Here is a 144,179-nt window from a genome sequence, read left to right as displayed (position 1 = left end):
AGGTAGTGTTAAAAGTGGGTATGCAAAGGAGCGGGCTAGAAGGATGCAGATGTGCATGCGCCAAGGTAATCCCCACTCACAGTAAGTCTGTGGTATTGCTTCTCTGTAGGCTTAGAAAGGGAAATGCCATCCATGCTTGTGTACTGGCAGAAAACAATGGAATATGATGTGATATTTTGTAGTGAACCGATATACATTTTATGTTACATCTGCTCAAGTATTTGGACTAACATGAACACTTTATCAGAAATTATTAAGTTATTGATTCTAGATACAGTTCTTTAATATCTGCAGAGAAAAGAAGAATTGAGTGCATCATTTCTTTCCAATTGGCTAATAGAGACATTAAAAAAATACCAGTGTGTTTGAAAAAAGTCTTCATGGGCATCTTAGGTACTTAGACCTATAGCAAAAATCTTTGACAGAAATAGGCAGTATAAGTGTGTGTGTGTTTGTGTATATGTGTGTGTGTGTGTGTGTGTGTATGTGTATATATATATATATATATATATATATATATATATGTGTGTGTGTGTGTCTGTGCATCTGTGGGCACATGTGAGTCTGAAACTTTAGATCTAATGTTATCATTTTTATTTATTCCTAAAATGGTGGATTTCAGGTCTGACTCTGCAGCTTCTTCTAGATCCAACTCTTGAGCTCCTCCCTTTACCCATAATGCTGTGCCAGCTTAAAATACCTTGGATCTCATTTGCCTCAATATTCTTCAGATGCAGATCCACTGTCTCTCAAGCTATCATGTGTTTTTTTTTTCACAAAGTAGTGAGTTTTCTTCTTTTAAATTTCAGTTATGACTATCCCTTCAGCTTCTTCACCTGTCCTCCCTTACTTTTGTAGTTCTTAGTTTCTAATCATCAGGTCTTTATCTTTTCTCTTCTACTGAACCAAGTACGATTGTTGGTACCTCTGCCTTTCCTTCCCTTCCTCTTTCCTTCTTACCTGTTACATGGTACTTCGTTATATCATTGTTGGTAATCTGCTGTTTAAAAAAAAATATACTAAACATCCCTTCAATTATTTTTCATTGGCTTAAGACCTTTGTCTTCACTCATAATGGCGGACAAGCCAACTGGAATAAAAAAAAAATGCATTTCCTGTATACACAAGATTCCCAATTCAGATGCCCATAGGGAATGTGTCTATTGCCTGTGGGCTACTCACTTGGATTCTGACTGTTCCATTTGTGCTGGCTTCAATGCCAGAGCACTGACAGAAGGAATACATTAGTTCTGAAGGGTCTGCTTCCTTCTTCCTCCTGTTCTTCTATTTCAACTGGGGCTTAAACCCCCTCCAAGAGGTCAGACAAAGGAAAATCTGAGTCAACTTCTGAAGACAAGTATACCAGGAAAAGATCTCTGAATCCATTTCCAACTTCAGCTCCATCATTAGAGCCACCATCCAAAATTTTAAAGAAGCTGGATCTGACTCCTATAAATCCTACTACCTCAAAAGAAAAATCTCCTTGGATCCAGTCACCCCAATACTCCCTGGGTCCAATACCTTCTTGACTACCTTCTCCCTTTCTACAGGAGTCTCCATGTAAGCACTCCAGGCTGCCATCTACTAACTCTTCTCTTAGATCCTCCAGGAGCTTGTCCGAGGCCAAAGTTGATAGGATGATGAGGAAATTCCTCAGAGCTTGAGGATCATTCTGGCTGCATCTCCCATTGGATCCATGAGCCTGCCTTTCACTGATCCTCACTTAATTTCTCCTTCTGCAATCTGTCCCATGGTTTCAGATCCCTGAGATCTGAGATCCTTGGGGTGTGTCTTTGTTGGATCTGAAGACAGGTTGCTCTTCAACTCCAACCACTTCCTTGAGCCATCTGGCTACAAATCTTTTGGACTAGGTGGACTCTTGGAGCCGAAGTGTCAGCACTGGATCAGGAGGTCTGGGATCAACTCTGAAATTAACAGATCCATCCTTGCCCTCAGTGCTTCGGCTATGGACAGCTCATGTCTGACTTCATCCTCTGGTGGAGGGTATGGAGAGATTCAGGGGTCATTAGCACAGGGGACTTCAGCTCTGGGGCTGCCAGCTTTGGTATCTCCTAGGAGGCACTCTGCCTTTGAGATTGTGGAGATGGCCTTCTGTTTATCTAGAGCAAGGACATCCTTGCCACCCCCCCCCACATCATATATCTGTACCACCTTTGGATCTTAGTTCTTAGCCTTGTTCTTCTCTCCCACTGGGACAGCCAACCAGCTGAAGTCTCTAGTCTGTCCTTCAGTCTCCCCTGTCACTTCTGCTACCTCACCAGACCACCCCACTGATGAGGTCTCTTGGATGAGAACATGTAAAAGAAGACACATAGAGTCTCCTCAGGAATCTGTCACTGAGGACACCGACTTCCATGAAGGGGAATTTCCCCCAGATCTCCACCTGAGGACATCTCCTTTGGAGGCATACTTGAATTCTTAAAGCAAAAAGGTCTTTGGTCATCTGACACCCCTTCCCAAGAGAAATTGGTGTTCCTGGAAGCTTTCAGGTCTGACCAGCCACATCTTGGGTGAGACCACGGCTGATGAGCTTATAGATTTTGTCTCAAGACAGGCTTGGAAGGAACTGGAAACTGTGGACCCCATCACCAAGCACCCAGATAAAATTTTAGCCCTGCCAAAGGACAGAACACACTGGACTAAGGGGGTCCCTGTAGATGCCATGATTGTGGCAATAGCCACTAAGAAACAGCTTGCAGAGCAGAGCTCATCTGTTCATCCCCCTAATAGGGAGTGTAGGGCCTTGGACAGATTTGGTAAGCATGTTTATGCTTCAACAACCTTTACTGTATGGTCATTGAATTACCTGGCACACTTCACAAGATTGCAAAGATATTTGACTAAGGAGCTTTCCAACTCTCTTTCTGGGTCCATGCTGTAGAGGACCAAAATGGAATTACTTCACAACTGGCTGCTCTTCAGTCCATATCTAATGCATCCATGAGGTTAATATTCCACATTGCAGAGGGTATCTCACTGGTGGTCGGTGGAGGCATAGCCACTAAGAGTCATGCCTGGATGCATGTCTCCAATTATGCGATTTTGTATAGCCCTTCAAGTCGTCATTCATCAGTGCTTTATTTGATGGATCTTCCTTATTTGGCCCAAAGGTGAAAGAAATGCTTCCCAGAAGTGAGCAAGGTGGAAAGACCTTGTCTGTCACAGGGATACATTTTTCTACTCCTCTGAGACCCTTTTCCCGGAATCAATGTGGAGTTAGAAAGATGTAGTTCTACAAGTCCCAAGATCCTTTACAAGGCTGACGAGGAGATAGCTCACATGGAGGCAGAAGGGGAACTCTAATGGAAGATGCTGCTCCCATGACAGAGGTGGCCCGCATAACCAGGCTTTCTGGCAGTCTTTCTCAGACATACCCTCTCAATGCTCCTGAAAGGTTGCCTGACTGTTGCTCTCTGGAGGCAGTCAAGGGGTGTTTGTCTCTGCACCTGGAAGCCTGGGCATCCATCACAAAAGATTTCTGGGTGCAGAAAATTATATCCAGGAGTTATATAATGCCGTTTTCCCAAATTCTCACTTCAGAAATGAAAAGAATCCCTGATATTCCACCCAGTCAGAGGGAGGCAGCAGCATTAGAAGTATAAAAGCTGCTAAAAAAAAAGAGTCATCCGGAAGGTCCTCCCAGACCATATGGGATCCAGAACCTACTCAAGATTCTTCTTAGTGCCAAAGAAGACAGGGGACTTGAGATCCATCTTAGATCTCAGCAAACTAAATTAATATGTGAAATATTTAAGGTTCCGGATGGTCAGAGTTCAGTCTATTTTGGCCCTGCTGTGAAAGGACAATTAGATGTGCTCAATAGATCTTCAGGATGCATACTATCACATCAAAATGATTAGTTGCTCCAGAAGATATCTGCACTTCTGGCTGGATGACAATCATTACCAGTTCAGAGCACTGCCCTTTGGCCTCACCACAGCCCCCAGGGTGTTTACCAAATGGATGGCAGTGGTAGCATCTCACCTGAGATTCAGAGTGTTTCCATATCTAAATGACTGTCTCCTAACTGTCAAAACCAGGCATCTACTTCTACAAACAAGGGACTATTTGCTATAGTTGTGTTTTTACCTAGGCATCACAGTCAGCTGCAGCAAATCACAACTCACACTTACTCAAAGTCTGGTGTTCATAGATGCTCATATAGACATGGTCAATCAGATAGCTTCTCTTCCTTCAACAAGAATTCAATCACTCGGATCCAGAGGTCAAGAAAGTGATCTCACATACTTCTCTTCCAGCTTGACTAATCTTGCAAGCCTTAGGATCCATGGCAACAGTTATCACCCTGGTTCTTTTAGCCAGGTTTCAAATGCAAATTCTGCAATGGACTCTATCAGTGCAGTGGTCTGTTCTTCAGCAGCCTTTATTTTCCCCAGTCAAAATCACTCAATCTTGCAAAAAATATCTTCTTTGGTGGCTTTACTTGGATGAAGTTTCTCAAGGCCACCCATTTGTTCTCCCCCTGCCCACAGCCACAGTGACCACAGATACCTACAAAGTGGGGTAGGGTGCACCACTTGGGAAGGACAGTCTAAGGTATGTGGTCCCCAGAAGAAGTCAAGGCACATGTTAACTCATTGCAGCCTAGTGTGCCTCTAGGCATTTCTGCATTTACCTCCTACTGCACCTGTAAGTATCAAATATTGCTTGTTCATATTTGCGTGAATAATTCCAAAACCATGCTACATACAAGGTATTAAAATATTTTATCTTGAAGCATACATGATGGCAAACAAAATTATATTGATATCTGACCTCCAATGAGTATTTGTTAGAATTGTAAAGTGAAAATTTCCTTTTTAAGTCAATTCTGGGTTGGACATGGTATGTCAGGCACAGATCACCTCTAAGTAGGTGGTATGCAACTGAGTACAGCTGGAGTTTCTTCAGTCGAGCTGCATAGGGCATCTGTTTAAGGCCAGTGATCCTCTTGGTGAGGTACTTCTGTGGTCTTTCCAGCTGTTGCAGGTGTCTTGTAAGGTACATCCCAAATGGGGCGTTGTAGTCTATGATGGGTCTGATGAGTGATGAGCAGAGGGGCTCAATGACCTCTTTTGATCTGGATGTGAACCCTTTTGTAATTAGGTGGGCCACGTAGAAGGATTTTCTAACCACTTTTGCAATGTGATTATCAAAGGTGAGATTACCATCTACTTGGGTCCCCAGATCCCTTATTACATCTTCCTTATTTAGGGGACTACCACCTATGTGGTAGTTTGTGGGTACTTTGTTTTTTCCAAAGGGGATGACTATGCACTTTTTGGCATTTAACTTGGGGCCATGATTTTGACACCAGGTATCCATCTCAGTGAGACCATTTTGTAGGATGTCTGTGTCAGCCGGAGAGTCAATTATAGCCCCTAGTTTGCAGTCATCTGCGAACTTGATCAGCCATAGTCCTCCTGTGCTTGCCTGTACCTCTGAGAAGTATATGCCGAACAGGAGGTGTCCTGGAACTGAGCCCTGGGGAACACCACTTGAAACCAGTTTAGAGTCAGACCTAGCTCCCGCAACTCTCACCACGTGAGTTCTGTCCATGAGCCAGTTGGCAGCCCATCTTGTGACGTAGGGGTTTATGTTCAGGCTGGTGAGCTTATCTATAATATCAGAATGGGGAATGATGTCGAAGGCCTTTGCGAGGTCTAGGTAGGCTGTGTGTACCACCTTTCCCTCTTCTATAGCCTTGGTAACTGTCTCAAAGAAGTCCACCAGGTTTAGAAGGCATGATCTGCCCTTAACAAAGCCAAACTGGGTAGGGTCCAGTGTTTGGAGATTCCCAATGTCTCTGTTAATGAGTTCCATGATGATGCGCTCCATAGCCTTGCAGACCAAGCTAGTCAGGTTTATAGGGTCTGTTGTGGCTCCATCTTTGTGGAGCGGAATAACCATTGCTGTCCTATGATCCCAGAAATCCCCCCAAAATTATCTCCCTTAATGTTGCAGTCAATTAATACTACTGAAAAATGTTTACCAGAACTGTACTTTTTTTGCTGAAAAGTAACTTCCTCATGTTTGCCTTGTAAATGACCTTTCTGCTGTATAGCATGCTCTGTTGCTCTTAAATGCTCCAGGTTAATTAAAAGTATCAGTACTCATGTGAAAGTTCTGCAGATTCTTTCCACTCAGGGCCTGTGATGCTGTATAAACATTAGTTTGGTTTCCCCCCTTAGGCAATTTCTACGGAAAAAGCTGGGTCTCCCAAGGGAATAAGACAGTTCTTGTGGATTCCTGTGAAGTGAGAATTTGGATGTTTGTCAACAGGATAGCCAGTCAATACTAATGTTTTAAATGAGGCATTCTGTGATTATATAGAATGTTTCTCTGTTAACCACTAATATGCATTTTGGTAGAACTCAGTATCAAAACACAAGAAGAGTAGAAGTTTCCTAAGGGGGCAACCAAACTAATGTTTATACAGCATCACAGGCCCTGAGTGGAAAGAATCTGCAGAACTTTCACATGAGTACTGATACTTTTAATTACCCTGGAGGTAAGCGTGTGAATTTTTAAACAAGCAAAAGCATTTAAGAGCAACAGAGCATGCTGTACAGCAGAAAGGGCATTTTCAAGGCAAACATGAGGAAGTTACTTTTCACAAAAAAAAGTACAGTTCTGGTAAACATTTTTCAGTAGTATTGATTGAGTGCAACAGTAAGGGAGATAATTTTGGGGGGATTTCAGGGATCATAGCAGAAACATGGGTCTGAGTAACTACACATGCAGAGATTAAACATGACTGGTAATTACAGTATAGACGAGATCCTGTTTTCCACATTTCTGATAGTTTCCAAATGATTATCTTGTAATTCAATGTTAAATAAACAAAATGATTGCATCTCAAATGCCAATATTCTATATTCTTAGATTTTAATAAAAGTTAGGCAAAGTTTTCGGGGTACTTCCCTTTCTCAATGCATAATAAAAAAACTCATATCTAATTCATGGTCTTATATATAGCACATCACTCTAAACACCAATCAAAATCATTTCCTAATAGTATTTGAGTTCGTTCTCTGTTAAATTTAAAGCAGCAGCATAATTATAGTATCAGTCAATGTGCACATACAGTATGATGTAATTGTAAAATGGGTATAGCAATTATTATAACACAATAAAAAAGCAAAACAGCTAAATATATTAAGACATACACACGTCCATCTTACTTAAAGTCTCATTTGCCTACTTTTTAATAATGGTTTCAAGGTGACGGATGCATTCGATCCTGGTTCTTTTTCAGCCTGTAGTCTTAAAATCCACTTATACTTTACAACCTCAGTCTCATTCAAAATATCACCACCTCTTATTTTAGTTTTTTTTTTGTATAACTCTAAACTTAAAAGTATCTATTACACCATTTTCTTTAACATGTTTAGCGAGGGTATTAATCATAATCCCTCAACTTATTTCTGACAAATGTTCTGAAATTCTTTCCTTTAACTTCCTATTACATTTCCCTACATCAAAACTTTTACAGGCACTACAAATAGCTTGATAAATTATATTCTCAGTGTTGCATGTAGCACAACAAGTAAATTCATAAATTCTTTTATATGGGATGTACAAAAATGGTATCAAATGGTAATGTTTACAAATATAAAAATTGTAGCATGGGAAGGTTCCTTTTTTTAATATCCACACCTCCAGATTTCCTCATACTCATTTTCCTTATGGCATATTCTTTGTTTAAGGCTTTGATGTTTTTTATAGGCATACTGTGGAGTCTTGCCTATAAATTTAGTCAGCTCTGGCAAAGCAGTCAGTATGCTTCAATTGTTGCTTATTAAACCAGTAATCCCATTTGCATTAGTACTATGGGGTGTAATATACCTGGAATTAATCTTTTGTTTCTTATTCAATAAGGGTCTTGTCTGATGGCAGTGAGCAAAATATGGTTAAGCTTACCCATTCCTCTCTTTATTGACATACTCTGACATCTCATTTAAAAGAGCTTCATCATATTTTCTAGCTTGATAATTTTGTCTCATTCTAGTTATCTGCTGATAACATAATTAGTGAGTCTGCTGTTAGTCTACTGAATCTGAGATCTTTTGACAATACCTTTGAACACGTTTAGAGTCCATGCTACGCCTATGAGGGAACCTATTCACTTGTATGTCTTTTCTAAAAATACTAGTCGATATTTAATCATCTTGTCTTCTTACCTTTATGTCTAAGAAATTTAGTTCCACTCTAGAGTATTTCAATTTAAACTTTAAAAAATCAATTGTGTTATCTAAGAAATGAACATATTCTGTCTCATCCCCTTTCCAAATGAAGGAATAAATCATTGAAAAAACATTTATAGAACAAAAGATTCTTAGTGTATTTTTCAGAGGGGTTAAATACATACATGTTTTCCCATTGACTTGAGTGCTATATTGGCATATGTGTTTACCACTGAAGTTCCCATTGCTACAACCAATACCTGATGGTACAACTGTTGTTCAAACAAGAAAACATTGCTAGTTAATACTGTTTCTAATAAAAAAAAAAACAGTTTCAATTTTCTTTCCTGTAAAAGTAGTATTCGTACATAAATGCTCTCTAACTGCCTGAATACCGTAATAGTTAGGGATTACCATAAACAAAGTATTAACATTCAAAGTTACAAAAATATATTACTTTCATTATTATTCTCATAGCATTGGTATAACATTACCAAGTAATCTTTCATATCACATTTGTAGCTTTGGACATTCCTTAACAAAGGTTTCAATATTTCTTCTAAATATAATGAGATAGGCTCTGTAACCCATCCTTTACCTGAGAGTATATGTCTCATAAGGGGGTGAAATCTGTCCTTATGGATCTTTGGCAGTCCGTATAACATAGGTATGGCAGGATGTGCAATTTATAAAAAAAATATATAATTCATGTGAAATTTCATTTTTAAGCTGCAGATCATAAATCAAACTAGTAACTTTATAGACAACATAATTCATCTTAATTTTACTAATAACTTTAAAAACATTTATATCATTTAAAAACTCAAACATAGATGTCTTATAATCTTTCACATTCATGATGACAATAGCGCCCCTTTTGTCAACTTGTTTAATTAGTTTATAACGAAAAATAAACTTGTAAAACAAAACAGGTAGCAGCAAAGCCAACGCTCACCAATAAACAGAACGAAAATTTAATAAAATAAAGCGCTTTTCGTTTGCTACTATTAGCAAACTTCTTCAGACAATGTTACCATGTTGCATTCAGGTTATATATACCTCCCCCTATTAATTAAGTAATTAGTTAATCAAATTAAATTAACTTCAAAAAGAAATTAACTTCAAAAAGAAATACTTCTCTACATTACTTGATATGTACTAAATACATCCACTTACTTGAATACAATGATATTATTACAAAATACTTTAATAAAAACTTGTAAAGTTGAAAAACGAAAAAGTAGTATTTATAATTAGTATTTTTTAAAAACTTTAAAACCATTTTATGTTAGTTTAAATTACCATGTGGGTCCTTAAAATTCTTATGGACACTTTAGAACATATTAATGTGAATTTTAAAACGTAAAAATAATGTAAACCACCAATAATTACAAATTCATAACAAATATAACTATTCATTTTCCTATATTATTGAATTTTCTAAAATCATCTCTTCAAGCTTTTAAGCTTTGACACACTACTCAAACTACAATTCATTTATGCCTGGTAAATTGTATGCGTTGAGCTTGATCTGCCAAAATAACTCAAGTTCCTCTAATTTCAATGGCATAGGGCCACCTCTTACATCTGGATTTGGTTGGCCAATCACTAAGAATTTAAAGCTATGCCCAGGGTAACATGCTATATGCTTTGCCAGGGCATTATCTTGTTTATTCTTACTAATGGCATAAGAATGCTCATATATACGATCCCAGAGTCTTCTCTCCGTCTTACCCACATAAAATGCTTGGCATCCCTGACATTGGGCCAAGTACACCACCATTCTAGTATTACAATTAGCCCTACACTTCAACTTATACTGAACATTATGTACAGAAAATCTATTAGATTCCATTACTAGTTTACAAAAATTACAATTTTGGCATTTATACATTCCAGTAATTTTTGGCTGTTTTTTCTTTTGTTGTTCATATAGTGCCTTCAAATTCATCCCTTTCCTGAAAGTAGTCCCAGGATATTCTCCCATTTTGGTTAATATATTAGGGTTACTTGCAAAAATAAACCAATTTTTTCGTAATATGCCTATACAATGGTAACTAAATATGTTATAAGTTGTAATAAACTTTGTTTCAAGTACTTCAGGTGTAGCAGGGGTTCTCAAGTTTGTTACAGAGGGGTTCCCAGTGTTATTTAATATAACTTCTTGTATGGTGACACTTCTATCTATAGACAAAATAGGCTTGTACGTTCCCTTTGTGCGTTTGTCACTTACTTCCGAAATCAATCCTAAGATTAATTCCGAAGGGTAACCTCTCTGTGTAAACATCCTCTCCAAGAGTTGACATTCCTCTTGGAAATCTTGCGCTGTGGAAGTTATACGAGCTGCCCGCACTAGTTGACCTTTAACAACAGAGCGTTTTTGATAAAATGGGTGGCAGCTAGTAAAATGTAAAATGTATTCGAATATGTTTCCTTCCTATATATTTTAGCCTCATAACATTCCTGATTTACATTTTTTGTTAAATAGATATCTAAGTAGGCTATCCTGTGAGTGTCAAAAGTGGATGTAAACCGAAAAAAATCAGTTGAGTTGTTAAAAATGTTTAATATTGCTTCACCCACTTTTTTGTCACCATCAAACAGGATAAAGATGTCATCCAAAAACCGTGTATAAAAAACTAATTTCGTTTTAATATTTTCATTTTTAAACACGTACTCAGACTCCCAGTGGGCCATCACTAAATTCACTATACTAGCTCCACATGGAGAGCCTATAGCCACACCTGTTTTCTGAAGAAAAAAGTTATCACCAAACATAAAAAAATTGTTATATAAAACCATTCCCAACAATTCTTTCACAAGTGAGATTTCCTCTATTGTAGCCGTATTCTTAACCATAACTCGGGTTACCCATTCTATTCCAGTGTCTTGTGGTATACTGGTATAGAGATCCTTAACGTCCACAGTAAGGAAGTTGTGGTTAGGATTAAATTCCAACTCATTCAACTTCTCTAAAAATGACCAGGAATCTTTACAGATTTGTGCCTCTAATTTTACAAATTTTTGTAAAATAGAATCTATCACCTTTGCACAGGGGTAAGTAGGAGACCCACGTCCATCTACAAGAGGTCTCATGGGTGGATTTCTCAAATCTTTATGTATTTTTGGAATTCCAAATAAGTATGGGTATCTTGGAAACTGCGTCGACATGTAATTGAATATGTTTTGTTCGATTCGCCCCTCTATAAACATATCTAATAAGCTGTTCTTTATTCCCAAATATGCTTGATTTATCTCAGAACGGGAACTAATTTCATAAACGGGGTCATCTAACAATTTTACCATTCGATTAAAGTAGTCTATGTTATCGAAAATTACCAGACCCCCTCCCTTATCAGGTTTACAGACTCTTATGTCATGTAATTTAATGAAATCCAAAAATCCTTTCTCCTTCTGAAAAATAGGGTATTTAATGTAGACTTTGCCTCTGTGTTTCATATTAAAACGAATATCTAGTTCGGACATTTGTTCAAACACTTGAATAAGTGGATGTAGAGGTGGATTAAATGTACTAGAAATTCTAAACTGGTCATTTTGAACTGTGTTTGGATTTGCACCCATCATCAGGTTAAAATTCAATTTCCTCGTGAATGTTTTAAGGTCTACAATTGTTCTAACTAAATCACAGTTTTGTCTAGGAACATATGTATTTCCTTTAGAAAGGAAATCTACCATATCACAACCTATAGTTGTGGAAGAAAAATTGTACACTTTAAAGTCATTTGATCTGTTAGTGATTATTATAGGTTCCCTTCCCATAAGTACTGATTGAGCTACACATGTATAATGGTTAATAAACACAGTCTCAGAATCTTCGGAGGGTAGGGATTCACAAAAGTCTTTATCAATCCGGTTCCTATGTTGCACTGAATTAACATGCTGTTCTTTTAAACCATGTGATGAAAAAGACACAACAAACAAGTCTTGTTTATCTCCTAGTTCTATTTCTTTTTCTTTTGATTTCTGTTGGACCATTGCTTTGGTCTTGTTCCTGTTTGGTTCCCCTCTCGAAAATTCTGTTTTTTTGTGTTACGTTGATTGTTTGTGTTAGCCAGTCTTTCACTTCTCCTAATTTCTGTTTCACTTTGCTCATCAGTTTGGTTAAAATCTTCATTTTCTTGTGCCATAGTATTAGGCAAACGATTTGTATGTTGTAAAGTAGAACGCTGATTAGTGTAACCCATAATGGAACTGTTGTCAGGGGCAGTTTTCCATACTTGGGCTGTAGAAGGAAGTAGATAAGCTTTCCCTTCCTTATATGCTGCAATATCTCGATCTAACTTTTTGGTTTTGTTATTTTTAAGTTTCACCAGGTACTGGTCTATACTTGAAAAAATACGACTGTATTCATATTTGTACCTGGAGAAATCACTGTCAAGTTTTATTTTAGCATCTAATTCAGCCACTTGCTTATTCAATTCCTCAACCCAAATAGTGTAATGCTTAACTAAAGTTTTTAAAAAATACTAATTATAAATACTACTTTTTCGTTTTTCAACTTTACAAGTTTTTATTAAAGTATTTTGTAATAATATCATTGTATTCAAGTAAGTGGATGTATTTAGTACATATCAAGTAATGTAGAGAAGTATTTCTTTTTGAAGTTAATTTCTTTTTGAAGTTAATTTAATTTGATTAACTAATTACTTAATTAATAGGGGGAGGTATATATAACCTGAATGTAACATGATAACATTGTCTGAAGAAGTTTGCTAATAGTAGCAAACGAAAAGCGCTTTATTTTATTAAATTTTCGTTCTGTTTATTGGTGAGCGTTGGCTTTGCTGCTACCTGTTTTGTTTTACTTGTTTAATTAGTTTGTCAGAGTTCCCTTGCAAAGCAGAGACTTAAACTTATCATTTGATAAATTAGACTTTTTAACACTATCAGATTGATCAAATAAATCACTTATCTGTTGCTCACGTATATTGTGAAATGCTGTTGCAACAGGAGCATTTTCGGCAACAAAAGTTCTCAATCACTTGTATCTCTGAATTTCAGCATTGGCATCCTGAAATAACATTTTCAAATTCAGAGTTCTAGTGAACAGTTTCAGGTCTGTTAAGGCATCAACAACTGAATTATTGGTGGACAGTATAAACTGCAGGCCCTTTTTCAACAATGAGATATCTGCTTCACTCAAGTTCATACTAGACAAATTAACAATTTCAGAAACATAATTCACCTCTACACTACAGAACAGTTGTATCTTGTAATTCAGCCATCTATTTTCCAATAACCTCCTTTCTCTATTTCAGGGATACTGAAGCCTATCTCCACAGACAGTGGACACAAGGCTATGAAATTCATTCCAGAGCGTGCCAGCCTATCACAGAATGCACACTATCAATCACTAGCACACTTCATGAACACCTATGGGCAGTTTTGACAATGCATGTCACCTACTGCATGTCTTTGGGAAATGGGAAGATACTGGGGCACCCAGAGAAACCCCACATGGAGGGCTTGCAGACTGGGTAAAAACTAAGTATAAATTAGTCATGTCAACGGATACCTATGATTTTGGGTATTGTGATTGTGGCTAGGCTACTAATGGTCCTCAATCTATAGTATAGCATTGACCTATGAATCTGTGAACCTATGACTCTGTGCAGAAAGCACCTCCGATAAGAATTGAACCAGAGAACCTCTTGCTGTGAGGCAACCACTTTTCTCACTGCATCACTGCTGCATCTTGTAAAATAGGAAGTTAAATATCAGCAATGATTGTTATTTAATACAACTGATCTGTAGTTCTGATGATAAGCACAGCAGTTATGTAAAACATTTAAAAAATAAACTACACTTTTTTTTAGATTGACACACAGGATATCATCAACTAAAAAGTCTATAACCATTTAAGTCTTCCCAGAGATTCACACATAAACCGTGAAATGATGTATCCCATTAAATGTAGATGATGGCTAGACTATGTACATACACTTCACTATCATAATAAAATAATACAGCATAAGTTTTGTTACATCCAGTGTATTCATATAATTGGAGATACAATGGTACAGGGATATATGCATATGTATGCATGCTTCTGTATTTACAGCAGAAAGCAATTATACCATTTCACAATTACTACCATTTTCCACTACTAGTGTAGTTTTTTGGAAATAAATAACCACAAAGTCAGCAAACCCAAACTTTTATTATTTAGTTATTTGGAAATGCCTCCAGCAGCTCAATTAACCCACTACTACAGACTTATGAACAGCTGCTTCATGGTCTAGAAGAGCAAACAAGACTTGCAACAGACTGTACACATGGGCCTGTGGGTTAGAAAGAAAATAACTACATTGTGTATTATGCACTGCAAAACTGCAAACAGCATTGTGCAATAACCAGGCTGCTGTATCATGCACATATGACAGAATCTGCAGTCTGCTGATAAAAGCAATACAAACCATGAAGAGGAAGCAACAACCTTGACTGGAACTTGACCCCATATGACTGCCTTACTATTCTGGTTGCAGTGTTATCAGTGTTAGCAAGGCAGCAAGAAAGCCATACTCCCCTACAAGTTTTAATTTTCATCCAGTTCACAGCCATATGTTGCACAAATTATTTAATTCACAGTTACAAGACTAAGATATATATTTCACAGAGTACAAGCAAGCAGAAACAGGAAAAAAAGTCCATTCAGTCCCTGAACAGACACGTGTAAACACACAGTGAAAACATAACAAATTCTGACAGGTAGAAAGCTACAACAGGAAGTAACTGGCAACAAAATGAGGGACCAAATTTGTCAGATTTATTTGAACACTTGAATTATACGTTTGAGATGCCACATCCTTTGCAAGTGTTGTACATCGAAAATACAATACAAAAAAAGAAGCATTCATTTATTGATTTATTTGTTGATAACCTTGAAATGGATTAAGCAGGTATTGTGGGGAGCTGAAGCCACTTTAACAACATAAGACAGGGAAAATCATGGTGGAGATGAGATAGAAAAAGTAAAGTAGGCATGAAACCAAGCAAGACATGGGAAGTAAATATAGAGTAGGAGTGATTAGGCAGGCTGGAGAATGAAAATTGGTACTAATAAAGCAGGGCCAATTTGAAAGACATTTGTGAAGATGTTAACAAGCAACCTGTTAAGGGAAACTGGGTTTCTATGTGCTCATACATGCTGTGTCAAATTAAACTGCACTAAAATCATGGTGGCAAGGTGATACATCAGGGCAGATGCAACCTGTTAATGCAATGATTTATTTATACTTTATTGACCAGATTAATTCTACTAGACCAATGGCCTGTTTTCAGGGGAGACGCGAGCTGGTATTCATACGGAGTGGAGGAAATTTGGCCAAGGCATTAGGAACTTCCCATAGCACTTATCAAAAAGAGTAGGGGATCTTTTACATCCACCTGAGATATCACTAGCTCAGGCAGATTGAGGCCTTTGTATCCAAAGGATGGGATGTGGAAGGGGGACAAATGGAAAGGGCAACAGAAGAAAATGACTCCAGAAAACAGGATTTTTTTTTTCTTGTCATAATTGTGCAACTTCAGAGTTTGCTGTAGTAAGAACATTTGAGGAAGGCAGATCACCTCATTATAATAATCTAGGTTTTGTCTCATATTCAGATTTGGAATTTTTAGTTGCTCTTTCATAGGTGTGTGTATATATATATATATATATATATATATATACTAGGCTACCACTACCTGGGCCTTTATAAGCTTAGCCATGTAATCCAACCCATTTGTGTCCCTGTGCATCATGGGCATTTATTAGGAGGGGTATGTTAATTAGGAAGTATCTAGAAGGTTAGGTGTTGGGGGGTTAGTTTGGGCATTACTGTCTGCCTCTGTCTGTCAAAGACATTGGGCCAGAACCAGTGTGAATTTCCAATTTCCTATCCATTGGCCAGGGTTATGTTTAAATAGGGTTAGGAATGGACTCTGCTTCACATGGATGGAAAGCTTGTTCAAGAACATGGGGATTCTCTGAGACAAATATTTGTCTCAGCAACATGTCTCATTTATGTCTCAAGCAAAGCTTAACTCCTTGAATCTGGTGGTTCTTATGCTTTTCATTTTGCAGATGTGCAAAAGTTAAAGCAAAACTGGATCCAAGGATGCTTTGTATACCAGGCATAGATCACCTCTCTGTAACCTGTAGGAGACATAGTGTAGAGATAAGGCTTTAAGAGAAACAGTATATAATAATGTGTTTATACCCAGGATTCTCCTGGTAAGGAACCATTGTGGGCATTCCAACTGTAGCATCTGTATGGTCAGGTATGTGCCAAAGGGGGCAAAGATGGGTCTGATAAGTGCTGAGTAAAGTGGCACTCTGACTTCCTTGGATTTGGATGCCATGCCTTTTCTTATACGCTGGGTAACATAGAATGATTTTCTTATTACCTTGGCCACATGTTGGTCAAAGGCTAGATTACTGTCTACATATGTTCCCAGTTTCCTGATTACTGGGTCAACTCTTAGGGGTGTCTTATCAACAGAGTAATTAGCCTGAGTGGCAGTTTTCCAGAAAAAGCACTATATTGCATTTCTTGGCATTGAGTTTTAGTCTGTGACTTTGACACTGGTCATTTGTCTGTTTTGAACCATCTTGTAAGATGTTTTTGTCATGGGGGGGAGCTTAAAAATTTGCAGTCATCTGCGCACTTGGTCAGCCAAAGGCCCTTGATGTTAGTGCTTACCTCTGAGAAGTAGATGCCAAATTGGAACAGTCCCACCATGCAGCCCTGAGTTACCCTGCTGGTGAACAGTCTGTTAGTGGAGGTGGTATCACCAATCCTGACTTTCTGGGTCCTGTCTGTGAGCTAGCTAGCAGTCTAGGAGGTGATTTAGGGTTTAATGCCCAGCCCGGTGAGTTTATCAAATATACCCATGTGTAGTATTGTATAGAACGCAGTAGCCACGTCCAGATATGTGGTATGTACCATTTTCCATTCACCCATTGCCTAGGTGACCTACTAAAAGAAGTCCACCAGGTTTAGTAGGCATGACCTTCCTTTGAAAAAGCTAAAGTGGGTTGGGTCCAGTATCTGAGAGTTGCCTACAGATCTTTGTTGATTATTTTCATGATAATTTGTTCATATTGGACTAGCCAGACTAATAGGCCTGCAGTTTCCAGGGTTGGTTGATGGTCTGCCCTTGTGAAGTGGGATAACCATTGCAGTCATTCATTCTCATGGTACAAAGCCTCTTTTGAGGCTATAGTCAAAAAGTTACTTAAGTGGTCCTGATAGGTCATGTTTCAAGCTATTTAGGAGGTGTCCTGGGATGTTGTCAGGGCCTATTGAGACTGTAGTTTTGGCTTTTGTGAGCACTGCCAGGACCTGCTCCCTGTTAATAGCCTATAGTTTATTAGGGCATACTTGCCTGCATCAGTCTTTCTGTAGTTACATCACTACATGTCTGCATGATGTAGGAGCTCAAAAAGACTATGTTCGACAATTTTCTTCAAATTGTTAAAATTCTTGAAATTTCTAAAAATTTTGAAATGCTTGTCAACTATGCTTTGGCAAATAAATCCTCAGCTTTGGCTATCTATTAGCCATTTCATCATGAGACTTCAAGTAACTCCCATTGGTTGACTCTGGCAAGTTTTCCTACAGAGCTATCTTGCCATATTCTGACCTCACCTTGAGGGACTCAGAATGTTAAGTATGGCTGGGGAATCAAACGTCAGAGATATGCACAGCACTGATATAGCTTTCATCAGTGCAAAACAGGTCAAAAAAGAGGGGCCATTGGATTGGATCAGTGAAGCTGAAGTCTACACTTTTAGGGGTAGTGAAAGAATGACATGCAGAAGACTCATTCTATATATTGTCAGAGTTATTATGTGGTAAGTAGTGACCTAATTAAATAATAGTGAGCCGAGGTAGTGACTGGCATAATTCTGCTCTCTTTTCCATAGCCAGCAATCAACTAAAATGGAAATAATGACCATCCATGCTTTATCATGCATATACCCACTCATTCCATGTAAACTGACAACAGATAATGGAGGAGAGTGGAAGACTGTACTTGTTAGCAGCCGTTCATGATGTCATGCAAGTAACTGACTTCTAGGCATGGTTGCAAGTGTGGGATAGATGTGCTGTGAAGGAGAATGATCACATGGAATCGGGTACTGTGCGAGACCGGTACATAGAGGCTGCTGGATACAGTCAGTGTGAGGATGATTCATACTGTACAGAAGAAACAGCAGAAGTTGTAAAGGTGTCTTTACAGTCTGTGTATAATCAAGGCTGTTATAGTTAATGAGAGAGGAATTGCGGGGAATGATAATTGTGTGTTTTCTTTTATTTCTTAGCTGTGGAAGTCATTGTTACAGCCTGCAGTCTTAGACATACTTGCCTTTCAGGCTTTAATTCATTTACTAGTGTTCTTTTTAGTCCATGGTCACAAGATTTTTTGTAATACTTGAAAAATCAAAACATTCTGAAGTGATATGCAGTGGAGTCTAATTGTAGTAGAAATACATATGTCTTGTTAATAATGTTTGCCTGCAAAGACTTAAATGCTAGTGGTAGCCTTGTGAGGAATGTGATCCTAGACCTCTGTGATCAGTGTCCAGGTAAAGAAATCCATCAGGTAGCCTGCTTAGCTTAAGGCATAGCAATAGGTTATTCTTTAACTACAGTCATTATTTCTTTTCTTGGCAGATAACTGCAATCTTTAGACAGTTTTGTTTGCTGGAGTAAATGTGAAATGAGCACATGATCTTAGCTGGCTGAGTCCCTTCTATACGTGTGAAGTTTAGATACAAAAAATGCATTAACTTATCTGCCTGGATTCATTCATTGTACCAGAGTGAACACCATGTTCTTTCTGTCTCTCTCGCTCTATCTCTTTTTCTGTTTGTCTGTTGTTTATAGTCCTAGGTCTTTCGTAGCAAAACTTTTTAAAATTGTTTTATTTGCTCTTCATTGAACAGCTGAGTGGACTGGTCTGAGGACCCATTTTAGTCATGATCTAGGTGCCAAGGCACAAATTAAAGATATAAAACAGATATGGTATACATCACAATTAACAGAAATGGAATTTCCACTTAGTTATACAAAAGTCAAATAACTTGAATATCACTGAGAGCATTTTTACAAAACTCAAATGTTCTTCAAAACTATAACAAGTTAAACACATTCATTAAACATAGGAAGAAACAGCTAGTTTATCACCTACGAAGAGACATAATTTCTCTTTTCTTTGACTTGCAGTAAGATATACCTTTATTATACTTTATGTTGTATTTATCCTTGCTCTTATGACCCTGGTTGTGGCTGAAAAGGGTCTATGGATCAGCCCACCTACCTGATTAATAAATGTTAAAATAAATATCCTAGACATGAAGTGCCTATGATTTATACTTTTATTGGTCATTTATAGTGGGGTTGGAAGATTTCTGCTGAAACCCTTAAAAGAAATGTTTCAGGAAGCTGCGACTCTCTTTGGAATATTTTTTAGGTACTAATTATCCCTTCCCTGCCATCCCCACCATAAGCATATTTACTTGATGGTATCAGATATGATATTGTTTTTCACATACTATAAAATAATGCAAGATAAATGAAAAAGAGTTTCCAGGTTACTTTATTGAAGAAAAAAAACAAGATCGAATAAGTGTAAAAAAGCAATAAATTTTAACAAGGTCTTTATTTCTTTGTAGCAGAAATATGTCTAAAATTAAAAAAGGAGCAGTTTTTGCCATCTCCTGTTTCTACAGGAGCCCTTACCACTTAATATTTTTTTATTAGGAGTTATTCAGAATAAACAGGTATTGATGGTTTGCCATGTATCTTTGTTTGTTTGTTATGAGTTAAATTTATTTCACTCCACACTCAGATGCCAGCTGGCCTGGACAGATGTTATTGCGCTCTTATTGATACTTGACTGGAGGTTTGTAATTATTTAGGTGTTTCAATTGACAATATAGTAAAATGTACACCAAGATATATTTTTTGCAGTACCCTCTTTAAATTTCCATGTCATGGGAAAATATTTCTTTGTTGATCTGACTGTAAAAAATATTTCCTGGATTACCATGTGTAATGAAAGGACGAGATTCAGAAAGTTTTGTTTCTACCATGCAGTGCTAGTGCACTGAAAATGCTAATAAAAGGCATATGTAAAATTCAGAGAATTGTATATTAGTGCATCCAGTAGCCACATGTTACTGTACACCAAGATGGCAGCTGTTGTGCAGCATATATGCAAATGAGCAATTCAGTATTTATTCATAGATTCACAGATTGTTACTAGGCTAACAACTCAGGGGGCCTATCTAAGCCTGGCCAAGTTTTCCTGAAAGAATAATGATGTCCTGTATCCAACTAGGACATTGAGGGCCAAGCACTTATAAGCAACCTCTGTTCTTAAGGGATATGGGTACCAGGCCCAGTCGGTCTAGGTTGTGCTTAAACTGGGTAATAGACAAACAGTTTCACATGGATGGAAAGCCTGTTCCATAGGAGGGGCAGTCTCTGGAACACATATCTGTTGCTTGAGCATTCGGTTTAGGTCACAGACAAAATTCAGGTCCTTAAACCCTGCATTTCTGATACTGTTTAACTTACAAATATGTAGGAGACTCATAAGTGTGGGGTTTGTGGATGCCTTGTAAGCTGGGTATAAATCACTCCTCAGCAATCTATAGGAGACTGAGTGGAGGAAAAGGACTTTAAGACATGTGCATAAGGCAGATTTGTTACTTCTTGTATTCTTTTTGTAAGGAACCTCTGAGGTCTTCCCTAGTTGCATATGCCTGGTCAGGTACATACCAATAGGAGCATTGTACTCAATGATTGATCTAATAAGGGCAGAGTAGAGTGGGATTAGATGTCATGCCCTTACTTATAAGTTGTGCAACATAAAAGGATTTCCTCACCACTGTGGCCATGTGGTGGTCGAAGGTAAGGCTACTGTCGACATGCATACCCAGATTCCTGACCACTGGGTCGACTCTTAGAGCTGTATTATCAACTGAATAATTAGCCAGTATGGTTGATTTCCCACAGGGTACAGTTATGCATTTCTTAGTGTAGAGTTTAAGACCATGGCTTTGGCAACATTTATTAGTCAGAGATAGGCCTTCTTGAAGAATGCTAGTGTCTGCAGGGGAGTCTATGGTAACCCCCAATATGCCATCATCTGCAAACATAGTATTTACTTAGTATAAACTTGGCATTTGCTTCCATTTGAAAAAAATGGATGCCAAAAGGAGCGGGCCCAGTACAGATCCCTGTGGGACTCTGCTAGTGACTGGTCTTTGATGGAGGTGGCCTCACCTATTTTAACCTCCTGGTCCTATCAGTGAACCATTTGGCTATCCAGCAGGTGATAAAATGGTTTATATCTAAAATTTTTGAGCTTGTCTATAATGCCTGAGTGGGGTATTGTATCAAAAGCCTTGGCCAGGTCAAGGTAAGCTGTGTGCACAGTGTTGCCTCCATACAATGCTTTGGTGGCCCACTCAAAAAAGTCCACCAGATTTAATAGGCATGACCTTCCTTTAACAAAACCATACTGTGATGGGTCCAGCGTTTGCAGGTTACCTATGTCCTCATTTATCATGTCCATGAGGATTCTTTTCATATGATTTTACATATGCGTCTGGTCAGACTTATGGACCTTTAGTTACTTGGATCAGTGGTTGAACCTCCTTTGTGTAAGGGGAATGGCTGTAGCCATCTTCTATTCCTTTGGCACAAAACCTGACTGCAGGCTCCAGCTGAAACGTGATTCAAGTGGACCAGAGAGGTCATGTTTCATAATATTTATTAAGCATCCTGGGATATCTGGGCATATTAATGCAGTGTTTTTGGACTTAGAAAGTGTATTGATGACCTGTTCAGTAGTAATGGTTGGAGGGATTGTGGTATGTGGTATTTCCTTTGGACTATCGGGGGGGTGGGGGGAGCGGAGGGAGAAATTTGAGCTGAAACTGCTAGCCAAAAAGTTGACAATGGCCATCAGTTCAGTGTGGGTGATGCCATTTACAATAAGTTATGTGCATTGTTGTGCATTTCCCCTGTGGGAAATGTGTGTATTTTGTGGGCAGCACAGTAGCACAGCAGATAGTATTGTTGCCTCACAGCAAGAGGTTTCCCCAGTTCAATTCTTGGATGAGGTGCCTTTTGTGCAGAGTCTGTATGTCCTCTCTGTGTTCATGTGAGTTTCCTCTGTGTGCTCTCATTCCCTCCCACATTCCAAAGACTGCAGTAAGTGGATTGGACACTCTAAATTGGCCATAGGTGTGAGTGTGCATGCAAGTGCGTGTGGTGTGGAAGAACTACCATTGCAGGGCTTGCCACCCAGTGGTGAAAATCTTGGCTCTAGATAATTGTCACTGTTGAAGTGAGACCCTGACCCCTTGTGCAAAAATGGGAAAAGGGGGTTGTGGCTAGATGGAGGGATGGATGGATTGTTGCATATTTCCCCTGAGGTTATGGATATTGCTGTAGAAAGCTTTGTGGTTGTCCTTTGTCTGAGAAGGTATTTTTTTCTTCAAATTTAACCTTTGAATTATTAATTAACCCTCTTAGCTGGTTGTATTAGACTGGTCGGGGACTTTCAGTTTGTATGGCTTTGTTCCTCCTATGCTTGGCTCAAGATTTTTGTTGTATAACTGATTGATATTGTGATTCCACCAGGGTGGCTTGTCTTTTGAGTTTGTCTTATTCTTAATACAAGTGGGCATGGCTTGCGCTATACAGCTATCAACATGGCTGTACAGAGATTTTGTAAATAGCTCAGCATATGCTATGGTATTTACTGGGTTTGAGGGTGCTTGGAGTTTAGCCAAGGTGTCGCTTAGTGCACACAGGTTAGCCATGGAATAGTTCCTAAAGGTTTTTGGTTTCACTGGATCCCCAAATTTTTATTTTCATTTCTAGCAATACTGCCTTATGGTCAGATCTGATGAGCGAAAACATTATATTGAGTGGGGAACATTGCCCCCCCCCCCCATGTTCATGAGTGCAAGGTCAAGAATGTTTGTACCTCTGGTGGGAGAATGGACCAGCTGTTCCAGGATGTTGGCATGGACAAAGTTTAGAAATCTCTAGGCTTGTGCATTAGAAGAGGTGTAAGATTCCCAATCTATAGATGGGTGGTTGAGATCACTAATATTGTATTGGGTTGCATGGTAAGTGAATGTAGTACATTGAGATAGGTAGTATGGGTTTTCTGGGCATGAAGGGGGATCTGTGAAAATGCTGCAATAATTTATGCACAGATATACATAATACTAAGGGCTGTCTGCTGAAACTGTAGCACAACAAAGTTAGAAAGGCCTGTAGGAAGAGGGAGTCAACTGTATCAAAATGTAAGCAAATGTAATGAATCTGCAAGTGGTACAGTATAGCGCTGTTAACATAAGCCCATTCCTTACACACTTACTGATATATACATATATATATATATATATATATATATATATATGTGTGTGTGTGTGTATATATATATATATATATATATATATATATATATATATACCACACAAAGTAAATGAAAGCTGCAGTCATCTGTAAAGAAATGGCACTCTATTTGCAGCAATGTAGCTAAATAACTCTATCAATATACATACGTGTACTGTACTGAAATAACTATGGCTAATTTCCTGCTCTTAACTTGCCAAAACTCCATAATTTGTTATTGTAAACATGAAGTATGAAGCTCAAGTAAGAAGCAAATTAACAGGTAGGATGTAATAATAGCCAATGAATGCAATGTAATTTCATATGTTCCTGAATTGTGCTACACGTTTCTGCATAGCAGATTAGCCTAGAAGTCTGCACTGTGTCTGTCCCCTCCTTTCTCACAGTTCTTTGAGGCATCCATATATCCGGTTCTGTTGGCATAAACTATATTTTCAAAACAAAACACTCACAGATCTGTTTTACTTAACTCCTTCTTTAAAGAATAGAGAATGGAAGTGATACATTTATGGAAGAATAATTCTGTTTTACAACTGAGAATATTATATTCACAAAGGAATGTTTGCCACTGCCATTAGTAAATATCAGCTTTAGGTTACATATACAAGCAAATATGAACTGACTACTGGGAAGTGAAACCAAACTCAACAGCCAGTATTGAGATATATTAAAAAGTAATATGATGGGAGGTCTAAATTGGGGAGGGGGTGATTTCAGCTATGTTTTTGGATAAGTCATATACAGGTACATAAAACCCAGAATCTAAGTTTTGGCAAAAGCTTTAAAGAGTTGGGCAAGTATATTGCTTATTGAAATTGAGATATTACATGAGTTTAAAGGTCATATTCTCTGTGGTTCATTCATTCTTCATGATTTTAGGACTCAAACTTATGTTCATAGATTTTATGTTTTGAATGATTTATGCTCTATAACTCATTTTTGTAAAATAATATCTTGTCCAGTGTCAGACTGTTAATGTCCTTATTTTTAATTCCAGAGTATATCATAGGCACATGGAAGGAATGCTTCAAAAAGATTCTGAATGGAGAAAACACCATAAAAGCTGTAATCCTGCAGGAGTAACCTACAACGAAAGGCAAAAATTAACCCATCCTAGAAGAGATTAAAGAGGATGAAGTTAGGGAAAATATCAGGTTGAAATAAAGTCACAGCAGATATGATCAAGGTGATCATTGTGAGAGAAATTGCTCCTCAAGACACCTATCATGGTATGGCGAGAGAGGAGTATCTCAAATGACTGGAGAATAAGTATTCTAATGCCAGTAGTTAAGAATGAAGAAGGTATTCGCAAATGCAGGCGGTACAGAGGTATCAGACTCATGCCACAGTGTATGAAAGTGCTGGAAAGGGTGACTGATAAATGACTATGTGTAAGAGTAGAAAGTAAGATGGGAGTTGGGAAGTTCAGATTCAGATCAGGATACAGTTCAAATGATCAAATATTTGCAGTAAGAAGAAGCTAGAGATGAGAAAAAGAGTCCAACTGAGCATTGCTAGACATAGAGGAAGCATATAACTATGCCTCTAGAAAGTTATTTTGGGCAGTCCTGACCTGCTTCAAATTCCCATCAACATTAGTAAAATTGTAAGCTATATACAAGGACCAAATGATATAAATATGATCAGTGTTTGGACTCAGAGGGATTCCAAGTGGGAGTGAGTGTACATCAGATTTAAATTCTGAACCCACTGTTATTCATATAGACTGTATAAGCGAATAGGTCCCAGGGGACAGATCAACAAAACTGCTATGTGGCTTTACAATTAGAGTCTGAAATAGAACCTCAGCAAGTGATAAGGGACCGGAATTCACAACTGAAGTCACATGAGATGAGACTGGCTACAAACAAGACAGCAGTCATGGAAGGAAACGGAGAAAAACAGATGAACCTGAAATATGAGACAACAGGAAAAATAGTAGAACAGAGTAACAGCTTCACTTATCTGGGGGTTTTGTTAAGGAGGAAGGAAATCTGAATGAGCAGGCTAAAGCTGAAATCAGAGGTGATGCAGCTAATTTGCACAAAATGTCAGGGGTAATGTGTGACAAAGGAATGCCAAAAGAGGTTGAAAAGTAAATTGTTCAAAACAGCAGTGCAACTGGCACTGCCGGGTGGCACATACATCAGGAAGGTGAAGGCAGAGAAGTCGAGGAAGCTTGAGATGATGGAGATTAAGTGACTGACATGAGTTGTATGATGCACACTGTGAGAGAGATGAAGAAATGAGGGAATCACTGCTGAAGCTAAGTAGCCCCCAGTTGCAGAGGAGGTCAAAGAAAGCATATTATGGTGGTTTGGCCCCATATATAGCAAGTAGAGTATGACTTGGTAAAACAGATTTTTGAGAGATAGGAAGAAGGCAAGAGGAGATGAGGATGCCAAACCATGAGATGAATGGATTGCATGAGAAAAGATCCCTGTCTCTCAGGAATGACCAGTGAAGAAGGTTTGAAAATGTCACTGAATCAAGAGTAGCTGAAGCAGTTGACATAATTCCCTAACCCTATGTAAACAATGGGGAAAAGATGGATAATGAGGACGAGCATGAGTTTAATTATATTGTACATAGAATTCTTGCATATCTGATCAAACCAAATAATTTTAAAGACTGGCTGAGTACAAAAGCATGTCTTTTAAAGACATTGGTGATGTCAGTATTAATATAGTATAGGACTCACTAAAATCTTATCTTTATGGTATAGCATTATCTTGGTGTAGCAATAAATTAAAAGAATGTGATAGAGAACTGAATAAAATATATATAAAAAACATTGACTGTTATAAATTAGAAGCTCAAGAAAGGAATGTGCATTTATATATGTATTCAAAGCATAAAATAAAGATTAACAGATGTTTAACCATAAAGTATCTGTTGCTTTAGAAAAAAAAGTAAAATTATATTTATATTCTATTACGTCAAAAAGTTTACTTAGATTAGCATCAAGGTCTAAATTGGTAAAACAAATAATCAGTTTACCTGCATTCAGAAACCAGGAAATAATAAGTTGGCTACAAATGATTAAAAAATATATATCAACAGGTTTTAGGGGGTGTTACAGAACAGTGAATAATGAAAACACACAGAAATTATATTATTAAAGGGGGTGCTGCACTCCTGATCCTTCACATGAGAACTTAAAGCAAGGTCCTGTCTGCATGGGTTGGAAATAGCTCCAGTGGATGAAAAAATCAAAAAGAACATCAAAAAGCCTAGGGGAATTTCCCCAGTGTATGCTTACCACCTCAGGTGTCCCCCTGAAAGGAGGCAGCTGGTCTAGTGGGACTAACCTGTCAACAGCATGCAAATAAAAAGAAGAGAACAATACAAGACCGATATTAAGGTAAGAAAAGATAATAGTGAGTTGCTGACAAAAAACTTGTATCCACTATTGAAATAATTGGATAAAAAAGAAAAGAAACTAAAGCTCAAGGATCTGAGTTTCATTCCAGAGTATCAGAATCATTTCTACAACATATTATTCATATTTCAAGGAGAATGCAATGTTTTTATATCATTTAATTGTATTTTAACTTTCCCATACTAAAATAAAGATCCCAGATTATGTTCCCCACATAGACCAAGATATTTTTTAAATGTCGATTATTAAATATTTATGTCCATGTGATTTAACAAGTTAAAATTAATTTTGTCTTCCTTGATCAACAAGGATAAAGCTGGTTTTATAATTAGCAGACAAACACAGATAAGAACTGAAATGACTTGGTAGTTGAGGTTAGATATTGATAAGGCTTTCATCTACTTGAAATGCAAGTACGTATTTAAAATAGTAGAAGGTTTTGGTTTTACAGAAATTGATAAACATTCTTTATAGTAATTCACAAGCATATTAACTTAAGAGTCTATTTATCACAAGCAATAATGAAGAAAAAGTGCAAGCAACAGATACAGATCAGTAGGTTGAAAAGGGAAACCAGAAAGGGATGTCTTCTATCTTTTCTTCTTTTTGCCAATGCAATGGAACATTTAGCAAACTCAATAAGACTAAATACTAATAGGTAAGAATTTAAAATAAATGATACATTTATATTGATTATGTAACATTTGAAAAATAATGTAATGCATTATTTGTACTTTACATACTACTGACAGTAGTAATATTCCCTAGGATTCAAAAAGATCCTCCCCACTTGCATAGATTATCTATTGCAAGTAGGCCAATTTATGAGACATTAAGAAAAATGTGATTCAGAGACAGATATGACTGCAGTAAGAAAGGCCTCATTACTGGCTCATTATCATAACTCTTAATCTCACCTTTCTGACGATAGTTCTGAAAGATGTGTTTAAGATAGTGTTTTTCCTGGTGACCCATGCATTGTATTGATAAAGGCAGCCCCCTACACACACACACACACACACACACACACACACACACACACACACACACACACACACACACACACACACACACACACACACACAGACTCTTGATTCCCTATGTAACCTCACCCTTAGTGTGGCCACCCAGGGCAGACACACACACACACACACACACACACACACACACACACACACACACACACACACACACACACACACACACACACATTCATCCAGCTTCAATCATGTCTTTACAGACACACAGACACAATGTCTGCACACATACAGACTAACACCTCCCATCCCCATGTCTTCACTGAATTTACTGGTCTGATAGAAGTGATTGGGTGACCCCTGTCTTTTGACAGTGTTCACTTTTTCCTGCAGCAGTGAAAGTCCATGCAGCTAAATGATTCTCTGAATCATTCAGCAGCACAAATCAGGATTAGCTGGCACTTTTGGAGAAGAGCAGATAACTAATTAACATTAGCTGCTCCCCCAGATTCCCTCATAGCATGCAACTCTGCCAGTGGGACTACCCTCCATGTTGAGGCTCCCACTAACAATAAACTACAGCACTAGGGAGGTCTGAGAATCAATAAGACTTAGCAATCAATGAGAAAACAAATGTGTTAAGGCTTTCTGCTTGTGGTAAGCCTTTCTGAATCCCTGGTATTAATTCTATTATGCCTTATTAAAAATATTGAGATAATTTCTAATCTTAAAAAAAATAATGAAAGCAAAACACATACAGTTCTTATAAATCAGAATTTAGACCCTTTCTCAGAGATGCTTTATTATAGCAATAGCCCATGCCTTGGTGTGGGTAATGCTGGATTTACCCACGGTTGGTGTGGTTTGGTCACGAGGGCGAAGCCCGAGTGGCCAAACAAAGACAACCGTGGGTAAATCCAGCATTACCCACACCTAGAAGTGGGTTATTGCTATTATACAATGACATTATTTAAGAAAAAATATATATTTTTCTTAAATAATGGCATTGTATAATGCCTCCTTGCTGCCCTTCCACAGCTGTCTGGTATTCTGCGGCGGTTCTGATGTACTGTGCATGCGCGCAGTACATCAGAGCTGTGGGCAAAAGCAATGGAGAAAGCAAGATCTCCGTTGCTTTTTACAAACTGTCTCGCTATGTTAAAGGAGTTTAATGTAGCGAGACAGCTTTAAAAAAGCAATGGAGAATCTCCGTTGCTTTTTTAAAGCTGTCTCACTATGTTAAACCCATTTAACATAGCGAGACAGTTTTGAAAAAAGCAACGGAGAAAGCAAGATCTCCATTGCTTTTTACAAAGTGTCTCGCTATGTTAAAGGAGTTTAACATAGCGGGACAGCTTTAAAAAGCAACGGAGAATCTCCGTTGCTTTTTTTAAAGCTGTCTTGCTATGTTAAACCCATTTAACATAGCGAGACACCTTTAAAAAAAAGCAACGGAGATAGGAATATCTCTGTTACTTTTTGTAAAGCTGTCTCACTATGTTAAACTCCTTTAACATAGCGAGACAGTGTCTAAACAGCAACGGAGATCTTGTGTTCTCTGTTGCTGTAAAAAAAAAAAAAGAGTTATACTATTGGAAAAAATTCTGGGTGACCGGACCTTTTTCCATTACTATAACTCTGATTTACAACGTGCACGCTGACCAATCAGCGTGCACGTTTTGGAATATTAATGCGGGGGGGGGGTCGTTGTATAAAATTATGTCTGTAATAGCAAGAATTTTAAATATGTAGGAATTTCATTATCTAATAACTTGGAAACTATAAGGAGATTTAATTATGATCATATTATCAAATACTGATGAAATAATTGCAATGTGAAAGATTATATTTTACATTTGAAGACAGTTTATTCTGAATAAAATGATTTTGCTGGAAAAATTCTATATAATTCCACTTACTTCTTTATTAACAAATAAAAATTCCTTAAAATACTAAAGAAACTTTTTAAACAAATTTCTGTGGTATTCAAATAGATCAAAATAGCATTAAAATTGCATGAAAGCATAAAACATGGAGGATTAGAATTACCACATATAGAAGTTTACACCTTGGCTTCCATTTTCAAGTGATAGTCCAGTGAAGTGTATACACATATGGGAACACATAACTTAATTTAAAATTGCAAACTATCAGCAGAATAACTGATAATAAATTATTGTTAAAATGCTTGACATAAGTAAGTAATATTATTTTTATTCCTATAAATTCTAGTTATTAAACTTAAGTTTAAAGGTTTTAAAAATGTATTTACAAACATCCAGCACCAGTTTTTCTTTATTGCTATATTGTCTTATATTACATTCTATCAAAGACTATAGCGGTGAGAAAATGATAGAATGGAAATGAAATAATTTTCTTTTTGGTTTAACTGAGAATAAAATATTATAATCAGCTGACTGTATAGTAATTATGTTTAAATTAGATTTTGGGGATGATGATGTTGATACTCTACAAAAGGGCCTTATAGAAACAGATGCTTGGTGCCAGAGCCATGGGCTCAAGCTCAATGCCAAGAAATGTATAGTTATCCCCTTTGGGAAAAACCATGTACCCATGAATTACCACATAGGTGGCAGTACACTAAACACTGAAAGTGTGATAAGGGACACAGGTGGACAGTGGTCTTACCTTCGATAACCACATCGCCACAACAGTCAGGAAATCCTTCTATGTGGCACACCTCATCACTAAGGGCTTTTCATCCAGAAAAAAGGAGATCATTGTCCCACTGTACTCATCCCTCATTAGACCCATTATAGAGTACAATGTGCAATTTGGTATGTACCTCACAAAGCATCTGCAACAACTGGAAAGGCCACAGAAATACCTCACCAAAAGAATCACAGGCCTAAAGCAGATGCCCTATGCTGACCGTCTAAAAAAACTCCAGCTATACTCTGTCGCATATCGCCTACTCAGAGGCAATCTCTGCTTAATATACAAGGCCATGTCAAACCCAGTGCTGTTGGACATGCTACACTTAAAGAAATCCCAATCCCTCAGAGCCACACACTCCAAGGGATCTAAACCTGGTCATCACAATGAACATAACATGCTGGAGGGGTAGGTTCCTGACCCAGATACTCCCCATACTCTGGAATAGACTGCCCATACATGTCAAGCTGAGCCCCTCTTTGGCCCTCTTCAAAAGGAACCTTGATGATTGGATGGGTGATAGGAAATTCAACCTGGGGATCACGTCAGTCACCCTGCTTTTAATAGGGGACCAGGGAAGTAAATATTCTGTGAAGAAATAGCCAGGAAATTGTTATGGCTAGGCTTGTATAGGCCCTAGGGCCGATAGCCTAGTACCAAACTATGAACCTATGAACCTATGAACTAGGTCAAGGGTCTGCAACCTGAGGCTCTGAAGCTGCATGTGGCTCTTCCACCCTACTGCAGTGGCCCCCTGTAGCTTTGAAAAATAATGGCCACTCTACCGCACAAAACACACACACACACACACACACACACACACACACACACACACGCACACACACACGCACACACACACACACACACACACACACACACACACACACACACACACACACACACACACACACACACAGTGATCGAGTGACGGACTTTAAATATTGCTCTTAAAAACTTGCTAGAATAACACAATTTCTGTTGCCATGCATTCCACACATAGTGAGAATAATCGAGTAATCCCCTGGTAGCAGCAGCATCTCCTGAAAGGTTTCCATACCTCTCAAAGTCCTACCACAAGAAATCTGGAAAGAACCATAAATAAAGGGGAACAAAGGAACAAAAATAGGGATGGACGTTAAATATTGCTCTTATAAACTTATAAACTTGCTAGAATAACATGGTTTCTGTTAACATACATTTTCCACACACAGAATGCCCTAACTTTTGCCTTATATGTTTGGTCTGTTTCTCATAAAATCATGGTTTTCTGGCAAATCATTGAGGGCTGAAGCCAGAAAAATTGGAAAACATTTGAGTTTCAGACTTCATACCTTTCAGAAAATTAATGCTAATGTAAAATCTGTTATTCTATCAACTTTCTAAGTTTGTAAGAGCAATATTTAAAAAGTGTTCCTATTTTTGGGCCATTGTGCCCCATTATTTATGGCTTTGTCCAGATTTCTTGTTCTAAGAGGTTGAGAGATATGACACACACAAACTGTCTCTCACACACACACACACACACACACACACACACACACACACACACACACACACACACACACACACACGCACATTGAGAGCAATTGAGCAATCTCAACAAAGGAACAAAAATAGGGATGGATTTTAAATATTGCTCTTATAAACTTAGTTCTTTTATATTTAGTGTAATAACTATATATAAAACTTCATATGCTGTGTTATCTTCATTTTAGGGGTCAGATAGGTTTTGTGGCTCCCAACGAATTTTATTTGGTGGGAGATGGGCCTAAATGGCTCTTTAGATAGTGAAGGTTGCAGACCCCTGAACTAGGTGTTGATCAGATTGTCAGGTAGTTTATATTCCCTAAAACACAGAGTATGATTATTAATGAATTATTGCATTGCTTAGACTTATTATATATACTGAATCTTATCTAGCAAGTAAACTTCCAAATCAGTATTACTGAGCTTTAAACATTTGTTTTGAATATACAAGGTATTAATTTATGAGCCATACTGGAATTATTTAAAGTTGACAAATGATTTAGCTGTATCTGATATCGAGAAAGATCTAATGATAAAATACATGACCAAAACAACTGCATCTCAGTTTTGGAAAATATTTACATTGAAATTTTCACATCTTGACTTTTATATCCCCACACAGGATTGGCAAGATAACAAACAGAAATAATATTTTTTTGTTGGAAATACAACAAAATTATTAAAACTGATTGGGAGCACTTTTTATGACTGAAATGTTACCTGAATTTTGAATTAATTTTCAGCCATTCACTCAATCTTTATGGACAGATATGTTTCAAGTATCTAAATATATGATGCTATTTAATTCTCCAGATCCCATAAGTATGTTAAAAGTGACCAAATTTTCTTCTTTGGTATTTATCAGCAGTTCCTAGCAAGACAATACCAGAAATTGAAAATGTCTAATTAATTTTCGGAATATTTTAAAGTAATCACGATGGTTCATGATAAATGAACAATATCTGTATGAAAGCAATTGTCATTGCCTTTGGAAAATGTAATAATGATCCTCTTTGATCTATGCTGCTTGTATAGACCAGAACACTGCAAGATAAACATGAAACCTTCCTATGCTGAAGCACCCCAAATCATTTCCAAAACCACAAGACCCCCCTGAGCATGGCACTGTAGATGCATACACTGCAGCCAAACTTCAGCAACATAATCACACACATACCTTATCACATATAGTTTCTTCCACCACTACCAACACAATCACAGAGTCATCAGAGTAGTTTGCTGTGCTGTTTAATCTGTGGCCCATTAACCATGCCTGCCAAAGTGTTGTGGGCATTATACATTTACACCTGTAGGCCTGCATTTCTGCTCTTCAGTGTAACTGAACAGCTTGTACTCTGTTTACTTGTAAGGTGTACATGTTGACTTCCTGCATGCAGTACTTATAATGCTCAACTCCCTGAGCACTCTGTGCACTGTTATACTATAAGGTTCCACTACTGTGCTTCTGTGCAACCTAACTGTAATTTTAATCCCCAATGCACCATATGCACCATTGCACTGTAGATTCCACAATGATGCCTCGCTGTGAACCAGATCTGTATTGTTAATCCCCCCATGTGTTGTGTGCACTGCTATGTTGTAGCAATGTTTCCATGTTCTGTACCCTGCCTGTAATGTTAACACTCCATGAGCTTTGTGCATTGTTGTGTCATAGCAGTGCAGACCTGCTGTGTACCATACATCTAATGTAACTGTCCCTCCCTTGTTCACTGGTGTGCTGTCATCATGTCCGCCTAACTTGTAATGTTAACCCCCAATGTGCTTTGTGTAGTGGTGTATGTTGCAACATTACTACCGTATTGTACACCCCACTTCTATTATTAACCGTCTGTGTGCTTTCTGCATTATTGTTGTAAAAGTGCTCCTTTGGTGCGCATCTTACCTGCAATGTTATCTCATGTGCTTTGTGCAATGTTGTGCTGTAGCAGTGTTGTTTTTCTGTAAACCATAACTATAATGTTAACCCACATTTGTCATGTGTACTGTTTACTGTTATGTTATAACAGCCTTAACCTTTTGTACACCACACCTGCAATGTTAACTTTCCATGTGTTTTGTGTACTTTTGTGTTGTAAGAGTGCTGCCCTACTAGGCACCTTACCTGGAATGTTAATCCACTATGTGCTTTGTGCAATGTTGTGTTGTAGTAGTAGTAGTGTCTTGTTGTATAGCCTTCTTGTAATGTTAATCTCCATGTGTCTTGTGTGTTTTTATGTTGTAAGAGTCTTGACCTGCTGTACACCATACACATAATGTTAACCTCCATGTGTCTTCTGCACTGTTGTGTTGTAGCAGTGCTGTTCTGTACTCCATACATTGTGCTTAGCATGTACCATGCATTGCTGCAGTGCTGAGTGCACTGTTGTAATAAACTGTACACAGTATAGCTCTGATGTGTGCCATTCATTCTTTTTCCTGGAGCATACTGGGCTCTGAGATGACATATGTGCAGTTCAGACTCAGATACCCACTTTTGAATCTCTTGTTTATCAGCTAATGGTGCAAGTCACCATATACACTACACCTCATAAATAATTGTGACAAGATTCTGAATCCAGTCTGGCTAACAAAAGCTCAACTCCTCTGATTGTCCTCTTACTGTTCCAATGCATTATAGTCACTCTTGCAATGTCATTTCTCAAGATGTCTTTTTTTCAGGTTTGAGCCTTCATAATTACCTCAGGCTGACTTCCATGTCCAACTGGCACTTTCCCCTTCTCCTACCTACTCTCCACACACACTTTTAGGTTGTGCTTGTCTGAGCATTAGCCTTTGCTGTACCATATTTATTTGCATCTGGTTCCTTCTGTCTTGTGGGCTTCTGTCCTTATTTAGGAAGTAATCTTTTAAAGCACTGGGACACCATTTACTTTATTTCACTATCCCTGTTCTTAACAGTTTCATAGTTTTGTGTCTGTATGTCATTAATTTAATCATTGCTTCATTTGCAGACAATATATTATCTACAAGCACACAAACCATCATTTTCTTCTTCTTCTCTTTCAGACTCATGCATTTTAGCAGCTGCTGTACTGTCACAATATTGTTACCCTTCCCGATTAACTTTTATTTTATTAGGTTAGACATTTGGGTAAACAGCCTTTTTTTCAGACTTGCAGGCTAACTGTTTTTATTGTGTAACCTGTCATTACATTTTTTTCAGTGCTGAGAAGGTATATACATTTTCTACAGTGGGGTTGGGGAGCAGTTGGAGAGGGTGTTGGCGTCAGCTACGTTCTGGAAACTGGGATACAATTCCTGATCCTGGCCATGGCTTTGAGTAACAGATGCATATTTGTACCTGTTTGAAAAGTGCAGTTATAGAGTTATATTGAACAAAAAAGCATACATTTCTGTATTTACATTTGTTTAATGTAATAATCTGTCTGAGCTGAGTCCTATTTTCCGTGGAGGGCTGGGGAGAACATTTCCACTTGTTAAATGCTTATACAGCTGAAGAATTTACATGCATTACCAATATAAATACAACATTTATATGCAATTTATGTAATACATAGATAAGAAATTAAATATGGTAGTATATGGACCTTTTACAAAGTTACTATTAGAAGACATCAGAAAAATGTTACTGTATAGGATATATGATAACATGGATCATTTTAATTGGAGAGAGAGAAAGAGTTTCTATGAGTGGTAGCTATCATATTATTGACACAGAGAGGAAAGAGTAAGATGGTGAGGCAAAATGGGATGCAAAGGAAGAGCTAGGGGTATTAAGGATAATAACAGAGAAAGTTGTGAAATTATAAAGTAGGATGTCTTATTTGTTGGAGGTGAGGGGAGAGAGGATGATTTGTGACATTATATAGTTAATATGGAAAGGTTTCATGAGCATGTACAGATCTACTTAGCTAAAATGTAGGTTTATAGTTTAAGAAATGTTTTGTGGATAGGTTCTCCTGACTGGTCAGGTGTTATAGATTTCCATAGTTTTGCAACATATACTGAGTATAGATTCACTATAGTAATTATTTGATTACTTTGCCTCTATGGGTATAGATTGAGAGCTTACATCTCTGGGTGGGGAGTATTTTTGATGAGAGTGGTAACTGTAGAACATCTGCTGGTCTTATAAATAATATTGTGAATTGTATTTAGTTGATTAAAAGTTAAGGCTGTGTTTTAATTCCAGCCATTTGATGTTTGGAAAACCATGCAGTGATATTTATTGGAGATGTCGACAACATATTTAGCAAATGTTTTATAAGTTTGTATAAGCTCACAGAGATGTGTTTTGGGAATGTTTGTTAAGATCAGAGAGGAGTATAGAAGTCTAGGCAATAGAATGGAATGGACATCATTTATCTGTTTCAGCTAGCTAGGGTTTGGATTTGTGCAACATATCCAGCTTTTTTATTCATGGTTGTCAAGGTCTAGTTTATTTATTTATGTATGCACATATTTATGTATTTAATTTGTTTATTAATTTCCTTAACACAGTAAATGAACTGGTCCTAAACACAGGACAATTTTTTATTCATGACCTGGGCCAATTGAGAGCAACAAACATATAGCTGTATACACGCAATCAAGAACAAATGATAGAAATACATAATAGTCAACTAGATACATACTTAGTTATTACTATAGCATTTCATTTGTCCTAAACAAGTATAAGTTGACTGAAAAATAAAAATATTCAGTGAGAAATAGAGCAAAAAGAAAGTAATAATTTATGTATTTACTGTTTGACAACTGGATGAATGACCTGATCAGTTGACTCTATTCTGTCACAACCTGGACTCATAAGAGCATAGACAATAGAAGACAGTTAAACATAATATATCATTTAGTATACAGTATTTATTTCATAAGTTGGTTATACATATAATACAACACTTTAAGATGAATGCCATGGATTTACAATGAATGTAGAACATTATTTAGAAATAATTGTATGATATAAGTTTACATAACTATTTACATCAGTACATAGAAGAATTGCAATTTCAGCAGTACACTGGTGTTATATATCCACCTGAAATGAAATCTGTCAATATTTACAGTAATCTATTAGCTTAATTTCTATAGTTCATAAACTATAATATGTTATGTTTGAGGTAATTTTTCATTAGCCTTTGTCCCAAAGCATCTGCAAACAGATTCATGTATTAGATACCCTTTCACAAAAATTAAATCTTGAACAATGCTGTAACAAAGTAACTAAACTTGCAGTACATACCCCTTTCAGAACCCACCACTGTATACCACTGAAAAACTTAAATTGGTTAGAGCTGCCACATCAACTAATATATACACAACTTGCCATCTATAAAATTATCCAGCATCCATCTGCCTATCTAGAACTTAAAAACATTCCACACAAATATGTTCCCAGTTGGTCATTGCGATCCACTGACCAAAAACTCATGTCTGTCTACAAACCTAGCAAATCTGGTGGGTATTGTTTATAGTTGTACAAAGTTGGTACAGTCTGAAACTCTTTACCTGTATCCATCAGGTCTATACTGTCCCTCCCATCTTTCAAATCCATTCTGAAATACTTCTTAGCTAAAATCTGGCTCTGTTCTTGCTCAAAACCAAGATAAACTATATCCCTAAATGTGAACAAGTACCTTTTCATTCCTTATACCTCCTTACTCATCCTTCATCACTTCCTTTCTTACTGCTATCTAATTCTCTTCCCTGACTTTCTCTCTAAATATACCATAAGCCTATTTTTCCCTCACTTCATATTGCAATTCCTATTTGTGTTAGACTAACTTATCTTTAATTTTTCTACATAAGTGTCTAAAATTTCTTTACATCTTAAACAATTGTTATATATCTTGTATCGATTCTTAACCAATGTTTTTTGCATCATGTCAAATTTGTTATAATTATTTAAACTACAGATGTTTTGTTTTATTTTTGAAGATTGTAAAATTATTATTCTTAAAATGTTTTGTAATAATTTGGAACTTTTCTCTGTGGGCCTCCGATGAAAATGGACTTCTACCCAGTGGGGCTTCCCCAGTAATCAAATGTCAATACATAACTATCATATAATTCTTGAAGTCTATGATGGATTTCTGTTTTTTTTTTTTTTTTTTTCTTCACTGGGTGAGTAGTTCCAGGCAGCTGGCTGTAACTAGGAGAAAGCATTTTCCCCTAATGCAGTTGGGAATATTGGTCTTTTAAGAGTGAGAGAGTTATCCTGGGAGCTTCTTAACTCATATATGGTAGCTAATATAGGCAGTTTCCTTTTTTAGTGGTGGTCAGTAGCCTTATTTCAGGATTTTGAAGTGTAGTATACTTAAGAGAAAGATGGCCCTGTCTAGTATTGAGAACAAATTAGTATTCTTAAGAACAGAATGATGGTGGAATAGTGGGTCTGCTAGGAGAATACATTTACAGATTTTGTTTTCAGCTGGTTGTATTTTGTTTGTGTTGTGAAGTGAGTGAAAGACTAGGAATGGGAGTCCATATTTCATTTGCAGTATTAGTACATTTTTGGCAATAACTAATCTGGCCTTTTGGAAGAGAAAATGTGTGACTTTATAATATAGATTAAGTTTGGTTAGTACTTTGTTATGTCAGTGTGCAGCATGAACGTGAGAGCTATGTCAAGCATAAGTCCTAGGTATTTTTTTTCAGACACATTGGGAATAGTATTACCACTTATGTCAGTAATGTGCATAGGAGGAAAAGTGGATAATTTCTTTGAGGTTGAGAATAATATGAGATTGGTTTTCTTGTGGTTTATTAGCAGTCTATTGGAATATTACCAATTACACGGCTTAGTGAAATCTTGTCTGAGACTGTTATGGAATTCAGTTTGGTTATTATTAGATTGCAGAAGTAGTATATCATCTACAGACATGACAAGTTTAAGATTAGGGAATTATGTAGGGAGGTCATTGATAAAACTGAGAACAGTAAAGGTTCTAGAACAAAGCCTTGTGGAACACTACTGTTTAGGAGGCCAACTGGAAAGATAGTAAAATGTGTTATTGCAGCAAACCTGGAATGATCTTTTTTGTATATAGCTCTGTAACCAGCTAATAGTTTTCTTATACTGAAATTAAGTTTGGGTAGGTTACTAAGATGGATTTTGTGATTCACAGTTTGAATGGATTTGATCGTATCTATGAATAAACCTGCTGAGATTTTTGCCTTCATTCATGTTACCGTAAATGGAATCTGTGGCCATTGTGAGGGCAGTGAAGGTGATAAATGAGTTACAGAAACCATATTGTGCATCACAAAGTAGTCCATGGCTGTTTGTGTGCTTTTATATTTGGTTACATAAAAGTGGTTCAGATATTTTTGTAGCAGGGCACAGACTAGAGATGTTTCTGCAGTCAGGCAAAGGAATGATGAAAGAGTGTTTTGAGGTCATTTGGGCGGAATGCATTAGTTAAGGAAAGGCTGACAATATGGGTAAATGGATTAGCTATGCGTTCTGTGGCTAATCTAAGGAAATTTGGGTGGAGTTTGGAGAAGTTGGCACCTGAATTAAGTTTTAGTAGAAGGGATTTGTTTTGTTTTGTTATAATTTGAAAGAAGTCGAAAGTTGCAGGGTAGGTGCCCAGAGGGTATAATGTGTTTGCTAGCATAGCCTTATGTTGTCCTGATGGATGATCAAGAAAAAGAAAGGCATTTGTAATGTCTGATATGGAATTGTGTAAATTGTGTGTGTGACGTTTATCAAAGACAAGGTCTTTGCTAGTAACAGGGTTACATTTGGTTTGTTGGTAGTTACATAAGTTTCACATTAATTGTTTTATTTCCTTCCAAAATCTTTTTGTTATGGGCACATTTTGCTCTTGTTTCTGTCTCAGGTAAGTGGCTTTTGCTGTATTGGTGGCTGTTCTTGCTTTTCTTTAAGGTTTGAAAGATTTGATGGAGTTGTGTGTTTAAAGGGTCATGATTCAAATTTTCTAAGCAGTACCCCAGCTCTCATGTTATTCTTGATCTCATCTGTTAATTAAGGGCAGGCCTGTGTTCTAAGTCTTCTTTTAATCATGGGGTTTAGTAAGTCTTGTATTGGTGTAAATGTGATTAAAGATAGGTCTAGAACATAAAATTAAAAAAAATGATAATGGGTGGAAAGCAGTTGAAGGATCAGTCAAGTTTTACAGTGGGGTCCAGTCCACACAGCTAAGTAGTATCTTGAGTTGAGGGAGTTTAGTGCCTGGGAAAGAATGACCTGTAATTATATGAGGTGGCTTCCTAATGGTTTAGAAAGACCAATAGGATTTTACTGGGGAGTGATCTCTTAGGGTGATAGATGTCTTCATGCTGAAATACACCCTTTGTTGTATATTAGTTATTATACAATGACTGGCCATTAACATTCAGAAATGAGCATGCTGATTAGTCAGCTCAACCAGCATGCCCATTGTAAACCGAGCATATGCCAATAGAAAAAATTCCGGTCACCCAGACTTTCTTCTTTTAATATATGCTATAACTTTTGTAGTTTTCTTAATCATAAAAAAATAATAATAAAATTTGAAGTCCAGACAGTCAGGAGGTACAAGAAAGACAGGATGGAGAAAATTCTAGGAAAATCAGGAATGCTGTTCAAAACTAAATAAATGTACCTTATTTTCCTTGTATTTTCCCCATCCTGTCTCTCTCATACCTCTAAACTGTCCCAATTTCAACCATTATTTAAAAAAACAAACAAAAAAAAAAGGAGCAACAGAGATCTTCCTTTCTCCATTGCTTCCTTTCCAAAGTACAGATGTACTGTGTAAGAGTGGGAACAAAAGTTCCATACACATGTGCAGCACATCAAGAAAGCCCTCAGATACATAAAGCAGAAGAATACCATCACACAAGGACATTATTTAACAAAAGGTATTTATTTATTTTTTCTTAAGTAATGTCATTGTATAATAACAATAACCCAAGGCTGTGTGTGGGCAATACTGATTTACCCATGGTTGGCTTTGTTTGGTTACTCAGGCTTTGCCCTCGTGACCAAACCACACCAACTGTGGGTAAATCCATCTTCATTATCCACACCCAGCCGTGGGTTATTGCTATAGTATTAAATCAAGAGTTAAGCTGTTGCCTGTATTTGTGTTTATTCTGGTCGCTGAATGTATTGACTGGGTAAGGTTAAGCTGTTGTCACATTATGTGAGGAGTGTTGATTCTTCCCCTGTGGCATTGATATTGAAATCTCTCAATATGATGGTATTTTTATTTGTACCCTTTGATAACATGTTTTGCAAGGTAGTCTGGACCAGAGATACTGAAGCTGGGGAGGAGTGAGGAGGTGTAAACAGAACCTGTGGTGGGGTGAGTATGCCCTCCTAAAGTGCTCTATAACAGAATCTAGTCTGAGTATATATCATCATTAGTTAAGGATTTAGTTACATTAGTTATGTTTATGGAAGTATTTCCTTTGATTAGAAGGAAAGTTCAACACCTGTTCTCGGTCCATGTCTTTTATCATTGTACGTATAATAGTTATCTTGTATAAAAGTTGATGGACAGGTATCATCTTTAAGCCAGGTTTCTGATATAGCAGAATACTTGGGTTATCAGTTATTAGCCAGGCTTCTAAGATAGTCCATTTGTTATTTAGACTTGTGCATTTAGTGTTGCATTTCTAAGGTCTTTGTTTCTTAGTAGGTTAGCTGTTATACTGTGGGTATGAGAGTATTGTTGGGATAGACCTGAGTTAGTTTGTATGTCACCTGAGTGCCTTAGTTTTAGTAGGAGGTAATATAGTTTATAAAGAATACAAGTCCAATTTGTAGAGTATTTGCAGATTTTTATAAAAGGTAGGTTTGTATAAGGAAATGTTTGCAGTAAATATATGTTAATTTGGCAATGTATTTTAGTGATAGAAATCGCATACCTATTTAGGTGAAGTCAGTGGTAGTAGTGAGACATTCTTTTGGGTTAGAATAGTGAAGAGGGATGATATTTGTAGTAAATATATAGCCAGTTAGGAGAATTGTAGTAGCAAGTGCTGTAATCACTATTCTTATATGTGGATGAGATATTGGGAGTATAGTGGTAGGGGTGATTGATAATGAATGTGTGTGAGTTTGTCAGGACTGATGAGTTTAACTGAAAACTAAAATAGGTGTTACTGGGATATAAAAGGAATAGAGTGGAGAAGGTAGTTTTAGTCTGGTATGTTCTGCATTTAATAATAGAGTTAAAAGAGTGGCCTTAGCTTGCACATTGCATCAGTTTAGCTAGTGTGGGAACCATTTGTAGTAGTAGAGAAATTGGGGCTGATTGTTGTTAAAAGACTAAGGAGATCGAGGTAGTTTATATTTGCTAATTTGGTTACGGAAATAAAATAGAGTAAGGCACAGCAGTTACTCAATCTGGTACCGGTATTTAGTTGAGATGTAGGAGACGTTAGAGTTCAGTCTGTCTGCCACCTAGACTTGTTAAGATGAATTAAAGAAGAGGAGGAGTTTGGTCAGTCTGTCTGCCATATAGACTGTTTAGTTAAGATGTAGTTTATGTAGACTATTAAGGTGGACTAATTTAGAACAGCTAAGTCAGTCTAGATGTCACTTAGACTGTTATGTTGGAATTCAGGAGTAGAGTTTAGTCAGTCTGTCTGCCACCTACTCTACTTGGTCTATCAGCCGTTTAGACTGTCTAGAAAAGAAAAAGAAATCAGTGGAACTGAGGTACACCATGTTAGGAGGAATGCTGTTTTTGAATGAAATATTGTAAGAACTTGGATAACTCCAATAAAGTTCTGCTTATGCTGGTAAAATTTTGATGGTAAGAATATAGTTCATTTGCCAGAGGTCTAGAAGGTGGTTATTGCCTTGTCTTGTAGCACTGGTGTCAGTCTGTACTGGGTGAGTATTCAAATGGAAAATGTATAGTGTTGCTAGAGAGATAGTGATTTGTTTGAGGCTTATTGGTTGTGATGTGATGTGGTCATCTGTAGGTGTGGTTAGAAAGGTATTCAATTGATGATACAGGGTTAAGTGAGGACAGAAGTGAAACTGTGTAGCAAGGCTTAGTAGAGCAGGGCTCCCCCAAGCAACCAGGAAGATTACCAAAAACAATATTCTAAACTGTGATGCAGCTTATGATAAATACATTCTAATCTATGAGAATATAATTTATTTGTTACTGCTGAAATAAGCAGATAAACTTTGTAGTTTTACAATTCACAGAAACAGAATTTATACAAAGGAGCTCAGTCATTGAGTTAGACTAAGAAGCAACGCAGTCTGTTTTGCCTCGAGGTCCCTACAAGGAGTAAGATGCTTACATGGGTTAAAGGTGTGTGCTGCCTCCAGTTCCTACCTTTAATATTTAGAGAACGTCTCCCAAGTAGCAGCACTGTTTGTCTCGAAGCTTTACTGTAGGTGATGAAATCAAAGTTACTGCCCATTTCCTAGCCTTGGTATGGGCTATGCAGGATGTATGGTAATTATGCGATCCTAGGGAAATGCCGAGGACTAGGGGAAGAGCCTATTGTAATAAAACCTGAATTCATTACATATCAATAAATCATGCGGCCTTCAATATAGATTGCCCAAAGTAATAGTCATTTAGTGACGGTGAGTGAGGAATCATACAAACGGATTACATGTCACCACAGTCAAAGTCATTATATTCTGTGCTACGGTAACTTTGATTTAGGAAAATGTATAGCAGAAATACCAAGAGTAAAAGGAAAATTAAATAAATTAATAATTTACTCAAATTGATTGCTGTGCATTAGTTTAGTTTGCTGTCCTGGCATATAACACATTTTAAGTTCATTATTGTACTAAGTACATTCTCACACATTACTTTGAGGTCTTATTGCATAGCAGTTAACTTTTAGAGAATAATCCAAAAGGATATTTACCCTGTGGAATTGCTGTGGTGTTCAGAAGGTTAAAAATGGTGCCAAACTTTAAGCATTGTGTGCTTAAAGTGGCATGCTGGGGATAAGTTTGAAGGGATTACCTCTTAAGATCTGCAGTAGTTACTCCACAGAGACAACAATTAATCAAGTTTTATAATAAATGAACTTCATACAGTTAATCTGAGCCTTATTTAATAGTTAATATACACAGAATTAATTTCATCATCAAGTTATCAAAATGTCTAAGAAAAGAGTAATGTATAGCAGTCTCATGTTGGAAATTGTTACAAGCTTAAGACCAAAGGGATGTTACCCCATGGAATATTAGCTGCATGCAGGAGATTAAAAAAAACATAAAGATTACAAGTGGCACCAAACTTCCGGTATCTTGAATTTACAGTGGAGTGCTGGTTTTACTCTGTGTGTGTGTGTGTGTGTGTGTGTGTGTGTGTGTGTGTGTGTGTGTGTGTGTGTGTGTGTCTTTCGGCTTTTCCCGGTTAGGTGTCGTCACAGCGGAACTCTGGTCCGCTAATGATTGGCAGTAGATTTTTACGTACTGGCTTGCCGGGCCTAACACACAACCTTCAATGAAGGAAAGCCCATTCACGCATGTTGCTGCACAGAAGATGCTCTAACTAAGAATCGAACGAGCAACGTCTAACTATGAGGCGACAACGCTACTGCAGCACCACCACCGCAGCAACATTTGTAAATCTGCTATCACTTTGTGCAGATCAGACTTCAGTAACTAAATCCATACAATCACAGACAGTTACACAAAGTAACACTATCCAGCAGGTGACAGCTAAAGCAAGCATAATCTATTAGAATGGAGTGGTAACATTCCTTCAAAGAAATATGCTAAGCAAATATCACAGAGCTCCACTTCATTTGCATATAAAGATGTCAGGTTATATCTTTGCATCAGCTCTGACTCTTCTCTAATGTCTTAACTCTAACGGTTTGCATCATACTTGGAAGCAGCCATATATATTAGCAGTTACAAACATGAAAATGAAAATGATAATGATTACAATTATCCTCCAATATATGCCCCAATAAAACAATGACTTCTTCAGGGCAGCTACAATATATGCCTCAATAAAACAATGACTTCTACAGGGCAGCTACAATATATGCCCCAATAAAACAATGACTTCTACAGGGCAGCTACAATATATGCCCCAATAAAACAATGACTTCTACAGGGCAGCTACAATATATGCCCCAAAAAACAATGACTTCTACAGGGCAGCTACAATATATGCCCCAATAAAACAATGACTTCTACAGGGCAGCTACAATATATGCCCCAATAAAACAATGACTTCTACATGGCAGCTACAATATATGCCCCAATAAAACAATGAATTCTACAGGGCAGCTACAATATATGCCCCAATAAAACAATGACTTCTACAGGGCAGCTACAATATATGCCCCAATAAAACAATGACTTCTACAGGGCAGCTACAATATATGCCCCAATAAATCAATGACTTCTACAGGGCAGCTAAAGCCAGTGGGTGGATTTTTATTTAACGTGATTATGAATTCTTGCTTATTGAAATCTTCAGATCAAAAAAAATATTTTTCTTTGACTGAGAAGGAGATGAGATTTCATTAGCCATTGTTTTAGGCTATGAAAGGTTTGCTGAGTAGTTTGTTGCTGTTGGTTGCGGGAGTTAGCCAAGCAAATGAAAATGAAGGAAAATGGAGTCACCTGCATATTGAATCAATTTGGCATTATCTACTGATCTGTCTTTATGATTGATAAAGATGTTAAAAAGTTTGTCTCAGAACAGATCCCAGTGGTTCACCTATGGTGATGGGTTTGAAGGAAGAATATTTACGTTCCCATTGCACCAATTGTGTCCCATACATCCAAGTTGTAAAGACAGTTTGGATTTACTAATAGTGTAAGGGGAATCACAGGTGAAGTTCCCACCCAACAAATCCACAAAATGCTATGCACAGAGTAGGGCTCAGATAACTAGTCTGTGAAGAATTAGGCTTCAGAAAAAAAAAAAAAAAGAGTACAAACCTAAAGAACAATATGTATTTTGGTAGGAAGATTTCCTAAGGTTGTACAAGTTAAATCATATGTTAAAACCTTAGTGATTAAACTATTGTGAAAAGAAATGTATTACAATAAATTGTAGCTAGATGTGACTGTACTTTAATTCAAGTACCTCTGGGAAAGCACTAATGAAAAACAAAAAGAACAATAACAGAAGAAAGCAGTTTAAAGTTAAAATATTCTTGGAACATGTTAGTTGCACTTACAGCATTCTCATGAATCTCATATTTATAAGCTCTTGTGACCATGCAAGTGTGATCCAAGTTTTTAAGCAGAGAACATCTGCAGTGGATCCTTTCTACTCAGTATTCATATGCACGCCATTCAGCAGTGTCTCGGGGTGCCCAATTCTGCTGGATGAAAGTCCCCGTGCATATATTATTAAAAATAAATAAATGCTAACTAAACACACATGCATGCTTACACACTAAGAATGAGATAAAATGCTAACCTGCCTTGGAATACTATATTCACTGCCACTTGTCTGTGATATTTGCAACTGTAGTATGACACGTATTATTACTGACCCATAATGACAGTTTTCCCCAGTTATATTATGCAACAGTTAGTTCTCATTACAGTGTCTGTACGCAGGTACATCTGAAAATTTTCCAGTTTAAAAGCTGCTTGCTGTATGCTGTGTTTAATCATAATTATAACATATGTATATCTACATGTCTAACACTCAAGCACAATTTGATAACTAATATCTGACATTGTATGAATCAGTACTCCAGCCATTTCACAGGTTTTATAAAATAGAATCGTACATATATGAAAAGGTTTGTGAAAGTACATCTGCATCATGTGTTTTGATCCACTGTGACAGACAAACTTACAGTTTACTACACAATGCTTATGCTCCTCCCTCAAGATCAATATGTAAATATTTGTAGACTTACGACAGTACATAATTGCATGACATTTTTGTTTTTGACAGTACTTCAGACATAGGCAACAATTACTGATCTATTCATTTTTATTTGGATTTGCATGTATTTAGATTTTGCAAATCTTTTTATGAAAAAATGTGAACTATACCAGTATTTCACACACTTGCCAAGCAAATGACCTACATATAAAATAGTAATCAAACTGTAACTGTAATTTATTAAAAAAAAAAAGAAAAAAATTGTTAATCACGTAACCCACTGGACATACTATCCCTTTTCATGGGTGACTCAGGAGCCATATTGAATTAAATGCAGGCTGTGGGATCAAACCTAGGACAGCTGTAGCAAGTAGTTCTACCAACACACAGTTATATCTGTGTCACAGGTACCCAGTTAAACTTTGTTGCATATAACTGACAAAAATCATCAAAAGATTATTCTCTGATGTCAAACTTTGCTGTTTAACAGCAGCACCACATTGCAACAGTTAACAACTATTACTAATTACCACATACAGTGCAATGTGACTCAAGTCAACATATATATTAGTTCCAGTTTCAACAATAATGACCTGAGAACACTTTTGTCTGTCAGTCACTAGGCCATTTAAGTAATGGGAGATTCCTCAAGACTCAGTCTTTAAGGGAAAAGGGAATAGGACAAACCCAGAGTCATACAAGACAATACGTTTACTTTCTTGTTGTATAAAATAACGGAGAAGGTTATTTTGGATAAATTATTGTTAGAAATGGAAAGTTTGGGACTTGAAACCATATATCAGCATGCATATGTTGAAAACAGATGTATGACTACCTGTAAGATGATGTTATATAATAATATAATAGTTATAAATGAAAGAGTATGTTCTAATATAATTTATATAGTTTATAATATAGACAGAGTAGCTTATGCATGAAATAGTCCACCAAATTATATTAAAGCAAACATTAGTTTAGATATTTTTAAGAACAACTTGGACACATTATGGGAATGATTGTTATGGTATATTGGCAGGTTAGAAGAACATTATTACCTGTGTCTGAAATGTATGTATATATGTATGTATGCATAAAAGCTTCATCAGGTGTTGTGACTTTATTATAATTCTTTGTAGTGCATAGAACTTTATCTGCTCCATGTACTACTAGTTACAGAAAAAAATAAGCACTAAGTGTTTTGCCATCTTTCAAAGCCATAAAGCACTTACCAGGCATTATCAGAAAGACAATATAACACATTGTCTTATCTTACAGAAAGTCAGGAACAGATAATTTGCATAGGCAGCAGGTAAAAAGAAATTTGTTTTTAATGTTGCCGCTGTTGTTTGTTGGCCAGTACTAGCAAGTTTAATTGCCTAGCGTTATACCTGATCTTAATAGCTGAAGCAAGGATGATTAATAGTTGTTCAAATCTGGTCTCACCGTATAGAAGTGCTTAACTGTTTTTTTTTTTTTTTGTGATATCAGAATGTAATCACAACTCTTCCTGCACTACGTTGATATAATAAATACAGATACACTTTACATTTTGTTACCACTACAGTATAAAAATATGCCCCACAGCAAGTACTGTAATATGCATGTATATGTGATTCACACTTACTAAATCTTCACAGTAGACCCTCTAACACCTGCACACTTCACCACAACAAGATGTTGGGTCACTCCACTGTAAGTCATTGTAATGATGAAGAACTGAAATCCAGTGTGGTAGATCCATGTCCACTATTAGTGGTCACTTACCAGGGTCATCCACAGAACAATATAGCAAGGCTGAAAGAGATGGCGAAGCTCATAGCTTCTCATGTGGAGTGACATCAAAGGTAGCTTTTCTTTACTCCACATGGTGCAAGAATGCACCTCAGGTACATGCCATGAAACATCAGACACCATTGTTGATATATCTCAGTGTACAGTGATGTCACTATGAGTCCCATATACTGATGTACTGCCTAGCATGAGGCATGCTGTCTGTACAGTGCTGCATTACTATGACACAGATATAAGTCATGTGCTACTTTCTGCTAATTATTGGTATCTGTTTATGGACTTTGGTGTTCATCACCTGATAACACTCAGCTTCACTTGCCTAAATGTTACAACTGTGACAAAGACGTTTACGTGGATCTAGAATATTCAGTGTAAACAGTGTTCATGAATAATGCAAGGCAAACTGCTACAGGTATATATACAATGAACCAATGATAGGTAAATGCATCAACACAAATGGAGAAGTCATAATAATTATAGGATTACAGAGAGTGTTTTATACTGTTATTTAAGACATTCTTTTGTTTTCTACTGTGCTGTAATGCTGCATACAGCCACAAAGTGCTCACATTTGCATAAAAATGTATTTTTTAAAAGAAAATGTAGATGCTTTAATACATTACTCTGAGAAAGTGGATTGTTTACCTTTAGTATGTTATATATGTAGAATGAGTATTCAGTTATGTGTCTGCTAGTATAATGGATATTAGAGATTCAGCCAAGTGGTTACTTTCCAGAGAGAAAATACAATGTTTTGTGAGTTCATAGTTGTAAATGTTCAACAATGTGGTCTCACTGTTATGAAAGCTGACATTATGAAGTATATATATATATATATATATATTTATAAATCTATATCTATATATATATATATATATATATATATATATAGACACACACACACACACACACACACACACACACACACACACACACACACACACACACATATCTGTCTCTCCTTAGTATGTTAGTCTAGCAGAGTCTCTGCCAGGACAGATTTCCCCTGTGGAGAATGAAATCTTCCTGGAGGCACTCAGATAGCATGGTTTGCTTTTCTGGAAGAATGGTGACACCAAGACAGCCTAAAGGCGAACATAGTTTGTGTATGTGTGTTGGGGGGGTGGAATTCACTAGGGCAGCATTCCCCAACCACTGGGCCGCAGACCAGTACCAGGCCGTGGAGCACTTGAAACCGGGCTGTCGGGTAAGGTAAGCGAATGCCTGTATGAGTGTGTATGTGTCTGTCTGTGTGTGGGAGTGAATGCATGCATGAAAGCAAAAGAGTCTGTGTGTGTGTGTGAGAGATTGGGAGAGTGAGAGCGATGTGTGAATGAATGCAGGAATGAAGAGAGAAGTGGCCATGTGTGTGTGTGTGTGTGTGTGTGTGTGTGTGTGTGTGTGTGTGTGTGTGTGTGTGAGAGATCGGAAGAGTGAAAGCGATATGTGTGTGTGTGTGTGTGTGTGTGTGTGTGTGTGTGTGTGTGTGTGTGTGTGTGAGATCGGAACAGTGAGAGCGATGTGTAAATGAATGTAGGTATGAATGAGGAAGTGACTATGTGTCTGTGTGAATGAATACAGGTATGAATGAGGAAGTGGCTGAGTGTGTGTATGTGTGAGATCGGGAGAGTGAGAGTGATGTGTGAATGAATGTGTGAATGAATGCAGGTATGATTGAAGAAGTGACTGTGTGTGCGTATGTTTGAGAGCGGAAGAGTGAGAGTGATGTGTGAATGAATATGTGAACGAATGAAGAAGTGGCTGTGTGAGTGTGTGTGTGTGTGTGTGTGTGTGTGTGTGTGTGTGTGTGTGTGTGTGTGTGTGATCAGAAAAATGAGAGCGATGTGTGAATGAATGCAGGTATGATTGAATACCAGAAGTGGGTGACCCCATAAATAATCGTGGGAGGCCTGGAGCCCCATTGAACAATAATGAAGGTACAGGGGGGGTCCGTAGGACTGAAAGATTACAGAATGCTTCTCGAGGACAGAATAATGTTACACACCCTAACCAAGACAACCAACATTTTCGGTTGGGCAACAATACAGGAGCCAAACCGAAACAGAGGAACCCATATCAAAATATGAACAAGAACAACCACAAATTCAACAGGTGGAAGAGATATGGAGGATGTTCTCTATGAGCAAAGACGATCCAGTGATAACAACCAACAAAGCAGGAGACTTTAAAGTGTTTAATTATTCCTCTGTACGGATTCATCCGGACATTGTTGAACTGCTTGCAAAAGGACATACTTTTGTTCCCTCCTAACATTTAGACTTGGTAAAAACTATCCTGGATGTTAAAACCTTCACCAGGAAATTGAATTTTAATCTGATGATGGGTGATGTAATGAATGCTCCTGTCTTTGCCAACTTCCATATTCCTAGTACATTTAACCCACCTTTACACCCGATTCTCCAAGTGTTTGAACACACATGTGAACTAGATATTAGACACAATACTAAAAATAAATGTAAGGGTGGTTATGTACATAACATCAGTAAACAGGAACGTGAATATTTGGAATTCATTAAATCACAGGACATATGAGTGTGTAAACCTGACAAGGGTGGGGGCTTGGTAGTCCTTGATAATTGGGACTACACGTCTAGGATGAAGTTATTATTAGATACACCTGCCTATGAAGTAAGCTCACGTTCAGAAGTGAATAGAGCTTATCAACAAATTAAAAACTGTATTAATGACTTATTTGTAGAACGCAGGATAGAACAGAAAATATATAATTACATGTTGTTACTGTACCCTAGGATCCCCTATTTTTTCGGGATACCTAAAGTTAATAAAAACTTGACAGACCCACCAATGAGACCTCTAGTGGACAGAAATAGTTCACCTATTTATCCATGTGCAAAATTTGTTGATTGTTTACTTAAGAAATATTTAACAGCTGAAAACCAAGTGTGTAAAGACTCTTGGTCTTTTCTGAGTAAAATCGACAGTTTGCAATTCGATGAGGACTGTAATTTCCTTACAGTTGATGTAAAAGATCTGTACACTTGCATTCCACACCTATCAGGATTGGAGTGGGTAGGGTTTATGTTGAGGAAAAATGGTGCATCAGAAGTAGTAATATCCTTAGTCATGGAACTACTTGATATCATCCTGTCTAATAATTTCTTCCTATTTTACAACGTGTACTATTTGCAAAAAGTAGGAGTAGCCATGGGCTCCCCATGTGGAGCCATCATAGCAAACTTACTCATGGCATACTGGGAGAGAGAATTCGTGTTTAAGTTAGAAAACATAAAAAATTCCATTGTTTACTATACACATTATTTGGATGACATCTTTATTCTATTTAAAGGTGACATGGTTGCTAGTAATAAACTACTGGACTATTTTAATAAGTCCACTCAGTTTTTAAAATTCACAGCAACTTTTGACACTGAAGAAATAGCATACCTGGATATATGGCTCAAAGAACAGAGTACAAAAATGGTTTGAGGCTAAGATTCACAGGAAGAGTACGTACTCTAATGCATGCCTGAATTTCTCTAGTTGTCATCCCCATCACCAGAAGTGGTCGGTGGTCAAAGGCCAATTGGTAACAGCCGCACAAATAGTGAGCAAAGAGAATGATTTTCTAGAAGAATGCTATTTTTTGAAAAGTATGTTTCTGGGGCGTAAGTACCCTGAAACGTTATCAAATTCACTAATAGAAGAAGTAAAAATCAAGAGATCTAATAAGATTTACAACCCTATACTCAGTGTCAAACAGTTAGTCAACACTCAAATGCAAAGTGACAATGTGAGTAATTTATCAGTTATGGATAGTATCAACAGTGAGGCGTCAAAAAATAAACCAGACTTCCATCTAAGCTTTACCACTATGTTTACGGTGAACAGCCAAGTTGTTTTGGGGATTATACAGAAAAACTGGGAACTATTTAGAATGAATCCAGTACTATTTAGAAAGTTGGGTGACAGTCCTAAAGTGGTGTTTAGAAGGGGGAAAAATTTAAAGAACTTGCTAGAACAACAACATAGAACCATTCCCAAAATAACAGGGATGGGCAAATGTGAAGCTTGTAACTTTTGTAAACACATTGAAGTCACCAATAATTTCTGTATAAATGGTGTACAATTTAAATTAAAACAGAGGTTCAACTGTAATTCTAGGTACGTGGTGTATTTAGCTAGATGCCAATGCTGTACTGCATTCTATATTGGAAAAATGGAATGGAGACTCCGTGATAGGGTCTACAAACATCAGTACGCAATATCTAAAGGCAAAACTGACAATGCACTAGCTAAACACATGCAGTTGCACAAAGACCACAAATTTAAATTCATGGCTATAGACCAGGTAGCTATAGACATTAGGGGTGGTCCTGTACCCTTACGTTAGAAGAATTAGAATTGCTGTGGCAAATTAGATTGAACGCTTATAATTACCCTGGTATAAATGAAGCTTTTTCTATCAGCTGTATTTTGAAATTGAAAAACTTGCAAAGATGAAAATGTTTTATAGTTCTTTAGGTGTGTCATTCATAAGAATGATACTTTTTAAGTATTGAGCAATTTTAAATATAACTGTAGAATGTATTTTTTATTCTAATTTGAAAATGATAAGAATTTTTAGATAGGTTTAGGGTTTATGTAAGTTTATACTGTTTGATGTGCACTGCTTCACATATTGTAACTTTATAGTAGTGAGTAGCAGTTTTAATGTGTGAGTGTTTCTTTAAAAGTTTCTAAGGTGAGGAAGTTCGTTGGGATAGGTAAAAAGTATCACCTGTTGGTATTTAAATGCATTTTGTTGTATGGTGCATTTGTAATCTGAAGAAGTTTGCTTTGGAAACAAACGAAAAGCGCTTCATTCTTTTGTATTAAAACAGAACTCAGACTTTTTTCTGCTTGCCTTTCTTGTGTTTGTATGATTGAAGAAGTGACTGTGTGTGTGTATGTTTGAGATCAGAAGAGTGAGAGCGATGTGTGAATGAATATGTGAATGAATGAAGACGTGGCTGTGTGCGTGTGTGTGAGATCGGAAGAGTGAGAGCGATGTGTGAATGAATGAAGTGTGTGTGTGTGTGTGTGTGTGTGTGTGTGTGCGTGTGTGTGTGTGTGTGTGTGTGTCTGTGTGTGTGTGAGATCGGAATAGTGAGAGTGATGTGTGAATGAATGTGTGAATGAATGCAGGTATGAATGAGGAAGTGACTGTGCGTGTGTGTGTATGAGTGAGATCAGAAGAGTGAGAGGGATATATGAATGAATGTGTAAGTGGGTGTGTGGCATGTGGGTGTGAGACCAGGAGAGTGAGAGCGATGTATGAATGAATGCGTAAGTGGGTGTGTGAATAAATGTGTGAATGAATGCAGGTATGAATGAGGAAGTGGCTGTTTGTGCATGTGTGAGATCGGAAGAGTGAGAGCGATGTATGAATGAATGAAAGCAGATGTTCTTCGTGTTTCACTGTTGCAGTCCGCACACTTGGGTTATTCTGCCAGGGATAGCCCTCAGTTGGCCAGAATACCAGAGGCTTAGTATTTCTGCATCAGATGCTGTCGCTCCAGGACTGACGTCAGGTCGTCAGTGGTATAAAATCAGGCAGCCAAAGCCATTACATCAGTCTTTCTTACCAAGGAGCCTTAAGCAGAAGCAATTTGCAGGAGTGCTGGTCGGCTGCTACCTGAGTTTCATTTCAGAAATGAAGTTGAAGCCTTCTAAAGCTAAGTACCCCACTGCGGATCCTTTTTCCTTGCTCTAACCGATGTCAGAAAAAGTTAACAACTGTCTCGCCTGTAGAAAGCAAATGCCACACCAAGACTTCCATTCTTACTGCGTCACCTGTTTAGGCTCAGACCACGATGTACCTCACTGTCGCTTTTATGCTTTGTTCAACACCAGAACTATACGTCATCGGGCCCTTATTGTAGCTAAACATTTTCGCTCTCGGTCACCGTATTCCAATATGGCTTCAGTAAGCCATCCAACTATCAATCTGAAAAAATGTAAGGATAAAGACAGAGACAGTCCGCACATGTCCAAAACTGCAGACAACACTTCTGTTAAGCTAGTCGTCAGTTTGCTGGTCCTCAGTGAGGCACTTTCACAGCCCCTGATGCTCGCTTCTTTTGATTTGCAGGCTGCTACCAAGACCCGTTCAGAGTCCGGTATGCCGCGAGACTCTTCTTTGACTAAGGATCCTGCGGATGTCTCTACCTTGGATGGGTCCGGAGCCACTGAGCAGGTACCGGCTTCTGAGGAAGCTCTTCCAACTACCAATACTCGACACAAGCCAACGACTTCTTTCGCATCGTCAGTTCTTAATAAAACTACCAAGTTTCTAAGGCCCAGGGTACGAACTATGGCTAAAAAAACAATGACCGAAGCTCAGGCATCTGCTTCCATGCCTCATTCTCAAATGCTTAAAATGGCAGAAGACCTTATCATGCTTATTAGGGGAAGCCAGCCTACCCCTTCCAAAAGAAAAAGAGACTTGTCCCCAGCAGTTTTATCTGACCAGGAGTCCGATGACTTTGAGGTTTATGAATATGAAGACATGCAACCCCTATCTGCTTATGAGGATTCAGATGCAGAGGAATCCATTCCTTCTGCCTCTCCTCCAGAGGATTTTTCATTTAGTGAAACCCTACATACTTTAAGGGAGCATTTCCAATGGGAATGGCACGACTATCCTCAGTCCAAAAAGAGACTCAGGGAATTCTTAGATTTACCACAGCACAGAACTTTAGCCATTCCTCCTGTCTTGGATATTGTGGATGATGTCTTTATGGAATCCAGTTTGACTCCTGGCACCCTTCCTCCTGCTCCCAGGAAACCTGACAGGTATTACAAGAGTCCCTGACTCTCACAAATTTCTATTCAAAAATCATATTGCTGACCCAGAGGTCATCTCCCAAGGACCTAAAGGAATAAAATCAACAGCAGCTAAGAATCCCACCCCCATGGACAGGGATTCCCGAGCTTTAGACAGATGGGATAAAAAAGTATACACCTCTGCAACTCTTGCCATTAGAGCACTAAATTGTCAGTTCCACATACTGAAATACCAGCAACATACCATGGAACTTCTCAAACAAAAAATATCTACCTTTCCTGCTTGTGCAGAAAATAAAGAATTACAGGAGCTTATACATTCTGCAAGCCAGGTTACTAAACACACCTTGCAATGTAGCTTTGACACCCTAGAAGCATCTTGCAGGGCAGCAGTCACTGGTTCTGTACTTAGAAGGCATGTTTGGCTTAAGGAACAGACCTTGCCGGACCATGTCAAATCAAAACTATAGGACGCACAACTGAACAAAGACAATTTGTTTGGCACCAAGGCAGAAGAGGTCTTAAAAAATATGGAAGAAAAAGCTAAATCTATGCAGACAGTTAAGGACTTCTTACAGGTCCAGCCTCCAAGGTTCAGTAGGCATTGCCCCTACAAGCACTGGTCATTTCTGGCCCCCTCCAGGCCAGCTCAGACAAGACTTAGGGGAAGCAGACCCCCCCAGACAACAGTCCCAGGGAATGCAGAGATCTAAGCAATGGAGTTCCTCCACTTCAAAAACAGGGAGTGCTAAGCCACCCCCTTATGGAAAGAACGCACAATGACTTTACACCTCCACTTCTTACCTCTGCCCACCTGCTTGTGCCCCTAGGAGGAGAACTCGCCTCCCATGCAAAAAACTGGGCCACTATTACCAACAACCAATGGGTCCTCAACATAGTGTCCCAGGGATACAAATTTTATTTCCACAATCTGCCAACCCCAAAAGGGTTCCCGGATCTTCCTCCAAACCAGTGGGAAGAGGCCAAAAAACAAGTCCATTCCCTGCTCTCCATGAGAGCAATACAGCTTGTTCCTACAGACCAGATAGGCCAAGGTTTCTATTCCTGGCTTTTCCTGGTACCCAGAAAAGAGGGCACCTGGCACCCAATCCTCGATCTATCTATTCTAAACACCTTCCTGGTGATACCAAAATTCAAAATGCTCACCCTCCTCACTTCTTCCTGTGCTTTCCAAGAATGCTTGGTTAGCCACCCTAGACCTAAAAGAGGCCTATCTACACATCCCAATCAGGGAATCTATGTTTCAGGACAGGATCTATGCACTTTCAGTTCTCTGCGCTTCCCTTTGGCATATCCACTGCTCCCAGAATTTTAACAAAATGCCTCCTTCCAGCCATTGCTTTTTGCAGACTAAGAAATATTCAAATTTACCCCTACTTAGACGACTGCCTGATTCAGGCAGACAGTCAGGAAAAGCTGTTACACTTGATCTTTGTAAAGGACCTACTGACCTCCCTGGGTTATACTATAAACAAAAAGAAATCCAAACTAGTCCCCACTCAAAAAATTGTATTCCTGGGAGCAACCCTGGACACAGCATCCCAGATGGCATTCCTTGCTCCAGAAAAACAAGCCTACCTGACAGGCTACTTCTCGCAACTAGCCACCAGAACCCATTTATCCGCAAGGAAAATCCTGCAAGCTCTAGGGTTCATGGCCTCCTGCATTCTACTCATTCCATATGCCAAACTGCATATGAGGAAACTACAATGGTACCTAAAAAGCCTTTGGTGTCAACACTCTCAGGACCTGGAAATTATCATACCTATGATACCCTGTGTAAGGAAAGATTTTCTTTGGTGGGCAGCAGCATGCAACCACAACAAGGGTCTTCCCTTCTCACAACCCCACGCTGCCCAGACCCTCACCACAGATGCATCAGATTATGCCTGGGATGCACACCTGGATGGCAGGTGCATTCAGGGCCATTGGAGCCCAAATCAAATACATCTGCACATCAACCAAAAAGAGATGCTAGCTGTTCAGCATGCTGTGGACAGCTTTCAGACCCCTACTCTCACCGGGGCCTCTAGTGATCAAAACAGACAACACCACAGTGATGTGGTATATCAACAAGCAGGGAGGAACTCACTCTTATCCTCTTTGCAGGCTCGCCATAATCCTTTGGCACACGGCTTCAGCCTTGTAAATACACCTGCTAGCACAATTCCTGCCAGGCTCCCAAAACTTTCTGGCAGACAACTTAAGCAGAAACCTGCTAGACCCACATGAATGGCAGCTAGACCACAGAACCTTCAAACCTGTAACCCAGAAATGGGGCACTCCGAAGGTGGACTTTTATGCCTCCCACAGCAATCACCAGCTCAGCAAATTCTGCACCAGGGAACCTCACAGCAAGTCCTGGAAAGTTGATGCTCTATCCTTCCAATTGGTAAACCTCTCAATCTATCCATTTCCCCCTCTGCCACTAATTTCAAGGGCACTGCTCAAAATAAGGGAGGAAAGACGAAAGGCAATCTTGATTGCCCCAGACTCACCATGCCAGTACTGGTACCCACTGCTGCTCAGCCTGTCACCCCTGCCACCATGGCACCTACATCAGATCTAACGCACCTGACCCAGAAGAATGGAGAATTCATGCATCCACAATTGCAGACCCTGAACCTGGCAGCCTGACTTATTCCCTAACCTCCTAACCAACTGCCAGCCTAAGCAAACACGTCCTGGATGTTATTCGTGAAGTCAGATGGCCCAGCACTAGAAAATCCTATGCTGACAAGTGGAAAAGCTACTGCACCTGGATCCAGGCTAAAGGAGCTGAAACAGCACAGCCCTCTCTACCTCTCATCCTGGATTACCTAGCAGACCTACTACACAGGGGCCTATCCTTCTCTTCTATTAAAATTCATGCCTCTGCCATTTTTGCTCATTACAGCACAGAGCCACGTCTCTTCTCTCACCCTCTCATCAAACAGTTCCTAAGAGGGGCTAACAGTTTAAGGCCACCCAGAAGAGCTCCTACCCCAGCTTGGGACCTTAACTTTGTGTTGGAAAAGCTCACACTACCCCCTTTGAGCCTGCAGCTTCAGCAGAGTTAAAATTCCTCTCTTGGAAAACAGCCTTGCTTCTGGCCATCACTTCAGCTAGAAGAGTTTCAGAGCTACAAGCACTCATGGCTGTAGAGCCCTTCATCATTTTCCATGCTGACAGGGTCTCCCTCAGGACTAACCCAACTTTTATGCCTAAAGTGGTGTCCAGTGTGGCTCTCAACCAATCAATTCATTTGCCCACCTTTTTTCCCTAACCCACAAAGCAAGGGGAAAAGAATTCTGCATTCTCTAAATGTGCACAGACAGCTCAGATTCTACCTGGATAGGAGTAAATCTTTTAGGAACACTGACCAATTGCTAGTCAGCTTTGCAGCAGGGGCAGAGGGCAAGACCATATCCAAAAAAACAATCTCCAAATGGATAGCACACTGCATCCATTTCTGATACAAACACCACAGGAAACCACCCCATAAGGGGGTCAGGATGCATTCTACCAGGGCAACCTCCACCTCTGCAGCTTTTCCCAGAGGGATCCCTACCAGGGACATCCTGGAGGCTGCAACATGAACTTCTGTTCATACCTTCGCCAAATATTACCACCTGCCTATCTTCTCCAAATCCAGGAGAGGCTTCACAACCACAGTCTTGCAGGGCATCCTAACCAGGACCAGTCTTCTTGACTGCCTCCACCCTTTTCTTCAGCTTTGGGAATCAACCCAAGTGTGATGACTGCGACAGTGAAACATGAAGAACATAATACAGTTGTATACACTTACCATAAATGTAGATGTTCGAGTGTATTCACTATTGCAGTCCTGGTTTCCCACCCTCCATCCCCCTTGTCTCTCTCTCTCTCTTCCTCACTCCTTACAGGGCATTTTTGGTATTTACTTTCTACTGGTGGTGTTCTTCCACCATAACCTAGCTCCCTATTTTGGGGCTCCAGACAGTTGGGGCAAGAAAAACTGATGTAATGGCATTGGCTGCCTGATTTTATACCACTGACGACCTGACGTCAGTCCTGGAGTGACAGCATCTGACGCAGAAATACTAAGCCTCTGGTATTCGGACGAATTGAGGGCTACTCCTGGCAGGATACTCAAATGTGATGACTGCAGCAGTGAATACACTTGAACATCTACATTTATGGTAAGTGTACACAACTGTACTGTATGAATGAGGATGTGACTGAGTGTTTGTTTGACTGAGAGAGAGTAACAGTGATGTGAGTAAATGCAGGTATGAATGAGGGAGTGACTGTGTGTGACAGATTGGAAAAGAGTGAGAGCGATGTGTGTGAGTGAATGCATGCATGAATGCAAAAGAGACTGTGTGTGTGTGTGTGTGTTTGTGTGTGTGTGTGTGTGTGTGTGTGTGTGTGTGTGTGTGTGTGTGTGTGTGTGTGTGTGTGTGTGTGTGGTATGGACGAAAGGTACACAAACCTCATTGCTGCTGCTACAGCGATCACTCTTCACTCCCCCCCCCCCCTGTCACTCTCACACACACACGCACACACACACACCTCTCAACCTCTTACTTAGGTCAAGAAATTTGGACAAAACCAAAAATAATGAGGGGACAAAGGCCCACAATAGGGACCCTTTTAAGTGCTGCTTTTACAAACTTTGAAAGTTGATAGAAATACAGGTTTTGCATTAGCATGAATTTTCTGAAGGGTATGAAGTATGAACTCAACTGTCTGTCATTATTTTCTGACTTCAGCCTCAATTATCTGCCAGTGATTTGCCAGAAAACGACAATTTTATGAGAAAAAGACCAAAAATATGAGGCAAAAATCTGGACATTCTGTGAAAATCTGTACAGTTGAGAGGTATGCTGGACAGGGCCAAATAATAGGGACAGATGTTAAATATTGCTCTTATAAACATCAGTAAGGTTGCCATTAGGTTTACTTACCTCTCAACCATAGTATATCAGTGTTATGCTGTTAAGCAGGTTGCACACTTTTTTTTTTTGTTAATTATTGCCAATTGTCTTTTTATTGTACTTTGGAACGTTTCTGCCCGGGTCTGGCCTCCTCATTAAATAAATGTCAAACAAATAAATAAATATGTACTTTGTTATGCACGCCACGAGATGGCCGGTCCATGGAAAATTGTCTTACATTGATACCGGTCCTTGGTGCAAAAAAGGTTGGAGACCACTGCACTAGGGGATTATCACTGTCAGGTACAGTTTGCTGTTGCAGTGCCATGCCATGAATTTGAGGGACTGCGTATACTGATTTGCTAGTGAGATGCAAGTCACCAGGCATGTCATGTGTGGTGCTGAAGACTTTGTGGTATTACCAGTAAGATCCAACAAGGTCATGCTGAGATAGTTGCCTTACCTGCACAGATAATTAAATCCACATGATGTTTGAATTATGCATTTATTATATATTGTCTTTCTTTAATGGTGCTACTGTAACATTACATATCTGAATATTTTATCCTCAGATCCAAGTAACCAGGATCATGTTGTTCCAGCAAATGATGAGATTGCAGCATGTATGCACCATGTTTTACATTGCCTGTTACTCCATATAATAACCTGAATACACATATAGATGGGTGAGCACCTATGTTTGCATGTCAGTACAGTCCCTTCAGAAGTGTCACATTTGCCAAGAAAAGTGAGATGGGTTTAAACATTTATGGACACTTTAAATATCACCATCTGTGACATTATAAAGTTCATGTCAAGACAACTGTATAATGTCACTTATGGTGATGTTTATTGTGTCCTTACTAGTTATGGTTACATGGATCTGGGGATACAGTGTTATGGTATTGTTATATGGATGGAAACAATGTTTACACTGGCTTTTATTATAAAAGTGGCTGCATCAAATGCTCTGCAATGGTCAATGACTGTTGCCAGTGATGCTGATCAAGTGTTTGGTTCCCTGACATGTACTACTGTCTCTGAGGCAGCAGAGATATTGATTTAGGGGCTAGCTGGGGAATGACACAGTGCTGACACACAGGAGTTGATAATAGCAACTGTCACTTGTGTAGTCAGGATGTAATAGACAAGTCTTTGTGGGTTCTGTTCAAGCAGCTTTATTATGTACAAACACATTATGATTATAGCTGTTAACTTCAACTTAGGTAACTTGTATACAAACTAACTACATTCATTCTCACATGCTTACTCTCAGGATGCACTTTCAGAATGGCACTAGGTACAACACATGCCCGCTATTTATACATGCACGTTCATCACTTACTATGCTTCTTAACAACACATCACACACTGTGCTCTACATCCTCCCTCTTTGAGAAATGGATAATGCAATGCAGAGGACATCAGTTAACATGCAAATAATACAAATAGCTTTTTTTTATCATGCATTATACAGAACAATGTACGTATATACAGTTTATGTCCAAGTCGCCGTGTATCTCACACCAGGTCTGGATCGTGTGATATAAAACTGAGAATTAGACTTAGCAACAGGAACTGTCTCTGCTGAGAGTTCAACCTTAAGAATATCGGGAACATCCGCAGGAATGGAATCAGAAGGTAAGACATGTTTTGGAACAGGAACATTGTCTGGATTGCTCTGAGATCTAGAGTCTGTATCACAGGAACGATGCTGTAATAACAATTCTGGTACAGGAAGGAGATGTCTGCAATTTTTCCTGTATTCCACACCATCAGATTCTACAAAGTAGGATCTTGTCTTGGTACATATACCTGTTACTTGACCAATCCGGTCGAAACCTTTCATCATTTGTATCATCACTGTCTCTCCTTTCAATGGACGAACAAATCTGCTCAATTTATCATAACTAGACTTCTGGATAGAACACTTCTTGATTAGTTGGGCTCAGATGGTTCTGTTGTTTTTAGCTTTAGGCCTCAATAAACTGGAACTAATAGGCAATGTTGTTCTGGTTTGCCTGGATAGAAGTCTCTGAGCAGGTGACCCAAGTATATTATCACGGGGTATGTTTCTGAGATTATGTAAATTCTAAAAGGCAACGGTATTGTCACACTTTGACCTTTCAAGTAATTGCTTTGCACTCTGCACTGCACATTTAGCTAGTCCATTTGACTGTGGATATTCTGGACTACTAGTAATATGTACAAAGTCCCCTTCTCTTGCAAATTTCTGAAATTTGACTAGCAAATTGAGTACCATTGTCAGAAATAACATTGTGTGGACTACTATAGACTGAGAAATGGCATTTCAATTTGGTAATAACAGTAGTGGATGATAGATTAGGTATCAAATCAATCTCAAACCAGTTTGAATAAGTGTCTAGTAACACTGATTGTTCCACTAGAATATGTCAGTGACTACTGTTGACGGAGGTAGTTCAGGAACTTAACTTAGCTGAAGTGGTTCTCTTTGCAAATGCGGTTTAGTACTATTGCATACTGAACAAGAAGAAAGTACTTTATCAATGTCTTTCACTAGTGAAAGCCAAAATACTATTTTTTTCGCCCTTCTTTTGGTAGAGTCAGAACCTGGATGACCACGATGCAAAATCTTGATATATTCATGTTGTAAGGAAGCAGGAACAACAATTTTAGGACCTTTGAAAATAATGCTATGTTCCATCATCTCATCCCTATAAGGAAAATAGGTTTGCACTTCAGGTGGTATACTAGCTTTGCTTTGACGGCCATCCAACATTAATGCAGTGGTTGAGCTTTTGCAAAATTGGATCAGTCTTTGTATGATCTCTCAGTTCATCAAGTCTCGTGGTAGAGCAATTATACACTGCCATTACGTCAAAGTCAAAATTCTCTGTGTCAAGCTGTTCCTTTGTATTTCTGGATGATCTGGATAAGGTATCAGCCAGATAAAGAAGTTTGCCATTTGTCTAGACCATTTTGAAGTTGTACTTTTCCAATTTGAGCATCATGCTTTGTAATTTCGCTGGGGCTGAAGTCATAGGCTTCTTTAGAATAATAACTAGAGGCTGGTGATCAGTTTCAATTTGAATAGGTTAACCATAGATATAAGCATGAAACTTTTAACATGCAAATACTATTGCCAAAAGCTCTTTCTCAGTTTGAGCATACTGCATCTCAGTTTAGGTAAGTGTTCTAGATGCCATAGGCTACTGGTCTACCTTCCTGAAGAATAACTGTGCCAAGATGAAATTTTGAAGCATCACAGGAAAGAGTGACTGATTTATTGACATCATAGTATCTTAATGTAGGTGGGGTGACAGTTTTCGTCTTAAGGTCTTCAAATGTCTTTTGGTGCTGTTCCAACCAAAACCATGTAATATTTTTGCATGTTAGCTCTCTTAAAGGTGCTGTCAACTCACTGAAGTCTGGTATAAACTTGCCTAGGTAGTTGACCATGCCAAGGAAACATTGTAGACCTTGAATATTATCAGGTGCTGACATCTCAATAATAGTTGCTTGCTTAGAAGGGTCTGATCTTAAGCCAGTGCCAGTAAATAAATGACCCACATATGTAACTTCTGGTAGCCTGAATTTGCACTTTAGAGGATTGAGCTTTAATTTCACTTCACATGCTTTGTCTAGAAGTCACTTAAGGTTTCTGTCATGCTCTGCTGCACCATTGCCTCCAACCAATAAATCATCTACTATTATGGCACAAGGATAACCTGAAAAAAGTTGCTCCATTGCACGCTGGAAGACTCCAGTTGCAGAATTTATTCCAAATGGCACCCTCAGGAATCTATATCTGCCAAATGGGGTACCAAAAGTGGTCAGTAATGAGGATTTGCGGTCAAGCATCACGTGTCAAAATTAACTTTTTGCATCCAAGACAGAAAAAACAGTGGCATTCGGTATCAGGGCTGCAACCTCTTTGACTGTACACATAGGATGATGCAGTCTCTTTAATGCTTTGTTCAAATCTCTTGGGTCAGTACATATTCTGATTTTGTCTGAGCCTTTCTTATGGGCTGCTACCATGGATGACATCCATTCAGTTGGTTCTGTTACTGGACAAATTACACCTTGCTGCACCATTTTATCCAACCAAGCTTTGACTTTATCTTGCATAGTTATTGGAATTTTTCTCACTGTTCTGACTACTGGACTGAGCTCTGGTTTAATTTCATAGAATACACAACTGGAAGTTTGCCCAACTTGTCATCGAAAACATCAGCATACTCTGAGAAAATGGCTTCAGAAAAATTAGAACTAGGATATGCGCTTATATGATGAACTTCTTTGGTAAAAGAAAGCAGATTGATTCTTAAACTGTCTCTGAGACCCAGTAATGACTGCACAGGTCTTCGAACTACATAAAATAACAAGCTGTAACAGTTCTTAGCCAAATAAAATGAAAGTACTACTGATCCTTCAGTTTGAATTTCTTCACCTCCATAAGCAACAAGTTTCGCACTACTAGCCACATTGAGTTGCTTGTTAGTTCTCACCTTAGCAAATGTGTCTGCTGATATAACATTACACTTTGAACCAGTGTCTACTTTGAGCTTGGTGGATTTACCATTGAGCTGGACAGTACAAAACACTTTGTTCTTTGCCAACAAATTCAATGCGTCGACCCTTTCACCAGTTACTAATAAACTGTCTACATAGATAGTAGATGGCTGCAATTCTACTTGATCAATTTGCTTTTTTGAGTGACCTTTGTTTGTAAATGTGTGAAGCTTACTTAATTTGCAAAACTTGAAAATGGTTCCATTTTTACACTTGTGGCATTGCTGACCAAATGCTAAGCATTTTTCTCTTTTAGACTCATGATTTGCACCACAGTTGCAACAGTTAACAATAAAGCTGGATTTGGGTTTTGCTGACTCAAACTTGTACTGCACTTAGCACGCTCCTTTCTTAGAACTTGCTGGAAAACTACATGGTTTCCCTGGTGAACCAGTGGGGGCTGTGACTGCCATGTGCTTAGGCCTGCTCCTGTTTGCCACATGTTGCATGCTATCTACATTTGCTGTGGAGCCTGCTGAAATCATGCTCTTGTCACTTGCAAGCATACTTGTGTGTCTTTCTCTAACTTCATGGATTTGACAAATCTCAATGGCTTTACTCAATGTTAACTCACTGTCATGAAGCAAAATCTTTCTCACAGCAGCCCTATTAGTACCACACACAAGCCTGTCCTTTATTAACTCATCTTTTAAGTCACCAAACCCACACATTTGGCTTTGTTTCTCAGGTCAGTAATATAAGCTGCAAAAGTTTCTCCTGGATCCTAATCTATTGTGTAAAACAAATGCCTCTCTAATGTAATATTTGTCTGGGGGTTGCACATTTCCCTGAATTTGTGCTACAAACACTCGTGGTCTTCCCTTGATTCAGCCTGTACAATAATATGATGATTTTCACCTTATCCCTCATATACTGTTGGTGCTTACACAAATGAACATTCTCTTTCAATGGCTCTGACTCAGCTAGGTTTAGAAAAAATGAATGTACTGGTATATACAACTTTGTCAGAATAAGTTGCTTGTATAAAAATATTGTACTCTTGCTCAAATATTCTCAAATTCTCTGCAATATTCTGATCAAATAAGAGTTTTGCAAATATGCATGAATACACATACACATATGCCAGAAATTTATGCTAGAATTTGTAACTTTACCCAATGGCACAACAAGCCTCTGAAGAACTGAAATTTGAGAAATAAGTCTCTTGGGCACTGTAACAGTGGCAAAATTGTCATACAGCAAAAGTAATTTATCATCATTTAAGAAAAATTTCAAATAACTGAACTGTGTTAGTGAACTGATCAGAAGCAGCTTGGAGTTAGAAATATTATGAAGTAACTGCACTTTGCAAATAAACAGTACACTACACACTGAAACATCCCCAAAATGGATGTACCTTGCTAGATAATTCTTTACAGTGCAAGAAACATTTTGTAATGGCGGTACTTTGCGAATAGACACACCCAGCACAAAAAACGTTTTGAAATGGCTATACTTTGTACTTTAAGAAATAGTTGCACTTTGCACACAGATGAACTCTTTGGAATACATGCACAGTAATAAGAACACACTGTAAGCACTTTTACACACTTTGAAATACTTCAAATAACTGTAGTTATGCCCTTGATACAATACAAAATTGTAGTTATGCCAAAACACAGCACTTTGCCAAAAAACATGCAATCTCCTTGTTTTATTTATGGTAAATATGCCCATTCTACCCTTGTTATATTTGTTTTGCTTGTTTGATCTCTTTTCATGCCCATTGTACTTTTCTTGTGCTCATTTTACTCTAAACATGCCCATTTCACTTTAAACGTACCTGTTTTGTCAAATATCTTAATCATAAACATTTTACTTAGTTAATAAACTTTTTGTGCCTCTCACTTGTTTAATAATGTGGTTTGTGCCCTTGTAATGCTCCGTTTTATCTTTTTTATAAAGCAAACTGTTTGTGCAAGTTTTCATTACCTTTGGTTCTTTTCTGGCTCTTTTTTGTGCTAGTTTCTCCTAGTTTACCTTCACTGTTATCTCAGCACCTCATGGCTCCAAATATCATTCTCTGGAATCCCGGTTCTGACACCATGTCACTCATCTAGTCAGGATTTAATAGACAAGCCTTTGTGGGTTTTGTTCAAGCAGCTTTATTATGTACAAACACATTACAGCTGAAGCTTGATAACTTTAATTTAGGTAACTTGTATACAAACTAACTACATTCATTCTCACATGCTTACTCTCTAGCTTTGCTTTCAAAATGGCACTAGGTACAACACATGCCTGCTATTTATACATGCATGTTCATCACTTGCTATAGTTCCTAACGACACATCACACACTGTGCTCTACAACAACCACATCTGTTATCTCCACTTTCACTATTTGCTATCTTCTTTGACAAGCCATGAGTATTTGGAAGGTGTAGCAATGCACATTGGCTCTTCATTTATTGACTCAAGTGGGAAGGAAGAAGTGGACATAGGCCTGGGGATACTGCTAAGTATAACAAGCTCCATATGCAGTGATGTTCTGTAATCTTCTGTAAGTCTTTGACAGGAACAGACAATGGGCAGTGGTGCACATGGAAGGGAAGATTTACCTGTGTATATACCCTCCTGGACCAGAATTTGCATAGGTATGTACACACATGGACCCAGATTTACCTGGGTATCCACACTTAGGGAACAGGATTTATCTAGATATGTACAGTCATGAACAAGGATTTACCTGGGTATGCATATACAGGGACCATGATTTATCTATGTATGTACACATAGGTATAAGGAGTTACATAGGTAAGCACACACATGGACCAGGATTTTCTTGGGTATGTATTTATTTATTTATTTATTTATTTTATTTATTTAACATTTGTTAACTGGGAGAGTCTGACTTGGAACATAGCCAATTGTCAGCGAAGGCCTGGGATAAACGTTCCAGATGCGTGTCTTTGAACGTGGGAGGAAACCAGAGAACCCAGAGGAAACCCAAACAAATGCAGGGTGGACATGGAGACTCCACACAGAAGGCACTGTAGCCAAGAAGTGAACTGGAGAATTTCTTGCTGTGAGGCGACAATGCTACTACTGTGCCACTGTCCCATTCGACTTTACATATATGCATGCTGGTGTATATGTATATGAATGTTTGTCTATGTTGATCATGGGTTTTCAGGTAGATGTTACTGGGTTCTTACATTTTCTGTCATTCCTGCTTGCATTCATGCATGATGGGGTTGAAAGGTACCATGTTGAGCAAATGTTGGTGATGGAATAACTGACCGCACCACACTCATCACATAGTCCCTCAAAACCTACACCACCAAAACACACACACAGAAGCACAAAACACACACGTACATTCGCGGACGCTCTCAGTAAAAATCTGCCCAAACAACCGAGACTTCCAAAGCAGAAATGCAAGCAACCTCCACCCCTCCATCACAATCCAAATGACATATAGCCCACATATGTACTCAGCGTGTCACTCAACTACAGCCCATAAGGCATAACGTACCCAACACTCTAGTCATAGGTGACTCTATAGTCAGGCACACTGATGTTCCATTCACCAGGATAAACAAGGAAAAAATTACTGTCAGCTGCTTATCGGGTGCCAGGATCCGCCACATAATGCACGCACTCAGGTCACTCCACAGCAAGTACAAATATGACTCTGTCATTGTCCATGTCGGTGTGAATGACCTGAGATGTACCTCCCTGGACTACATGAAAAGAGACATGGAGGAGCTCTCTGATCTTGTAGCCCAGGCAGGTATGACCCTAGTAAACTGAAAACACCAGCAAGAGGTGGAAAAAGCCAAATCCAAAATGATTTATTGATCACATAGGGTAAAAATCCCCTATCAGACAAATATCCAAACCAGTTTTGGCAAACACGAAGCCTTCTTCAGTGGATATCAAACAGTGAGAACAAGTAAATCCAATATATATATATATATATATATATATATATATATATATATAATTAGTGTATCAGTAAGAACCAATGAAAACAAGCAAGGTCTAATTCAAAATTGGTCATTAAGACCAGGTGCAAACAAGGCTCCAAGTTTTACTATCCACTTTCTTTCCTTAAAGTTAAGTATTTCATGCCATTTATGTTTGTCTCTGCATATACCTTTAATGCAGTCAATAATGACAAAGTTAAAAATAGCTGATGTATGTTTTAAACAATGTCTGTGTAAAGCATTATTATGGCGTTTGTGCTTAATGTCACTTAGGTGTTCCCCAATTCTTAAACAAAAGGCCCTAGAAGTTTGGCCCACATAAAAAGCAGAACAACTGCAAGTCACCAGATAGATGACCCATTCCGTGCTGCAGTTAGCCCAAAACTTAATATCAAAAATCTCAGAAGTGTTCTTACTGCTAAATTCATGGGTATTTAAAACCCGTGCACAATATGAACAGTGACCACAGGGAATGCATCCCAAAACTGGTCCCCCTGTGAGAGATAATTGAGTATAGCCAATCGGTTCAGAGAAAGTTTTCTTATAGTGACTTAACATAGATCCTTACGTGCGTCCCCTTCTGAATGAAAAAGAACATCTATCTCCAAGAAAAGACTGAAGTTTCTCGTCTGCCATCAAAATATTCCAATGTCTATTTACAATATTCATAAAACCCCAAGAGTTGCGTCCATAAGTAGTAACCAGCCGTATAGGCTGCTGGACAGCATCCTGATGCTTGTCTTTATAACATAATAAATCTTATCGATTTAAATTTGAAGCCCAATGTTTGGCCATATGGACTGTACCTGGATGGTAACCTCTCTCAATAAATCTACGGGTAAGGTCATCTCTAATAGTTGCATAGGACTGTTGGCTGGAACAAATTCTTCTGGCTCTCAAAAATTGAGATTTAGGTATATTCTGGATGATATGTTGTGGGTGGAAGCTGGTAGCATGTAATAAAGAGTTATATTGGGGGAATTTTCTAAATAAAGTGGTGGACAAAGTATCATCCTCATTCCTGTTCACCTCCACATCCAGGAATAATATCCTTGATCTATGGAACGTCATTTTAAATTCTATTCCCCATATATTATCATTAAGATAATCAAGAAACTCTTTAAGATAACTCTCATCAGCCTTCCACACCAACCAACAATCATCCAGATAGTGACGCCAGATGTCCATCTCACACATATAAATGTTGTGGTTGGAATCATAAATCATGATCTCCTCTATATATGCCATGAAGAGGTCGGCATAGATGGGTGCAAAGGATGCACCCATGGCTGTCCCTTTGGATTGCCAAAAGCATTGATTTTGATAATAAAAAACATTGCTGGTCAACACATACTCTGTCAAACATACCAAAAAGGTATTAAATCCAGGTAGATAAAGACCAGATCTAGACAGCCAATAGTACAGAGCCTGTAAACCTGTCCAATGAGGTATATTAGTGTAGAGAGAGGTAATGTCCAGAGTACATAATAGCCAATGTGGTTCGAGTTGTGTATCATTAATTATGTCCAGAAACTGAGTGGTGTCTTGAATCCTAGTTCTAATAAATCGGAGCAGTGGTTTTAAATAATGGGTAAGATATTCAGACAGTGGTTCAGTAAGGGACCCATGTCCAGAGACAATGGGTCGACCTGGGGGATTGGTGGCATGTTTGTGTATCTTAGGCAACAAATAAAAATATTGTTGCTTAGGACATGAAACCATCAATTGGTTTTTAATAGCCTGTGCAATAATACCCTCTTCTACAGCTTGAGTCAAAAATTGACCAATTTTCAGTTGGAAATGAGAAGATGGATCCAAGGGCATATGCATATAATATTGTTTATCCCCCAGTTGTCTCATGGCCTCCTTATCATAAGATGCCTTATCTTGAACCACCACCGTCCCACCTTTATCAGCTTGAGTGATAACCAAGTTCTTTTCATTCATCAACTGATCCAGACACTGTACCTCATCCCTGGACAAATTGCTGTATGATACTGGAAAATCCCTAAGATAACAATGTACATCCTTTAATACATTCTTTTGAAAAACATCTACCAAATGTGTCATAGGTGGATGGAAAGTGGATTTTTTAAACCTAAATTCCTGAGGTGGATCACAATTGCCATCTTCGTAAAACAATTTCAAATTTAACAATCGACAAAAGTTAGCCACATCCTGTGCTAACAAATATTCAGAAACAAAAAAACCGGGAACAAAATTTAACCCTTTATTAAGCACCATAATCTGTGTATTCGTTAACTCAACTGAAGAAATGTTATAGACATTGGAATTATTAATCAGTGTTCTATCATCATTTTCAGAAGGGACTCCAGACCCTGTTTGGGTTTGTCTCTTTTTGTGTTTCCGCCCCCCTCGTCTGTATCTAAAACCAGAGGGTGGGGAAAGTTTTTCCTTTTAGCATTGGGTGAAACATCTGTATGACTACTCTCATGTTCACATTCTGTGTTCGAGAAAGTATCCTCCCCGGAAGTCAAACAAGAAGAATCTAAACCCTTCTTTAATATGGATTTTGGTCTTTTTCTTTTGGTTTTAGGAGTCGAACACTTTTTATAGCTATAGTTGTTATCACTAGGTAGTCTGAAGGAAACATTTTTGGATGTATCAAAAGGCTTTCCTCTGTCGTAATCACCTACATCCCTAAAAAATTTTTTAAGCTTTCTTTCCTTTAGATTCTGTTCCAACTTGGATAAATCCGTAGTGAGTTTTTTAACCTGTGACGAAAAAGAGTCACAGGTTTCAAACTTATGCGCCTCCAAACAAATACTTTCTAGATCTTTCACCCCAGTCTGTACCTTACGGTCATAAAAATCAGCTAATGCATCAACAAATTTAGAAGATGCTAATTGTTGAATATGACCCCAATCCTCTATCAGTTTGTCATCAATGTTGGACACCAGGGGTTGCACCTTAACCCTTAGCCCACGTGGGGTAATGTTTTTGCATTGATATGCCTTAAAAAGGCGTAAATGCCAAACATTGGTGCGGACAGTTTTCATATTTTTGTTAAGTCGGTTAAAAAACGTTTCACATTGTGCATCCAAATTGGAACCACTAGTATCTACTATTGATGACAAATCTCGAGCCCCCAAACCAAAGACAGACAGGTCATCCATGTCAGATGAAAGCCCCTGAATTAATGGTGATAAAGCCATTTTTAATCCTAAAAGACCAAATCTGAAATCACAAATCCAAACGGCAGATAATATGCATTAATATAAACCAACCATCAATGACAAGGCAATAAGAAATATATCCTATAGAAAAAAACTAAATAATAATCTGTACATTCAAATAATGAGTAAATTCAAAAGGAGACTGAAACGGAAAGGTACAATCAACAGTCTTGATATTCAGAATACCATCATACTGTGTACCTGTCCGAATAGTATTAAACACATTAACAAATGACCCTAGCCCTGAGTAGCATCCTGCCATCACCCAGAATGATACCACAGTACAAGGACAAAATGATTGACTTTAACAATTGGCTAAGCTTCTAGTGTCATTCTAAGGGAATCCAGTATCTGTCTGCCTGTGATGACATGATTGACAGACCACGCTGCTTTGCCAGCGATGGCCTGCACCTCTTGCCCTTGGGATTCCAGATACTGGCAAAGGCTCTTGCCACCCCTATAGTGCCTTTTTTAGGCAAGGTTCAAATGACAAATTCACCACTGTAACCGGTACAAGCAAGCAAAATCTGGGGGTAATGCTACTCAATGCTAGAAGTCTAAACCTCAAAATGCACTCACTCTAGGCACTCCTTAAAATGGAGAACATTGACATCTATGCAGTGACAGAGACCTGGTTCAAAGGTCCAGAGAGCACCCCTGCATTACCAGGCTATAATTCATACCACACCTTTCGGCCACCAAACCCAAACCAAAACACTAAAGGTGGAGGCATGTTCATATTCATAAGGATATTCACACCTTGAAGCTAGTTGCTCAGCATAATGCATCCGAGATTATCCAAGTTCAACTAACTCTGGGCAAAACCGCAATCCAGATTGTAGCTTGCTACAGACCCCCCACCATGCCCCAGGATTCCCACTCCTCTTTTCTTGATACACTGGAAAATATTAAGGTACAACCCAACACTCTAATAATGGGTGATTTCAACTTCCCTACCATTAACTGGGAAAACTACTCGTGTACCAACTCTTTTGCTCAACGTTTTCTGGAAATCATCAATTCCTACACCTTGGATCAACTTATCCACACCCCCACCAGGGGCTGCAATATCCTAGACCTTGTCATCACAACATGGGTGACCAGCGTTCCACACCAGAGCTCAGCTCCTCGTTGGTCAGATCCGACCACAAGCTAATCACCCTAGACATCCACATCCCACTCCCACTCCCCATTAGGTAAACAACCGTAAAAAATTTCTCCAAAGCCAACTTCACGCTTCTTAAGACAGAAGTGGCAAACTTCATGACACCCATGCAGATGGACAATAGAGGTATGACTGCTGAATCCTACACAAATGCACTTTATAAGCACTTACACGAGTGCATGGATTGTGCTATCCCTAATAGAACCAAGATGCTATCCTCCAAAAAAGGAAGCCAATCTGGTGGTCTTCTGCCATAAACAAACTCTACAACAGAAGAAAGAAACTGTTGCAAAAAAGAGTAAAATCCCACGATTGGAAGAACTCCCTGGTCAGCCTCAGTAAGAAGCTGATATCCCTCATAAAATCCTCCAAAGCTAGTTATGAAAACAAAATCGCCATTGATTCTAAAGACAACCACAAAGCATTCTATAGCTATGTCAAGAATCTCATTGGCAACACTCAGATATGCTCTGAGTTAAAGCACAATGACACTAAATATGCAGAACCTACTGATATTGCCAACATCCTGGCAGATAGGTTAAGTGCTAACTTTACCCCCCTCTCACCCCCTAAAGAGCCCATCTTTATACTGGAAGAATGCAAAGTTCCTGTAATCACGGCTGCACAAGTAAAAACCTCACCCTCCAAAGCCAAGAACACAGCATGCATGGGACCTGACAACATCCCAGACTGCCTTCTACACGAACTACAGAATGAACTGGCACCCACCTAAGTACCATGTTCAATCATAGCCTCACGTCAGGCTTTGTGCCCATTGAATGGCGCACCATGATGGTTATCCCACTCCACAAACGGGGGGCCACAACAGACCCTGGGAACTACAACCCCATAAGTCTGACGACCCTGGTCTGCAAGGCCATGGAACGTATAATAATGGAACTTATAAACAAAGACATTGGAGATCTCCAAACTCTGGACCCCACACAGTTCGGGTTTTTAAAAGGCAGATCATGTCTCCTAAACCTGATAGACTTCTTTGAAGTAGTCACCAAAGCCATAGATGAGGGTAAGGTGGTTCACACAGCCTATCTAGATCTCACCAAGGCATTTGACACCATCCCCCACTCTGGAATTATAGATAAACTCACTAAACTAGGTATAAATCCCTATGTCACAAGATGGGTTGCCAACTGGTTTACTGACAGAACCCACACTGTAAAAGTAACAGACTCCAAATCAGACTTCAGAACAGTGACAAGTGGAGTACCACGGGGTTCAGTCCTGGGTCCTCTCCTGTTTGGTATCTACTTCTCTGAAGTACAGGCTAACACAGAAGGTCTTTGGCTAACTAAATTTGCAGATGACTGAAAACTAGGAGCCATAATCGAAATTCTTAACAGTGTGGACATCCTACAAAAGGGCCTCACTGAGACAGATGCCTGATGTCAAAGCCATGGTCTCAAGCTCAATGCCAAAAAGTGCATTGTCATCCCCTTTGGTAAAAACTCTGTACCCATGAACTAACAGATGGTAGTCTACTTAACACTGAAAGTGTGATAAGAGACCTTGGGACACAGGTGGACAGTAGTCTCTCCTTTGATAATCACATCGCCACAGTGGTCAGGAAATCCTTCTAAGTGGCACACCTCATCACAAAAGGTTTCTCATCCAGAAAAAAAGAGGTAATTGTTCCCCTCTACTCATCACTCATTAGACCCATTATAGAGTACAATGCCCCTTTTGGTATGTACCTCACAAGACATCTACAACAACTGGAAAGACCGCAAAAATACCTCACAAAGAGGATTACTGGCCTCAAACAGATGCCTTATGCAGACCGGCTCAAAAAACTCCAGCTTTACTCCGTCACATATCGCCTACACAGAGGTGATCTCTGCCTAACATACAAAGCTATGTCAAACCCAGAGCTGTTGGACATGCTCCACTTAAAGAAATCCCAGTCCCTCCAAGCTACACGCTCTAGGGACCTAAATCTTGTCACCACAATAAACAGAACATGCTGGAGGGATAGATTCCTGTCCCAGAGACTTCCCATACTCTGGAACAGACTACCTATCTATGTTAAACAGAGCTCCTCATTAGCACTCTTCAAGAAAAATCTTGATGATTGGATGGGTAATAGGAAATTCACCCCGGGGATCACTTCTGTGGTTCTGCTTGACAGGGGCACAGGAAAATAATTTTCTTGGATGGCGAAAGCCAGGCTAACTTTTTGGCTAGGCTTGTATAGGCCCTAGGGCCAATAGCGTAGTACCTACCTATGAACCTAAGAACCTATGCTGGAATACATGACTCTTTCTAAATATACTTGAATCTTACAGCCTCAACAGCATATTTATATAACCTTGATGTGTTGTTCATGATCTGGACTGTACAAAATAAATCTACCACAGACACAGATTTGGGGTATGTGGCCTATTTTTGGACATAGGTCAACCTGCAGTTTCTTATCCACATGGTCTCCTACTACTCCCATACACTCCGCACTGTGGTTGACTCACAAAATTTGGAGCCAGATCATAGACTTTGGCTCCCCTTACAAACTATGAGTCAAAATGTAGCCATGTCAGTATGCCAATATACCTTTTATCTGTCAGAGACATAGGTAAGGGTAGACCATTTCATGGGACATTCCAGGTACAGTTCAGGGCCAGCAATACTACAATATGTAGGCAATATACCTGTGTTCTTTGATATGTGTCCATTTTTCCTGCATTACATGTGTGCTTAGTTAAACTTGGCCTGTGTGTACCTTGGCACCTGTACACATAATGACAACTGTGCCACATGTAACCATTGTGATATAGTACATTTCATGGTTATATTTGACACCACAGTAATCATGACATTCACATATTGACATGCCTTGTGCAGATTACATCATAGCAACATTCATCACTGTAGTGTAGACACATGTAGCATGTTGTGGCACATCGTTTTCTGCCAGTCAAAGCCTTATCACTGATGCTCAGGCATACAGCATTTACCATCCCCCTACTCACTGCTGTTGTTCATCCATAACTGCTTCCTCTTGGGGGTGCCATTAATATTCTTATTTTGTTGCTTGGAGTTGTGATTGTAGACCTCTTAACACCCCAGACATAATTATATCCTATACTGTACAACACTGTATAAATTCTGATCATCTGAGTTGTTTTCATGAATTTATCCTAGGAACACACCTGGATGAATCCAACTAACTGAATTGCAACCCAAACACATGCTCATTTACATTACTGGCCAACTTGTGCACTCTAATGTATGATTCATGTAGGTGATTTGTGAATTGAAGAATGGTGGTGTTAACCAGGGCTCCAAGGGATACACCTTTTCAAAGTGTCCTGTTTTACTTGATATCACTTTGGTATTTGTCCACTGGAAACTTTGCCACAGTTCACAGGCTTTCTTTATGTGGGAATTATGTATTATGCCAGGGTGCATTGTTGATAGCTATATTATTGTACCATCTGCTGCACTTCCAAGTTGACAGTTCAGTGAATATGACCCCCTCCCATTTTTATATATATATATATATATATATATATATATATATATATATATATATATATATATACTATTCTCCACTGGGAAAGTTATTGTTAGGTGGGTGCAATTACATGTATAAGGCAGCTATAATTAATTTTTGATGGCACTGCAGTACGTTGAGACCTGGTGGAAATAAACCACCCAGCTTAATGATCCACTTCTTTTTTTTTTTTTTGTATTTAATATTGAGTGCCATCCAGATTTATTTGTCCTGTTCCCCACAACCCTGTCTATGATAATAAATATAAAGCTTGCAAACTTCTTATACTACATGTTTAAATAAATTGAGTCAAGAATTACTCACTTTAGAACACCAACTCAAGCAGAGAAAAATGCACAAGTTTCAAAGAGATATGGGGAATTATGATAGGGGTAATCCCTTTAGTACAAATAAACATGTTAAATTTGAGAATGGGAATAAGAAAATTCTTGAACGCAAATGGCCTACGTCCATTCTTAAGAAATCTACATCATCTCACAATGGGAAATCTGGGGCTGACTCATCTTCAGTTACAGACTTAGATATACAGCATACCACAGATTCTCCTGTGTCCAAATGCAGTAACTCCACAAAACCCTTTAGGGGCAGGACAAGGAGGGCAGGGAGAAAACACACCAAGGGTAGACAGCATGGAGGGCCTACTCAGACTTATGATTCAGAATTAGTTGGAAGCAACAATGCGTTAAACATTTCATCACAATCTTTGTCACAAACTCAGATTCAATTGTTAAATAAAGGGTTACATTTTGTACCTGGTTTCTTTGTTTCTGAGGACTCTCTTGCACAGGATGTTACTTGTCGTCTGCTAAATTTGAAATGATTTCCAATCATTTAACAATTCTGGGGAGGATGATACATTTAAATACCATAACTCCAACTTCATGCCTCCTATGCATCACAATGTCCAGATGTTTCAAACATGCTTTCTCAAAGATCTACATTTTCATTTTAGGGAATTTGGGATTAAGCCTAACAACCTCTCAAAGGTTGAACAAAAGGCTATACAGGAACTTGAAAATAATAAAAATTTGGTAATTCTACCTGCGGACAAGGGAGGGTCAGTGGTTGTTATGAACTGGGCACAATATAATGCTGAAGCAGAAAGACAATTGAATGATGGGCGTTATTATATACATATGCCTCTAGACCCAGTTTTAGTTTTAAGAAGCATTGATGAATTTCTTTTGTCTGCCAATTAGGAGGCTATCATATCTGACTCAGTATTATATAATTTGACAGTGTCTGATCCCAGGAACCAATATTTGTACTTACTTCCAAAAATACACAAAGACCTTAATCATCCACCGGGAAGACCCATTGTCTCAGGGAAGGGCTCTATTACGGGACCACTCTCTCAATTTTTAACAAAACATTTACAACCTTTACTCAAATGCATTCAGTCCAGGGTCCAAGACACTACTGAATATTTACAAATAATCTCAGAAATGCAATTGGAATCAGGTTGGTTGTTATGCACTCTGGATGTATCTGGTTTGTATACCAATATTCCTCATTGGGCTGGGTTACAAGCACTTGAATATTGGTTATATAGATCTGAACTTTATCCACCAAGGTTTAACACCTTTTTGATCTGTCTAGCAGAACATGTTCTAAACAAAAATTTTTTTTACTGTCAAAACAAATGCTACTGGCAGGTTCAGGGTACAGCTATGGGGGCATCCTTTGCCCTTATTTATACCTATCTTTTCATGGCCTTTTTGGAAGAACATCTCATTTATTTATGATACCAGCCATAATATATACTTAGAAGAAACTGACATATGGAGGCGTTATCTTGATGACTGCTGGATGGTGTGGAGAACTGACATTGAATATCTTCAGGAGTTTGTGGAATACTTAAATAGCAATAAGTGGGGAATACATTTTACAGTCAACTATGATGCCCAAAAAATAACTTTTTTGGATGTGTTAGTCATCAGAAACTTGGGTCATACTTTAGATACAGAGGTTTATCATAAGTATCCACATTACAATTCCCTACTACATGCATCTAGCTTCCATCCACCACACATTGCAAAGAACATTCTCAAATCTCAATTTCTTTGGATGAAGCGTATCTGCTCACATCCAGATACTTATGAACATTCCAAGGAAGATCTGACTAAAAGAGTCAAAAACAGGGGTTATAAAACTGGTAATATACTTACTGCCAGTAATTGGGTCTCAGGACTAGACAGAAAGGACCTATTAAAGTACAAAGATAAAAAACAGGGTAGTGACTCAGAGATGCATTTTGTAACCACCTGTAGGAGAAATACCAACATTTTGCTGGATAGTGTTCATTGGAATATCCTTTTATCGGACACTAGGTTATCAGAGATTCTTAAGGACAGATGTTTTTTCTCCTTCCGAAGGGGGAGGACCCTTGGATCACATTTAAATTATATTAAACATGGCTCTAGACATACTCAGGATCCCACTCAAAGAACTCTGACAGGTGATTTACTTTTTGGTTGTGTCCCTTGTGGTCACTGTACACATTGTCATAGGTTGACACAATCTAAACAATTCACCAGCAGGAACACAGGCATTGTTTATGATATCAGGTTTTATGCTAATTGTGGAACTGATTGGGTGATTTATCTTGCGACGTGTACCTGCTCAGCCTTTTATATTGGACAAACTTTGAGAGCCTTGAGACTACGCATATCTGAACATTGCAGTGATATTAGGACCAAACAATCAAGTAATGCTTTGTATAAACATTCAGTGGCACACAAGACTGCAAGTTTTAGATTAATTATCATAGACAGGATTGTGGGGAATAGGATAAATAAATCTGTATGGTATTCAATATTAAATACAAAAGAAAAGAAGTGGATCATTAAGCTGGGTGGTTTATTTCCACCGGGTCTCAATGAGAATCTATGAACAACCAATGAGCTTTAATCTGGTTTCTACCGTGTAGTATAAAAGGGCAATGATTTTCAATGTGTTTTTTCATTGACACTGATAAAGGCTACTTCATTTGTTCAGCCAAGCAAAAGTTTGTTACTGCTCTACTCATATATGCTTTAATAAAGCATTTACATACCACAGTTTGCTGGCCTTTTGTTTTTTGTGTTACAATTTTCCCATCCCAAAGGTTAGCCACCTGCCAAGAAAAAGGCAAGAAACTCAGGCCTGATTTGGCTGCTGTCCCGCCTCCCCTGGATGCCTCTCTCGAGGCTGGTAAAAGCCCAGAATATTGCCTGGTTGTAGTGTCAGATTCCTCTGCCACAAACCTGTCAGAGGCAAACATGGATCCAATTTCTCGCACATCCTTAGAGGCTCTACAAATATCTGCTGTAATGTTGAGGGGAACCTCAGCTGATTACTTTAGAGAGACCAAGGGGGATACTGCAAATACCTGTTCAGGAAGAGATTCCTACTATGTTGGTTGAGTGTAGGCAAGGGTGTGAACCTCCTGGGGTATTTAGGGCAGATGTCCCTCAAAAGAAAAAACAAAATACTAAGCATATTTCCCCTTCTGCTAAAGATCCTCAGCAAGAATGGCAAGATCTAACCCAAGTGTTATTTAATGCCTTGATGGCCTTAAAGCCATTCCAAGGAGTTTCTGTGCCTGCTCCTCTTTGGTCATCTACCCCACTCAAGAGGCCCAGAGAGCAGGACTCCTCTGAAGAAGATTTAGATTCTGGGCAAGAATCTTTGGTATATTCCTCTCAAATCCCTTCTCCTTTGCACTGTGTCTCTGATGGGGAAGATTTTATTAGTCCTGATTCTCCCTTGGAAGAACTCTCCTTTGGGGATAGTATTTCTCACACGATGAAGTATTTTAAATGGGACTGTCCTAATGTTTCTGACATTCAAAACAGGTATTATGAGTTCCTCCAGATGGAGTCCCCTAAGCCCTATGCTGTACCTCCAATCTTGGCTGCCCTTTTAGATACTTTTTCAGCAGCCCCTGTGGCCCCAGATTCTCAGCCTCCAGCTTCTAAGAAATCTGATACATTTTGCAAGGTGCCTGATGAGTGTAGGTTTCTATACAAATGTCCTTCTGATGACCTTTCTATGGTGTCTGTCTCTTTTGACAAACCCTCTAAACTTTTGCCTTCTACTAAACTACTTCCTTCAGTCAAGGACAGTAGAGCTATGGAACGGCTAGGCAAAAAGGTATACACTGCTACTAACTTGGCCTTTTGGGTTATTAATTACCAGACATATATGACCACGACTGTTTTAGCCCTTCTTTCTCAGGCTTCACAGGCAATCTCAGACCTCCCTGATTCTGAAGGGATGGCCTTAGGTCTGTCTTTACTGGGCTCTACTTCTTAGGTAGCTTGCCTGCAGCTTCAGCTTCCTTGCAGCATTGTACATGGAAGACTGTTCTTATGGCCCTTACTTCAGCTAAGACAGTCTCTGAACTCCAGGCTCTCATGCCTGTTCCTCTTTTTTTGTTTTTTCATAGGGACAAGGTGTCTCTTCATACTAACCCTTCTTTTATGCCCAAGGTGGTTTGCAATTCTTTTTTAAGGCTGCTACTTAGACTTCTTTCCATATTTTCACTAAATATTACAAATTGAATGTTGTTCCAGAGCAAGAGCTGGCTTTACCAGAACTATCCTGCATGGGTTTCTTAAGGGCTCTTCTGGGCCTTCCTCCTTCTGAGTTTCCTCTTGAGCTTTGTTACTATCCCTTATGTAAGGAATACTGCAACAGTGATATAGAAGAGCATAGTACAATTGTGTAAAATGTTACCATAACAGTAGATGTCCTTCTCTTCACTGTTGCAGTATTCACTCCCTCCCTCCTCCCCCTTCTGCTTTGACCTTTTCCTTTTATCTTCCTGGCCTGGAATTCCTTTCATTTTTCTCCTTCTGGATTCACGTTTCTCCTAATTCCTAGGACTGTTGTTCCTCCTGGGCCTATTCAGTTCTCAGGTTTGTACATTCGTACATCACCTTTATGCCCATGCCTTGAGTGGGGAGCATACGTGTAACATACAATGTCTATAAAATCCTAAGGCTTTGGTATACTGGCCAGACACTGGGCTACCTTTGGCAGGAAATCCCTTTTGTAAAGAATTCTGCAACAGTGAAGAGAAGGAGATCTACTATTATGGTAAGATTTTACACAACTGTACTTTCTCATTTTCCATTTCAGGCCAAAATGCATTTTCTTCTACAGCAGAAGGAGATTTTACTTTTGCTATACAAAGATAACTACTGTATCACATGTGAAAATGTTGTTTAAATACTCAGGAAATTACATCACAAAAATGCTGTGTAGAATCTCTAGGGTAAAACAATATTATTAATATTAAGAGTAAGGTGTGATGCCCCACCAACTCTGGGTCAGTAATCAAGGTGCCTCAATCCTCACCACTGGCACTAGTGGGGGACATTTACTGGGAGGATAACAGGTACACACACAGTATTTTCATATGCAGCTCTCTGCATCGAGCACAATTTTCCTTACGAGCACATGGGAAACACAGTCATTCTGGGGCTGGTTTTTCCCTCTTTTTCCAGATCCCCAATAAGACTCACCACTGGCATAGCTATAGAGTTGAGTCCTTGGCCAGGGTTCCAAGCCAAGTCCTCCAACACTCCCTCTGTCCAACCAGTGCTCCGTGTCCCTGCCCAAGTAGTTGATGCACACACTCTTTGAGATTTGATTTGCACATACACATACATACACACACACACACACACACACACACACACACACACACACACACACACACACACACACACACACACACACCACACCTGGGAAAGGGCTGGCACAGGTATACTAGCTAAGCCCCCTTTTTCCCAGACTTTAAGATAGTTTTCACTGCCACCAGAACCCCTTGCCAGCTACTTTAAGGCCCTTAACAAAGGGTATCCACTTTACTGAGTGAAATTAATATTAATACAAATGGCAGTTTGACCAAGAGTAAGGCTATTAGGAGTGTCCCACACAGTGTCACCAAATAAACATGAAAATACTCACAAAACCTAAATATCTCGACAAATATCAGCCACAATGAAAAGTTTAAAATACATTTACAGTAAACTCTGTTACCCGGCACCCATGTGGTTTGGTAGGTGCAAGAGAAGTGTAGTTTTTGGTTGATTAAGAGTTATTATTAAAAATAGACCTGACAAATATGGTACTGTATACTATACGATACCATACCATAAACACTGTACTGAATTGATTTTAATATTGAAATACAGTAATTAAAAGCGTGGCTGGAATAATCATATTTTAAACTTACATTTCCACTAGAAAGAGTGGCACATGGAACAGTTTTCAGTGGCATGCTGAGTGGATTGGAATTGAATGAACTGAGAGAGAGAGAGAGAGAGAGAGAGAGAGAGTGAATGCATGTATGAAAGCAAAAGGGACTGTGAGTGACAAATCAGAGAGATGTATGAAAGCTGAAGAGAGTGTGTGTGAGATTGGAGACAGAACTAATGAGTGAATGCATGTATGAAAGCTCAAGAGACTGTGTGTGCACACATGTGCATGTGTGTGTGTGTGTGTGTGTGTGTGTGTGTGTGTGTGTGTGTGTGTGTGTGTGTGTGTGTGTGTGAGAAAGAGTTCGGAGAGACAATGTGCAATCTGATGCAAACTGGCTGAGTGAGTATGGAGTGAGTGTTGACATTTTAGCAATTTGACTTGTTTGGTTTGACTTGTTCTCAGGTTGGGGAGAGAGAGAATTTATTTGTATCTTTCTTTTTAAAACTCTAAAACTCTAAAAATGTAAGGTATATTTCTGCATGGAAAAACAGAAAGTGTAACACATGAAAAACTGAATTGTTCATACTGTGCTGTATTTCTTTGATTTTTTTTTTTCTGGTTGCTTGAGAATTCTGGTTGCTTGAGTTCCAGTTAACTGAGATTTTACTTTAATAATAAGTAATAAAAAAACAAAACCTGCATGGGTTTCTTAAGGGCTCTTCTGGGCCTTCCTCCTTCTGAGTTTCCTCTTGAGCTTTGTTACTATCCCTTATGTAAAGAATAATGCAGCAGTGATATAGAAGGGCATACTACAGTTGTGTAAAATATTACCATAACAATAGATGTCCTTCTCTTCACTGTTGCAGTATTCACTCCCTCCTCACTCTTCTGCTTTGACCTTTTCCTTTTATCTTCCTGGCCTGGAATTCCTTTCATTTTTCTCCTTCTGGATTCACATGTTTCTCCTAATTCCTAGGGCTGTTGTTCCTCCTGGGCCTATTCAGTTCTGAGGTTTGTACATTCGTACATCACCTTTATGCCCATGCCTTGAGTGGGGAGCATACGTGTAACATACAATGTCTATAAAATCCTAAGGCTTTGGTATACTGGCCAGACACTGGGCTATCCTTGGCAGGGAATCCCTTTTGTAAAGAATTCTGCAACAGTGAAGAGAAGGAGATCTACTATTATGGTAAGATTTTACACAACTGTACTTTCTCATTTTCCATTTCAGACCAAAATGCATTTTCTTCTACAGTAGAAGGAGATTTTACTTTTGCTATACAAAAATAACTACTGTGTCACATGTGAAAATGTTGTTTAAATACTCAGGAAATTACATCACAAAAATGCTGTGTAGAATCTCTAGGGTAAAACAATATACAATTAAGAGTAAGGTGTGATGCCCCACCAACTCTGGGTCAGTAATCAAGGTGTCTCAATCCTCACCACTGGCACTAGTGGGTGACATTTACTGGGAGGATAACAGGTACACACACAGTATTTCCAGATGCAGCTCTCTGCATCAAGCACAATCAAGCACAATTTCCCTTATGAGCACATGGGAAACACAGTCATTGTGGGGTTGGTTTTTCCCTCTTTCTCCAGATCCCCAGTAAGCCTCCCCACTGGCATAGCTATAGAGTTGAGTCCTTGGCCAGGGTTCCAAGCCAAGTCCTCCAACACTCCCTCTGTCCAACCAGTGCTTCGTGTCCCTGCCCAAGTAGCTGATGCACACACTCTTTGAGATTTGATTTGCACATACACACACACACACACACACACACACACACACACACACACACACACACACACACACACACACACACACACACACATGGGAAAGGCTGGCACAGGAATACTAGCTAAGCCCCCTTTTTCCCAGACTTTAAGATAGTTTTCACTGCCACCAGAACCCCTTGCCAGCTACTTTAAGGCCCTTAACAAAGGGTATCCACTTTACTGAGTGAAATTAATATTAATACAAATGGCAGTTTGACCAAGAGTAAGGCTATTAGGAGTGTCCCACACAGTGTCACCAAATAAACATGAAAATACTCTCAAAACCTAAATATCTCGACAAATATCAGCCACAATGAAAAGTTTAAAATACATTTACAGTAAACTCTGTTACCCGGCACCCATGTGGTTTGGTAGGTGCAAGAGAAGTGTAGTTTTTGGTTGATTAAGAGTTATTATTAAAAATAGACCTGACAAATATGGTACTGTATACTATATGATACCATACCATAAACACTGTACTGAATTGATTTTAATATTGAAATACAGTAATTAAAAGCGTGGCTGGAATAATCATATTTTAAACTTACATTTCCACTAGAAAGAGTGGCACATGGAACAGTTTTCAGTGGCATGCTGAGTGGATTGGAATTGAATGAACTGAGAGAGAGAGAGAGAGAGAGAGAGAGAGAGAGTGAATGCATGTATGAAAGCAAAAGGGACTGTGAGTGACAAATCAGAGAGATGTATGAAAGCTGAAGAGAGTGTGTGTGAGATTGGAGACAGAACTAATGAGTGAATGCATGTATGAAAGCTCAAGAGACTGTGTGTGCACACATGCGCATGTGTGTGTGTGTGTGTGTGTGTGTGTGTGTGTGTGTGTGTGTGTGTGTGTGTGTGTGTGAGAAAGAGTTCGGAGAGACAATGTGCAATCTGATGCAAACTGGCTGAGTGAGTATGGAGTGAGTGTTGACATTTTAGCAATTTGACTTGTTTGGTTTGACTTGTTCTCAGGTTGGGGAGAGAGAGAGAATTTATTTGTATCTTTCTTTTTAAAACTCTAAAAATCTAAAAATGTAAGGTATATTTCTGCATGGAAAAACAGAAAGTGTAACACATGAAAAACTGAATTGTTCATACTGTGCTGTATTTCTTTGATTTTTTTTTTTCTGGTTGCTTGAGAATTCTGGTTGCTTGAGTTCCAGTTAACTGAGATTTTACTTTAATAATAAGTAATAAAAAAACAAAACCTGCATGGGTTTCTTAAGGGGCTCTTCTGGGCCTTCCTCTTTCTGAGTTTCCTCTTGAGCTTTGTTACTATCCCTTATGTAAAGAATAATGCAGCAGTGATATAGAAGGGCATACTACAGTTGTGTAAAATATTACCATAACAATAGATGTCCTTCTCTTCACTGTTGCAGTATTCACTCCCTCCTCACTCTTCTGCTTTGACCTTTTCCTTTTATCTTCCTGGCCTGGAATTCCTTTCATTTTTCTCCTTCTGGATTCACATGTTTCTCCTAATTCCTAGGGCTGTTGTTCCTCCTGGGCCTATTCAGTTCTGAGGTTTGTACATTCAGACATCACCTTTATGCCCATGCCTTGAGTGGGGAGCATACGTGTAACATACAATGTCTATAAAATCCTAAGGCTTTGGTATACTGGCCAGACACTGGGCTATCCTTGGCAGGGAATCCCTTTTGTAAAGAATTCTGCAACAGTGAAGAGAAGGAGATCTACTATTATGGTAAGATTTTACACAACTGTACTTTCTCATTTTCCATTTCAGACCAAAATGCATTTTCTTCTACAGTAGAAGGAGATTTTACTTTTGCTATACAAAAATAACTACTGTGTCACATGTGAAAATGTTGTTTAAATACTCAGGAAATTACATCACAAAAATGCTGTGTAGAATCTCTAGGGTAAAACAATATACAATTAAGAGTAAGGTGTGATGCCCCACCAACTCTGGGTCAGTAATCAAGGTGTCTCAATCCTCACCACTGGCACTAGTGGGTGACATTTACTGGGAGGATAACAGGTACACACACAGTATTTCCAGATGCAGCTCTCTGCATCAAGCACAATCAAGCACAATTTCCCTTATGAGCACATGGGAAACACAGTCATTGTGGGGTTGGTTTTTCCCTCTTTCTCCAGATCCCCAGTAAGCCTCCCCACTGGCATAGCTATAGAGTTGAGTCCTTGGCCAGGGTTCCAAGCCAAGTCCTCCAACACTCCCTCTGTCCAACCAGTGCTTCGTGTCCCTGCCCAAGTAGCTGATGCACACACTCTTTGAGATTTGATTTGCACATACACACACACACACACACACACACACACACACACACACACACACACACACACACACACACACACATGGGAAAGGCTGGCACAGGAATACTAGCTAAGCCCCCTTTTTCCCAGACTTTAAGATAGTTTTCACTGCCACCAGAACCCCTTGCCAGCTACTTTAAGGCCCTTAACAAAGGGTATCCACTTTACTGAGTGAAATTAATATTAATACAAATGGTAGTCTGACCAAGAGTAAGGCTATTAGGAGTGTCCCACACAGTGTCTCCAAATAAACATGCAAATAAACTCAAAACTTAAATATCTCGACAAATATCAGCCACAATGAAAGGTTTAAAATACATTTACAGTAAACTCTGTTACCCGGCACCCATGTGGATTGGTAGGTGCAAGAGAAGTGTAGTTTTTGGTTGATTGAGAGTTATTATTAAAAATAGACCTGACAAATATGGTACTGTATACTATATGACCCCATACCATAAACACTGTATTGAATTGATTTTAATATTGAAATACAGTAATTAAAAGCCTGGCTGGAATAATCATATTTTAAACTTACATTTCCACTAGAAAGAGTGGCACATGGAACAGTTTTCAGTGGCACGCTGAGTGGATCGGAATTGAATGAACTGAGAGAGAGGGAGTGAATGCATGTATGAAAGCAGAAGCGACTGTGAGTGACAGATCAGAGAGATGTATGAAAGCTGAAGACAGTATGTGTGAGATTGGAGAGAGAACTAATGAGTGAATGCATGTATGAAACCTGAGACTGCGTGTGTGCGCACGCGCGCGCATGTGTGTGTGTGTGTGTGTGTGTGTGTGTGTGTGTGTGTGTGTGTGGGTTTGTGAGAAAGAGATCGGAGAGACATTGTGCAATCTGATGCAAACTGACTGAGTGAGTATGGAATGAGTGTTGACATTTTAGCAATTTGACTTGTTTGGTTTGACTTGTTCTCAGGTTGGGGAGAGAGATAATTTATTCGTATCTTCCTTTTTAAAACTCTAAAACTCTAAAAATGTAAGGTATATTTCTGCATGGAAAAACAGAAAGTGCAACACATGAAAAACTGAATTGTTCATACTGTGCTGTATTTCTTTGATTTTTTTTTTCTGGTTCCTTGAGAATTCTGGTTGCTTGAGTTGCAGTTAACTGAGATTTTACCTTAATAATATGTAATAAAAGAACAAAAATAGTAAGTATATATTCACAGTGACATCAGAGTTCAAATCACAGGAAATATTTAAAATAACATTTAAGGACAGGCTCAGACAAATAAAGAAAAACAATATCTAAACTAAGCTTCACTATGTTTGTGACTGAATCTAAGAGAATTTTACTATTCCCTAATAACTTACTTAATAGAGCAAGGCAGATGATGTGGCGAATGGTCCTTCTTGTTGTCAGGCCCAAGACAGAATACACAGTGCTCCTGAGACAACAGTCTCCTCTAATATTAAAACATTATTTCTATACAGAATGATATTACATACATCTGGCCATCTGACTCTGTTTCCCACAGTATCACCAACCCTGGAAACTATCAGGTTTTAACACTTATATGTAAAAAACACACAAGGGCTTTGCTCAGATCTGTTGAGGTTCTGGAGGTCATAAAACAATTAAACACTTCCACTCTTCCTGAGTGGCAATTAGTTCACCCCAAAGACAATACAAAAAGCTTCCTAGTACAGACTTTGTGTCTCTGGCTGCACTGAAACCTGTGAGATAGCATCTTTATAGCCTAGACCATAAAGTGATTTAATTTCAGATATGTTTTAAAGTTTGCTGGACTGAGGTTAACCTCCTGTCTCCCAGTTTCCTCTGTTAAAATATATACATTTAAACAGTTACAATAGCACATGTACATTTCTGTTCTCTCCAATAGGGCACACTGTGGATACATTTCAAACACAAACACTTTACAAATACCTTTTCAACACAAACATCTGTATAAATCAGTTTGATATTCAAATGACATACAGTTCTAACACATTTGTAACACAAGCATCTTGTATCAATCAGTTTGATATTTACAAATGACATATAATTATTTACAAAATTCCAGCTAGCTGTGCTGGCAGTACCTCCTATTGTCACATAAGTCATTTCAGTTGGAGTGGTGTTTTGCCTACAGCTGTGATGTCAGTGACCCATGTTCAGTTTAAGACATGGCTGCTGGAACAGCCAGTGCTTGGGGGGGATAATTCACTTACCGCTAACCAATTTTTGTCAACCTGAGAGTACAGTTCCCTGTGTATCGCCTAGTCGAAACCAAAGGTTAGCTCTGGTCAGAGAAAGGAAAAATTAAACCTAAGTAGATACACAAGTTGTGCAGTTGCAGGCACTATTGGTGCATGAATATCAGCATCTGCATATAAAAGCCAAGCACTAGGTGTGTTTCATATAATTTGCACTTCTGGCTTCAGAGGAATGACAGGTACAAAAAAGAAAAACAAATGTTTAGCAGCCACATCCTTAAAAAAACTATCTTTCTCAGTAACGAGAGACACTGCATGGGTTGTAGATACTGGAAATAAAAAAAATATATATTGAGAACCATCAGTGGTGTTTCATTTAATTTAATATATCCACCTAGTTAAGTGGCTACCTTCATTACATCTCCCAAAGCATACACTGCATCATTTTATAATAGCTCTTTATTAATAAGGCATATGTAATTTTTTTTATTCTGCATTGCAGAGTTATATTCTGCATCATTTGCAAATGTTTTATCTATGCATTCTTGAGGTAGCATTGTGAAAAGTATGTGAACTCAGAATGAAGCTACTGATAACTTGTAATTAGAATGCTCTGTTTTCTTTGGCAAACACATAACTGTAATTAGCAGTGATAAATGATTTAACCTAAAATGTCTACTGTGATCATTTCTGAACACCAGTTGTGCATTTTCATGCAACATGTTTATACTTCTTCCAGTCATGACTCAGATTTTTGAGTACTGAGACAGGCAGAGCAACTGTAGTAGAGTATGGCAGTTCTTGTGGAGTGGTACATTAAAATTAATTGAAACAGTCATAAAATAAAGCAAATAATGCTGATGTAAATATTGCATATAAAATTGTTATGGTAATTTTTTTAATCAGACCTACTAATTCAAGTAGAGCTATTCCTTTTTGAAAGGCAGGGACCTTGTTTTATTAATTAGAGTAAATTCTCACAGGTTTATTGGTTAATGAAGCCTCAGCAGTGTATAAAAAGGAGGGATGAAGTCATCCAGTTTAGATTCATTGGCCTTAACTGGTAGAGAGTTTGTGTTTGGAGTAATGCTTAAGAGTGAAGCACTACAGAAAAAAAAGGCATGTATAAGAAGCTGGCCAGCAGGAACCTGTATGTCTTTCCTGCACTAGGAAAAAGTTAATGAGAAATATAGAGGCCTGCTAAGACAGACTGTGTCCCTGCTGTATGTGACATTAAGTTGTTTTGTATTCCACATGATTATCTAAGAGGATCCTGCATATTTTTCTTTACATTCTATAAAACCATATTATTTCATAATCTGGTTGTCTCTTCTAACATTCCACATTTGTGAGTGCAGCAGGAATCTTTTTTTTTTTTTTTACATTTGTTTACCAGGACTGTCCGGCTGGACCAAAGGCCCATTTTCAGTGGAGGCCCGGTGAGAAAAGCTCCAACAGTACTACCACAAGTATATAAAAGTTTACAAAAAGTTTAAGAATTTACAAAAGTGTGGCAAGAGAAGTAATGTATAAAAATATTGTGAACATCTGAGGTGTAAACATTTAGTAAGATTTGGTAAGATGTAATATTTAAACAACAATTGCATCAATGTAGAAAAACAGGAAACTGTATAGTTCTAAACATTTAGTAAAACATTTTTATATAAAATGAGGATTGATATAAGGTTAGAAAGAGTATGAGAAAGAAGTTTGAAAATTTCAGGAATTACTGGGTGATGTATAGCTAAAGATATTGTTAGATGCGGCTAGTGAAAAGGATAGAATTATTAATTGATATGGAGTTAAAATGACATTTCAGCCTGGTTTGCTGCAAGAGCAGAGCCAGTTGTTGTTGTGGTGTTCCTTTAGTAGTTTGAAGCTAGCTGAGGTAGTAGAGGTGTGTATTGTTTGTGGTACACAGTTTGGATATTTGATGAGAGAAAATGGAGTCACCAAAACTATTACTGGATTTTGTTACTTTTAGTAGGTTCTTGTTGGAGGACCTTAGTGCTCTTGGGCAGAAGTAAGGTTTGACTAGGTGTTTGAGTATAGGGCAATTAGTGGGGTTGTGGATAGAATAAGCAAAAGTTAGCTGGTTCAGTGTAAGAAGGTTAGGAAGTTCAAGCCATTTTTGCTGGAGTAGGGCAGTACAGTGTTGAAATCTAAATGGGAGGTTAGAAGCAAATTTAGCGATTTTATTGTAACGTGATTCAAATTTATTTAAATCAGTTTTTCTTAGGTTTGTGAAGAGTGGTGAAGCATAGAGAAGAGTAGAAAGAAAGTGAGTATGGGCTATGGCCTTTCTGGTGGAGTCAGTAAGGTAAGGTTTAATTCTGTAGAGAGAGCCTAGTTTGATATGTACTTTCTTGATTGTGGTAGCTAGGTGCTTGTTGAACCTGAGATAGTTGTCAGTAATAACTCCTAGGAGTTTGGTATGGGTGACAGGTTTGATGGTCGTGTTATTTGTAGAAGTGATGGTAAAATGGGAGAGAGTGTCCAATGGTTTGTTATTGCTAAAGAGCATAAGTTTTGTTTTGCTGGAATTTAGGATAAGTTGACAGTCAGTAAGGTAGTTTTCGATGTCAGTGAAGGTGTTTTGAGTTATTTGTTGTAGGTCTGGTAGAGAAGGAGCTGAGCATATAAGGGTGGAGTAATCAGAGTAATGTACAATGGTAGCATTTTTGGTTGCAGAGGAAAGTTTATTTGTAAAGACAGAGAAAAGTAGTGGACCACATATAGATCCTTGAGGAACACTGATAGAAACAGGTAGGAGAAAAGAAAGCTGGTTGTGCCATTTTACGGCTTGTTGATGGTCTAATGAGTGGATGGGTAACAGAAAATACACCCCTGGGATCACTTCATTGACTCTGCTTGACAAAGGATCAGTTAATTAATCAATGGGGTGAAAGCTGGCACACTCTGGCTAGGCTTATAAATGCCCTCGGGCAGATAGCCTAGTACCTACCTATGAACCTATGAACCTATGAATAAGTAGCTATGAAACCAAGACAAAGTGGAGTAGGATAAATTTAGGGAAGCCAGTTTATTCAAGAGTTTCTGACTGAAGAGGGTTTCAAAGGCTTTTGACATGTCTTAAGAAGATGGAAGAGACGTGGAGGCTAGAATTTCTAAAGTGGTTAATAGAATTTGAGAAACTGACAAGTGCATTAGTGGTGCCTTGCTTGGGCCTAAAGCTGTGCTGTGAAGATGATAGGAGATTGTTGTCTAGTAAGTACTGGAGTACCTGAGTGTGTATACATTTTTATAGTATTTTTGCACAAGGGGAAAGTATGGCAATTGGTCTGAAATTGTTAAGTTCAGTGGATGAGCCACCTTTATGAAGAGGTATGTTGTGTGAGATTTTCCATAGTTTGAGGATATATTGCTTTTTGATGGACCTATTGATTAGAATAGAGATGGGATAAGCAATGACATTGGTAGCTAGTTTAAGGAATTCATTTGGGAAATGGTCTGCAGCCAGGGATGAGGATTTAAGTTTGGAAAGTAGTTTTTCAATAGTAGTTGTTGGTATGGGTTTCAATACGAAAGAGGTTAGATTGTCTTTGGAGTGTATAAGAATGGTGAGTAAATTGCCGTTTTTTACAAGGAATAGGATGGATTGATAAAGTACGAGTTAAACTGGGATGCTAGTGTATCAGTGGTATTATTGGTAGTGGGGTTGGTAGTTGGTTTATTTCCTGGTTTTAGAAGATTTTTGATAGATTGCCAGAACTTATGTGGATTGTTATGGTGCTTATTTTGCATAATTGTATAGTATGATTTTTTTTGTCATTTCTGATGTGCTTTTTGGCTTGGTTGCTCAGTTGTCGATAGCTGAGGAGAGTATTTTCATTTTTTGTCTCCAGATATTGGAACCAGGTTTTACCTCTAAGATTGAATTGTTTCATTGTTTCTTTAGTTAACCAAGGTATCTGCTTGGGTTTGGTAAATATTTTTCAAGGAGGGGCTATGTTTTTTAAGGTATTGAGAAAGTTGTTGCTGAAATTTTTGACAGCTTGGTCAAGGTGAAGGTACTTTAGAGGAGTCCAGTTATTTTGTTGTAGAAGAGATGTAAAGATGTCCAGAGAGAAATTGCTTTTGTTGCACATTAATCTGTAGGCAGGGTTTTTTGTAGGCTGAGTATGTTGTCTTATTAGGTAGGTTGGTCTGTGATTACTTAGATTATTAGGGAGACATTGATAGGTAGTTGTGGGTAGGTTTGTTTGTTAAAGTCCAATCTAGTATGGATTGTTTGTTACTGTGCTTATCTATTCAAGTGTGAGTTTGTGTCAATTGATAAGCCATGGAGGTTGATAACATTATTTGGGTTTTGTGAGGGTAGGAAGGCCCAGTTGAGGTTAAAATCCCCCATGATAATAGTTTCCTTACTGTATGCGGAGGCAAGCCAGGACAGAAATCCTTCGATGATGGATGGGTGGTTTCCAGGAGGTATATAGGTACCTATGAGAATGATACTTATCGGGATTGATTTTTTAGATGGGTGGAGAGGAATTCAAGATTGTTAGAGTCAGGGTAATTGGTTATAAGATATTCTAGGTTGAGATGATCTTTGAACATTATGGCTATTCCACCGCATATTTTGGCACATTTTTTCATAAAAAGTCCTGAATATACATACCTTTTGCTCCTACAAAAAGGCAATTTTTGAGTATATTTCCCCAAATTGATAGACATTATTTCTTTGTTGTGTGCTTTGAGTAGAACTGTTGGACCAAATCTACCCAACTAAATGGAGGGCAGTAGTGTGTTGTATGCTGGGAAGTGCATATGTCTTTGTCCTTTTGCCAAGATGACAAACATGGAGCAATGGCTACAGATCATTGCTCCTTCAGCTGAAGGCATGATGGTAGTTGCCATATCCATAGCAGTAAATCCAAATGGTAAAATGAACAAGGAGACTCCCATTAACCATAAATGAGCAGAAATTACAGTGGCTACAACCAAATGTACCTTTCCTTTGAGACTTAAAATCAGAACTCCTATTGGCTTCATAACTATGATCCCGTTTTTTAGTTTTAGTTTTATTTATATGTAATCATGAATGATATTGTGAAGTTTTATATGATATGTGCTATTGTAGTTGCATTTCATGAATTGTCTCTTAGAATATTGCTTTATTTAAGGTGTTTTGTCATGCTTGCACTTTTGCAAGTTTTGAATGGCTGATTTTTATTAATTAATTGATTACATAAATGCTTCTTCATTGAATGAAGTAATTTAAATGTTTTTTTGATCTGTTATACCAGGGGACTGCAACCTGTGGCTCTGGAGCCACATGCGGCTTTTCCAACTCTCTGCAGTGGCTCCCTGTAGCTTTGAAAAAATAACGTCCGCTCTACTGCACAACACACACTGAGAGTGATCTAGCAATGGACTTTAAATATTGCTCTTAGAAACTTGCTAGAAAATCACATTTTCTGTTGCCATGCATTCCACACACAGTGAGAGCGATCAAGCGATTCCCTGGCAGCAGCATCTCCTGAAAGGTTGCCATACCTCTCAACGTCTCACAGCAAGAAATCTGGACAGAGCCACAAATAAAGGGGAACAAAGGAACAAAAACAGGGACAGATTTTAAATATTGCTCTTATAAACTTAATTATTTTATATTTTGTATAATAATTATATATAAAACTGTATACGCCATGTTATCTTCATTTTAGGGGTCAAATAGGTGTTGTGGCTCCCAATGAATTTTACTTGGTGGAGAGGGCCCAAAAATGGCACTTTTGATGGTGAAGGTTGCAGACCCCTGTGTTATACTAAGGCTGAAGAAGCGTCTATGCTAAGAGGCAAAAGTGCTTACTTGTTTTAGTTTTAATTAAAGTTTTATCTTTCAAGCTGTGTCTGACTCCTCATTCGTTTTATCATTTGGATTTACTGTTATTTTGAACTGAGGAGCTTAATTCTTTGGGGCATTCTTTGTTTTTTCTGAAATCCATAGCAGTGCTGAAGACAGTTCCACCAATGCAACAACTATCACAGGAGGTAGATTTTGAGGTAAACCTGTAGTGAACAGGCTAGAATCATCTCAGCTCAGATTGATTAGGGAACCCTTAAGAGCCTTCATGGAACTGAAAGAGAATGAATAATGAGATTATGAAACAGTAAAAAAGGCACTGCTACCCAATGATGGTATTACTTCTGAGGCACAAGCTCACGAGTTTCATAGTTGGAATTTTCTCCTAACACAACTGTATGATCTCAGTTATGTGTTTTAAAATACCTGCTTAAATTATAATTCAATCCTAATGGTTAAAATACTGAAAGTAAAATGATAACCATCGATACATTTACAAAAGTGTTCCCTGCTTCGTTGCAAAAGTGGGTATTTCAACCTGACCCTAAGGATGCAGAAAATGTTGTGATGGATTGTTATGCAATGAAACTATTTTCTTCAAACTGAACAATTCAGACCTATGGCAAACCATATGTCAAATACTGATACACAACAGAAGTTATCCACTGTAGATATACAATGTTTTAAATGTGAGAAATGGGCCATATAGCCAGATTTTGTACTAGTAATGGTAACAGTATTCTGTCTGTGAAAAATAATGTGCCTATAGAATGTGATAAATTGTCTTTTGCAGTTGTACATATCCAAAGTGAATAGTGTAAAGTCCTAATTGATCACAAGGAGCTGCAGGGGCTCCCAGATTTGGGGAGTGTAGCCATGCATATACAGGTACAGTATGGATGTAATATGAAGATCCTTACTAAAAAAAATAGCAACATCCACTAAAGAATACTGTTATGACTGATTTTGTTAGGTGAAGAGTCAGATACTGAGACCCCAGTGACTGACCCTGAGGAAAATTGAGGAAATCCAAAGCTGTCTGGCATCCAGGTAAACTAAAAGATGCCATTTACAACAGAGGAAGCTGGAAGGGGAAGTTGAACAAAATATTTCCACTTCTTTCCCATACTTCAAATTACAACATGACTTTGTGAACAGTGTAAGTTAAGAGATGAAGTAATACATCATCCCTTAGTGTCTAACCCTTTCAGAAACCTAGTGGTGAGGTAAGTACATAGTCATATACTAGGAGGACACTTAGGAATATACAAGACTAAAGCACAAATCCTAGCAAGGTTTTAATCGACAGGAAAATTGAAGTTGAAAACATCTGTGCTGGATGCCCTGAATGCCATAACACAGCTTCTCACCCAAATTTTAAAAGTCTTTTGATTCCATTGCCCATCATACAGTTCCATTTGAAGTTATTGCTATGGACATTGTTGGGCCATTGATAAAATCCAGCAATGGATTTCAATACATGTTGGCTATTTTGGACTGTGCCTCTAAATAATGTGAGGCTACTCCCCTACACAAGGCTAATGCCAAATCTGTAGCTAAGGAGCTATTCCTAATATTTTCCAGAGGAAGGATGCCTAAGTAAATACTCACTGGTCAGCATATTCCATTTGTGTACAGAATAATGCACAGACTGTGTCAAAATGTTAAGGTCGAGCAGTTAGAAACCTTAGTGTATCATGGGTCAGTGGAACATTTTAACTGGACATTGAAATCCAATCCATGCTAAAAAGCGCTATTGAGAAATATGGCAAAAAGTGGGATCAGTTAATACCATACCTCTTATTTGCCATTATAGAAGAACCTTAAGCCTCAACAGCGTTCAGGCCATTTGAGTTATTATATGGCATCCTCATGGACTGTTAGATATTCACAGAGAAATGTGAGGAGAATAGAAACTACCATTTAAAAATGTCACAGAGCACTATATCAACTTATATGATAGAAATAAAGTAATAATGACAATCATAAGGGAACACAAGGAAAGAACCCAAGTGTTAGAAGTGGCCCCCTCTGCAGAAAACAAATTTTGGTTAGGTGTCAGAGGCCATTTCAAATAGAAAAAATAAATGATCTAAATGACTGGGTTAGATAGATTGCAGTCTAACATTTTGCATAATACTTAGTTTACGTTGGGGGTGTTATGCTGATCTGAGTATAGTAACAACTTAGAATGCTTATTTATTTACTTGTCATTATATCAGAAGTAAAAATCCTATTTATTCCTCATGAATAAGGAAGTTCTTTTAGTCACTAGAATTATTTATTTATTGATTGATTGCTTTTGTTAACCTGGGAAGTCCGACTGAATGCAAGAACACTTTTCAATGGATTCCTGAGGAGAAAAACTCCAGTAAACAGAAATAAATATATCAAAATATATAAAAAATATGTTGGAATACATGCACATTACACAGATAACAGAATATAGTACAAAAATATAGGTGATGGGGGATGCAGTCATTGATGAGCACATCATAACAAAAATGAAATTGCATGATTCTGAGAAAGAATAACTACAATTGCTTTAAACAGAGCTGCTTTGCTATTAAATGTGTAGTGTTCCTTAAGCAGTAAGTTTGTAGTATATGAGGTATGACATTATAAAAGTGGAATGGTAGTTGTACATTTGTACAAGATATAGACTGTTTAGGTACAGTGTCTTGGAATGAGTTAATAATATGCTGTTGCACTGGTGTAATAATGTCCATATGTTAACTTTTGGGAGCAATACGTTGGGAAATGCAGAAATAGAAGGGAAGTGAATAAGCTGGAGAGGTAAAAAATAGTTTTAAAAGGAGTACTGAAGTAGTAAGAACTGATAGAAATTAGAGGGAAAGAGAAGGGTAGGGGAGTTGAGAGATGGAAAAGTACGGATAAAAATTATACATTTATGCGTACCTTAATATTACATTAAGAAATATTTGGGCCTTTATACCTGGAATCACCATCTAAGTGCATTCTATAACTGATAGTCATAACATATTCTGACAAATTCTTTGTGATATTTCATATGGCTACAGAAATGTGGTACAACATTGCTTCGTACCACCTGTAGTCTTATATAGCCATTTAGGTATTCTGGGTTTTTTTTGCCATTTGGTTTCCAACAAATGTACATTTTGCATTTGTTTTCAGGCTGAGAAACTCAGTATGTGACTGATCATATAGTTAGTGTATTTTCATGCAATAAAAATAAAAATAATATTTTCTTCTCAGAAAAAAGTTACATTTTCTGTCATTTTGTATGTTATGACAAAATATCAATATTTTACTTGTTCTGACAGGAATGTTTGTATTTGAGATTATGTTGTCTGCTTTAAAATAAGACATAAAATGCATCATAGAACATCTAGAATCTCAGAGTTTCTAAAGGCGCGGTTAGTCCCTACGTCCTCATCTCTATAAGGGTAATTTTTGATCTAGGCTCAGTAAGAGGCCCCATTTCCAGCTTTTGCCCTGGCCACATATAGTCTAAAACAGGTTCTGCGTGAAATATCAAAATTCATTAACAAAATGTGTAAACTGTGAAAACAGAAATCCTGTGCTGTCTAAAGTCCTACCACTTATAGATAGCGAATACAAAAAGGCTGGTATAAAGTGCTAATGTGCTCTGCCTACAAAACCAGCATGTAACAGATAATTTGGCAAATTAATATTATTACACTTTGTTCTCTTTGCCTAGTCTGATAGGCATTTTGGGGATGTAGGGGTATGAAAAAACTGCAATATGTGTAAATACTGGGTAGAGAGACACTTGCTTCTCATACTTCTTGCATATAGAATGCTCTTTATTAGGACAATTTAAAGATGAGACTTGTGAATATAGTATAAATGCAGCCAGATACAACTATCGGGTTTATTCAGTTGATATTGTTCTAGACTTCAGAAAAGTTTTATTTGAATTTAGCACAAGTTTTCAGTTTTTAATGATGTTTTTTCCAGTATCAGTGCATACGTTTTGATTGTCTCATAAGATGTGCTTAAGGTATTTACTGCAAGTCAGTAATATGAGAAAGGGACCCTTGAAAGCTGAAATGTTTCCCACAGTGCAGTGAAAGATAATCAGCCTTCTTGAACACAAGATAACACTGGCCAAAGTGCAGTAAAGTTGAAGAGCTTCCATTTTAGGTTGAGAGGGTATTGAGATAAGGCAGAGTAGGACTGCTGGGAAGATTTCAAGGGGGCAGTATGCAGTAAATTCCTGGAAATAGTCATCAAGCAAGATGGAACAGTAAGAAATGACAGTGCTTGTCAGAGACTGCACGTTTGTGTCACAAATAAAATACAAAGTACCTGTGGTACTTATCTTCATCCTTCACTTAATTTATTTACATTTTATATGTTAATGATGGGGAAATAGCAAGGTTTACATATTTAGAACTGTGAGAGCAGACGTGAATTTTACTGCTGTAACTAGCTTTCTGTTTTATTTATTTATTGACATTTGATTACCAGGAAAGACTGGTTGAGTAGGAGCCTATTTTCAGCAGAGGCCCATGCAGAAAAGCTCAAAAGTATTACAAAACATTTTGAGAACAATGACTTTACAATCTTTAAAAATAATACAGAAAATGACTACAGTTTAAATAATTATACCAAATTAGACATAATATGAAAACTCTGGTAAAGAATATATACAAGCTATATGATAAGGATTTAATACAGAAATTTTAGACAGTTTATAAAGAAATTAAAGGTAAGTTAGTGTATTACAAACAGGAACTGCAATATGAAGTGGGAGAAAAGCAGGCTTATGGTATATTTAGAGAGAACGTCAGGAGAGAGAAATTGATAGAATTAAGAAAATGAGTGAAGAAGGGAAGAGTAAAGAGATGTAAAGTATGAATCAGTATTTGTTCATAGGTTCATAGGTTCATAGGTTTATACTAGGCTATCTGCCCTAAGGCATTTATAAGCCTAGCCCAAATTTTTGTGGCTTACGCCACCCCTTATATGAAAAAGTACTGTTCCCATTAGTTTGTTGTGCCTCTGTCCAGCAGTGACACAGAGATGATTCCCGGGGTAAACCTACGATCTGCCATCCACAGGTCAAGATTTCTCTTGAACAGAGCCAGCGAGGTGCTCTGCCTCACATGGACCGGGATTTTATTCCACAGCATAGGGAGTCTCTGAGTGATAAATCTATCCCTCCAGCACGTCCTATTTATATCCGTGCTAAGGTTTAAGTCGCTTGCTCTAGTGGTTTTGGTGGATTTGGATTTTTTGAGGTGGAGCATGTCCATTAATTCCAGGTTGGACATGGCCTTGTATGTCAGGCACATGTCACCTCTGAGCAGACGGTATGCAACTGAATAGAGCTGGAGTTTCTTCAATCTGGCAGCATATGACAGATTTTGGAGTCCCTTTATCCTTTTGGTGAGGAACTTTTGGGGTCTCTCCAATTGCTGCAGGTGTCGGGTGAGATACATCCCAAATGGGGCATTGTACTCGATCATTGGTCTGATAAGTGAAGAGTACAGGGGAACAATGACCTCACTAGATCTGGATGTGAATCCCTTCATGATCAGGTGGGCAATGTAGAAGGTCTTTCAACCACTTTAGCAACGTGAGTGTCAAAAGAAAGGCCACTGTCAACCTGGGTCCCCAGGTCCCTGATAACCTCTTCTGTGTTTAGTGGATTGCCACCTATATGGTAGCTTGGGGTTACCTTGTTTTTCCCAAAGGGTATGACTATACATTTTTTGGCGTTTAACTTCAGGCCATGGCTCTGGCACCAGCTATCTGTTTCCGTGAGTCCCTTCTGAAGGATATCCGTGTCCGATGCACTTTCCACTATGGCACCCAGTTTGCAGTCGTCTGCAAACTTTGTCAGCCAAAGTCCTCCCATGTTGGCCTGTACTTCTGAGAAGTAGATGCCGAACAATAGGAGGCCAAGGACCGGGCCCTGTGGGACACCACTTGTGACCGGCTTGGAGTCTGACATAGTGCCAGCAACTCTAACCCTGTGGGTTCTGTCCTTAAGCCAGTTTGCAACCCATCTTGTGACATATGGGTTTACATTTAAGCTGGTAAGTTTTTCTACAATACCCGAGTGGGGTATTTGTTGTTAACACTATTTGTTTGTTTGTATATATATATATTTTTTTTACATTTGTTAATCAGATGAAGAAGAGAGTACAGGCAGGATGGAGTGGGTGGAGAAGAGTGTCAGGAGTGATTTGTGATAGACGAGTACTAGTAAGAGTGAAAGGGAAGGTCTACAAGAGGGTAGTGAGACCAGCTATTTTATGTGGGTTGGAGACAATAGCACTGACAAAAAGGCAGGAGTCAGAGCTGGATGTGGCAGAGTTAAAAATGCTAAGATTTGCACTGGGTGTGACAATGGTGGACAGGTATAGGAATAATTATATTAGAGAGCCAGCCCAGATTGGAAGGTTTGGAGACAAAGCCAGAGAGGCAAGATTACATTGGTTTGGACATGTGCTGAGGAGGAATGCAGAGTATATTGGGAAAAAGATGCTAAGGATGAAGCTGCCAGGTAACAGGAAAAGAGGAAGGCCTAAGATAAGGTTTATGGATGTAGTGAGTGAGGACATGCAGGTGATTGGTATGACAGAGCAAGATGCAGAGGACAGGAAGAAATGGAAACAGATGATCCGCTGTGGTGACCCCTAATGGGAGCAGCCGAAAGAAGAAGACATTTGTTAATAAGGTAGGTGCACAGACCCCAGGACCTTTAGCTGAATTAATACAATATAAACTTTAGCAAGATACACCACACCAAATCATGCAGTTTTCTGCTTCTCAAACTGAACAAAAAGGTATATCCCAGCCACGTATGCCCCAAGACACATTGTGTGTGAGCACACCAGTGCCTACATGCAAAAGTTCTTCTCACAATTACTAGATAACATCAGGCCACAGTGTGTGATATAATAGAAGTTACTCAACCCCAAATGTGTGTGTGTGTGTGTGTGTGTATACGTATATGGGTCTACTTTGTTTCGTTGAATCTCATTTCACTGAATTTCATTTCAGCCTGACCACTTCGCTGAAAACTTAAATTACTGAAAACTAATTTCAGTGAATCTCATTCCACTGAACTGCAGTTAGTATATATGGCACTGTGTAGAGTACTATAAGGCAAGTAAAAGGTATATGCCCTTTTCCCCACTGTAGCGCAATCCTGGAATTAGTATATATAGTTAGGGGGGTGTGGGGGTGTATATATATATATATATATATATATATATATATATATATATAGTTTACTATCAAAATTTCAACAACGTTTTTGAGAGTAATCACTTACTCGAAAAACATTGTCGAAATTAACAACATCGACCAACCAAAATAACGAAATAAGAAAATGTCAACAAGTCGAATTTGACTTGACATTTTTCGAACTTAACTAAACATCCGGTAATGCTCAACACACATCTTGTGGGGGACAAAGCCCCCCTGCAGCCCCCCATGTAGGGGGCTGTGCCCACCACACCCCCTGGATGCTACTTGTATATTAGAACTTTGAGATCGTACTACAGTGAGGAAAGGGAAAAGACTGTGAACCTCACTGTAGTGCGATCTCCAATTAATATGTTGATCTCACAACAGTGAATGCACACTAGCATTCGCTGTTGTAGGGTCAACATATTTTGAATTGCCGTTATGTGACTTTGAAAACTGCCGTTCGACATTCAAAGTTTGCAAAATGGCATTCAAAATTTTCAGTGTAAATCTCTCTCTCTCTCAATATATATATATATATGGAATCTGTTGGATATAAAGTATAAAACTGATAAATATCATGGGTGTAGTCAAGCATATACCAACTATGCCACAGCATAAGTTGTTTAAAATATATTTCCAATGAGATGTGCTAAAATTTAAATTAAAAATGATGTATGTATTGTAGTTTATGGTTGTATATTTATAAATGTGTGGCACAGTGGCACAGCAGGTAGTATTGTCACCTCACAGCAAGAGGTTCCCTGTTTGGATTCTTATCTTGGGTGCCTTCTGTGTGGAGTCTGTATGTCCTCCCTGTGGTTGTGTGGGTTTCATCTGGGTGCTTTGATTTCCTTCCACATTACAAAGACATACAGTAGGTGGACTGGACACTCTAAATTAGCCAAAGATGTGTGTGTGTGGTATGGAAGAACTACCCCAGCAGGGCTAGCTATCCGGTGGTGTAAACCTTGGCCCTTGATGATTGTCACTGTTGAAGTGACACCCCAATCCCACGTGCACAAATGGGAAAAAGGGGTTGTGGATGGATGGATTTTGTTAAATGGCCTTTTTCATTATGTCTAGAAAGCTAAATAGGTTTTTTTGATTAAGCCTATATTTTTGATAGCGTTTTTATTTATTTATTTTTTTAATAAACATGCACTATCTAATGCGAGATAGAGAGGTTACATTTGTGAGGGAGGGGATACATTTTGGAAGCTGGCATACAATAGCAAAAATTCTGGCTACACCTTCATTGATGTATGCAATTTCAACTAAAGCAATAATATAATGACACATTTGTAAAACCAAAAGAAATGTGTATATTACCCTGAAATAGCATTTACATATTTAGGGCCAGTATAATATTTCTTCTTCTTTCACCAGCTGAATGTGATAAGAAGCATCACATGCTCAGCATAGCATTTGTGCATGGGCTGTTATCAGCATCAGGCTCCCAGTGTAGTGACTTTGATTTAATCCTGTGTCTCTTTCAGGTTAGTCTGCAATGTCATTGCCTGGTTAGAGTTATTTACCAAGAGCTCTGTGGTGTTGCTATGGCAGTCACCATTATTTGGTCTCAATGTATTCACACAGACAACATTTGGTAATGGAAAGTTATGATTGCATGTCTGCAAGTCCCCCTGCACTTGTTTCACCATGGTCATTACCCATCTTATAGCCTCTACATGGGCAACATAGTCATCTGTCCATCTGTGGACATGGCTATTGTCTGGGTCTATCCGGGATGGGTGAAATTTTTAGCTGCATGTTTTTATAATGCAGAATCAAACTATACAGGTCAGGACTCAAAATATCCTAAAGCATACATTAAAAACACTTCTTCTTCTTTTTCTTTTGGCTTTTCCCGGTTAGGGGTCACCACAGCGGATCATCTGTCTGCTCATGATTGGCAGTGGAGTTTTACAGTGTCGAGTTGCCAGCCCGGCACCCAACCTTCCACAGAAGGCACACACACACTCACACCTTGGGCCAATTTAGAGTGTCCAATCCACCTACTGCATGTCTTTGAGATGTGGGAGGAAACCGGAGCACCCGGAGGAAACCCACGCGACATACATTAAAAACATTTAATGCCTCAAAATCAAAATATCATTTAAAGAAACATCAGAAAGATTAAAATAATGTTTTTTGCATGAGCCCCCCCCCCAACTCTCCAATGTGGAGCTCTGCCATCACACGTCAGTCTTTAAGTATACTTGCCAGGAAAGTTACACAAACATAGAGAAAGGGGAGAACTCTTTTAAAACAAACAGGCTCACTTTTTCCCTTTAATCCAAGTAGTGTGACTACAGAAATGACCATTCATTTTGATTATCATTATTTCCATGGCCAGTGCAACATAGTGCCAACATTTGAAAGCATTCATTTAAAAGTGCACACCCTTTAAGTGTTGACAGAATAGGACCCATTCTTCCAACAATGCTGAGTGGTTAGTAATTCATCTGTAGACATGTGATTGGTTATCTAGCAATACTGATTTGCCTATCCAGCATCAATAGCTCTAGGCTGTTTTTTAATTTGCTTTTTATGAAGGTCACTTTTGGAGGGTTACTGGCTGCTTTACGCAGTCATGCATTTGTGAAAATATTAAAAAACATAGAATTAATTTAGAGGGTATATTTAGGGTTTTTAACCCTCATATGTGCAGCAGGGATATTATTACTTGTCTAATGTCCATATTTATAGTTTCCACTCTTTGATATTTGGAAATATTTCTAATGGAATAATGTCAGTTTTTTTAAATAAACAATGGGCTTTCTTAGCCTCAGCTGTCAAGCAGACTTGTTTGCAGTCCTCCATTAGCTTATGTGCCGATCCATCATATGAGACCAATGGGTAACTTCTTAAGGCTTCATAGCTATGTTTCTTCTGGCTTGATACAACTCTCATTCTGACTTGTACAGTGGGCTGGTGTGTCCACCTTAACTTCCATTCTGATTACATGCCTTCACAGTCCTTTGCTGTAAATCACTTGTTCATTAGACAGATCATTAAATCTGTAGCACTTAATAAGTGGCTTGTATGAATCTGAACTTTATGTCCATAGGCATTGCTTTGGTAACTAGTAATTTTGTTGAGTTTAAAGTTTCATAACTGTGATTTTTTTCTGTAGCTTCCTTTAACACCCTTCTAGTAATTTTTGAACATGCTTCTAGTTGCTGTCAGCACTGCCTACCAAACTGTAGCACTGCTGCTTAATAACATGCACATATGGGTCCAACATCTGTGTTTAGCTGTACAATGTTTCTGAGATCTTGAACATGCCTTTGGGTGTTAATTTATCACCAGAGACTTTTTCCACATAGACGATTCTTAATGGTATTTGAAAATTTATTTTCACAGGGATACACAGAAGTAATAATACTGACCCCTGTGCGACACCATGTTCAGTCTCCCTCCTGACCACTCATGGTAAGTAAAGTTGTGGAGCCATCTTGCATGTGACACTTTTCATCATTTACAACTTTTAATAACAGCTCAGGATAGAACAAATGACTGCAAACTAGGAGCCATAATCAAAACTCCAAAAGATGTGGACATCCTACAAAAGGGCCTCGCTGAGACAGATGCCTGGTGTCAAAGCTATGGCCTCAAGCTCAATGCCAAAAAGGCATTGTCATCCCTTTTGGTAAAAACTCAGTACCCATGAACTACCACATAGGTGGTAGTCTACTTAACAGCGAAAGTGTGATAAGAGACCTTGGGACATAGGTGGACATTAGTCTCTCCTTTGATAATCACATCACCACAGTAGTCAGGAAATCCTTCTATGTGGCACACCTCATCACAAAAGGTTTCTCATCCAGGAAAAAAGAGGTCATTGTTCCGCTCTTCTCGTCACTCATTAGACCCATTATAGAGTACAATGCCACTTTTGGTATGTACCTCAAAAGACATCTACAGCAACTGGAAAGGCCACAGAAATACCTCACAAAGAGGATTACTGGCCTCAAAGAGTTGCCCTATGCAGACCGTCTCAAAAAACTGCAGCTTTACTCCGTTGCATATCGCCTACTCAGAGGCGATCTCTGCCTAACACACAAAGCTATGTCAAACCCAGAGCTTTTAGACATGCTCCACTTAAAGAAATCCCAATCCCTACAAGCTACATGCTCTAGGGACCTAAACCTCATCACCACAATACACAGAACATGCTGGAGGGATAGATTCCTGTCCCACTGACTTCCCATACTCTGGAACAAGCTACCTATCTATATCAAACAAAGCTCCTCATTAGCACTCTTCAAGAAAAATCTTGATGATTGGATGGGAGATAGGAAATTCACCCCGGAGATCACTTCTGTGGCTCTGCTCGACAGTGGAACAGGAAAATAATTTTCTTGGGTGGTGAAAGCCAGGGTACCTTTGGCTAGGCTTATATAGGCCCTAGGGCCAATAGCCTAGTGCTGACCTATGAACCTATCTTGCACTTGGCACAGTTGATAAGTTAAATATTGTAAGTCCAGGCTACTTATTGGGCGGTACCCTTCATGCTTTTCAGTGCTTTTATTCGTATTCTTCGTATTTTGTGTTTATCACTTTGCCATTTACACACCTTGACAATTAAGCGCTTGTGATACCTTGTGCAAAACGTTTCTTTGAACCAGTAGTTATTAGCATTACGCTAAACTTTGTTTTAATGAAAACGTGGTGGTCTGTGAGCACTTTTAGTAACTACTCTGTCAAAGGTACATTTGCCAATTCTTGTTACAACTTCATGACATCAGTTGCACCACTTTTCAGGAACATTGCAATTCATAGTACTTAATCTAAGGTTCATTTTGTTTGACAATAATTTGGGGTATGTTGTCATCATGCATACTCTGTACCTCTGTCTCTCAATGACTGAGTCTATCCATCTTTAAACTGGCAATAATCTGCTAGTTTATATACTTCTGTTACATGTTGAGGCATGCTCTCATTTTTTATGTCCTTCATAGAATCTAAGCCCTTCAGCTGTTACAGTTGTCTTTTGGTTCAAAGGTTTCTGTAAGATATGAAAAATATCATGGTAGGATATTGATCTAATCACCATACTGGGAAACACGCCACATCTTCTAAGCCCTGTTACATTAATTAAGGTTGATACCTTTCAAAAGTCACTTCTGTTCTTTCCAGATATGCTGACAGTCCTCCACACTCACATTAAATGCATTCATATAGCCAATATTATCTACTAGTTTTCAGCTAAGTTATGTGGCACATGTAAGTACTGCGTATAGTTTGTTTCAGAATACAGAGCCTTTTTTAATTTTTTTATTGACTGAGACAATTATACACATTAGTTTATATGTTATCATATAATAACAAATACAGACTATAGTTATTAGATTTTTCTTAAGCTTTCTTTGCCTCAATCAAATTTTTATCTAAACATACAATTTTCTTAAGGTTTCTTTATCTCTCAATCAAATTTCTATTTAAACATCATCTTACTATTGAAGTAATAAATATTTACAATATATTCATGTTGTATATAAGCCTAATGTTTATTCTATGTAAAACATGAAATCCATCATTCATGTTTCCAAAATGCTATTTTGACCAGAATTTTTTTTCTTTTAATTTATTTCAAATTTATTATTCCAAGTTCTTTACACAACCATTGTTTTGAACCACACAAAATCCCTCATTTGTACTTATCAGTATCATGTGTATCTGTTAATGTTTAAATGACTATTGATAACTTATTTCTAGAAACAATACATGCCTTGTGACATGCCTTTAATCTACGTATCTATTTGGTAATTTACGTACTGCTGAGAATGTAGAGCTAAGTTTACAGTTTGTTTTAATAAATGTTCAGTAAATGTCTTATTATCCAAAAAATAAATTCATATTTCATTTAGATATATTTTAAAAATAGTCTGTTGTTATGGAAAAGTAAATCTGCATCCTTTGCATTAACACTGTCAGATGTGCAGCTCACCAAAAGAGCTACTAGGCTGTCTTTTGTTATTAATATACTGTTTCTAATCATACCTACTGACATCTTTAAGCTGCTCACACTAGTAGCTTCCATATTTTGTCACCTCAAGGGTTTTTCCCCATGAGTCATTTGTACTCTATTTTATTTTCTTCCCAATGAGACTGTTGCTAGAAATTGCCAAAATTTACTTGCAGACATGGTTTGTACTTCTAACATGTTGTTCTTAACTCAGGCCGAATAGGTAAAGCAGAACCTTTTATAAAGATGAGCCAGAGCTGAAAGGAGCCATTTCATGCTGTTTCTAGATGCTTAGACTATACAAACAATGCATCACAACTGTATGTACATGCACATACATTTTACACATGTGCAGCAGCTGTTGTGTACACAACACTGATCCTTACAGCATGGGTTGGGAATGCAACTCATTCATGAAACAGCTGGTTAATGAAAGCATTACCAAATGTTCCCCTACAGCAAGACTGGGAGCCTCACTTAGTTCCTAAATGTCTGTAACCCTGTGTTGTTCTAAATGCCAGTTATAATACCATTCATAGTCAAGTTGTGGTATGACATTAAGGGAAGACATGACAATAAAACTGTTAGGTTAATATAAACTGGTTTTATTGAACAAAAAGTAAAATGCAAACAAGGAAAACTACTCAGAAATTAAAAACAAGGCAAGGTTCGCACAAAAGTGCAGTTCTAAAAGCCATAACATCTGTAAACAAAATTCAAAAAAGACAAAAAGCTACATTTTGTTTGGTATGAGTTACTTTCCTTCTGTGTGATATTTAATTCTCTTTTTTTTCATATTAGTAATTATAAAAAGACAAAAAACAGGCAACCTTGTGTCCGGAAAGCAGCTGATGAAGCTGTGACATGAGTCACGGTGAAAACGCTTTCTTTTGTAATATTAAATATTTGCGTTAAAGGAGAATTTTGGTTCCTGGCTTTCTTTTGGTTAAAGCTTGCTTTCCGGACACAAGGTTGCCTGTTTTTTGTCTTTTTAACAGTTTTATTCGTTCTTATCAGTATATTAGTAATTATAAACATTATACAACAGAGATCTCAGGTTTGCAAGTCACAGGCACGCTGTGACTTGCAAACCTATCTATGCTGCCGTCAAGCAGATTTTTGGAGTATATACTAATCGGGATCTAGTCCCTTTAAGAAACTTAGTGCTGCTGAGAACAGGATTTCAGAAAGCTATAGTTATTTGTTGCCTCTTATAAGTGATTTTTAAATAAATATTTGCAGTTAAGCTCTGTCTTTTATTTTTTATGTATAGTTTGAAATTAATTAGTCATGTAGCCAATACCACAGTTTCATACAGCATCACACAGACTAGTCAGACTGAAAGAAAAATAATAAAATCTTCATTTAATACAAAACAACGTATATTTTGCAGCTTAGCTGATCTGTCACTTATACCTAACTTGAATATCAAATAAAAATATTTCTTTTTTAGTATGTGCAGTTTGCATTCTCTGTAGTTCAGTAACTGAAGACCATGTTGAAGTAGGCACACCCCAGTTCTGCGAGAAAGCAGTGGGAGTACTGTACATGGAAAACTAATGACAGTTCATGGGAGAAACAATGACTTCCTGCATTCAAACAGTGAAGACAGCAAAGAACGGCTCCCACACAAATGGGAGCTTTTGGATATTGGTTCTTTGAATAAAAAATAAATAGCTAAAAACATCCCTTTCATTGCACAGGAAATGACTACAGGTAAACCAATTCTCTAAGGCTTGCTTTTCATTTGCCACTTTGTTCCAGTCAGTCAGCAATATAAAACTGAAAATGTAATCATGGCTAGATATTACTCTGGGGAATACTTAATTTGTTGCTTTTATCAGGCATCCAGAAAGATTAGTTTGCAAGAGTCACTTTTAATTGAACATGGTCAATACTTCTCTATGGCTTTAGCTCCCTATGGTTTCATAGTGTTTACAGCCATAAGACAGTGAAATGCATTTTAAACTGGACTATATCATTTGTTTCAATTTAACAGCCTATTTTTCTGCTGTAATTTCAAAGATAAATGATGTGTACAGTATCCCTATACTTGATGACGTTGTCTTTGCTAGTCAGTGTGGTACACAATATAGATGATTATGATATGGTCTCTGATCATATTATAGCTGTTATGTGTCTAAACATGTATATCAAGAAATTCAACTTGAGAGTGGCAAAAAGTGAAAAAGGACCCAATGTTCAGGGTGAAGGTAAGAACTCACCCACACCTGAGCTACAGCTCTTACCATCTTTGCCAAGGGACCTCCCCTTAAGCTATTACCTATTACTGCTAATTCCTTGATGAGGCCATGGAGACCAAGGATGTTGTCACCATAGGTCTCTTGAGGACTGTGGTGGTACACATCTTCAATCTCCACATCTGTGTGGAGGATAGCAACTGCCAGCATTGGCGCCTTGTCCAGCAGTATTTTCTATGTTTTGTGATGGATGTGTACCCAAGCTGGCATTGTTGAGAGGCCATTGTATGGTAATTAGTCTGCACCTGTGATTCTAGGGTTAGGTATCTCACTCCACCAGCCCATGTCATCGGCTATGACAACTGCCAGCCTCCAGTGGCAAGACACTATCCAGCAGAGGTTATACACTTCATGTTCCCACAATATCACAGCATCCCTGTCACAGCAGGCCTGTAGCCATACCAGTACAAGCCAGTGCAGTAGCCCCAGATCATGGCCACATTATAGCTCTCTCCCAGTCATGGTCCTATAGTGCCTCACCCTTCCTATCATCGGAGGACATTGCCTATGACATAGAGCACCCCTTGGCATAAGACCCCCATTTCTGGCTCTAATGACATGCCCCCCCAAAGATGTGATGCCAGCCATGTATCATTATGTCAGCTGGCACCATGGAGAATCTTAGGCACAGGCCGACCAGGTGGCCGCTTAGGGTGCAGCTCTTGCTTCCTTTGTAGGGGAGCTTTTAAGTATTTATTTATTTTTCCTTAGTAAACAAAAGCGGCATTTTTTTTACTGTAATAAATAAATAAATATGGAAATGCACCACTATCAGGGAAGCAAGAGCAGTGCCTATGGAAGAATTCTGTCAGATTTGGCCATTCAACGGGTTGGCCTCCTTCTACTCCCACCCTTGACCTACCTAGACAATGAGATAGATGATGGGTGGGACAGAGCAAGAAAACAATAAATTAAGAACAGAGACAGAGAGAGAGTTTAACTTTTCCTGTGTGAAGGGAAAACTCTGTGATGGTATTTAGTAAGTATTTTTTTTTTGTTACTAGCAGACAACTAGATCTTTTGGATGGCTGTGGGCTGACTATTCCTCAGCTATCCATGATTTGGATGGCATACAGTGGTGTGATGGTTAACGTCACCTCACAGCAAGAGGTTCTCTGGTTCGATTCTCAGTTGGGGTGCCTTCTGTGTGGAGTCTGCATGTCCTCCCTGTGTTCGTGTGGGTTTCCTCTGGGTGCTCCGTTTTCCGTCCATGTTTCAAAGACATACATCTGGAGCATTTCTACCTGGGCCTCTGCTGAAAATAGGCTCATTCCATGTCGGACTTTCCCAATAAACAAATGTTAAATAAAATAAATAAATAAATATTGCAGAACGTGCTTGATTTTGCTTGCCTGTCCCTGGCATCGTCATATTTAACTGTCCATATTTTTGCCTCATATTTTTGGTCTGTTCCACATAACATTTATGGTGTTCTGGCAAATCACTGGGGACAGTAGTCTCCAAATAATGACAGACATTTAAATTTTAGGCATCATATCCTTCATAAAATGCATCCTAATGCAAAACTTGCAAATTTCTGTTTATAAGTACAAAACTTTAAATCTACCTCTGATTTTGGGCCTCTATACCTTCATCATTTTTGATTTGCCTCAGTTTCGTCTGCTGAGAGATTAATAGGTATTTCCCACATATTTCTCTTTTATTTCTTGGCATACCGTGAGTAGGGATATTGACTACGTTAATTAAACAAACAAATTATATTTTCATACTTGAAAACTTGGTAATTTTACATTTTTTCTATGTGACCTGAAGTAGAGTCAGCTGGCTTGAATGGTTGTTTTGTTTTTATTTTCCAGAAATATTTTGATATGTAACAGTGTTTTATTTTGATCTTTGGAGTATACAGCAACACATTTTTTGGAGTCTACTCTGGTTCTACAACTATATTTTAGTGTATCTATAAATAATCAAAGTTAAAACAGAGGCACAGAACAGCGAGGCAAAAGGACAGTTTTATAAGTAGTAAGTATGAAAAGAAATGTATGTTGGTGAATAAGTGTTCTGACCTAAGGTGTCAAATTCCATGAAAACTTAATGTTCTTCCAAAGCTTATACATTTGAAATTATGACAAATGGAAAAAATATGTTCTTAATAATGAGAACTCATATTAGCAATAGCAAGTAAGTACAGTTGTCCATCCATCCATCCACAACCCCTTTTTTCGGACCTTTGCACATGGGGTCAGGATGCAACTTCAACAGTGACAATCATCCAGAACCAGTGTTCACGCTCTTAGGTGGCTAGCCCCGCCATGGTTGTTTTTTCATACCACACATACCCATGCATACTCACTCTTAGAGACAATTTAGAGTTCCATTCCACTTACTGCACATCTTTGGATGTGGGAGGAAATGGCAGCACCTGAAGAAATTCCATGCAAACACAGAGAGGACATGCAGACTCTGCACAGAAAGCACCACAGCCAAGAATTGGGCCAGAGAACCTCTTGATGTGAGATGGCAGTACTATCTGCTTAGCCACTGTGTCACCCTGCAAGTAAGTACAGTTTGTCTCAGTTAATAAATTACTTACTTAATTAAATACAGGCATAGCCAATATTGTTTCTCCCCAAGTGTAACATGAGACATTTGTAGTATATTTTAAATGCCTGTAGTCTGACCAATATTCTAACTTGCCAGGATAATCAATGTAAACTAAAACTAAATGAAAAAAAGAAGAAGAAGAAGCTGCAGTCTGTGTAAAAAGCAGTAACTAAAATAATCCGTGGGACAATAAAGCAGAACTTTTAATGATTTTATTAAAGAAATGAACAAGTACTTACTGGAATCCATACAAGAAAATGGCAGCATTTTAAGATATCAAATACTTAAAGAAGGAGCTGAGTAAACTATAAGGAAGTGATTTGCAGGTGAAACCAGTGACTTGAATAAAGGGTGATGAGAGGTTTAGTAACATTAAATGAAAATATTGTGTTATAGAGAGAATGGGTAATTCATGGAACATCCTAAGCACTAAGGTAATAGGAGCTGGCAAAACTGCAGTAACCTTTCTCCATTGGATAGAGTCAAACATCCAATGGTGCGTGTTCTGCATAGTAACTAACCAAGAACGAATAAATAATGAACACCTCCCATCAGAATTGAGAGCGTAATACATAGAATATCTAAAACAATGATACACAAACTGACAGGCTTTACAGGAAAATATGCCTGCAAACTACAGTGGTGGTTGGAACATCTTTATTTTATACTTTTTGAGTTTGCTGTGTGCTCCGAACTTTACTTGGCTGCCTTTGTTTCCTTCTCATGCGTTGTTTTTAAATCTGTTACCTCTTTATAAGACCATATGCCTGCTACTGTCTTTGTAAAGGAAGGCTTCCTTACTGCTGTCACTGGATCTGTATTCTGATTGTACCTTTGTCCTCATCCTACACATTTTCTCCTATTCACTGTAATTCATGAGCATAAATGTTTATTCATGCATATATGTATATACAGAGGGAGGTTCTACTATGAGCTACTGAAAGGTTGTTGTTGTTGTTGTGTCTTTCGGCTTTTCCCAGTTAGGGGTCACCACAGCGGAACTCCGGTCCGCTAATGATTGGCATTAGATTTTTACGTGCCAAGTTGCCAGCTCTGATGCACAACCTTCAATGAAGGTACGCCCATTCACGCATGTCTCCACACAGAAGACGCTCTAGCTGAGAATCAAACAGGACAACGTCTTATTGTGAGGTGACAATGCTACCACACCACCACCACCAGTGATCTCTTTAAAACACACTTCTTTATTATAAGTGATCAAAAGTGAACCATTACATGCAAAGTAAAGTACAGTTGTGTAAGTTGTATTTACCATAACAATAGATGCTTGAATCACTCACTGCTGCAGTAGCCCTTAGGCTATATGGGTTGTTTCCTACCCTGGAAACAACAACCAGCTAGCTTCAAAAAGGTGTGCCCCTCCCAACAACTTCACTCCAACCGCTTTTTGACTAATCCCATCTAGGGAAATCAACAGTCAGAGTGAAGTTTTCTTCAGGACTTTCTTGCTCATACAATGAGAAAAGAGACTAACATCCTGAAACAACCAAACAATATTAAAAATACACAAAGAAGAAACAAATATAACCCTACTATACATCCCACTTACAACTATATACAAGAATAAGGGGATGGAAGATAGGTGCAGGTACTACAGCCGTGAGGAATTCGAACAGCTATTGTTATGGGTAAGTGCGTCTTACAAAACTGTACTATGTTTATAATTACCACTGCTGCAGTAACCCTTAGGCTATATGGCTGAATACCAAAGCGTATATATCCTGGGAGGAGGACAGATGTGGATCCAGGAGCCCCTGGAGAATGGTCCTAGCAATGTTTGACCTGGACCTAGAAAAGGAATCCAGTTTGTAATGTTTTGTAAAAGTATGCACAGAGGACCATGTGGCTAACTCTAGAATGCTTCTAGAGTCTATTCCTTTCCAGTACTCCACCAAAGAAGACAAGGCTCTAGTGAAATGTGCCTTGATGCTGCCTGGAATGGATTTACTATGGTGGGAATAACAAAAAAACAAAAAAATAGCTGAGGACAACGACCTAGAAATTGTCCATTTAGACACAGGGTGTCCCCTTTTTGCCCTTTGATAAGAAAAAAACAGCTGATCAGCTTTTCTAAAGGACTTAGTTCTGTTAAGATAGTATCTGAGCTGCCTATGCACATGCAAAGTGTGCAGAACCTGTTCTCATTGTTTTTTGGCTCTGGGTAGAAAACTGGGAGAATGATTGCATGGTTCAAAGTAAATTATGACATCACTGTGGGCATGAATGAGGGATTTGTTCTTGAAGATACCCTATCCCTGTGGAAAACTGGAGCTCATAAGAGCTTAACACTCAGATAACCTTCTTGCAAATGCCAGAACAATTAAAAAAACAAATTTTTAAGTCAAGAATCTTAAATTGGATTGATGGACAGGTTCAGAAGGTGACATAGTCAATTTCTACAGCACATAGTTGAAATCCCAAGGAGGAGCAATCTGTTTATGAGGAGGTCTGAGGTGTAAAATCCATTTTAGGAACTGTTTGACAACAAACAGAGAAAAAAAGGAGGATTCATGGTCAGATATGCGGAATAGCTGCAAAATGAACCTTTATAGAGGAAAAAGTGAGTCCAAGGGAAAGTAACTCAAACAAATATTTGAGCACCACTGGCATAAAATCCCCAATGGGACCCCGCTTACCAACACAGAATTTTCTAGTAGCATGCTTTCCTCATGAAAAATGTACATAACAGATATTAAAATTGAATCATCTAGGCATTTAATTGAAGTTGGTTGATAATGGGATGTATCATACTCACCCTGTCTTGTGTGAATAGATCCAGTCTAAATCCCAGTTTGCAGACCCTGACAGGAAACTTCTCATATTGTGAAAAAATACCATGTTTCTTAAAGGGGAAATACAGTTTTTCAAAAAAAAAAAAAAAACCAGATAAGCTGTACATTTTCTAAACAGGGCAATAATTTCTGATTGGATCTGCCAGAAAGGAAGCTCTAGGCCGATTGCTGCTTTTCAGAAATCTAATAGATGCTTCTTCTGAAGATGACAAAAAAGTAGTGAGGAGAGCTTCACTTCGAGTGCTGATTTCCATTCACAGGATTAGCCGATCAACAGTTGGAGGGAAGGGAGGGCAGGACTTTTTGAAGTTGTGTTGTTGTTTCCAGGACAGGAAACAACCCCATTAGCTGAAGGGCTTCTGGAGTAGTGGGAATGATGAACATCAGCACATATCAAAATAGTTTTTCAGCAACCCTTTTATCCCCTGAAGATGTATTTACTAATTCTGCACAATCAAACAATATTGGAAAAGGGGAAAACTCTCCCCTAGAGTGGATATTGTTTTTCTGCAGAGAGGAAAGTCATCCAGTTGTGAATTGTGAACACCTTCCACTGTTTTAGTTTCTGTTTATCTTGTGTATATTGATGGTACAATAATGAACATACACAACACAAGTGGCATTTTAGTAACTATCGATACAGAGGGATAATTTTTTTTTTTTGCCTTGTTTCTCTCATTCCTTCTTTCTCTTCTCTCTCTCTGTGATACTTATTCTAATCCATACCATTATCGAGACATTATAGCTTACACTTTTCTCATGTTGCTTCTCTTCTTTAAAGGCACCTGCAATAATCACATCAAGACTCTCCCTCCTACATTGATGTTAATGCCCTAGGCTCATTGTGCAAACATGCTTTAGGTATTTATTTCTTAGGTGTATTACTTTGTACATCTTCAATGAATGCAAGCTGGCACACACCTGAAAAGTATTCCATCTGTGCTGCATCCATTCTATTTTTCCATTGACTATATCAGCTCAGAAACATTCATTCATTTTCTGCTGCATGATTTATCTTACTCAGGGTTATAGGGGAGATGGACCCTATCATGGAAGGTAGTGGGCATATCTAATAGAACAAATGTTGGAAAGGATATTAGTCTGTTTAAGGATGTGTGTATGCTCGTGGACACACACAAGCGCACACACACACACACACACACACACACACACACACATGCAAAAAAAAAAAAAAAAAAACAGAAACTTTGAAGGTCACCAATTAGGTAGAAACTGGCACCTGTATGTAAGCACAGGTTAAAAATGAAGACTGTACTCAGGAAGAATCCCACCTGGCAACCAAGCCAAAGACCCAGCTGCCATAATACACTTAACCATTACAACACTGTGTCACCTGAGTTCTGCTACAAAGCTTTGAATTTTCGGCAGAGGCTTATTTTCCTTCTCCTCACTCTCTCCACTGGCTTACCCATATTTCTCAGCTTATAAAATGTACAAGCTGAACTGATTACGGTAGAGATAGACTTACCTCTGGAAATTCAGGAACATGCCAGGTCTCTGAATTGCTTCCACTATGAGTGGACAAAAACAAATGCACTGAGGAATAGAATCCCTGAATTGCATTTCCTGAAAACAGCTTGCCAAACACTTTTTAAGTATTGTTGCAGGGGGGGGCAAGCATCCCACACCCACTGAGCTTATATATACCAACTCTGAGGTCGCACTTAATCAAAAAGGAGTAAATTCCCACCCAAAAAGGGAATCACTTGTGGCACAACTCACCAAAAGTGATTTCCTATGGAGGAACTCCAATCATCGACAAGTTGAAGCTCGTTCAGTCGAAGCTTGACAGTTCAAGCTTCATCCACCACTAAGATAGCCCTCTGAATCACAAACAAATATTCTGGTAATTATGCAATTAACAGGCTCCCTTATGCAATATATAACACATTCATGAATCCCAGCTATAGAAAAATATGTTTCAGTAGACCAGACTGATAGTATAACTTAGATTTATCTTATATGTTATATATTATACATTATATATTATATATTATAGCATGTTGACTTAAATTTGATATCCCACAACCTCTAATTACAATTTGTGTATCCTTGAAGTACAGGTAGAGTTATGATTTTTCCAGTTGCCCATAACTGGAACATTTCTGAAGAAAAAGAGAAGTTTTTTAACAGAATCCATATCCTCAGTCATTTCAAAAAGCTTATTTTCACTTCATTATTAAAATAAGGCAACAAAGTGGGCGGCTGCAGTGCTGCAGCGGTTAGCATTGCTGCCTCACAGCAAGAGGATTCCTGGTTCATTTCTTAGCTGGGGTCCCTTCTTTGTGGAGTCTGCATGTCTTCCCTGCGGTTGTGTGGATTTCCTCTGGGTGCTCCGATTTCCTCCCACATCCCACAGACATGCTGTAGGCAGATTGGACACTCTAAATTGGCCCTAGGTGCGAGTGTGTGCATATGTGTGCCTTCCGTGGAAGGTTGGGTGCTGGGCTGGCAAAGCAACACTGTAAAATTCCACTGCCAATCATTCTGCAAACCATTGTTCTGCTGTGGCAACCCATAACCAGTAAAAGGAGAACATTAGAATAAGGTGAAATGCTGATTAATTGTATTTGTTTCTTTTATTTTGTATCATAGTGATGTACATCATGTACAGTTTCATCACTTTGACATGATTTAGAGGAAAGCTAGAAAAAAATTACCATATTTTTTCCAACTAAGATATCAGGATATATGCCCTTTTTAATTTTTTTAGTGGAGTGTAACTGTCAGAATGAATTAGAACTGTGGCCCAGATAAGTCTGGATCAATTAACAACCGAGCCATTGCTGCGAACATCTAATATACAGACTCAGGGTCAAAGCCAAACATAATCAAGGACAAAGGTCCCAAATCAGGGACTATTTTTGAAATACTAGTACTATTGACTTAAAAAAAAAGCAGACAGAATAGCGAGACTTCAGTTATTATGCCTTTTCAGAGGTAAAAATAAACCTGCCGCTTTAATTACTATCATTATTTTCTGACTGTATTCAATCACCATTTTGCAAAAAAAAAAAAATAAATAAATATTTTAAGATGGACAATGGAACATTTGCAGCCAAAATAAGTGCCAGTTGTAAGGTATGACCAAGGGCACTGAGAGAGCTAGCTGGAGAAGGTAGGAGTTAGCAGCTGATGCCAACTTACCATCCCTGAGATGATGGTAGCTTCCCTACTGACTGCACTGGTAGCCCCTAACATAGGCTAGAAGAATAAGCTCCATACATGGACTGCAGAGAAATGTCTTGCATTGAAACTATGGTGGCATGTGTAGAATCATACATGCACCAAATGAACCTCCATATCAGGAGAACATACAGCAGGGAGATGCACCAAATAGGCCTCCGTGTCAGGAGAACATACAGCAGGGTTAACAGGGGTTAAGGCTGAGTAGAAAATTTGATGGCTGTCTGAGAGATGACCCCCTGACAAGGAGAAACTGATGGTTAGTGGGTAACAGAGAGACAAAGTGACAGAGGAAAAAAAAGAATATGATTTTCCTGCAAAAGAAAGAACATGCTACATCATATATTCAGGGTAGAAGACTATAACAAGACCAAAGCTACTGACCAAACTTGAGAAAAGACAGTTATACCTAATATGTTTTACCTTGTTAGCAAAGACTAAAGCTTGTAACTGGAGAGGCAACTATACCTTTAGGTTAACTGAACAAAAGGAAGAATGCTTTTATAAAACCCTTTAATGTAAGCACATTGAATGCAGAGTTAAGGTTTTTGGCATAGTCTGTATTAATTTTATTAAGATATTTGCTTGCCTATCCTATTTAGAAACTTATTGTGAAGCAGTTACCTTGATGTTACTATAATTAAGCAATAATCCATGACTGTGCATGGGTGTATCAGGAGTTATCCACAGTTGGTGTGGTTTGTTCACAAGCGTGAAACTAGAGTGATTAAATAAAGCCAACCATGGGTAAATCCTGTGATACCCATATCCAGGAGTGGATTATTGCTATTTTACATTGACATTATTTAAGAAAGAAATTGCTTGCCTTTATTAAATAATGTTTTTGTATAAAAGGGCTTTCTAGTCTTCTTCTGCATTGTCTTCTGTTTGTTGATGTTCTGCGTATGTATATGGGACTTAGTTCCCATGGTTACACAGTACATCAGTGCAGTGCAGGAGAAGCAACAGAGGAAAGAGAATATTCATTCCTGTGTTGTTTTTCTTATGTTTAAAAAGTCAAGATTTTAAATAAGGAAAAATCAGGTATGTTTCTGTTTCTTTAGCTGGGTAGAACATACCTGATTTTTCTCTTATTTTGCTGTCCCCCAGCATTAGACAATAGAAAGTTTGCCTGGTCAATGGTTCTTCATCAGATGGCCTTTGTTCTCTTGTATATGCTCAATTTACAACAGGCAGACTGGTTGAGCTGTCCAATCATTGTGCATGTTTTTCAGTAGCAATTAGCATTCTAAAATATAGCAATAAACGATGATGTCGGTGTGGTATTTTGAAAATTTACCCATGGTTGGCATGGTTTAATCATGAGGGTGAAGCCCAAGTGATTAAATAAAGTCAACTGTGGGGAAATTTCAATATACCACAACCACGGAGTCAGGTATTGCTATTATACAATGACATTATTTAAGGAAAAAAAAACTTACTTTGCTTAATGTCTTTGTATAACTGCGCATTACTGTTCTTCTGTGACTGGTGGTATACTGCTTCCTTGTGTTGATGTACTGCGCATGCGTATGGGACTTGCGTTCGCACACATACCCAGTACATCAGTGCTCAGGAAAGTAAGCAACGGAGAAAAGAAGATCTCCGTTGCTTCACTTTTCCCTTCTTTTTTTTTTTTTTTTATTAAAAAAAAAGGTTTGGGAAGTTTAGGGTAGGAGAGAGACAAAATGGAGGAAATACAAGGGAAATCAGGTACGCATCTTTAGTTTTAAACAGCATACCTGATTTCCCTTGTATTTTTTGCATGGTGTTTCTCTCATATGTCCGGAGTCCGGACTACAAATTTTGTTTTTATTTTTTTGGAAAATAAATGTTAAAATTAAATAATATACCAACAGAAAAAAGTTCGGGCAGCCGGACCTTTTTCCATTGGTATATTCTCGGATTTACAATAGGCACGCTGGTTGGGCTGGCCAATCAGCGTGCTTGTTTTAGAATGTTAATGGCCAGTCATTGTATAATAACTGTTAAACATAAGCATAAAACAGTTCCTTTCCAAGTTAGAATTAGCTATGATGTGCTGACAAGATAAAAAAAGACCAATGAAATTTGTCCATGTTAAATGATTTGTGCTTATAACAATACTGCATTGAAAGACATTGTTTGTTTGGTTATATTTTTGTTTCTTTGCATTTGTTAACCTAGGTAGTGAAATGATCCATTTGGGCTAATTTCAGGCACAGTCCAGAAATATATGAAAATCAGTCAAAAGAAAAAAGATGAGTATAAATAAACACTTGTCAAAATTCCAAACATAGTATGTATACATCAGTTGTCTGAATATCACAAGGTACGTAAAATGTACAAATATTAAAAATGTAGCATGTATACAACAATTATTTAAGTATTAAACAATAAGTCAGGATTTTTAACACAGAAAAATAAAAAGTATGTGAAAATTCCATACAATGATATCTGCAGAAATTGCTAAATAAGAATTAGAAGATAAGTGAGAAGGAGAAAATAAACCAAACATGGACTTGGGGTTTTCATTGTTTTGTTTGCTCTTAGCAACTGTGAAAACTAGTTGTAGTTGTTGCTTTCAAATATTAATTTACAAGATGAAACTGTCATTGCATAAATTTTAACTGATAACACATTTTTCTCTTAAATAGTATTTGTAGCCAAGGTTTTCACTGATATTTTTTTCTAAAGATAATTTTGAGGAATTGTTTTCATATTGTGAAGCTGTCTTCATGACCTGTCTATAGCATTGGTTAAACATACACACATCGCATATGTGTATATATATATATATATATATATATATATATATATATATATATATATATATATATATACATACATACATATGTATATATGTATATGGGTCTACTTTGTTTTGTTGAAGCTCATTTCACTGAATTTCTATTCACCCCGACCACATCGTTGAAAACACAAATTACTAAAAACCTATTTCACTGAATCTCATTTCACTGAACTGAACTTAGTATATATGGCACTGTGTAGAGTACTATAAGGCAAGTAAAAGGTATATTCCCCACTGTAGTACGATCCTGGAGTTAGTATATATAGTTAGGGGGGGGCTCATCCCCCCACATTGGGGGGGGTGTCGGGCTTATCCCCCCCAGTTTCACTTCATAATCTCGAATTACTGAAATCCTAAATTTCAGTAACCCGAGACTATAAAGTCGAACCATTCACAATACCAAAATCCACAATCCCGAATCACGCAATCACAAACATACACCACATAACACAGACACACCATTCCACCCACAGCACACAAACCACACAACCCTACACTACATATAAGCAGGGGGGCAAGCCCCCCCTGCACCTCCGCATGTGAGGGGCTGCACCCCCCACCCCCACTACTTATATATACCAACTCTGAGGTCGCACATAACATAAAAAAAAAAAACCTCATGCCACGCCATCCTCCACTCGCTCGCACACAGCTACACATCACACATACACAAACACCAACAAATCCAACACTCACACTCACACTTGCACCTTCCTACCCTTACCCACACATACAATGTACAACAACACACACAAAAACTCACTCACCTGCAATCTCAGGCATCATAACACTACACGCGAAATACCGGAAATGCATAAGCGTGGATTCGAGATATTCCAATTTGCTCTTATGCACTTTTGGCATTCTGGTTTTCGGCTTCATGGTGTCGGGTTACTGAAATTCAGGATTTCAGTAATTCGAGATTATGAAGTGTAACCAGCCTCCCCACCTTGTTTGTTTTATATTGTATTTTGCCAAAAACTTCAAAACAATGCATTTTAAACAATAGACATGCATAGTTACAACACCAATGACTAACTCTCTCCAGAAGATAATATGTACTCAAACTATGTGAGGGGCTACGCCCCCCACAACCCCCAATGTGGGGAGCTGTGCCCCCAACACCTCACCTAACTATATATACTAACTACAGGATCATATTACAATGGGGGAAAGGACATATACCTTTTACTTGCCTTACAGTAGTCTACACAGTGCCATATATACTAACTGCAGTTCAGTGAAATGAGTTTTCAGTAATTTGACTTTTCAGCGAAGTGGTCGGGGTGAAATGAAATTCAGTGAAATGGGATTCAATGAAACAAAGTAGACCCACATATATATATATATATATATATATATATATATATATATATATATATATATATATATATATAAACACTGTAAAAGTTGTAGACTCCAAATATGACCTGGGATAGATTCCTGTCCCAGAGACTTCCCATACTCTGAAACAGGCTGCCCATCTATGTCAAGCAAAGTCCTTCATTAGCACTCTTCAAGAAAAATCTTGAGTGGATGGGAAATAGGAAATACACCCCGGGGATCACTTCTGTGTCTCTGCTCGACAGTGGCACAGGAAAATAACTTTCTTGGGTGGCGTAAGCCAGGGAATCTTGTTGGCTAGGATTACATAGGCCCTTGGGCCGATAGCCTAGTACCTACCTATGAACATAAATATATATATATATATATATATATATATATATATATATATATATATATATATATATATATATATGTACATACACACACACACATGTATATATATATATATATATATATATATATATATATAGATAGCAGCATTGTTTTTAGTATATAAACATTTTTAAATGGAGGTCACATGTATTTGAGGAAGTCCAGTATAGTTTTAAGGACAAAAGTGCTTGTACAATAAATTTCATGTTGTAAATGTATGGGCATCTAGAGTTTTTGTTTTTTGAGTATATATATATATATATATATATATATATATATATATATATAGCATGTAAAAATCTACTACCAATCATTAGCGGACCGAAGTTCCGCTGTGGCGACCACTTACAAAAGCCGAAAGATACAACAACAACATATATATATATATATATATATATATATATATATATATATATATATATATATATATATATTACTAATCATTTCTTCCTTAAAGCAGAACTTCATTACAACATGCTGATGAGGTCAAATGCAAACTAAAAGTGTTATGAGTGTTGCTATGTATTATGGATTTGTGAGCTGAAATTGTCACTACCCTAGAATATGCTTATATTGTACAATGATTTCCACTGTGAAATGTTTTTAAACATTTCTTTCCTTCGGTATTTCTTTGTTGCCATTCTTGCATATGTCTATCAGTCACTGGCTTTAGATTATCTTTTGTTTTCTAAATATTGTGGTGAGATAATGACAGGTTAGAGAAACTGCAGGTAGTAAATGAAACAATAAGGCTGCTGTAATATAGTGGAGTAATCAATTCAGACGTGCAAACTGGACTCTCGTATGAAGATACTAAAGAAAGCTGATGTATAAACTGAATCCCTTGCCTCACTAGTGTCTTGTCTTCAGCATGAACTTCATTATATGATGTTGAGGTATTACCTCCCAGCGAAGGGCACTGTACTTCGTTCTGGAGGCAAAACCTAGCAACTGAGTTTGACAGCCACAATGAAACAGAACAGAACAGAACACTACAGAACACTGTAAAATGTATGGTTGCCATTTTTCTTACTGGTAAGCAGTAATTCAGAAATACTTTTTTTTTCTTAAAAATGCAGTTCCTCTTGCAGACACTCATAATTATCATTTTCATTTGGTATGTCATAAAACTCCCCTGTCTTAGGTTCATAGGTTCATACTAGGCTATCTGCCCTGGGGCAATTATAAGCCTAGCCCGATTCTGTATGGCTTACGCCACCCCTTGATTTGAGTATACTGTGCCCTTTTAAGGTTTAGTTTACTGTGCCTCTGTCTAATAGTGACATGGGAGTAATCCCTGGGACAAACCTACGATCCCCCATCCACTCATCACGATTCTTCTTGAAGAGATTCAGTGAGGTGCTCTGCCTCACATGAGCTGGAATTCTATTCCAGAGCGAAGGGAGCCTCTGGGTTATGAACCTGTCCCTCCAGCAAGTTCTATTTATTTCTGTGCTGAGGTTCAAGTCCCTCGAGCATGTGGCTCTAAGGGATTTAGATTTACTGAGGTGGAGCATGTCCATTAATTCTGGATTTGACATAGCTTTGTATGTCAGGCATAGATCGGCTCGAAGTAGGCGGTATGCAACTGAGTAGAGCTGGAGTTTTTTTAACCGAGCAGCATATGGCATCTGTTTGAGACCCTTGATCCTCTTGGTGAGATACTTTTGGGGTCTTTCCAATTGCTGCAGGTGTCGGGTAAGGTACATCCCAAAAGGGGCATTGTATTCTATGATGGGCCTGATGAGGGACGAATAAAGGGGCATGATTACCTCTCTCGATCTAGATGTGAAACCCTTCGTGATGAGGTGGGCTATGTAGAAGGTCTTTCTAACCACTTTGGCAATGTGGTTTTCAAAGGAGAGATTGCTATCAACTTGGGTCCCCAGGTCCCTAATAACTTTCTCTGTACTTAATGGGTTTCCGACTATGTGGTAATTTGTGGGCACATTGTTTTTGCCAAAGGGTATGACTATACATTTTTTGGCATTTAGCTTTAAACCATGGCGCTGGCACCAGTTATCTGTCTCTGTGAGACCTTTTTGAAGGATGTTTGTGTCAGCTGGAGAGTTGATTATGGCGCCCAGTTTGCAGTCGTCTGCGAACTTGGTGAGCCATAGTCCTCCCACATTTGCCTGTACCTCGGAAAAGTATATACCGAAAAAGAGTGGTCCCAGGACAGAACCCTGTGGGATGCCACTTGTGACCGGTTTCGAGTCTGACATGGCTCCAGCAACTCTCACTCTGTGGGTTCTGTCTTTGAGCCAGTTTGCGACCCATCTTGTGACATAGGGGTTTATATTTAAGCTGGATAGCTTATCTATGATGCCCGAGTGGGGTATTGTGTCAAATGCCTTTGCAAGGTCCAGATAGGCTGTGTGGACTACCTTCCCTTCATCTATGGCTTTGGTGACTGTTTCAAAGAAGTCAACCAGGTTCAAAAGGCAGGATCTGCCCTTGACAAAGCCGAACTGGATAGGATCTAATGTCTGTAGGTCCCCAATGTCTTTGTTTATGAGCTCCATGATGATCCTCTCCATAGCCTTGCAGACTAAGCTAGTCAGGCTTATGGGGCGATAGTTTCCAGGGTCCGTAGAGGCTCCACCTTTGTGGAGTGGGACCACTGTTGCTGTACGCCATTCTGTGGGCACATATCCTGTAGTGAGGCTGAGATTGTATAGCTGTTTTATTTGAGGGATTAGTTCCTCTTGCAGTTCATGTAGGACGCAACCTGGGATGCCATCTGGTCCCATGGAAGCAGTGTTTTTTGCTTTGGAGAGGGCAGCCTCCACCTGAGCATCTGAGATGTTTGGGAGACAGCCCTCTGCCGGGATAGATACTTGCTCTTTTGGGGGGGGGGGGAGTTTGCACTGAACCTGTCTGCCAGGATATTGGTGATGTCTGTGGGTTCAGTGTATTTTTTGTCGTTTAGAATCAACTCAGAACAAGTCTGGGAGTTGCATCCGAGGTTTCTAACATAACTGAAAAAAAGCCTTATGATTGTCTTTGGTGTCCTGTGCAATTTTTCTCTCGAAGCTGGCCTTGGAGGATTTTATGAGGGATCGTAATTTTTTGCTAGTACTGATCAGAGATGCCTTCCCTATTAGGGATTTTGCTCTATCATGTATTAGCTTCCTCCTTCTGTTGTACAGTTTATTTATGGCAGGGGTCCACCAGACTGGACGCCTGCCTTTGGATGATTGGGTCTTGGTTTTGTTTGGGATAGCATGATCCATGCATTCCTGGAGATGTCCGTAGAATGCATTTATATAGGATTCTGCAGTTTGGGCTGTAGTTTCCACTGGCCCTGGGGCCTTGAAGGATTCCACTTCGGTTTTGAGAAGTGAGAAGTTCACTTTTGAGAAGTTTTTCACTGTGGTTTCTGGGCTGGGGGTGGGGTCGGGATGTGGACATCCAGTGAAATTAATTTATGGTCTGATCTTACCAATGAGGGATATACTTCTGGTGTGGAGCATAGAGTCCCCATGTTGGTAATGATCAGGTCTAGTATGTTGTCCCCTCTTGTGGGAGTGGTGACTAGTTGTTCCATAGCATTTGAGTTTATAATTTCCAGGAATCTTTGGGCTAAGGTGCTGGGGCTTGAGTAGTGCTCCCAGTCAATGTTTGGGTAGTTGAAGTCGCCCAATATAATGGTGTTCGGAGAGATCTTCATGTTCTCCAATGTTTTCAGGAAAGCCGAATGGGATTCCTGACTTTGAGAGGGTGGTCTGTAGGATGCTATAAACTGAAAAGCAGTCTTGCCCACTGTTAGTTGCACATGGATGGTCTCTGATACTTCGTGCAATGCCACTAACCTGGAGGTGTGGATATCCTTGATAAATATGGAAACTCCCCCTCCTTTTGTGGTTCGGTCCGGGTTTTGGGGCCGAAAAGCATGATATGAGGTATAGCCTGGTAGTGGTGCTCTCTGGAGCCTTGAACCAGGTTTCTGTCACTGCACAGATATCTATGTTCTCCATACTGAGGAGAGCTTTGAGTGCGTGCATCTTGAGGTTAAGACTTCTGGCGTTTAGCAGCATTACCCTTAGTTTCTTGTTCCTTGTGCTGTCTATGGGGGTGGGTTTGACTTTTGAGCCTTGCCTAAAAAAGGCACTATGGGGGTGGCAAGAGCCTTTGCCAATATCTGAAAGCCCAGTGGTGACAGGTGCAAGCTGTCCCTAGCAAAGCAACGTGGCTTGTCGAGCATGTCATCCCAGGCTGACAGACACTGGATCCCCTTTGAATGACACCAAAATTTTAGCCAATTGTTAAAATCGATCATTTTGTCTTTGTACTGTGGCATCATTCTAGGTGAGGGTAAGATGCTGCTCAAGGTCAGGGTCATACCAGCCTGGGCTACATGATCAGAGAGCTCCTCTATGTCTCTTTTCATGTAGTCCAGGGAGGTACGTCTCAGGTCATTCACACCAGCATGTACAATGACTGAGTCATATTTGTATTTGCTTTGGAGTGACCTGAGTGCTTGCATTATGTGTCGGATCCTAGCACCCGACAGGCAGCTCACCGTGACCTTCTCTTTATTCAGCCTGGTGAGCAGGACGTCAGTGTGTCTGACAATAGAGTCACCTATAACAAGAGTATCAGGTGTGTTATTCAGCCTTAAGGGCTGTGGCTGCTTGGCACACTGACTTTGTGGGTTATGTGTTGTGTGTGTTTTGTTTTGAGGTAGCGTTTGCTTGGATGTCTGCTTTGGAGGTCTCTGTTGCTTAGGTAGATTTTTATTTAGAGCCTCCGAGTATGTTTTTGTGTATTTATGTGTTTGGTTTGCTGATGTGGTGGGACTATGTGATACTGGAATTGTGTTGTGTGAGGTTACCTTCTCCTCCTGACTGGTTACACCAGTTTTGAGATGAGAGAGCTCAGCCTCCAGTTTGGCTAAATAGTTACATCTCTCACATATATTTGAACCTGTTTGGAGGAGGAGAGGGTTGTCCGTGTACATGAGACGGTTGTAACATTGCCTCAAAATTCCCAGATTCACCAGCTGGACTGGAGAGGAAACCATTGACTGACCTTTGGACATGCTAGAGTAATAGGGAAACTGAATTTAAGATGGACCAATAGAGGACAGGGTAATCGTAGAGAGTATAAGAGTAAGTAGTGCTTATGGTTTAATAGTGCTAACTTGTAGGATTACTTAATTGGACCAGTGAAGGGCCTTAGAATGAGAATATTGTGTTTAAATTGAGAGATAGAGCAGTTCTAAGGGAAAAAGTGAAGAGCAGACTTTGTGGAGCCAGGAATAGTTTAAACCCAATTAGGCGGTGCTGCCCGTTGTTGCGCTATGCTCAAAAACGCGCAAAAGAGGGTTTTAAGAGAGGAAGATGAAGGAGTTTTGGAATTGACCCAAAATGGCCAATAAAACTACAGTTTCAAGTCAGTAACCACTCCCACAGGAGCAGGCAGGCTGCACAATGTTTTTCACTGCCACTGATCAACAGAGAGACTTTCCTTTAGCCCAAGCAAAAAATGGCCTCACAGAAACTTACAAACAGTTCAAGAACAGCAAGCCTGTAACTGAACTTTTTTAAATCTCAGAAAAGTGGGAAAAAAGCAAGATTTTTTTTTTTTGTTTTTTCAGAGATAGCAGAGGTTAACAAGTATCAACAAGTTATAACAGTGCAGTAAATGACCCCACACAAGAGTGCTAGGCCAAAGACAGATAAAATGCAAGTTTTGAGAAAAAAACGATCTTGAATATAATTCTATCCGGTCTTGAATATAATTCTATCCATATTTCACATCTTGCACATTAAACAATGCCCTTCCTTTTTTCTTCCTAATGCAATGCTTACAATAATACAAAATAGTTTAGTTTGCATGTACAGACTGTAAATGTAGAGCCACATACATTACATGGATGTAAATGTGTGTAGTATACCTTAAAACAACCCCCACAGAGAGTTGGAACAGTAGCAATATTCACATTATACAGCGGCAATATTTAAGAACAGGATATTTCTTTTTAAAGCTAAAGCCACTGTACTGAGAGTAAACATGCATCATAGAAAGAATCTAGTTTGATTACTTGAACTGTAGCCTTATGACCAACAACACCTTCCCACTAGGAGTAAAATATGAATCACTCACTCCCTGCTATGGTGTATTGCTTAATTCTACAATGGAATGATTTTACCTCCTATTCAGGAGGAAAAAATAAATGAGACTCGCTTTCTAAAAATGAGAACAACCACACTAGATTACGATTCCAGAAGTCATGTCCCAACTTTCTGTCAAACATTGAAAAGGCACATTAACCATGACACCTCAAAAATGTCCATCACCTTCTCATTTCTGAGAGAATCTCATTTTTTCCTGCAACATTCCCACAGTTGAAATGTTTAAGTGCCAATGTGACCTCATCTCTAGAAATCAATCCAGTCCCAGCAGTTGTTTCTGGTGCTGCTTTCTCAGAAGAAGACATGTCTACAGGCTGTAAGAGTTCATCCACCTCAGTTCAAAGACACAGGACAGAATTAATGTTTTTCTTTTCTTGATAAAAACAACCTTGGCAACTTCCCCCTCCTCTTCTCATCATTGGATGGTTTGCCAGAATCTTTTTGAGAAAATCTGAATCTCAGTTTCCATGGCCTCACCAAACATCTCTCATATCCTGGCCTTTGCTTTAGTGGCTACTGCAGCTGCTACTATCCTGTCCTGTCTAACTATGAGTCACTTCCAGGGAACCCCTTGTAACATTATATGAAAACCTCTTTCTTTAACTTTACAGCTTCCCCTCACCACTGGTTTCCTTTAGTAAACTTTAAGGAATTGGCATACTAAGCAGTGACATCCTTTGGTCACATATTATTGCAACCATCATAACTACTGAGGTCTTGAATATAATTCTATCCATATTTCACATCTCCAGCATTCCTGAGGTATACAAGAGAAGATTTTTTTAGGTGAAGGAAGTTAAACTCTTCCTACACATAAGCATCATATACAGATAGACAGTGGCAGGATAACCTCACTGCAGATTTGGGTTTTCTGCATCTGTCCAGCCATTGCTCTGGCTGCCTAACCCAGATTACCACCAACTAGTGATCACTTGATATCTAAGAACCTCTCTTGACCTGGGTGCCCAGAATAGATGTTCTCAGGTCTGAGTACATGGCTACAGAGTTGATCCTTGTCCTTTAGTAATAAGTTGACCTCTTACCTTCAGATAAGCAAACTGTTATTCCCAGCCACCCTCAGTATCTTCATCAACTCACCAAATAAGTCTTCTACTAAACTACACAGGCTGTAAGTGGTGCTCAGTCAGACACCACATCCACAGCTGAATACTCCAAATAGCTCTTTCTTATCTATTTCTTTTAAAAATGCTACCCATTTTAGATTGCACATATTTGGCTTGACTTCTATCTTTTACTCTAATATGTCACAAGCATGGTTATTTTGCCTCCTGTAGACACTTGCCATCATTGTATTTTTCTAGCAATACAGTCATAGCTAAGAGAGCAACAGCAACTGCAAACAGCAAAGACGCAATCTACCTGTTTCCAGGTGTGTATGTACATAACAATCTTCCATATTCCTTCATGGAAGTCATTGTGTGACTTCTGTATCCAACTCTATCTTAAGATCTTGTTCTGCTTTCTATGGGAGTGATTTGTCACTTCTATATCTACCTCCATCTTAAGCTACTGTTCTGCTTTTTATGGAAGTGATCCAAATAATATGTCCCTGTCTGATTCATACTTTACACTCTGAAAACATAACATGGTCATGCTCTTTTCCATTGTTTGCCTCCATGTTCTCTGACCTTTTTTTTTACCTTTTGCGTCCATAATTTTATACAAATGCTGTGAATGTTCATCATATAGATCATTGCTGTAGTAGCTTTGGCTATATGGATTATATTTTGCCAAGGACAGAACAGCTGGCCAGCTTCTAAAGCTTCAGAGCCCCTTCCATACACCCAGACTTTCAGGCAGCTCAAGCTGAGTTGACTAAAAGACAAGACTGGGTCTGAAGCCCTTCAGAGCTTTACTTCTGCCAAAAAGTACACTCCTTTGAGGTTTTTGAAGATCAACAGTCAGCTTGCGCATTCCTTTGCAGGGCCGATAAGTTCCCTTTGGGAGAAAAACTTCAATTTTCTTAACTATATTGATGTTTTAATAGTCTCTTCTTCAGGAAAGCTATTTTAAAGTTGGAATGTTATTTTAACAGACTGCCTCAAGACTGTAATATACTTTTAAACAGAGCGCTAGTTTTTTTTTCTGTCAGTTTAAAAGTGGTGTAAAGGAACTGAAATCATTTTCCCGTGTAGAAACTGTGTTTATTTTACTTTTGTGAGATGGCTTAGTGTATTAAAGTGCTTTTTGCAGTGTTTTTCTGTCAAAAATAACTTTTGTAGCTGGTAGTGGTTACCAGCAATTGTTGCTGTCTTCTCCATTAAAAAAAAAAACAAACAAAAAAAACAAAAAACAAACTGCTTTTGCCACCACAGCAGGCTAGCAATTTGCCTCAGCTACTGGGTGACTCATCTTTTACCCCTGATCAGTCTGCTGTAGCACCTACAGCCACTATGGACCAGGGGTTAGCCACGTCCTCTGCAGCTGTTGGGGTCCCCTCAGTGGGCAAGGGAGAGACACTCTTGTTGGTCCTGCTAGTGTGAACAGGGAATGTTTCTCTGTTCTGTCAGAATGCTGTGCTTATCTATGGGGAAGCTGCTGCTGCCAATAGTAACATGGTTGGCCCCATTTTTCCTTTAAAAAAAAAAAACAGAAAGCCAAGCATGTGTCTACTCCTCCTCAATTTGTTTGGACAGGAGAAATTTGCTGGATCTAGTCCAGTGTTTAATTCAGGTTATTGATCCTTCTTGTAAAGTATTTTCTGGTAAAAGACAGAGGGATTTCTCTTTTCCTGAACAGATTCAAAATTCTGAATCTGAACAGGAAGATGCAAGGATGGATACAGTTTTTCCCCTCAGATTTTTGATTCAGACTTAGAGGAGAGCTCAGTTTCTGATTTTCCCTGTGGAGTTTCTCTGAGACTATTGCTAGACTGTGCCAATGTTTTCAGTGGGAGAACAGTGAAGTTTCTCAGTCCCTCAGAAAATACCAAGACTTGATACAAAAGGATTTTCCAGAACCTACACATATTCATCCTGCTCTGTCTCCTTTACAGATGTGTGTTAATGACTGCAGTTTTCCTGATAGTCATCCAGTTGACCCTAAAAAGGCAGATAGGATGTATAAAGACCCTTAGTCTTTTAAATTTTTATACAGTATTCCCAAACCTGACCCAGCAGCTGCAACTTTAGTTGATTCCAGTGCTGCTAAGCACTTAGTTAATTCCAGTCCTACTCTTTCTACTAAGGATGGGGAAATTATTGCTAGGTATGGAAAAACTGTATATTCTGCACTTTGATTTTCAGAATTTTGAATTGTCAGGCTCATATTTTAAAGTTTGTTCTGACAAATTGTTAAAGCATGAGGATTTTTTTTATTTACAGTTTCTTCTTGTGAGGAAAAATCTACTTTAAATCACTTAGCTTTGTGGCTACTCGTTGTTTACAGTCTGTGTATGACTCTGCTGATACTTCTTCCAGGGGTGTGGCCAATGGTACTGTTTTGAGGATGTTTGCATGGCTGCATTTTCAGAACCTCCCACACAATGTTAAAAATGAGATTTTAAATTCTCCCTTAACTAGATTTAGTGTTTGGTCCCTCAGCTGTACACATGATCAAAAACTGTGGTGAAAGGGGCAAGGTGATCTAGGGAATCTCTAAGATTTTTTTCATTCCTCCTTTTCCAATTTTTCTATCTCTTCATCCAGTTTTGGCAAAAAAAAAAAAAAAAACAGAATAAACAGTCTCAACAAAATACAAATTATCAAATGTTTAAGAACAAATGGCAAGGGGGTTCCAAAAACAAGTCTCCAACCTCCCAAATCCAATGATAATTCAACCTATGTGTCTAGATCCAGGGATATTATTTCCCTTTACTCAGCCCTTATAGATACCACTGCTATGGAACAAATTCCCCATCAACATAAAAACAAAGTTCATCCCTGTCCATATTCAAATACAACTTAGATGTACTGTACAGATGGGAAACACAATATTTATCCCAGGACTGCCCCTGTATTACTAATTGACAGAGGCAGCTCATAAATGCTTTATCTCATGCGTGGTGCCCTCAACTTATCCATGGTATGTTCCCAGTTATTCACATTAGGGGTAATATGTAATTATCGACCATGGGTTGGGTAAGGACAGTCTATAACCAAATGGTATAGGCTATTTTGAGCACAAGAAAGGAAATTGGCTAGGCTTAAAATGGCCCACAAGGGCAGCTATCCTAGTACTTACTTATGACCCAATGAATATGTGGACAAATCTGAATAACTATTCAAGATACCTTATGAACCTCACCCACCCTGAACCCTTTTTATTCTTCCAGAAAATCTGAATCTTCATTTATCTCTTTGGCAACATATATCTTCAGACAAATAGTTTCTGAAAATCATTCATCGAGGTTACAGATGGCAGAGGACGGAAATGCCTCCTTTCCAGGGGTCATTCCTCATCCTTCATATCAAGCTGTTTTGTTTCCATCACTTCTTTCTTCATCACATGCTGTTCCAAGGAGTAATAGAACCAGTTCCTCCTTCCCGGGTGGGGAAGGGTTTTTATTAAAGGATGTTCCTAGCACCACAGAAAGAAAATTCTTGGATACCAGTTCTGGATCTTTCTTTCCAAATCCTATTTATGATAGTGCCCAGATTCGAAATAATGTTACTTTTCAACTTGCAACACTAGACTTAAAAGATGCCTATCATCATATCTCTATTCATCCAAACTTCAGCAGTTTCTAAAGGTTTTGTGTGGCTGGATCACATTATCAGTTTGCAACTCTACCCTTTGGACTATCTACTGCACCAAGAGTGTTCACAAAATGTCTAACTCCAGTTAAAGCTCATTGCAGGCTACAATGTTTTCACATTTTTTCATATTTAGATGACTTGCTTATCTTTGCAGAGTCTTTTTCAAAGTGTTAGGAATCTCTCTTTTTGGTGAGAAATCTCTTAAACAAGCTAGGATTCCAACAGATCATTCAAAAGTCTTTCTTGACTCCTTCACATAGGATTGTGTTCCTGGGATGTTGACTAAAAACCTCAATTTAAAGAGCTTTTCATCCACAGGAAGAAACAGATCTTTATCTAGATTTATTTTTAAGATTTTCCACTCAGATTTTGGTCACTGCAAGGGAATACCTCAGGACTTTGGGTCTCATGGCATCTGTGATTCTCATAATACTCCTGGCAAGATTCCACATAAGAAAGATACAGCAGTATCTGAAATCTCTTTGGTCCCAGCATCAACATCTGTTATCATTTCAAATCCTATTGCTGGGGTTTGTCAGAAGAGAAATCTTTTGGTGGAGACAACAGATATCCTTAAATCTAGGTTTCCTCTTCCCCCTCCCTTCTCCAAAGCAGTCAGTCACCACAGACACGTTGGACTTTGCTGTAGGGCATTTTCAGGAGGGATAAAAGTGCAGGGGGTGTGGGACACCAAGGACAAATGCAAACACAATACCAAGGAGATGCTTGCCCTGATCAAGGCACTCAACTCTCTGAACCATCTTTGGTCCCTGAGACCTCTTCAAGTAGTTATCAACAATACAACAGCCTGCTTCTACATCAACAAGCAAGTAAGAATCAGGTCATACCCTCTTTGCAGACTAGCCATGTTAGCCTGGGATATAGCTTCAAAGCACAGTCTCACACCACAGGCACCCTACATTCCGTCAGAGAAAAATTTTGTGGTAGACAAACTGCAAAGGACCAAGGCAGACCTTCATGAATAGAAACGAGATCAGGGAGTCTTCCAAGATTTGATCCATCTTTGGGTGTTCCTCAAGTAGACCTCTTTGCCTTCTCTCTGAACAATAAACTGGCAAGATTGTTTTACAGGACACCATACAAGAAGGCTTGGAAGACACAGGTTTTTTTTCTTTTCCTTGGACAGGAATGTTCTTGTATGCTTTTCCACCCTTTCCAATGATATCCAGGGTATTTCTGAAGATTCAGAAGGAATTTCCCAAGATCATTGTGGTGACTCCCTTCTAGCTCAGGCAATCATGGTTCTCCCTTCTTTTGGAAGAAGCCAGAAGCAATTACCACAAGCTATCTCACAGACTGGATCTACTCACACAAGAACAGGGGTGTTGGATACACACTGACATCAGTCAACTTCAGTTGACTGATTGGATTATAGGGTCTTAATTCCTTTTAGGCACCTGTTTACTGAGGCTATGCAGCAGGTACTAATGGAGACAAGAAAGCCCGCTACTAGAAAATTATGTATTAGCCAATGGAAAAAGGTTTTCTATTTGATGCCAAAAACATAATCAGCACTCATTCAGAGCTAGTTGTTCTGTCATTCTACAATATTTGTGTGAATTACTATACTATGACCTTTTTTATTCCTCTATCAGGGTTCATTTATTATCAATTTCAACATGTCTGCCCATGGATCCTCCTCTTCCAATGCAATTTCATGTCAAAATATTCTTGAAATGGGTTTTGCATAAGAGGTCTCCATGAAAACTGGTGGCCCCTGCTCGGGATATTAATTTTGTGTTAGAAAAGCTAATACTTGCTTCATTTGAACTAGTTAATCTGCTTAAATTGAGGTTCTTTACAGGGAAAACAGTTTTACTAATTGCTCTGACCTCTGCAAGAAGGGTATGAGAGTTGCAAACTCTTATGGTTTGTCAACCCTGTCTCATTTTCCATAGGGACAGGGTTTCTTTGAGACCTAATCCTTCTTTTATTACTATAGTGTTCTTTTTATACTATAGTGGTATCTGAGTTTACTTAAGCCAAACTATCCATCTCCCATTTTTTCCAGAACCTAAAAGCGAGGGAAAAAGGATATTCCATTCCTTGAATGTCCACAGACAACTCTGCTACTATCTTGACAGAACTAAAACTTTAAGTGCTTCATATCAATTGTTCATTTCTTGTGCAAGAAAGAAGGGACAACCTGTATTAGAACAAACTATCCCCAAATGGCTGTTTAAGGCACATTTTGTTGCACTCACCATAACAAAACTATTCTAGGCAGGGTCTAGATCCACTCTACCAGGGCATTGGCTTCATGTATGGCTTTTTGGAAAATATTGGATTCTAGAAATATTCTAGGAGCTGCTGCTTGGTCATTACGATTAAGCAACACATATCAGTTTGATAATCTACCATGCTGATAATATACTTGTTTCTTAATGCAGTTGAGAAACACTCTCTTAACAATACATTTAGCAACATTTTGCTGTAATTCTAGTGTCTTTAGCTGGTACTGCCATCAACACTGCTATGTTCATTCTTGTTCAAGTTCTAGATCTTTAATTAGAGAACAGCTTCTTTTGTGGATTTTCAAAATATATACCGCACAAAAACCTATCTCTTAGTTTATCTGCAAGCCATTCATAAAAACAATCAACTGTCAGCTCTACATAGACAGAATGCCAAAAAAGCATAATGGCATTTGACAAAAAGCAAATTAAAAAAATATGAGAGAAGATTCGCCACATCACAAATTTTAGAAAGCAGTAAATATTTACACATATGTTTTGCAGCAACGCATTGTGTGTGCCACCACACTAATTTGTTTTCACTCAAGGTTACAGAACCTTGTAGTAATTCTTGTTGCAAGGCTGTGTGACTGTAGAGTGAGACCATATTAGTCATGAAAATGTGATGGGGCATTTCCTCCTCCATGGGGGAAGGGCTTAACCTTGCAAAAAACAGCTTTGTTCAAATACTTTCCAGTCATATGCTTTCTATTAAATACCATTAGATCTTTTGACATTTTATTTAATTGAGTGCAACTGAAATTATTTATTTTATTTATTTTGATTTGCTTATTTATTTTGTTTACCAGGGTAGTACACTGCTCACAACAGACCATTTGCAGGCACAATCTGGGGGAAAAAGTCACAAAAAAATAAATAAATAAAAGAACAAAGTCACAGAGTAATCAGACAAGGCAGATAATCCCATAAATAATTGATAGAATGTGTACATATTATTGACAGAATAGAAAAACAAATGCAAATTAATTTTAGTAGTAAATATGAGAGGGAGGCAGCAGCTGGGAATAGAGGGTCAAAGTAGACGTGATCCAGGTGAGGGGGGAGTTAGGTTATGTGTCCAGGGGAAATGCACTCGCAGTCAGATTTTTGATGAAGGTGCCTTTTGAGTCGAGCTCTGAACGTGGGGAAAGAGGAGACCTCTTTTAGATGAGGGGGAAGGGATTGCAGGAACTTGGGTACAAGAATGGAGAAGGAATGGTTGGTACAGTGCAGTTTGCTTTGGGGTGCCTGGAGTGAAGGAGTTAATTGGGAGATGCTGCAGAGATTTTAGGGGGTGGGTTTATTATGGAGTTTGGCAGCAGTGAGAGGTAGGAAGGCACCTGGCTGAAGTAGTTTGAAAAGAAGAGACCCTAGGAGTAGCTCAACTCTGTAAGAGACTTGTAGCCATTTGGCTTTGGAGAGGGTGATGCAGTGGCATTCCTGGACGGGAGGATTAGAAATGATTCGGCAGATTTTGTTTTCAATGGACTGTATATCAGCTTATTCACTAGTTCTTTCATACATTCCAAAACATTGTAATGTCTTATTTGACTTCCTTTGTGAAAGTCAAAATTCACATATGTTCACTGCATATTGCTCAGGACATTATTTTGATCATTAATGCATTTCTTTAGCTGCATTTTTGGAACTGTTTCCTTATAAGATATACTTACATTGCTATTTCAAAACTCTATTGTAGATTCATTATTCACTTGCCTGTGTCCCAAAACTCACACTACATATATTGTTTAATTTTTGATATGCACAATTCATTTTAGCCACCTTTTCTAATGTTTTAATCAAAAACCACCTAGTTTGTCATTTTTATCCACCACCTTCATCTAATAGGATCATCTAATAGGATCATAGATTACTAGGCCATCAACCCTGAGGTCATTTGAAGCGTAACCGTTTCATCCCAATGTAATACCATAGAAATGTTAGTTAATACCCAAGATTGTATTTAATAATGGCTGCCCATGTCCAGGAGGGTTGTAGGTGGTATTCCCCATCAAAATTTACATTGCTCCATCCACTTGCCCAGGTTCCTCTTGAACAGTGTGATAGAGGTGCTCTGTTTCACATGAATAGGTAGCCTATTCCAAAGATGCGGCAGTTGTTGGGAGTTAAATCTGTCCCTCCAGCATGTCCTATTTAAGTTGCAGGTCATATTTAGGTCCCTGTAATGGGTAGCCCTAGTCCTGTTTGATTTACTGTAAGCCAGGCATAAGTCTCCCCTAAGAAGTCTGTATGATGCAGACATACCTCTCAACCTGGAAACATCAAAAATGTGGACAAAGGCCCATGAAAAATAGGTACAAATCTGTGTACTGATTAACATAACATTTGCATACATAATTATGTAACCCTGCCCACTCCAATGGAATTGTGGGATACCAACTTTCAAATGGAAACTGGAGAACAGACAACCAAAATATGGCCTCAGACCCTGTAGTAAATGGTAACCATTTTGTTTAAATGTGTAGCAATGATGTTCACTGGAAAGGGAGAACGTGATGAACCTTAGGATTTTGTTTTTGGTCACTTGCAGTATGTGGGTTTTGTGCTAAAAGTAGGGCATTTAATGGTAGGCAATATTCTAATCATAGCAAAAGAATATTATAGTTTGCTAGGACCTCCAAAGGTTATTCTCCATGGTCTACTGATCAGTGGTGTAGCTAGAGTTTGTGTCGCCTGGAGCTGTCTTTGAGTTTGCCACCCTCCCCCCTCACAAAATCATGGTCGAATGGGGTCCCCCCATACACAGCCCTCTCCCCTGCAGCCATTCCAATGTCCCATTACTTGGCTATTTTGCCCCATTTACCATAAACACTGTAATGTGCATACTGCTTTACTTCTACAATGATTATCTGGATTTCATTTAAAACTTTTATTTTACATTTTACAGCACAAACACTAATAGACATCTGCTAAACAAAGCAATACAGTCTCACAATGAAAATAGACTTAGGAATAAAACTTGTCTGCCCTTGAAACTCACATTCATTGAAACAGCATTGAAACCCACATTCAAAGAAAATACATCTGGTCAGTGGTGGATAAAGATTACCTTTGGGCTGTTTTCAAATCATAGGCCCTTTGCACACGAAACATACATGTGTTCTTTGATACACCTTCCTGATTGTATTAAATTTTATTCCTTGTATAATACAGCACACTTAGAGCACATTTTAAATTTATTGTTTTGAACATTTTCCAGTGAGCAATGAAACAAAATGCATGAACCAATAATGATTCCACTGCCCAATTCAGAACATTTCCATCATAAAAGTCTACTCAGACTTCTACAATCCACCAGTATCAATCCACCAGTATCAGTAAATATGCACAATCTATGCAGAGGTAAAAGTCATCTAAGTAATTCCACATTAAAGAGATCTGTAACTAATGAAGAGGGGACTGCTTGCAAACAACTTTATATTTCATTGTTTCATCTACAAATAAACTATATGTTGCCCTTGAGGAATAAATTGCCTGTTACATTAAAAATTATAAGCTAGTAATATTGCAATACGGAATGGATGGCAAACTAATAACAGATTTATAGTTACTAGGTATCTCTGCCAGAGGACATTCTCAGGACTGCAACATCCACCCCCTTTAAAAGTACAACACAGTACAGTATCAGCAATCCATTCAGATACTCTGGGAGTAGAACCCACAGCCTTCTGCATCAAAAGCAAGTATTCTACCTGTTGTGGTACTAGCAACACTAACAAACTTGCTATAAGCAGCACTAAACTTCTTTCCCCCTGAAAAACTATGCAGCACAAGAAATCTGGAAAAAGCCAAAATTTATTGGGGGGGGGGGCAAAGGCCTCAAAACCAGGAACACATTTTAAACATTGCTTGTACAATCTTAGAAAAAGTTGCTAGAATAAAATGTTTTGTGTTGCCATGCATTTCCTGAAAGATAGGAAGACTGAAACTTAAATGGCTATCATTATTTAGTGAATTTAGTTCTTACTGATTTGCCAGAAAACCACAAATTCTAAGAGGAACAGACCAAAAGTATGAGCCAAACATTTCCTTGAATTGCAAATGGTGCTGGTATGAGTAGAGAATTTAGGCTGTTGCTCCTTGTACCTAAAGTGCAGGGTCGGAGTAACCCTAACCACCAGTCATACCTAACTGGGGCATTTTACACACACACACAGACACACACACACACACACACACACACACACACACACACACACACACACACACACACACACACACACACACACACACACCTTAAAGTAAAGCCTGCAAACACACACACCTTAAAGTAAAGCCTGCACACGCACACCTTAAAGTAAAGCCTGCACACACACACACACCTTAAAGTAAAGCCTGCAAACAAACACACACACACACACACACACACACACACACACACACACACACACACACACACACACACACACACACACACACACACCTTAAAGTAAAGCCTGCAAACACACACACCCTAAAGTAAAGCCTACAGACCCCCCCCCAAAGTAAAGCCTGCAGACAACACACACACCCTCAAGTAAAGCCTGCACACACACACACACACACACCCTAAAGTAAAGTCTGCAAACACACACACCCTAAAGTAAAGCCTGCAGACACACACTCCCCCCAAAGTAAAGCATGCAGACATACACCTAAAGTAAAGCCTGCAGACACACCACTTAACAGAATATTTTCTCACAAATATAAAGACTGATGGCTGTTGTTAAGTAAATATAAGATGTTAATTCAAAGCCTTGCTGAGCTGTGTTCTAATGTTCTCTCACAAATATAAGACATTAATGCAAAGCTTGCAGACTACTGTGCTGTGTTCTCTTGCACACATAAGACGTAAAGTAAATCTGTCTCTCTCACACACACTTTAACTTGCACATATAAGATGTTAAGTGAAGTAAATCTCTCTGCACATATAAGACTAATCTCTCTCTTGCACAAAACAAACAATACACTTTCTTTTACCTGGTGGAGCTGTTGTGCACTGCCTGAATAAACATCAACTGCCTGAATTGGGTTTGCAAGTTAAATTGGAGGAGCCGTTGTGCACTGCCTGAATAAATACCAAGTTAAATTAAGTGGCTCAGCATTCTGACAGGCTGTCTGTGAGGCCGACGTCATCACGCACGCCCTGCATGTGATGATGTCAAGAATCGTCCAAAAAAAAAAAAAAAACCTCCCCAAAAAAAAAAAAAACTGGGAAATTCAGAAATTAAAGGGCCACACAGGAATTTGTGGCTCTCCAATATTTTGCCATCAAAACCGGTATTTACTGAGGAATTCGGTATAGTTGAGAGCTATGGATACAGAGTATAGTGACATGGACTTTAGTCAGTCTGTGTACGGCATGTGCTGGAGTCCCTTGATCTTCTTAGTAAGAAACCTTTGAGGTCTCTCCAATTGTTGTAGGTGGTTTGTATGGTACATGCTGAATGGGGCGTTATACTCAATTATAGGCTGGATTAGCACTGAGTATAGAGGGTTTATAACCTCTTTTGCTCTTGAGGAGATGCCTTTACTAATCAAGTGTGCTACATAGAAAGCCTTCCTTACTACAGTAGACACATGGTGGTCAAAGTTAAGGTCATAGTCAACTCGTGATCCCAGATCCCTTACCACTTCATGGGTACTTAGGGTATTGCTGTTGATTTGATAGTGTGAAGGGACATTGTTTGTGCTGAAGGGAATGATGATGGATTTCTATGTATTCATTTTGAGACCGTGGCTAAGACAAAAGTCATTGGTTTGTGTAAGACCCTCCTGGAGTATACTGACATGATTCAATAATTGCACCCAGTTTGCAGTCGACTGCAAACTTGGTCAGCCACAACCCCATAGTTTTGACCTGAACTTCTGAGAAGTATATACCAAACAGTAGGGGGCCCAGCACTGACCCCTGTGGCACCCCACTGGTAACAGGTCTGCTGGTTGATGTGGAGTCACCTGCTTTGATACTGTGTGTCCAGTTTGTGAGCCAGCTGGCAACCTATCTTACAACAAAGGGGGTTACATTAATTTTGCTAAGTTTATTGGTAATGTTTGAGTGTGGGATTGTATCGAAAGCCATTGCCAAGTTGAAGTATGCTGTCTGCACAGATTTGCCATTGTTAATGGCCCTGGTCACACTTTTGAAAAATCCACCAGATTTAATAGGCAGGATCTGCCCTTGACGAAGCCAAACTGGGTAGGATACAGACTTTGGAGGTCGCCTATGTCTTTATTTATGACGTCCATAATGATACATTCCATGGCCTTACAGATGAAGCTGGTCAGGCTTATGGGCCTGTAATTCCCCAGGTCACTTGCTAGGCTACCTTTGTGAAGGGGAATAACTATTGCTGTTTTTCATTCTGCAAGAACAAAGCATGTGGTTAGACTATGACTGAAAAGGGTACTTAATGGTGATGCTAGTTCATGTGTTAGCCTGTTAAGAAGACAGCTTGGGATGCCATCTGGTCCCATAGAGGCTGTGTTTTTTGCCTTGGACAAGGCCTTGATGACCTGTTCTTCAAATATGTGGGGTAAGGGGAAGTTTGGGGGAAGGTTTGTGATAGGTTTGGAGGGGATAAGGGAGTGAAGTTTTTGCCAAACCTATCTGCTAGCAGATTTGCTGTCTCTGTGGGGTCGGTGTGTGGGATAACGTTGGTCACTTGTTCTGCACATGCTTGGGCCCTACCTTTTAGGCTATGTATGTAGCTGTAAAAGGCCTTATGCTTATCCTTGGCTGTGCTTGCTAAGTTTTTCTCAAAGAGGCTCTTATAGGATTTGACAAGTTGACTTATTTGCCTGTTGAGGCTAAGGAGGGTGCTTTTCCATTGTTGGGGTCTTGCCTTTGTTTTCTTGGACAGCAACGTTTTGCATTTATTGTAAAGTTTGTTAATGCTGCATATCCACCATAGTGGCTTGTATTTACTTGGGGCTCTGGCTTTGATTCTTTCTGGTACAGCAGAGTCTATACACTTATGCAAGTGATTGTACAGGGCTGTAGTGTAAGCTTTGGTGTAGTTACCACTTCCAGCTGGGTGTGGGGCTCAGAATGCATTTATACCTTCACATAGGAGAGTATAGTTTGCCTTGGTGAAGTTTTTTAGTCTGATTTCGCCCTTTGTGAGTTCTTGTATTAGTGTCAGCTTGAATGTGACTAATTTGTGGTCAGATTTAACTAATGAGGGTCTGACAGTTGCAGAAGTCCATCTGTTTGACATGTTAGTGAGGACCAGATCTTGTGTGTTTTTTTTCCTCTTGTTGGGGTATAAACAATTTGTTCCTGGGCATTTGACTTAACAAAGTCAAGGAACTTTTGCACTAGCAAGTTAGGGCTAGCGGAGGTTTCCC

The sequence above is a fragment of the Protopterus annectens genome, chromosome 6.part0 (genome assembly GCF_019279795.1).
Source record: "Protopterus annectens isolate FY-2018-M chromosome 6.part0, PAN1.0, whole genome shotgun sequence".
Classification (NCBI taxonomy): domain Eukaryota; kingdom Metazoa; phylum Chordata; order Ceratodontiformes; family Protopteridae; genus Protopterus; species Protopterus annectens.
This window is presented reverse-complemented; position numbering follows the sequence as displayed.